General features: G+C 45.8%; 2 protein-coding genes across 3 annotated transcripts; both read right to left on the bottom strand.

Moving 5' to 3' along the window:
- Positions 1-2,450: 2,450 nt before the first annotated feature.
- LOC114709118 (mixed lineage kinase domain-like protein) lies at positions 2,451-26,103 on the bottom strand. 2 transcript variants are annotated; one of them, XM_028892780.2, is made up of 11 exons: positions 25,392-26,103; positions 21,392-21,824; positions 18,947-19,020; positions 16,461-16,644; positions 13,337-13,434; positions 11,532-11,667; positions 11,035-11,116; positions 5,588-5,739; positions 4,806-4,855; positions 4,376-4,516; positions 2,451-2,600 (listed from the first exon to the last, which is right to left on the bottom strand). In XM_028892780.2, exons 2-11 carry the CDS (start codon positions 21,820-21,822, stop codon positions 2,569-2,571), a joined length of 1,380 nt encoding a protein of 459 aa, XP_028748613.1. In that variant the 5' UTR covers positions 21,823-21,824; positions 25,392-26,103; the 3' UTR covers positions 2,451-2,568. The 2 variants fall into 2 exon arrangements, with proteins under 2 accessions (XP_028748613.1, XP_028748614.1); XM_028892781.2 differs by lacking the exon at positions 25,392-26,103 and adding an exon at positions 25,299-25,377.
- Positions 26,104-36,053: 9,950 nt separating this feature from the next.
- LOC114709106 (fatty acid 2-hydroxylase) lies at positions 36,054-93,766 on the bottom strand. The gene is given in 11 exon segments (XM_028892762.2): positions 36,054-36,106; positions 36,109-36,132; positions 37,484-37,633; positions 37,636-37,707; positions 37,710-37,734; positions 38,977-39,149; positions 47,249-47,326; positions 47,329-47,354; positions 48,096-48,238; positions 59,181-59,273; positions 93,421-93,766. Coding segments are annotated over 11 exon segments (1,107 nt in total). The 5' UTR covers positions 93,691-93,766.
- Positions 93,767-144,179: the final 50,413 nt, after the last annotated feature.

A 144,179-nucleotide genomic window follows, 5' to 3' on the forward strand; every position in this document is an offset into this window, starting at 1 on the left:
CAAGGACGATTCCATGTAAATGTATCTAATCTTTCTCCTCCTCTTCAAGGCTAAAGACATCAAGATGAAAGCAACTAAAACAACATCCAGTACCAACCTAGAACTCTGATTCTCATTTTTTGCCTGCCCAGCACTCCTCTGCTGCTCCTCTTCCTCCTTAAAAAGCCTGTCCTCACACTCCAGTCCCCTAAGAATACATATGTGGGTGAGAGCCTCTCATCTTCTTTGGTTTGCTAGATTTCCAAATAATCCTTTTTCCTTCCTTGCAACCATAACTTGTTCTCAGGTCTCTGGTCTTTTCTAGTGGCAAGTAAATAAACTGGTTCAATATATGGTCACCAAAATTTTTTTTTTGAGATATGGTTTCATGTAGCCCAGGATGACCTCAAACTCAGTAGGTAGCTGAAGATGAATGAACTTTTTTTTTCAAGATAAGGTTTCTCTGTGTAGCCTTGACTGTCATCTGTAGAAGGACAGAAGGACAGAACTCTCTCTGTAGACCAGGTAAACTAGGCACTGGCTTTGAACTCACAGAGATCCACCTGCCTCTACCTCCCAAGTGCACCACCACCACCCAGTGATGACTAAAGTTTTAATCTTACTGCCTCTACCTACTCCCCACTAAGTGGATTTTTGAGTATCAAACATAGAGCTTTGTACAAGTACTCTTCCAACTGAACAACATCACTGGTCCCTAGATCACAACAATTTGGAGATCTTTGGTAAAAGCATAAATGGCACTGGTTGGTCGGCGGAAGGGTCATGAGCCATGGCTACCAGAGTTAGAATGGGCTTTATTAGAAAGAAGAGGGGATAGGGTGGAGAAGCCAGGCCTGGCAGAGGGAACAGAGCGGGGGCAGAGAGGAAACACGGGAAGGGGAGGCACAGGGAGAGAGCGTGGGGGTGCACGTCCAGCTTTAAGGCTGGGACACAGTCGCCTGCTGATGACCTAAGGTGACAGACAAGACCCAGAGCTGCGCAGGTACAGAATCCTAACATTTGGGACCTGATGTAGAAACTCAGACATGGTCGGAGGTCAGGCCATGGGCATCATCCAAACCACAAGTTTTGTTCTTAGTTGAGCAAAGGGAAGAGCTGTGTAGAATTTACCATTACTACTACTATGTAACAAACACCCCAAAACTTAGTGACTTAAGACAGGAATATATTTATTTAGCTCATGTTTTTGTAAATTGGCAACGGGATGGGCTCAGTTGGGTAGTTCTTTGGTCTGAACTGGGCTTACTCATGCAACTGGGACAATTGCCAGGCCGGCTGGCTTAGTGTGAACTCTATGGGACCATTTGCCTCTACTCTGTAGTTCCTCAACTTCCAGCAAGCCTACTACCCCTGCTCATGGATGGGTACTGTTTCAAGAGAGGGAGTGAACATTTTAAAGCCTCTTGAAGCCTAGACTTGGAAGTGGTCCACTGTTACTTCTTCTACATTCTGTTGACATAATCAAGATATTAGCCAGCTCAGATTCAGATGCTGGGGAAATAGAGGTAATTTCTTAATAGGATCCATCAAATCATGAAATAGGTATGAACATAAAACCATTTGCTAACTTTTGTAAATAATCTGCACTTAATATTAGAAATATATTTTTGGAAATTTTGGGAGTTCTTTATGGCTGGAATTGTTTTTGTTTTGTTTTGTCTTGCTTGTTTTTTGAGGCAGGTCTCTCTCTGTGTAGTCCTAGTTGTCCTACTTGCTCTGTAGAGCAGGCTGGCCTCAAACAGAAATCCACCTGCCTCTGCTTCCCAAGTGCTGGGATTGAAGGCATGCACCACCACTTTGGGCTGGAATTGTTTTCTCTCTTTTTAATCTTTTTTTTGAATAATGTATTTATTTTTATGTGCATTGGTGTTTTGCCTAAATGTATATTTGTATGAGGTGTTAGATTCCCTGGAACAGGAGTTAAAGACAGTTGTGAGCTGCCATGTGGGTGCTGGCGATTTAACCTGGACCCTCTGGAAGAGCAGCCAGTGCTCTTAACTGCTGAGCTCTCTCTCCAGCCCCATGGAATTGTTTTCTATTTGTAATAAATAAGAATTTTGCCATGTGCGATGGCCCATGTCTTTAATCCCAGCATTTGGGAGGTGAACCTGGAAGATTTTTTTGAGTTCGAGCCCAGCCTGTTTTTTTTTTTTTTTTTTTTTTTTTTTGTTTTTGTTTTTGTTTTTGTTTTTTGTTTTTTGTTTTTTTTTTTTGTTTTGTTTTTTTGTTTTTTGTTTTCTGAGACAGGTTTTCTCTGTGTAGTTTTGGTGCCTGTCCTGGATCTTGCTCTGTAGTCCAGACTGGCCTTGAACTCACAGAGATCTGCCTGGCTCTGCCTCCTGAGTGCTGGATTAAAGGCGTGCACCACCACCACCTGGCTGAGCCCAGCCTGTTTTATATAGCAAGTTCCAAGATAGACAAGGCTACATGGTGATACCTGTTGAAAGAAAAAAGAATTTTTCACCCAGCAAAACTTGATACTAGCAGATATGAAGGACAAATGTCCAATTTGTGCCTCTTCCAGCTTCTTGTCCAGGGAATCTTCAGTTTAGGTTTGAATACATAACTTCAGTTAATTGCAGACAGTCTCTCTAAGATTCCTATGAATGAATGAACAGAGACAAGGGCGGGTTACTGACATCCAAGCTAGAAACATAAACATGTATTTACAGCAGACAATACACAACAACAGGAACTGTGTTTGCCTGGTCTGGCTGCTACCTAAACCATCTGCACACATGCCTCTAAAATGTCACCTAGGAAAACCCAAATCCCAGACGAGGCATGGTGGTGCATGCCTATAATCATGGCACACTTGTAACCCCAACTCTGACGGGGGGGGGGGGGTTTACAGACAAAAGGATGACTGGGGCTTGATGGCTTCCAGTCTAGCTGAGAAAATGAAGCCCCCAGGTTCAAGAACAGACCCTACCTCAAAAAGAAAAAGTAGATGACCTGGACCAGCAGGTCATTCTTCAGTGACAGGGTCCTGAGAGAGAGCACCAGGAGATCAGATGATAAAGAGAATAGAAGAGAGAGAGAAGATATGAAAGTTTGGGAATGGGAGGTCTTGCATAAAATATGTCTTATGCCAAGTAAGCTTATTAAGCAGTACAGCATCTTATATGTTATTTCCAGGGGAGACATGAGACAGAGTCAGCAGAAACTATCATACGACGAGATAAAGTCAACAAGAAGCTGATCAAACCGTCTTGCACAAGGGTCTATCTCAAGACCATTACAGGTCAAGCACACAGCAGCCTGGGACTGATAACTATGTGTACAGTGGGAAGAGTTGGGTTCTTAGAACTTGAAACCTCAGCTCTGCCAAGATCCAGGCCACAGGCCATTGCCCACTCTATCAAGCACGTTCCTGGTTTTAAAGAAGAAACTGTCTTCCTTCTCTATACATCAGGGCCTGAGGGAAAGCCATGGATCAGCTCAGCCCTCAACAGGTGAAGAAGGATAGAAGACAACTGATACCCTCTTCAGGACACCTCTCTCTCTCTCTCTCTCTCTCTCTCTCTCTCTCTCTCTCTCTCTCTCTCTCTCTCTCTCACACACACACACACACACACACACACACACACACACACACACACAAATAAGCCAGGCATGGTGGTGCACGCCTTTAATTCTAGCACTTGGGAGGCAGAGGCAGGTGGATCTCTGTGAGTTCCAGGCCAGCCTGGTCTACATAGTGAGTTGCAGGACAGCTAGAGCTGCACAGGGAACTCCTGTCTCAAAAAATAAATAAATTAAAAAAAAAATTAAAAAAAAACCTTAAAAAAAAATAGTCCTAGTCAAGGAAATAATCCCAAGGATGCTGAAAAAAGAAGGAATGAATGGAGGGAGGAAGGGAAGCAGAAAGGAATGAATAAAAAAAGGGAGGGAGGGAGGAAAGAAATACACTGGAGAAAGGTAACCCACTTCTGGTCTCTGCAGCCCTGCATTGGGGAACATCTGAACTGCACCATTCTTAGTTGTGGAGGGGTGCCATATACATTTGAGGGCTCCATGTTAAGCTTTTGTGTGTGTGGTGCTGGGGGCTGTGAACCCAGGGCCCCATGTGCTAGGCAAGCACAGTACCATCAAGCTACACCTCGAGCCCTGTCCTATGAATCTAATAGCATTCCAGCCTCTTTCCATTAGATACCAAGAACAACACACACCCTGCCTCCCCTTCCCCTGAATTGCAACAACCAAAAATGTTTTCAGATACTGCTAAATGTCCCCTGAAGGGCAGAATTACCCCTGGGTGTGAACTTATTAGAGCTTTTAAAAAAAAAAGGAAGGAAGGAAGAAAAAGAAAGAAACTTTCACAATTGTGAAATAAACATGTGGCTTGCATTCTTTATGCCAGTAAGAATCTTACCATCCACAGAGGGCCGTTGGGAGGGTTCATGGGCCCGACACTCATCAATGATCTCCTGCAATAGCTTGGGGCAATCTTCACCCAATGGCTCCTGCTTCTGACCCTCAGCTACCAGCTCGTAGATCTTCTTAGAATCACAGCCTGCCATGGGAAAGATAGGATGGGAAGCTTAAGATTTTTCACTCACAAACTTCTCTCTGGATATTGATAGCTAGGATTAGAATGAGGGACTTCAAACACAGAGAAAAGAATAAAATAATAAAGAAACAAAGAAACAAAAGAGCCTCTAATGACTCTACTAAGCAGTTTGAGTAATTCCTGCATTAGCGGAACGGGGGGGGGGGCTATGGCAGCACTAATGGGGGTTTTCTGGTCTCTCAGAAGGGGACCCAACCACAACCCCAGCAGAGCCAGCCTTCATGGTCCTTACCTTCAAACGGGATCTTTCCAGTGACAATTTCCCAGAGCACGATTCCAAAGCTAAAAGAAAACCAAGGGCTTGTCAGGTGGCTGACTGAGTGGCCAAAGACTTTGGGATGTCATGCTCTGTTGAATTTGATCTCCAGAAACCACGTAGAGGTGGAAGGAGAGAAATAACGCAAAAAGTTGTTCTCTGGACTTCATACATGTGCCATGGCATGTGCAAGATACCCTTCCATACATCACACGCATGCATGCATGCATGCACGCACGCACTAAAAAAATAAAAAGGAAAGAGTGTGCTGAACAGACAGCAGAGTCATTTGCTGACCTGGGTTCTGCTCCTAGCACCCAATGGCAATTCACAGCTATCTGTAATCCCAGTTCCAGCGGATCAGATGCCCTTTTCCAGCCTCTGTGGGCACTGCATATGCACATGGTACATATACGTACAGGCACAACACTCATACACATAAAATAAAAATAAATCTTTAAAACATTTAAATATAAACCCAAGAAGCTAAGCACATAACACATTTCTTTTCCCATGGCCCTTTAGCCATTTCAGAAAACTCTGAATTTTCTGGTTACTACCTGATCCCAGGCAACACCCACCACACTCAGTGCTAGATCAAAGCTAGAACCTACACATACTAGGTAAGTACTTCACCACTGACCTGCACTCCTATCCCTGTTCAATAGAATTAAGATGGTCCTCAGAGAAGGAGTTCACCCGGGACTGTCCTGACCTCTCTGCCTTGAGTTAGAATCTGTACAAGAACATGCACATACCTATATATTTCAGCTTCTCTGTTGTATACACAATACACATTTTTCAGTCTCTGAGGTGAGACATACGCTGTTGAACTGACTTTCTCTGCTTTAGTGGTTTTTGTCCCCCGACTGATAGAAGCCTGTGTTTCACTTAATTCAAAGCCTGCAAGCTAGACAGAAAGACGAGTTAGAGGTAGATGTTGAAAGAGCAAGCTCCGGGGTGGAGGGGTTGCAGGGGTTGGAGGGGTTGGAGGGGGTGGAGGGGGTGGAGGGGGTGGAGGGGGGGAAGGGGGAGAAGGGGGAGTTGGGGTGGCCTTTTCCCTTGGGGATTTATTTTCAAAGTTGCCTTCAGACTATGCTTGACATTGTAGGTTCACTTTGTCATTTTGTGCCAATCAAGAGAAACACTCTTTTCAATAGAACGGGGATGGTGGTAGGGAAGATGATCTAAAACAATGGCTGTAAGGCCCCTGTAGGGTAAGTTTACTGACTAAACTTACTTATTACTCCCGTTAGTTATACTGTATTAGATGTAGGACTCTCATGGTGAAAGACTCAAGTCCAATCAGTAAGGGTGGGGACGGGGCAAAGAGCTACAACTCGGTTTGATTTTCCCCAGGAGCAGACGCAAAGTGACATGAGGAAACTCCTTTGTTCTGTCTGTCCTTGCATGGTGTTCCTTGGGTTTTACATGAAAAGTGTGAATTAGTCTTGTCAACCCTGAACAGTCTAAAGATGCCGTGGTATGACTGAAGGGAGCACATGCTCTTGCTCCCTGTGGAGCTGACATTAGCATCATCAATGTGCAGAAGAAGAGTAGACTGACAAAGTCAGCTAGGTACCCACCTCTAAGGGCGAGCTCAAGAAAAGGTTGAGACATACTGATGGCACAAGGTGTGGTTCCACACACCTTTAACTCTAGCACTCAGGAGGCGGAGGCAGGCGAACCTCTGTGAATTTGAGACTAGCCTGGTCTCCGTAGCAAGTTCCAGGACAGCCAGAGCTACATAGTGAGACCCTGTCTCAAAAACAAAACAACAGAAGACACTTAGGTGGGGAAGGCATCTGAAAGGCAGAAAGGCTCTGTCTACGTGAGGCTGGAAGAAAGAACAGCGTCTGTGCACCTGTCTGCTGGGAGCTTGTTGGTGCTGCTGAAATGGGTGTGGTGGTGAGAAAGAAAATGGCCCCCAAAGGGCCATTAGGAGGTGTGGCCTTGTTGGATTTAGAGACATCTTGTTGGAGGAGGTGTGTCACTGTGGGGGTGGGCTTTGAGGTCTCATATATGCTAAGCCACACCCAGTGTCTCAGTTCATTTCCTGTCGCCTACAAGATGTAGAACTCTCAGCTACCTCTCCAGTACCATATCTACCTGCACACTGCGAAGTCCCACCATGATAATGGACTGAACTTCTGAACTGTAAACCACCTTATTAAATGTTTTCCTTTAGAAGCATTGCTGTGGTCATGGTGTCTCTTCACAGCAATAGAAACCCCAACTAAGACAGAAGTTGGTACCAGGGACTGGGGTATTTCTGTGAAAGTCCAGATCATGTTTTTTGTTTGGAGGAGTCTGGACTTTGGGAGTTTGGGTTAGCAAAGCAGTGGAATGCTTTAAGCACTGCTTAATGGGCCATACTAGTAGGAGCATGGAAGACAGTGGTGCTGAGGATGATTTAAACTGCGGGGGTCTGGGTCAAGAGGTTTCAGAGGAGAAGAATATTAATATGTGGCCTAGAGATTGTTCTTGTGATAGTTTGATGAAGAATGTGGCTGCTTTTTGCCCTTGTCTGAAGAGTCTGCCTGAAGCCAAAGAGAAGAGATTTGGATTAATTCTGTTGGCAGAGGAAATCTCAAAACAGCCTAGTATTGACTCTGTTGTATGGTTATTACTGGTCACTCTTATACAGATTTATAATGAAAAGAAGAAAGCTGAGCAGGATAAATTACAAAATGTAAAATTTGAGAAGAAAAGGAACACCAGGCAGTGGAATGAAGCTAAGTCTTATGTTTAAGGAGATAAAGAGATTAAGAAATGGAATAAAGGGAGTGGTGTTATAGAATATTATTCTAAGGTGTGTTACTTTTGTTTATGTTGCATTTGTTTAACTCTGTGAAGCTGTGTTATTGTGCCTGTCTAAAACACCTCATGGTCTAATAAAGAGCTGAACAGCCAATAGCGAGGCAGGAGAAAGGATAGGTGGGGCTGGCAGACAGAGAGAATAAATAGGAGAAATCCGGGAGAAAAGAAGAGAGATCAAGGAGTGAGAGAAGGAGGAGGACTCAAGGGGCCAGCCACCCAACCACCCTGCCAGCCTCGGAGTAAGAGTGAAAGTAAGATATACAGAAGTAAGAAAAGGAAAAAAGCCCAGAGGCAAAAGGTAGATAATTTAAGAAAAGCTGGCAAGAAACAAGCCAAGCTAAGGCTGGGCATTTATAATTAAGAATAAGCCTCCGTGTGTGATTTATTTGGGAGCAGGGTGGTGGGAGAGATCCCACCCAGCTAAGTTTCCAACTTGTGAAAAGGAATTAAAGAAAATCTTAGAGCTGATTCTGTTGGTGCACACCTTCAATCTCAGCACTCCAGAAGCTGAGGCTGGTGGACCTCTGAGTCTGAGGCTGGCCTGGTCTACAGAGCAAGTTCCAAAACAGCCAAGCTTAGGCAGTGAAGGAAACCATGGAAATCAGATGTAATTGAATGAGCAGTCCATGTTCTAGCCCCAGAAAGCAGCAGAACTTGGCAGCTTCAGCCATGTGGTTCTGGAGTTGAGGATAGAAGGAAGGGGCTATGAAATTTGCCTCTGTGACTAAGGAAAGCTGCTGAGGCCAGGCATGTGTCAGGGGTATCCCTGAATGGAGGCCTGGAGAGAAATACATGAAGTTATGAAGTTGAAGCCTGTATTACCTTGGAGATTCCATTATGTTGGAGATGCCAGAGCATCAACATGGAATACTAACAGGGAACAGAACCAACCAAAGAGAAAGAAGTGTGTTTCAGTCAACAAAGTTGAAAGAAGTTGGAGATCTGAATACTACTTTGACATCAGACATGGAGATGAAGAGTTTGGAGTTTGCCCAGCTGGTTTTTGGTCTTGCATTGGTTCAGTATTTCCCTACTATGCTTCCTTCCCTATGTTTTGGAATGGTAATACATATCCTCTGCCATTATATGTTGGAAATATGTGATCTGTTTTTTGATTTTGACTTTACATGGGATTACAGTTAAGAGATTGCATGAATCTCAGGAGAGACTTTGAACTTTGGTCTTTTAAACATTGTTGAGACTGTGGTAGACAATGAAATTGTCTTTTGAAATTGGACCTAATGTATTTTTTGCATTATGATATGGCTATAAGCCTTTGGGGGTCAGGTAGTGGAATATGGTGGTTTGAAAGAAAATGGTCCCCATAGGGAATGGCACTATTAGGAGGTGTGACCTTGTTGGAGTAGGTGTGGTCTTATTGGAGGAGGCGTGCTCTGAGGTCTCATATATGCTCAAGGCACACCCAGTGTCTCAGTTAATTTCCTGTTGCCTGTAAGATGCAGCCCTCTCAGCTACTCTCCAGCACCATGTCTGCCTGCACACGGCCATGTCTCACTAGGATGATAATGGACTGCATCTCTGAATTGTAAACCACCTAATTAAATGTTTTCCTTTAGCAGCGTTGCTGTGGTCATGATGTCTCTTCACAGCAATAGAAACCCTAACTAAAACAAGAGGCAAACTCAGAAAACTCGGCAAAGTGGTACTGATCCTGGCTGGATGCTAATCTGGAAATAAAGAATGTTGATGATGGCACCTCAGCCCACCCCCACCCTGCTCCCCCCCCCACAGCCATGTTCTGGTGGCTGGAATTGACAGCTGTCTCTGACAAAGTGACAGCTGCTGTGGGACGGTCTGTATGTCAAATTGCTCTGATTGGTCAATAAATAAAACACTGATTCGCCAGTGGCCAGGCAGGAAGTAGGTGGGACAAGGAGAGAGGAGAATTGTGGGAAGCAGAAGGCTGAGGCGGAGAGACACTGCAGCCGCCGCCATGACCAGCAGCATGTGAAGACGCCGGTAAGCCACCAGCCACGTGGCAAGGTATAGATTTATAGAAATGGATTAATTTAAGATAAAAGAACAGTTAGCAAGAAGCCTGCCACGGCCATACAGTTTGTAAGCAATATAAGTCTCTGTGTTTACTTGGTTGGGTCTGAGCGGCTGTGGGACAAAGATTTGTCCTGACTGTGGGCAAGGCAGGAAAACTCTAGCTACAGACAGTAGTCATGGGCAAGAGGAAAACCGCCAAGAGGTCAGAGTAAGTCTTTTGTGAAGTTTATGATTACAATCACCTCATGCCCACAGGGTACTCTGTAGATATCCCTTGAACAAAAGGGTCGGCAACAGGGATGTTTTCTGGACCCAGCTCTGAAACTCAAGGGCAGTGGGAGTCTGAAGTCAAGTTTGAGGAATGATATAAGATGGGCATGATCATGGGTACTTTCAGAAGCTTCAGTTTTAGTTGTATTTCTGTTTCCATCTTTAAAGACTAAAAAAAAAAGTGAGAACTATCTGTGGATGACAAATAAAATACCCTTTTACAATTTTAGGGTTTTGGACAATGAGTTAACAACCCCCTTTCTTCCTCTGAGCAAATGAAACAAGCTATGGCAGTTATGGTAGATTTTCAGCTAACGTTTGGCTCCGTTCCCCTAAAAAACTGATACAGGTTGACTATGACATGCTTCTTAGTAACCTAATTATAAAAATGATTGGTGATATACAAAGTGCTTTGGGGTAGGGGTTGGAGGATCATAAATACCTAATAGGCATGCTGTACTTTGTAGCCACCATTATAGATGGGAACTAGCTCATCCCTTGCAGGGCCAGTGGAAGGTAAGTCTGTAGAGCTATAAGAGACATTGACTCTTACAAGTCATGAGACTTCTAAATCTGGAAGGCCCCATACCCACCTAGCGGGAGCCTCTTTCTTTAGCAACTGGTAGGAGCAAAGCCAGTATCTCCTGGATGAATGTGAGGACTCCCACTGGAGAGAAGGGGCTCTGATGCTGCTATCGAGGTGTGCTCCTTGTGAGATTCTTACAAGTGACCTCGAATGACAAGTGTGGCCCCAGGACAGTCCTCTGAATCTGAATGCCTAGTTGAACTTAAGACGTCCCCCTGGTCGGTATTGCAGTGATGCAGAAGAGGTGTCTAAGTGTCTAAGAGAAATGACTCCTAGCTCATCCCTGCTCTGAGGGGTGGTAGGAAGATCAGCACATTGGAGTGGGAGGCTTAGCAAGGGGCTAAGTCTGTTCTGTGCTGGGCACCCAGAAAGCTGTACACACGGGAGAAGAGGTGCACTCAGTTCTAAAATCTAGGAGAGAGAGAAGAAGGCACAGCCTTTCTGCAAAACTCTCTTCTAGCAGCAAACCGTTGCTAGTTCCGACCAACCCAAGGAGCCCTTGGAGGATGCGCTCACCTTGACATCGTAGCCTCCAGTGACCAGGAAGCTGGAGCTGTTGATGTTTCTGTGCAGTTGGGGTGTTTCTGAGTGGTGCAGCCTGATGGCAACCAAAGGTAGGGTATGTTAATAATCTTGACATAAACAGTGTTTAATGGGATAAATGAGGCTGACTAGTACCCCGCCTTCCATGTGGGCAGCTGTCTGTGGACAACCTAGAAAAATGCACCTGCCCAGAATCAGAGTCTGCAGTGAAACTGTGGAAAGAAGGGAAACTATCCAGGGCTTCCGGCCCGTTCTTCCACCACCTCTGAGATCATTAGCAGTGTGGGCAGACTCTTCAAGTTTTTTTTTCTTCAAGACAGGATTTCTCTGTGTAGCCCTGGCTGTCTGGAATTCACAGAGATCCGCCTGTCTGCCTCTGCCTTCCGGATGCTGGGATTAAAGGTGTGTGCCACCACTGCCTGGCTAGATGCCTCTGGTTCTTTGTGGTACCCGTTTAACCCTTCTGCTACCTGTACAAGCCTTTGGCTGCTCCCAGGACTAGGAGGATGCGCACACTCATTGTGAGGTCCTTTTCTTTATCCAGCAGTTCCCTCAGGGTTCCAAGCTCACAGTACTCCATGACAATGGAGAATTCAGGGGGCTTCACTATGGAAAAGAAGCAGACACCGTGAAGATCAGGACTCCCACAGCCACAAATCCCTTCTCAGCTTCTCCCTATAGTGATACATTCTGCTCTGAAGTGAGCCCCATTTCTCCCCCAGTGTAAGACCAACCTGATTTTAAAGTACAAAGTCTCACCTGAAGGGACTTTAGTAACACTTATTCTCTTAGGTGGTGGCTGAGGTGACTTATGCACCTTGGATGTGTTATTTCTTTCGTTTCTAGCCTCTGACCCGGGACCTTGACTTCTAGCCTGAACTCTCCTGACCAGTCCCTTTTGCATACACTCTGATTAGGTTGGACTTAGGCTGTAGAGTAATTTCCAGAAGGGAGATGTTTTGTCCTCTTTCTAGGCAACAACAGCAAAAATGATCAGGAGGAAGTCCATACTGTGAGAGAAAATGTAGCCACATTAACACTTGGTTTTTGCTAAAGGATAAGAAACAATTAAAATCGCATTAGAAGAAAAATAAGGGGCTGGATGTGGTATATCACTGTATTGATCACTCAGGAGCAGCAGCAGGCAGATCTCTGTGAGTTCAAGGCCAGCCTGGTCTACTGAGCAAGTCCCAGGCCAGCCAGTGCTACTTAATTAGAACTCGTCTACAAACAGTAAATAAACAAAAAAAAAAAGAAGAAAGAAAAGAAAACATAGCCTTGACTCAGGCTAGCATCTCAACAAGCAACCCCTGGATTCTCAATGGATGGGGAGTGGGAGGCACAGCTCCATTAGTTCAAAGAAGATGGGAACTTATATCTTGAAACACAGACAATAATGAACATTGGTAATAACTTCACTGTTCCCATCAAGGGGTCTTGATGGGGTTTATTTTCTCTGTCAGAGAATTAAAGGACAGGAAAAGTCTTGAGTGAGACAGGCACGTTGGGGAAAATCTCAAACACAGTAGACAGAATCAGCCAGTGAGGAAAGGCTTTTGTTAGGAGTGAGGAATTGCGCGCGCGTGCCTTGTCTGCCTGCCTATCCGAGAGTCTGTCTAACTCTTAGTCCCTCACTACTACCCCATGAGCTGCTCTTAAGAATGTAACACAGCCGGGCCATGGTGGTGCACGCCTTTAATCCCAGCACTCGGGAGGCAGAGCCAAGTAAATCTCTGTGGGTCCAAGGCCAGCCTGGACTACAGAGTGAGTTCCAGGAAAAGGCAAAAAGCTACACAGAGAAACCCTGTCTCGAAAAAAACCAAAAAAAAAAAAAAAAAAAGGATGTAACACAATGCTATGCTACTACAAGGCTCCTCGGGGCCTGCCCACCTTTCTAACCCAACTCCTAAAGATGTAAGGTTTTTTTTTTTCTTCTCTTTTATTTTTCTTCAGGATGCTGGCTGGAGCTTAAGTACACTTCTCTGGTATTGGAGCCTTTTTACTGTCTCTGAAGTTCTCCTCCCCACCATATGGCTGTTTGTCCACCATGTGGCTGTTTGTCCACCATGTGGCTGACCTCCAAGCCTAACTTGAATGGCACAACTCTCTTTCTAACCTCTGAAGTGCTCATCTGTGAATCTACAATTAACTTCTCTTCAAAGCTCAAAAACAAAACAAAACAAACAACAACAACAACAACAAAAAACCCACATCAAAAGACAGACAGCATCTTCTAGGCAGTCCAAAGCCTGACCAATCCCAGAAGCCTCCTTACCTGCTTCATCAATGCAAATCCCAAATATACGCAAGATGTTGGGGGAATCAAATTTCTTCATGGTTCTGATCTCATTATTGAAAGTGTGCCTCACTATTCTAGGAGAGTGAAAGGAGAAATTAGCATTTGGACTCTGGAGGTCCCTCAAAGCATGTACACAGTACAGCAGGGCTCATTCGCACCCTGTGTGAGGCTCCACAAGAAAAGGGCATTTGCCCAAGATCTGTCAGGCAGGCAGAGCAGGACCAAAGCATATGGAAATTGACTGTATTGCAATGTGCTAGCAATGGAAAGTCTGAAAACAAAATTAAGAGAATCTTTTACAATAGTGTAAAAATAGCAAACATCTTAGGAAGAAACTTAATAAAGCCAGTCATGATGGTACATACATCAATGCCAGTACTCTAAAGGCAGAGGCAGGAGGATCTTTGTGAGTTCCAGGCCAGCCAGGGCTACAAGACAAGCAAACAAACAAATAACAATAACAATAATAGACCCCTCACCACCCCACCCCTCACCGAAGGCCCAATCAGTATGTTCACTGATCCAAAGACAGATAAATTGACCCATGGGACAGATCAGCAAATATAGAAACTAGACAGATGTTTATACAATAAGTGTGGTGCTGCCAACAGTGGGGAGAAGATAGGTTATTTAATAGGTAATACAGAGAAAACTGACTTACTCTGTGGATGAAACCAAAACCAGACCCTGCATAATATCACATATAAAGACTGATTCCAGGAGGATTAAAGCCTAAACTTAAAAAAATAAAACTGGAGCTGGAGAGATGGCTCAGAGGTTAAGAGCACTGGCTGCTCTTCCAGAGGACCCAGGTTCACTTCCCAGCATTCACAGGATGGCTCACCACCATCCACAACTCTAGCTCCAGGGGACTCAATACCTTCTTCTGGCCTTTGCAGACAAACACCAGGCATGCAAGTAGCACACAGACACACATGTAGGAGAATTGTCCATACACATAAAATAACAATAAAAATTTAATAAGAAAAAACCCCACAGAAATTGCAAATGTAACAGAAGAGAGGGCAGAAGATATGAATGAGTGATTTACAGAAAAGGGAAGCCAAACAGCTGTTGTGAGTGGTCCAGCACGGTGTGCACCGACCTCTGTGGGAAGATGCAGGAAGACACAAATCCCATGTTCTCTGTCATATGCAGATCCTAACTTCTAATATGTATGGACATAAGGGGTTGTGAGGAAGGGTATAGACCATGAAACTAGAGAGGTGATCACAAGAAGGGAACAGGGGTGTTGAGAGAAGAGGGGAGGGGCCAGAGGTCACATGACATGACAATGGAAAGGGAGGCTGGGGGGGGTGCGGGGAGGAGGGCTCAAGAGAGGGAGCAGAGATAGGGAAAACCAAATGGTATTTGAAAATGCCGTGATGGGTGGATGGAGAGATGCTCAGTGAAGAGTTCATACACTCCTGCCGAGGACCTGAGTTTGGTTCCCAGCACCCTCGTCGGGTGCCCCACAATTGCCTGTCACTGCAGCTCCAGGGGATATGATGCCTCTGGCTTTCATGGGCACCTTCACACAGATGTACTTACTCACACACATACATAGTAAAAATAAAATGTCACAATGGAACCAAATTCTTTTTTTTTTTTGAGACAGGGTTTCTCTGTGTAGACTCGGCTGTTGTAGACCTGACCTGGCTGGCCTTGAACCCACAGAGACTCACCTGCCTCTGCTTCCCAAGTGCTGGGATTAAAAGCCTAGGGCAACCATGCCCGGCCCAAATTCTTTGTAAGCAAATAAAAATTTTAAAACTGCAATGGTTAAGCACATATTAATAAATGATCAAGTTTATTAGTAAATGAAGAAATGCTTTCAGATCTGATCTCACTTTACAAAGATAAAAGAAACTTAGAAACACCAGGGGTCAGTCAGTGTATGAAATACAGGCATCTCAGGTACTGCAGGTGGAAGTGTAGGTATATTCTCAGAGCTTCCTGGCAGTACTTGGCCAATTTATATATGTGGAGCCTATGAGCCAACAGTTCCTATCCGGGAGTTATAGTCCAAAGAAATTCTTGTACAAGTGTTGTGGGTGTAGCTCAGTGGCAGTGTTTGCCTCCATGTGTAAAGTTCAGGGTTTGATTTCTGGTACCTCAAAATTGCCATACAGATTCATTAAGGGCTATGTATGGTGGCATTATTTTCAGTTGGAAGCAGATGGTTTACATCATGGGAAATAGGTGAAATGTGGACTGAGATACCAAATGATCCACTGGATTTACTTCCAATAAAAGGACTTCATGTTCCATGATGCTGAATCAAGAAAGTGAGGTTAAGAAGCCAATAGACATGCCACTTTGTCACCTGTGAAACATTAAAACTGTATAACACAGTAACAACAGAGTACATTTTACAGGAAAACACAAGAATAAAACACTAGAATTATTGTGTGTGGAATTCCCAGCACCACACCAGAAAGAGAATTATATGTGGAGGGGATGAAGAACTGACAAACAGGATTGCAAGGTTATAAATTCTGTTATTGTTTTGAGACAAGATCTCTATGTAGCCCTGGCTAGCCTGGAACTCACTATATAGACCAGGCTGGCCTTGAACTTAGGGATTGCCTGCCTTTGTCTCATAAGTGCTGTGATTAAAGGCATGGCACCACTATGTCCAGAAAAGAGTATAAACTCTGAATGATACATAAAGCTGTGAGTAAAAGGGAGAAAGTTCTAGAGTTGAGGTAGAGAGTTGAATTCAATGTTAGCCTGTTTCTTTTTCTTGTGTATGCATGAGTGTTTTGCCTACATGTATGTCTGTGTACCATATGTGTGCCTAGCACCTGAGGGCTAAAGAGGATGTCAGATTCCCTGGAACTGCAGCACAGATGTTTGTGAGCTGTGATGTTGGTGCTGAGAACTGAGCCTGGGTCCCCTGTAAAGAGCAACAAGCCCTATATTGAGCCCATTTTCCAGTCCAGTAGCCTCCTTTTCTTAATAATACAGATTAAGTCATTTAACCCTTTAGAACCTGATTCCCCCATTTCATAATGGAGAAAATATACCTCTCCTTCTCGGGAAGTCACAGAGAATAAGTGTTGAACCATCTGAGAGTCATACACTACAGCTTACCCACCCAATACTTCCGGCTTGGGGGTTGTTGAATACTTTGATGGTGACTGGAGATCTGTGGTACTCTCCTCTATAAAGTGTGCTCAGGTTATTTTTCTTCAGTAAGATCCATGGAGTTCTGACAAGATGTTCTTTCTTAATCTCCTTGATTTGCTCCTGTGGGATCTCCTGTGTGGGTTTTAGTGAGCCTGAGACAGAAGGAGATAACAAGTCAGTGTGCTAAGACGGTATTGTTAGGGAAGTGGCCTCTTTGTTTTTTGGTTTTCCGAGATAGGGTTTCTCTGTGTAGCTTTGCACCTTTCCTGGAACTCACTCTGTAGCCCAGGCTGGCCTCGAACTCACAGAGATCCGCCTGCCTCTGCCTCCCGAGTGCTGGGATTAAAGGCGTGCGCCACCATCGCCTGGCTCTTCGTACTTTGATTGCCACACAGCTTGGCCCTAGGAACCTGGCATCATGTCTAGTCACTTCAGATCAAATAGAGACACAATTCAAGTTCAGCAATTATAATGCTGTCTGTTGTGCGGCTGTTTCCTCCTGGATCGATACATTTTCTTCCTCAAAAGTTTATAAACTTACAAGACTGAGGAAGCTCAAGAAACTTACAGGACTCACAGAGGTGTTTCCAGGGTAAACTGTTGCTGGGTGAGAGGAGCCTCTTATGTAGGAGACCAGTTATCCAGCTTTCCTAAGTTCTTGCTCATGCTACTGTGGGAGGCTTTTAGGTCATTCAAGTGCCCAGATCACCTATATTCCCATAAGTAACTTCTCACCCATGCTCCTGCAGGTCTCTGTGAGAGACTCTGTCCCAAAACACAAAATAGATGGCTCCGGAGGAATAGTACTTGAGTTTGACCTTTGGATTCCACGTGCATGTGCACACACATACCTTCATATACGGGAACATAACACTCTCACAAGAAATGTCATACAACACATTTGCACTGTCCCTCTGTCATTTCCTCTCCTTTATCCCTAAGGCATGCACTTCTGGCAGCTAGTGTCAGCTCCCTTTGAGCACAATCTTATAGTTTTATTGAATGAGTGAGTGAATACATGAGCACCTTAAATTTTATTTAAATGGCTAGTGTGTGCGTTTGTATGTGCACACAGTGTGTGTACGTGTGCAGGTATTCATGCCTGTGCATGAGCGTGTGGAGGTCAGAGGTGGAAATCAAGTGTCTTTCTCTATTGCTCGTTGCCTTGTTTTTTAATATTTATTTTTATTTTATGTGCATGAGTGTGCACCTGCATGTCTGTATATGCACCCATGCAGGACCCTAAAAAGCAAGAAGTCATTGAATCCCCTGGAGCTGGAGTTCCAGGTGACTGTGAGCCACCATATGGGTGCTGGCACTGAATCTGGGTCCTCTGCAAGAGTAGGAGCATTTTTAACTGCTGAGCCATCTCTCCAGCTCCCATCCACCTTATTTTTGGCAGAAGATCGCTCACTGAATTTGTAGTCTGCTGACTGACTCGAAGGCTGGCCAGTGAGCCCTGCAGGTCTTCTTGTCGTCACCTTCCAGTGTTGAGAGCCCAGGTATGTGCCAGCCTGCCTGTTTTTTAAGTAGATGCTGGGGGTCCAAATGCAGGTCCCCATGTTGGTGCAGCAAGCCCTTTGCCCACGGAACCATCTCCAAAGCCCTTTATTTGAATTTCTTATGGACATTCAGTAAGGGAATTGAAGCTTTGATGCTCTACAGTTTGGATGTTTAATGTCCCCAAAGGCCAATGCGTTAAAACTTTGGTCCCCAGGATGGTGCTACTGGGAGGTGGTGGAACCTTTTAAGCTGGGGACAAATGGTGCTTCCTAAGGTATTTGGAGGCATGCTTCTAAAGGGGATTGGGGACCCCACTCCCTTCCTCCTGCTCTCTCTGTTGCTTCATCGCGTGTCTACCTGATAAGCTGGCTTGCCACAGACACAACAGTAATGGGGCTAATAACCAATCGTGGACGGAATATCTTCAAAACTGTGAGCCTGAGTAAACCATCTCTCTTCCTAAGCCACTACCTTGGGTGTGTTATGGTAACAGAAACTTGCTGGATGTAGATGCTATTCGTGGAGGAAATGATTTATTATTATAATTATTTTTTTGCATCCTTTTTTATTTTGTGTTTTGAGACAGGGTTTCTCTGTGTAGCCCTGGCTGTCCTGGAACTAGCTCTTTAGACCAGACTCACCTTGAAGTCAGAGATGCCTCTGCCTCCAGAGTGCTGGGATTAAAGGCGTGTGCCACCATGCCTGGCCTATTTTAGTATTCTGACAGGCACTGGCTATGGTTTCTTGCTGATCAAGAAGCCACTTTTAAATGCTACTCCATGGAGAGAGCCTGGATTAACTGCGGCCACATCCCCAAACCTGTGAGCTGCTTCCAACGCTACCCAGCAGAGAAAACGGAGCTGGGCAGGAGTAGAGTAGGCTGGAGTCCCTAGCAAACAGATGACTTCTGATTTGGGAGCATTCACTGAAACAGGGCATGTGACAACTTACGTTGTTTCATAGTTTCCTTGATTTCTTCCATGTCAATTCTCATCTGCATCAAGATAGCTCGAATACTTTCGTTTCTGCAGGAAAAAGGGGCAACACATGCTTAAAAATACAGGTGCTAAACCTTAAGTGAAAGAGATATGGTTTTAATCTGGAATGTCCCCACAGCTCATATTTTGAGCATTTGGTCCCTAGTGAGTGGCACTGTTTTGAAGACTGTGGAGCCCTGAGAAGGTTGAGCCTGGGTTGGCAGCAGTAGGTCACTGGGGTGAGTCTTTGAAGATTATACCCACCTTTGGCCTGGCCTGCTTTTTCTACTTCTGCCAGGATGTAAGGAGCCTCGGCTACGTACTCACACTGCCATAGAACTGGCCCATGCCTTTCCTGCTGTGATGGCTAGAAAATACTTTGAATTTATGAACCCAAATAAGTCTTTCCTCTCTTAAGCTGCTTCTGTCAGGAACTTCTTCAGTGAAGTGTTTTTTTTTTTTTTTTTAATTCTGTTCAAGGTCCCAACCTGGCTGCTTTGGAATTGGGAAATTTGTATTGACAGGGAAGTGCTGGACTAAGGGAAGTATCCCAAGGAGGAATCATCTTGGGGGGTCTTGTATACTTTGCTTGAACGAGAAGTAAACTTATTTCTATAAAACACTAAACTGTTAGTGCTTGAAGATTTATTGTTAGTTTTATTAGTTTTACTTATATGTATGTGTGCATGTGTCTGTCCGACTGTATGCTGCTCATGTATATGTCTGAGTAGGTCAGAGGGGGTTTTTGATCCCCTAGAACTAGTATTACAGGCAGCTGTGAACCACCTAATATGGGTCTAGGATCAAAACTTGGGTTCTCTGGAAGAGCAGGAAGTGCTCGTAATGGCTAAGCCATCTCTCTTGTCCCAGCCAGAGCCTTTTTATTTACATCATAACCTAATTTATATTGTGTGTAAGTTCTCACCACCTCAGTTTGACTAGGACTGGGGAATCCTAAGGATTTGAGATCTTCAGTCTCTAGTGGAAAAAAAACTCCAAGAAAACCATGTTTGTTTGTTTTTTTTCTTTTTAAATCCATGGTTGATAAAATATATAGCCTCTGTAGAGGGCAATCTAGCAATCTATCAAAATTGAAAACATTCATTGTCTTTAACCCAGAGATTAGCCAGGTAATTTCACTGCTAGGACTATCTCCTAAAGTTATTCTGAAACACACACAAAGATGCTCATTATGAAATTATAACAGTGAACAATTGGATACAATTTACATGTTCAACATATATGGTCCATATATACCAAGGAATACTAGAGATATCTATGGAAATTTATTTGGAAGAATACTCAAGATTATCTACTGAGAAGAAGAATCAGAATACGTACATGTAAATCTCCAGAGGGTCAGGAAAAAGATGGTACAAAGTGAGAGTGTGTCTGAGATGTAGAAGAGGTCCCCTGATGTCAAGGATGACAGGGAGATTAACTCCTTATGCTGGGCCTCCCCGCTCACCCTTCCTCCCTACCCCCAGAGAGGATCTCACTATGCAGCTCTGGCTGTCCTGAAACTCATTCTACAGACCATGACAGTCTTGAACTCACAGAGATTTCCCCTGCCTCTGCCTTCCAAGTGCTGAGATTAAAGGTGTATATTTCTATACCCAGCTATGCTGGACCTTTTAAAAATCTTTTGAATATGGTACTATGTGAGAGTATCACCCATACAGAAATGTAAAGGGCAGAGCAGGAAGTCAATCCTATCTTCCAGGTTAATGACTTCCACATGGTTCCTGTCACCCTGGACCAGCATTTTCTGATGATTAGAAAAGTTGGAAGCCAATCCTGTCCTCTAGCTGAGTCAACCTCTCTATAGTACCATAACGCCCACCCTCCCCAATCTCTGATTCTCTTTCTCTTTGATGGCGGGTATTTGAATTACAGATGTCTTGGTTTCTCTTATTACCAAAAAGAACTCATTTGCTTAAAAATCTCCTCACTTGTCCCCCTTTGATATCTCCTGCCAATTTGACTGGGCATGGATCACCACCATCCCCTCATCAAAGCAGTAGGAAAGTTACTCCTCCGAGCTCAAGCATCTAAAAGAGGTGTCCATGTGTTCTTCTGGTCTAGTTTGCTCTCACTTTAAGCGAGAGTCCCATAGAAGCTAAGGCTGTAAGATATGAATTGGAATTCCAGATATTACATCAAAGAGTGAATGGAGAAGCAAAGGAGACTCACAAGCAGGTAACATGTCCCCTCTTCCACAAAGGCTTCCCCAGATTTCACCAGTCTCTATCATACAGTATGATTTCTAAGTCACAAGTATACACCACTGTTCAAACTCCTCCATCATTCCTCTCCTTTGGCAAACCAAAGTGAGGCTAAGATGCTCCCTGATTCCATCTGGTCCTCCACTTCATCCCCCAAACCCAGCTTATTGTTTCTCAGCCTCTGGAATACTCACCCATCCTCCTCTGCATCCTGTTGATCTTCCTGCAGCCAGGATGCTCTTTGGCTGGCATTTGAAACAGAGTTCCATTGGTCAACCTGAAGCAGCAGCAGGAGCTCCTCCCAGACATCTCTCAGACTCTCATTCACTTCCTGGAAGAGTATCTTGTCACTGCCCGCAGTCACAAACTTCCTAATGCTGGCCTTATTGCTGAACTTTTCTATCTGCTTCCTGGCCTCCTTCAGGACAGCCTCAAAACGGCCCAGGGCAGCAGTTATATCATCTGGCAGGTTGTTCGTTCCTTGGTCCTGGAGCCTCTGGAGAGGCTGGAGCAGGCCATGCACACGTTTCCCTAGACGCTGGCACTGTTTCCGGCAGTACTTCATCTCTTCACACTTTGTATAGATGAGCTGGCCTAAGGAGATGATCTGTCCCAATTTATCCATCCCTGGAAGAGACCCATAGATAGGTTGAAATCTCACAATCACCCATGTAGTTATTACTCACCTAATTGAGGGTCGAGGGTATCTGTGATCTCGGTGCCAGAAAGGGGATACTGGTCAGCTAATATTATATCTTCAGCCTCTTGCAACTCCATGAGGCCATGTGATGAGCACCTAACTATGGGTTGTGAGTGGTTGGGACCTATGCTACTTTAGGATGAGACAGCTTTGCAAGAATAGGGTCTCAGGGATCCTGACCCTAAAGAACAGATCCTGGGTTCCTGAATAATTGCTTGGAGGAAAGTTGCTGCTGTTGCCAGGATTTCTGCTATGAACTGTGATTGAAGATGCAGTTTCAGCGGTATGAAAGCTGTTATATTTTGGGGTGTTTTTGTCATATTATTTAGCCTATCCTAACACAGATATCCTTTTGAGGTACTAGAAATACCTTCAGGAGCCAAGCAGGTACCTCAAACCAGTGGAATGAGCTAACTTAGAATTAGTCTTTATTGCTGCAAAGAAATATACTTCCAGGTAGATGTAGTGGTGCTGAAATCCTAGCACCCAGGAGGCTGAGGCAGAAGGATCACGAGTTCAAGGCCAGTCCCAGCTACCTAATGAGATCCTGTCTCCAAAAAAATCCAAAGCTGAGATTACAGTTCAGTGGTAGAGTGTTTGGGCAGCATTGGCTAAGGCTCTGAGTGAGTGAGCCTGAGCACAGCTTGAAGAGAAGCTCCTGGGGCCAGGGAGATGGCTCAGTGTTTAAGAGCACATGCTGCTCTTTCTTGCAGAGGTAATTCAGTGTCCTCTTCTGAGCTCTGCAGGCACCAGGCATGCACATGGCACACACATACATACATACAGGCAAAACATTCACACAAAAAATAATATACATAAATCTAAATCTAAAAAATAAACCTGAAAAGCTTCCTTTTAGTTTCTGTGACGTGGCCTTTCTGTCTTTGATGTCTCCATTTTTGTTGTGTTTTGTTTTGAGACATGCTCTAGCTATGTATCTTGGAATGATCTTGACCTCTCCATCGGTGTGCTTCATTATCCTGGTGCCTCTCTGTTTTTGACAGAGGAAAGAGTCCAATAATTCACATCTTTTCTTCAAATCTTCAAAAAAAGGCACAAACTGTCCTTGGCTCATGGCCAGGGAAACCCCTCCAGCTGCATCTGAACACATGCAGAGGTTAATCAGCAAGTTTTCATCTGCTGTTCCGCAAAGATAAAGGATCTCTCAGTTTCTCATGCAGTATCAGTGCTGGCCAGAAGAGGGCATCATTGATACATCTTTGATATAGATGGTTGTGAGCTGCCATTGAGTGCTGGGAATTGAACCCTGGTCCTCTGGAAGAGCAGGCAGTACTTGAAGCTGCTGAGCCATCTCTCTACCCACTCAACCACTCTCAACCCACTTCTTGTTGAAGACAGTTTGAATCATGGTCTACTCGAAGCAAAGGCAACTAGAGTCCAGAATGAATGAGAGTTGCCACAGCAGTAAATCTCTTCGCTTACAACATGCTGAGGGCTTTAGAAACACAGTTCCATCCTCATCTTCATTTGATAGATGAAGATGCTGTTCAAATGAGTTCAAAGCCATGGAAACAGATCCAGAAACACCTTTGTTTGTTTGTTTTTGAGACAGAGTTTTCCTCTGTAGTCCTGGAACTCGATATATAGATCAGGCTGGACTCCAACTCACAGAGATTCTCATGCCTCTGTCTCCTAAGTGCTGCAATTAAAGGTCTGGCTTAAAAAGCACTTTAAATGTTGCTTTAAAGACTTATTGATTTTTGGCAGAGGGGCTAGAGAGTTGGCTCAGTGGTTGAGAGCACTGGCTGCTATTCCAGAGGACCCTGGTTCAATTCCCAGCACCCACATGGCAGCTCACAACTGTCTGTAACTCCAGTTCCAGGGGATCTGATACTCTCACACAAACAAACATGCAAATAAAACACCAGTGCACATAAAATATAGACAAAATTAAATAAATTGTTAAATTTTTTAAAGTTTATTTATTTTTATTTTACATATATGAGTGTTTTGCCTGCATGTATGTCTATGTACCACATGCATGCAGTGCTTTTGGGTATCAGATCCTCTGGAAGTGGAGTTACAGAAGGTTGTTGGCTGCCATGTGCATGCTGGGAATCAAACCTGGGTCCTCTGGAAGAGCAGTCAGTGTTCTTAACTGCTGAGCCATGTCTCTAATCCCCCAAAATACCTAAAACCATAGCAGTCTTCTCAATGGCCCAGTGAAACAGATAGGTTATCGTGGCAAAATTTAAAACAACAGAAAAGAGTTATCTTGGGGACTCGATGAGATAGCTCAAGAGTTAAGAACACTTGCTGCTCTCGCAGAGGACGTGAGTGGGTTCCTGGCACCCATGTTGGTCAGCTCAAAACCACTTGCAACTCAGGCTCCAGGGCCCTCCACAGGCACACACACACACACACACACACACACACACACTCACACACACACACTCATGAAAGAAAGGGAAAAAAATCCATGTAGAGATCAAATAACAACATGGAGAAAATAATTCCTGGAACCCCATCTGCCTTTAAAACATGAGTCAAAAAGTGAAACTAAATTGTCAGACTGAAACTAAGTCCGTGGCAATCAGCAGGTTTTTTTTTTTTCTTCCTTGTCCGCAGGATTCCACTGAACTGGGCCGGCGGCACAGGCATTAACATCAGGCTACTCTTTAACAGCTGAGCTGGTGCTCCAGCCTGCTAGGTACTCTTAAAGAAAATCAATAGTTTTCGGGGCCCAGCCATTCATTCCCCTCTTTCCTGGATGAATGGGAGCAAAGGTGAAAAATCTGGAAGTAGTCGTAATAATAATTTACTCTCAGTCTCCCCCATTAAAAAACATCAGACTACCTGGGCTTGGTGGCGCGCAGCTTTAAATTCAGTACTTGGGAGGCACAGACAGATGTCTCTATGAATTCTCAATGAAGGCCAGCCTGGACCACACAGTGAGTCCCTGGCCAGCCATAGCTACACGGTGAGACCTTGTCTCAATATATTAATAGTCTAAAAAAAAATAGATACCCTTTTACAAACATTACATCATATTTCTTCATCCTTGCATGAAATAGCCCTAGAAAAGGAAGTGGGCATTCATATTAAGAACTAGGATCCAGCTGGGCAGTGGTAGTGCACGCTTTTAATCTAAGCACTCGAGAGGCAGCAGGCACATTTCAGCGAGTTCAAGGCCAGCCTGGTCTACAAAGCAAGTTCCAGGATAGCGAGGACTATACAGAGAAACCCTGTCTCGAAAAACAAAAAGTGAAACAAACAAACAAAACACAAAACAAACAAACAAAAAACAACCCCAAAACGAAAACAAAAAACCTGAATTATCTGTCCTGGAAATAGATTGTCCTACTGACTACCCACCTATTCTAAGACTTTGGCACCTCTGGGCGGGGTCCCCACTTTTTGCCCCTCTTCAAACCCCATACCTCGATCTCAGTCCTGCTTTGTCAGAAGGTCGGCAGAGATCTCAGCAGACGGACAGCCCCTCCAATAGAACCAGAGAATCGAAACCAACTCACCCCTGAGTTCCGGGAAGTCCAGTCTGTGATTCCTTGATTCTCCCGCTTCCTGCAATCCTGTGGGCTCACCCTCGTGGTCGCGGGGAGGTGGGAGGGAGGGATCGTCCCCTCTATCCTAGTGCAATTCCAGTAGGGTCAGTCTCCCGCTGCTTCTTCCCAGCGGTCTTCTGCCCAGCTGAGAACGCACGCACGCCAGGCCGGAGCTGGCAGGTCCCGGGTCTCCTTCCCTCTGGTGCAGCCCCAGTGCCGCTGAGGGATTCCACACACGCCGCTGTTCCCGCTCAAAGTCAAAGCTGGGCAGACTCAACCGCGCTGCAGCGGAGTTCTCCCAACCAACCTGTTGGACAGCTGTTTCTGTCCAGCGTCCCCCTCCGGAAACCGGTGCCGGGTTGACACTCCTCCCCTAGGTTCCTGCGTGGTGACTTCTGCTGGAGATCTGCCAGCTTCCCACACCAGTTTTCTGGGCAGCTACCGAAGCTCTACCCGTCTCTGGTCCTTTTGCCAAATCCATTAAAGAGCAACTCTCTGAGTACTCCCAGCCCCTCTGCTTGGGACCTCGAATTTAGGGATTGAAAAAATAAGGTTACAGAGAGCCCTGATAACCATTGTATGGGATGACCTGGGAGTCTAGCAGACTAAAAAAACAAAAAAGTGAGGTTGATGAGCGGACTCAGTGAGCCTGAGGACCCGAGCGAGTCAAGGTGGAAGGAGAGAACCTCTGACCTCCGCATGTGCCCAGGCCCTGGCACGCAGACGCGCACAGAAAACAAATACGGTAAATAAATAAAAACGGGAAGAAACCCTAGAAACTTTGTTTCAAAGTCCAAAGTCTCTTCTGAGATGCATGGCAATCTCTTAACTGTAATCTCCCTGTACAAAGCAAAATCACAGGGAAGGGAGCATAGCAAGGAAACACTAGACCAAAGCAAGACCGAAAACCAGATGATCAAACTCCGAAAACCAGATGATCAAACTCCGAAAACCAGATGATCAAACTCCACAGTCAGCATCTCCATGCTGATGTCAAAACGCTCTTCAGATCTCCAACTCCGTTCAGTTTTGTGGACTGCAACACACTTCTCTCTCTTGGGCTGTTTCCACTCCCTGTTAGCAGCTCTCCTCGGCAGGTGTCCCACAGTTCTGGCATCTCTAATATCTTGGTTTTTCCAAGGCAATCCAGGCTTCAACTTCACAGCTTCACAAAATGGCTTCTATACTAGGCCTCTGATACATGCCTGATCTCAGTGGCTTTTTTTTTTTTAAGGTGAAGAGGCAAATTCAATAACCCATTTTTTTTCTTTCCTTAACTCTAAAGCCAGAACCACTTGGCTGGAGTTGCCCAGTTCTGCTTACTGGGGCTGGAACATGGCCCCTTGTTCAATTACATCTTCACCAGCTTTCTGTCCTTCACTGCCTAAGCTTGGCCATCCTGAAATTTGCTTAGTAGACCAGGCTGGCCTCAAACTCAGAGATCTGCCAACCTCTGCCTCCAGAGTGCTGGGATTAAAGGTGTGTACCCCACTATATCCGGCTCTAAGCTTTTCTTTAGTTTCTTTCCACAAGTTGGAAATTTAGCTGGCTGGGATCTTATCCTGAGGTCACTACTCCCTTTATTCCATTTCTTAATCTGTTTATCTCCTTGAACACAGGACTTAGCTCCATTTTCACTTCCTGTGCTCTTTTTCTCCTCAAAATTTACTTTTGCAATTTACCCTGCTCAGCTTGCTCCTTTTCATTATAAATCTTCATTAGAGTTACCACTAACATCCACATGACAGAGTCTATACTAGACTGTTTTTGATATCTTCTGCCAACAGAATTAATCCAAAACTTTTCACTTTAGCCTCAGGTAGACTCTTCAGACAAGGGCAAAAAGCAGCCACATTCTTCACCAAAATATCACAAGAACCATCTCTAGGCAACAGACTAAAATTCTTCTCCTCTGGAACCTCTTGAGTGAGCTCCTGACAGTTCAAATCACCCTCAGCACCACAGTCTTCCATGCTTCTACTAGTCTGGCCCATTAAGCAGTGCTTAAAGTGTTCCACTGCTTTCCTAACCCAAAGTACCAAAGTCCAAATTCCTCTAAAGAAACACATGGTCGGTAATACCCCAACCCCTGGTACCGACTTCTGTCTTAGGTAGGGGTTTTTATTGCCGTGAAGAGACCATGACCACAGCAACTCTTATAAGAAAAACATTTAATTGGGGGGCTCGCTTACAGCTTCAGAGGTTCAGTCCATTATCATCATGATGAGGAGCATGGTGGTGTGCAGGCAGATGTGATGCTGGAGTAGCTGAGACTTCTACATCTTGCAGGCAACAGGAAGTTGACTGACAGTCACACCAAAGGAACCTTGAGCAAAAGAGGCCTCAAAGCCCACCCCCACAGTGACACACTTCCTCCAACAAGGCCACACTCCTAACAGTGCCACTCCCTTTGGGGGGGCCTTTTTATTTCAAACCACCACATATGAGAAGACATTTTACTTTGGGCCTCCACAGCTGGAGGCTGTCTGGAGGCTTAGTTCACTAATTTTTAATTTATTTGCCCCTTTATCACTTGTTTGTTTTTTTTTTTTTGTTTTGTTTTGTTTTTTTTGTTTTGTTTTTCGAGACAGGGTTTCTCTGTGTAGCTTTGCGCCTTTCCTGGGACTCACTTGGTAGCCCAGGCTGGCCTCGAACTCACAGAGATCCGCCTGGCTCTGCCTCCCAAGTGCTGGGATTAAAGGCGTGCGCCACCACCGCCCGGCTGCCCCTTTATCACTTGTTTTCTCCCCACACACATTCCCTATAGGGTCTCACGTAACCTAGGCTGGCCTGGAATTCAGTGTGTAGCCGAGGATACCTTTGAACTTGTGATCCTTCAGCCTTTCCCTCCCGATGTTGGGATTACAGAAGTGAATCACCACACTCGTCTTACATGTCGCTGTGGATTGAACCCTTCACGCGCTCCCACAGGTCATAGATGGGGCAGGTGTTGAGGTCAGCCAACTCATAACTCTGGTTCTATTCTTGCTTGTTTTAATTTTGGCTATTTTAACAGGTGTGTGGCTATGTCAAAGTGATTTTAATTGGCATTTCCTTGGTGCCTAATGATGTTAAATATCTTTCAAGGGCTCTTTGCCTAGGACTGCCTCTTTGGTGAATGTCTGTGTCTTCTTGTCCATTTTCAAAGATGATTATTATTACTTTTTACTGGTGAGTCTTGAGAGTTTGTGTATTACAAAATTTTTGTTTAGTATTTGGTATCCAATGGCCATGGAATAACAACTAAGAATAAACTTGGCCTAAACCTCAAACCTTCTACAAAAATTAACCCCAAAGGATCATGGATTTAAATGTAAAGCAGAACTAACAAAACTTCTAGAAAGTGGTGAGAAAGAAGCAGAATTAAATAAAAGAAATGAAATCAAGGAAACCAGGAAAATTCTGGAAATGAGTCTAATGGGATCAGTGCGTGTGTGTGTGTGTGTGCGCGCGCGCACACACACACACACACGCACTCAGTTAGGCAAGTGTGTGTGTAAGCCAGAGGGTGACATCAGGTGTCTTATTTTGTTTTAATTTTTAAATTATTGTGTTTGAGCATGTATGGGTGTTTTGCTTGCATATATGTGTGTATGCCATGTGCATGACGTGACCCTGGAAGCTAGAGAGGGTGTCAGATCCCCTGGGACTGGAGTTACAGATGGTTGTGAAGCCATGTAGGTGCTGGAATTGAACCTGGGGTCCTCTAGAAGAGCAGTCATGTGCCTAAACCACTGAGCATCACTACAGCCTTCTACTATCTTATTTAATTATTATATATATATATATATATATATATATATATATAATATTATATATATATCACATAACTGTTTTTGCTGCATGTATGTATGTGCACCACGTGAATGCCTGCAAAGGTCGGGACAGGGCATCAGGTCCCCTGAACTGGAGGTACAGACAGTTGTGAGCCACCATATGGGAAGCCTGGTCTTCTGGAAGAGCATCAAGTGGTCTTAACTGCCGAGGCATCATCTCTTATTTTTGATACAGGACTTCTCGCTGAACCTGGAGCTCACTATTTCAGTTAGACTGGCTGGCCAGTGACCCCCTAGAATCTGCCTGCTTCAATTCCCCAGAGCTGGAGTTACTGATGTTTGCTTTTTATGCACGTGCTGGGATCAAACTTCAGGGGTTAGTGGTAAAGTGTTTTCAGTGGAAGCATGAGGACACTGGAAACTACAAATCTTCATGGAAAGAAATTGCAAAGCCGTGGGAGCGAACACCTGGCTTCACTCCCCATCCATCGACTTGTTTCCTCTCCTGTATCTGGAGAACAGTGCAAAATAAGCGAAGGAGCACACTGCTGCTGTCACAGATGAGCCTCCACGGTGCTGAGTGGGATGGAACACAGTGCTCAGATTGGAAGAGCAAAGAGAAGTCAGCACATCTCAAATCTCGCTGTTTCATGTCTTTGAGTGTCTACTTCTTCTGTATACTGTCTCTTTCAGCCCTTCTGTGCTGGCTAGTATTATATCAGCTTGACACAAGCTAGTGTTATCTGAAAGGAGGGAACCCAGTTGAGAAAAACGCTTTCATAAGATCCAGCTATAAGGCATTTTTTTTTAAATTAGTGATTGATGGGGGAGGGCCCAGCCCATGGTGGGTGGTGTTATCCATGGGCTGGTGGTCCTGGGTTCTATAAGAAAGCAGGATGAGCATGCCAAGTAGGGCAAGCCAGCAAGCAGCACCCCTTCATGGCCTCTGTATCAGCTCCTGCCTCCTGAGTTCCTGTCCTTTGATGACGAACAGCAATATGGAAGTATAAGCCAAATAAACCCTTTCCTCCCTAACTTGGTTTGATCATGGTGTTTCATCATAGCAATAGAAACTCCAACTAAGACGCCTTCCTTATGATAGTTCTTCTTGCTGTATTATGTAAAATTCTAATTTCATTAATTTTTTTTTTAATTTTAAAGATTTCATTTTGTTTGCTTATAACATAGCCAGATGGGACTATTCAACCTTGGACTTTCAGGCTCCAAAACGGTGAGTAAAATAAACCTCTTTTTAAAATTTATTTATTGATCTATTTATTTATTTATATTTATTTTGGTTTTCCAAGACAATGTTTTTCTTTGTAGCCTTGGATGTCCTGGAACTTATTTTGTAGACCAGGCTGGCCTGGAACTCAGAGATCTGCCTGCCTCTGCCTCCCAAGTGCTGGGATTAAAGGTGTGTGCCATCACCAACTGGCAAACCTTTTTTTTTTTTTTTTTAAATAAAGTAGCTACTCTCAGGCATTTTTGTTATAGCTACATAAAATGGACTAAGACAGTTGATTGACAGGGGGTAACCATAAGTAAAGCTAGATGATGCCCCTGAAGACGATCCTCAACCAGTGGGGGGAGGGGGAGACTAATGAGTAAACATTGTGGTGTCTTGTCTTCAGTTGGCTAAGCCTGGCAGGTATTCTCACGTTTCTCAAAGTTAACTCGCACAGGCCTGTGAAGAAAACTCCAGCCACTGTGGCTGTTTGGAAATCCATATAATGGTGTTCAATTTTCCTCCTTAAACAAGAAATAAGACAGGAAAGTCAGGCAAGAGAACAAGATGGGAAAGTGCTAGAATTTTAAAGTGAACCACAAATGTGTGGTTTCCAAACAGGAACTCTTGAGGGGTCTCATACTGAGGCAGGGCTGCACACTGTCACCAGGGGGCAGCAGAGGCTAGGGACCAGAAGAAGAGGAAGAAGCAATGGTCTAGGCAGAGATCTGGTGGAGACAAGGCTGACTCACACTGGGCTTTGCTACAAGATGGTTATTGTTCTAGGCACAAGAAGGAAGTATACAAAGCTGAAGGGCAGAGATCAGAGTCAAGGGCTAAATTAAGAATTCGGTGGCCGGGCGGTGGTGACGCACACCTTTAATCCCAGCACTTGGGAGGCAGAGGCAGGCGGATCTCTGTGAGTTCGAGCCAGCCTGGGCTACCAAGTGAGTTCCAGAAAGGCGCAAAGCTACACAGAGAAACCCTGTCTCGAAAAACCAAAAAAAAAAAAAAAAAAGAATTCGGTAGAACAGAATTAAGAGGGCAGTTCTTCCAGCCATCCAGGAAACGCCCAAAGACAGCAGGTCTGGGGAGTGCAAAACACCAGGACAGACAGAACAAGGGAACTCTGGGTCATCCCTGGCAAGGCATTAGGTGTTTGACAGAGAACCAGAAAAGGGGAATTTATAGATCATTAAGAGTCAACCTGTGGGATTAGGGATTTAGCTCAGTGGTTTAGAGCGCTTGTCTAGCAAGCGCAAAACCCTGGTTTGGTCCTCAGCTCCAAAAAAAGAGTCAACCTGTGGATTTTTTTTTTTTTTACGCTGATAAGAATTTAAATGTTCTTTTGAGCAAGCTTTCTTGCATTTCTGCTGGGTTGGACAAACTGTGCAAACGCTATTGCCCTTGGCTACCCACCATAACGACGTGGAAAGATCTGTTGCTGGAGACGCCACACAGTTTGGCTGCAGAATGTAGAGAGATCAGTCTCAACCAATGGTAAACATTTCCTGCAGGCGGTTGCCATAGTGACTGAAGGTGCAATGAAGGTCGCTGAGGAGAAAAGACATCCATGGTCTTACGCAGGGCTGGGTACCACATGCTGCAATACCAGCCTGCCAGGAAGCTCTGCTGATTGTGCAGCAGCAGCATGACCATTATGGAGCAGCTCACTGATTTCTGATTGGACTCAGAGGCCTGTTTCACTGGAGGAATTTCATGCCTGCTGCTGTCATCCTGGTCAAAGCTGGGGAGGTCATAGGCCCTAGGTAGAATCTGCTATTGTTATTTTGCTAAGTGTTTATGCTACCAAATTGCTTCCTAAATGTTCATGTTTGTATTTGTAGACCTGGGCTGTTCTCAGCCTTCGTCAGAGAAGCTTCTTTTTGTCATGGACAGCAGTCATTGGAGGGATGTTCCAAACTGGACACAGTGCTGAGACTAAGAGACCGAGAGCAGATAGGCAGTGGTGGCACAGGCCTGTAGTCCCAGCACTCAAGAGGCAGAGGCAGGCAGATCTCTGAGTTTGAGGCCAGCCTGGTCTACAGAACAAGTTCAGGAAAGCCAGGGCCACACAGAAAAACGCTGTCTCGTTCCCCAAAATGTTGTCTTTGGACATAACGTGTCTATTGAAATCATGATCACACAGCGGCTGTGGTTACCTGCACACGATCAATCCAGCCAAAGTCCCAGCATAGATGAGGTAGATGATCACAGGTTCCAGTTATATTGAAGAACTATTGACAGTGAATAGTTTCTGAGAGAGGGTTTTTGTTTTTGTTTGTTTTTGAGGATGTGGCCAGCTGGTAGGTTTTCCATGACCCCATGGATGGCCCTATACCACACAACATACATGGGCAGCACTAACTGGAATTAACTGGTTGTTTTACTTTGCCTTCTAGAGTGATAACATAGGCTGATCCACAACAGCCAGGGGAGAAAAAGGGTTCTTGGGATTACACATTCCAATCACGGCCATCATGAAGGGAAGCCAGCAGGAACTCAAAGGAGGAATCTGGAGGTGGGGGCTGAAAGAGAAGCTAGGAGGGACTTACTGGCTTGCTCAGCTTGCTTTCTTGTACAACCAGGACGGCCTTCCCAGGGGTAGCACTGCCACATCAATTATTAATGGGTTAGCACGGCCACATCAGTCATTAATCAAGAAAATGCCCACCGGCATGCCTACAGGCCAATCCGATGGAGCCATTTCCTTAGTTGATGCTCTCCCTTCCCAGATGACCCTGGCTTGTGTCAAGCCCATGTGTAGCAGAGGTTTCTCCAGTCCCATTCCGCCCCACGGTCCCACAGCCATTTATAAAATAATCATTTAAAGGCTTAATATAATTACCAATTGTATGGCCAATGGCTTAAGTTTCTTGCTAGGTAGTTCTTATAATCATTTCTATTAATCTATAAATTGCCACACGGCCATGGCATTGCCAGTCTGCTGGCATCTTGCTGCTCCTTCAGTGGTGGATCTTTCCTTCCTCTCCTTTCTTCTCTCTGTATCTCTGCTGGGATTTCCACTTCCTCTAAGCTGCCTTGCCATAGGCTAATGCAGCTTTTTTTTTTTTTTTATCAACCAATCAGAGCAACACATATTCACAGCATACAGAAAGACATCCCATAACACCCATGGGTTATTAAAAATGTCATGAAGATCAGAGGGAGCATATTGGGGGGATATGGGAGGGGGAAATGGAGGCTAGATAAGGTCATACTTAGTTGTATACATGTATGAAATTTTAAAAAATAAAGAAAAAAATTCAAAATCCTTTCCCTAGGGTATATCAAGGTGGATTGTGAGATTGATCCCTTCAGGATGCAGGCAATAAGCAGAGAGGCTGTCTGCAGAGAATTTAAAATCAGTAATAAGACCCAATACAAGGGCAGGTAAAGGACTTGTCATCAAGCCCAATGACCTGAGCTTGATCCTTGGGACCTGTGACAGGCTTCAGACCTTAGCACAACTGACTCCATGGTGGAAGTACCATTCAGGCCGTAAAATCCAGCACGTGGACAGCACCACTTACCAAAATGAAAACAAGGACCTAATCCATCAAAGTCAACCCACAGGTCTGGGAAAGTCTCTAAATGCATTAACCTTGCTTTTTGGCTTCTGCAGTTCTGCTTCTAGCTAACTGTTCTTGCTAACTGAGCTGTGTCAACCCGGGATGTGGTTTTGTGTTTCAAAGCTCATCTGAGAAAGGCTTGGGGCTGCACTAGGACCCTGAACACCCAGTGTAGTTGCTGGTCAGCTAACTAAGACTCTCTGTTGACTTCAACCTGGGTCTGAGTAGTCTTCTCTGGTGGGTGCTTCAGAACAGGGTCATACGGTAGAAAGAGAAAACTGACTCCTGCAAATTGTCCTCTGACCTCCCCATGTTCACCATGGTATGCAAGTACACATACATACAAAATTAACAAATAAATATAATAAAGAAAAAATAAAAGCCAAGGCTTTTTGTTTGTTTGTTGTTGTTGGGTTTTTTGTTTTTTTTTTGTTTTTTTTGTTTGTTTGTTTGTTTTTTGTTCTTTTAGATAGGCTTTCTCTGTGTAGCCCTGGCTGTCCTGGAACTCGCTCTGTAGCCCAGGCTGGCCTCCAACTCAGAGGTTTGCCTGCTGCTGCCTCTGTCCCTGCTGGGGTTGAAGGTATGTGCTACAACACCTGGCCTGCCAGTCAGTTTTTTAGTTCCCACTCCCCAGCAACTTTATACAAGCTGCTCAGTGAAATACCATCTTCCTTCTAGACCATTCCTCTTTCCCCGTCATGACGGGGGGTCGGTCACCATCAACAAACACTGGCGGATCTTTGTTGGTTTCTTCTCAGTGTTTTATTTTTCAAAATATACAATTTATTTACATCTTTATTTCACAACCACAGTTTTGTATATTTATCTCAAAATCTCTAGATAGCTTCACCGTAAACAGCGTAAATCACAGGACCAGTCACACTGCCTCTCTTTAGTCTTTGCACCCACTGGGTTTTTGACAAGTTTCAAGTAGTAATGGCTTGTGGGTAGGAAAGAACAAAAAGGAAGGCAAGATGATTTTTTATATTTATATATGTATATATATGTATATAAGCTCAACACATAGGATTAGAAAGGGCCATCTGACCAGCTACTTCATTTGAGGTCAGATCAAGAATATTTATGTGATTTATAAATAAGACTTCAGGAGCAGTGAGGGCTCTGGTTACGAGGAAGAACGGTCTCAGGGTGGGGAGGCAATAAGGCACCACATGAAAGCCCATGCTGGCTTCAGGAGTCACTGCTGGGAGGGTCCTGAGTTGGGGCAGGCAGCCACCTGCGTAGGTGGAGGCCAAGAACGGCAAGGGCTACGGTGGGGCTCTCACCAGTGCAGAAACCTCTCCAGCCTCCTTGGGGAGCAGTTTGTGGTTTGGGGGCAGAGGGAGATGGAGAAAGCAGCTGTGGATTCCCAAAGACAAGGGCCAGAGCTCCTGTCAGCCTGGCACCAGATGCCGGCCACCCTCAGGCTTTCTGCCCCGGAAGATAAATGCCGACTTTGCTTCCACTGAGGCAGCTGGTGGTACAGCTGGTATCTGGGGTTGGCAGGGCCCAGGGTGGCTGTCCTGGGGTCTGGCATGGCCTGTGGGAGGCGTTGTGCTGCTCTTCTTGGATAGCCCTTCATTCACTTCTGAACCATCAAACTCTCAGAAGGAGCAGGAGGGTAAGATGTGGCCACAGGCCTGCACACCATGCTTCTGCTGTGGGCACAGCGGCCCTTCTGCTGCACGGGGAAGCTCCCAGGGAGCCCAGGGTTCTAAGGCACAGGTGGGGTCAGTTTCCTTCATGCCCTTGGGGTCATTGTCTGGACCCGGAATCAGTACTGAGGGCTGAAGCTTAGGCAGAGGTGCCAATGAGGAGGTCATAATTCTCTGAGAAGGAGCGGTCCCCAAGGGCCACTTGGCTATCAAGAGGATGCTATCCTCACACAGTAAGCCAGAAGGGAAGCCCTGCCTTAAGGTCTCCACCAAGCCCCAGGGCTAGACAGAGCCCATCCTGCCTGGCCAAGCTGATCCAGCAGGGTTTGGATGGAGGCGGGGGTAGGGCAGGGTGCAGGGGCCAGGACTAGACGAGGGCAGAACAGAGGGTCTCGGGGCTGTCACTGCATCTTCGGGTGAGATTCCTCTGGTATGAGGGTGTGGAAAAAGTAATCCACAATTTAGTGCTGATGCCAAACCCTGCAGAGGGAGACACAGGGCAGAAGATAAGACATTAGAGCAGAAATTAGCGCACAAAGGAATTGACTTGGGTAGGTAGAGCCAGAGGAAATTTCAACATCTGTCCTGCCGTCCCTTCCAAGGGCCAAACACCTGTGTCTCTATTGTTCTCCAAGATAGAGTTGATGTAACCCCAGATTCCTTCTGCAGCCTGAGTTCCTGGATGGGCCTGGCCCTGCCTGTCTTCCCCAACACTGCCCTCCTCAGCTTCTCCCTCTTCCTTGCTGGGTCAAGTTCATTCCTGCCTCAGGGTGCTGCTCCTGGAAGGCCTACTTCCCAGACACTGCCTTCTTTTCATTTGGGTCTCAGCTCCAGTGACATCTGCAGTGACCTTGAATTACCTGATCTAGGGCTTTACTTGCCAGCAAGGGAGTCACAGTGAGCACTTGACTAATGAGTGCTGGGAGTGGCTAGAGCTTCAGAGGAACTGATTTCTGATTTCCCTCAATTCAAATTAAGTTTTGATGTGCACATATATATTTGACTCAGTTACTAGATAACTCAGAAGTATGTTTGGAGCAACTGATATCTGTGAATCTGTCTTTTAACTATAGATTTTATTGAAAAACATAGATATAGATCAAGTATTCCTGATGAAAATTTAGCATATGAATTGAGATGTGCTCTCAGTACAAAATAGACAGTATAAGGGAATGTAAGAGAGCTCATTAATGCCTTTTATGTTAATTACAAGTTAAGATGGTAATACTTTGACAATATATCATGAAATTTTCTTTTTTCCTTTTTTTTTTTTTTTTTTTTTTTTTTGATTTTTTTCGAGACAGGGTTTCTCTTTGTAGCTTTGGAGCCTGTCCTGGATCTCGCTCTGTAGACCAGGCTGGCCTCGAACTCACAGAGATCCGCCTGCCTCTGCCTTCCGAGTGCTGGGATCAAAGGCGTGAGCCACCACCGCCCGGCCATCTTAAAATTACTTTTTTTTTGTTTTTGTTTTGTTTTTTAGAGACAGGGTTTCTCTGTGGTGTTTTGGTGCCTGTCCTGGATCTTACCCTGTAGACCAGGCTGGCCTTGAACTCACAGAGATCTGCCTGTCTCAGGCTCTAGAGTGCTGAGTTTAAAGGGGTACACTACCACAGCTAGCCCAATGCTCTCTTGCTTTTTTAAAGACACTTATCGCCGTCTGGGACAATCTGTGCCATGTATTAATTCCCACGTCTGCCCCTCTGCATAGCCATCTACACAAATGAGCCCTCGGCGTATGACCTTCCCTCAATGGAGGCCAGCTCCTAGTTGGAGGCTGAATCTACCAGATAAGTCAACACTCAAAAATAAAGGCTGGGAATCCCAGCCTTACCTGATTTCTGGTATTCAAAGTGATGCTTGACATGGTGGGCCTTCATGTTGTACAGGTAGGAGCCCTTGTGTGGTGAGCCAAAGTGCAGATAGTAATGGGTCATGTCATAGAGGACGTAGCCCAGGAGACCCCCTGCAAAGATGATGCCTGCACAGCCTCCGGCAGGATGAGCCTCAGGAACACATAGAAGAAGGCAATCACTAGAGAGGCTGGCACTGGGGGAAGACCAGGCGGGAGCCATCAAAGGGTGCCTGTGGACAGAGAGGCATGGTTATCAGAGGCAGCCCAAGGCTGGTGGCCTATTTGTGGTTGTGGTATGTATGAGATGCTACTCACGGAGTGGAGCAGCCAGATGTTCCACTGAGGGGAGAGTGACCTGTCCTGGAAAGGCTTGGTATCTTTGTAGCTTTGGGACAGGCAGGTCAACATGCCTGAAAAGACCCAGAGAACGTATCCTTCTTCTTATTTACTAGCCAGGATGGGACTTGGCAAACTGCCCAAGGACACACCATGCTCCTGAGATCACTTGGGTTCTGGAACTTATTAGCTGCCAGACGGGAGTCCTGACCTCATCTACCAAGCCCTTTGCTAGAGGGACTTTCTGGAGTCATGTGGGAGAGCCACACATCAGTAACCTGGGTCAATACAGTCTGTGGTGAGAGGAGCCTAGGAGCCGACTATGATGTTCCCATCTTTGTTGAAGATGGTTTACAGTGAGCCAGAGAATCAGAGCCCAAGCCGTTGGCTCTTGACCCTCAAAGGAAGAGGGAGGGTTACTCTGTTCCTTAGTCTCCCAAGCTTCAGTCTCCACTGTGGGATAGGAGCACAGAAGCACCACCTTCAGAAGACAACCTTTACAAGGGCGAGGGTTTTTGTCTGCTTTGTTCACTGAAATCTAGTACGATACCTGTAGTATTCAAAGAACATGACTGGGTCAATGAATGAGTTGTAAGCATCAAAGATGATGATGAATTTGGGTGGTGTATAGACGTCAGTGTTAATAATCATGGTGTGTGCGTAACACGAGAGTATGTACGTATGGTACTCATATGGAACCTCCCTGGCTCAGATGAGAATGTCCAGCCCAGTTACCCCTCTGAGTAACCACAAACATCTTCCGTGTCCATCACTCCAAGCCCAGAACTGGATTCTCAGGAAGACTCTTGGGAGCTGGCGATAGCTGCAGGGCTTTCTGGAGCGGGCTGCGTGTGCTGGGCCTGGAGCTGGCTGCGTGTGCTAGGACTGGAGCCGGCTACATGTGCTGCGCCCGGAGCTGGCTGCGTGTGCTAGGCCTGGTGCCGGCTGCGTGTGCTGCGCCGGGAGCTGGCTGCGTGTGCTGGGCCCGGAGCTGGCTGCGTGTGCTAGGCCTGGAGCCGGCTATGTGTGCTGTGCCTGGAGCCGGCTGCGTGTGCTGGGCCCGGAGCGGGCTGCGTGTGCTAGGCCCGGAGCGGGCTGCATGTGCTGGGTCTGGAGCGGGACCCAATACTGCTCACCTTGTGGTGCTGGCCGTGCATGACAAAGTGCAGCATGATGAGGTAATGGCTGTCGCTGGGGGGCTTCATGTGGAACAGGAAACGGTGGATGACATACTCCACGAGGGTCCAGAAGAGCATGCCCAACACAAAGAGGCCTGGGAACATGGACTTGGGTACCGCCACTGAGTAATCTGCGGCGGAGCCAGAGAGATGCACAGGGTTGATGAATGCCATGCACACACCCCGGCTAACTTGGCTGTCGCCACCTCTGCCTAGTAGCTATGGCGGGCACCACTGAAGAGCCCTATGGTAACGGGAGAGGAGGCTGTGAGAATCTACAGTGGGCTTGGGAAAGGTTCTTTACTAGAGCAAAGGGGCGACTGATCAGAGAGCCAAGGTTTTCCAATGGGGGCTGCAGGAGGTACAGCTCTGGCTGAGTGCCGATTCTCTACCTAGAAGAGGGTAACTCAGTGGCATGGGGGAAGGAAGGAGACCATCTCGAAAGAGCTGTCAGAGCCAGCAGTCACTGATAGGAGGAATGAACAGGTGCGGACTGTGAGCATGGGAGGGGATGGACAGGAAGGACAGGAAAACCTAAATACAGAGAGGTCAATAGATTTGAAATCATAGGATCTGAGGAAACTAGCAGCCTGGATGGAGGTGGGAGGCTGTGCAGGTGTAGTCATGTGTGTGTGGATGGAGGTGAAGGCTGTGCAGGTGTAGTCATGTGTGTGTGGATGCAGGTGAAGGCTGTGCAGGTTTCATGTGTGTGTATGGATAGAAGGCTTGCAGGGTGTCATGTGTGTGTGGAGGTAGAAGGCTGTGCAGGTGTAGTCATGTGTGTGTGGAGGTGGAAGGCTGTGCAGGTGTAGTCATGTGTGTGTGGAGGTGGAGGTGGGAGAGGCTTGTGCAGGGTGAGTGTGCAGTGTTAGATCATGTGTCTGTGTGTGGAGGTGGAAGGCTGTGCAGGTGTAGTCATGTGTGTTGTGAGGTGGAGGCTGTGCAGGTGTAGTCATGTGTGTGTGTGGAGGTGGAAGGCTGTGCAGGTGTAGTCATGTGTGTGTGTGGAGGATGGAAGGCTGTGCAGGTGTAGTCATGTGTGTGTGTGGGAGGTGGTAAGGCTGTGCAGGTGTAGTCATGTGTGTGTGTGGAGGTGGAAGGCTGTGCAGGTGTGTCATGTGTGGTGTGGAGGTGGAAGGCTGTACAGGTGTAGTCAGTGTGTGTGTGGAGGTGGAGGACTGTCGAGGTGTGTATGTCTGTGTGTGTGAGGTGGAGACTGTGCAGGTGTAGTCAGTGTGATGGACTGTGTGCAGGTGTAGTGTCATGTGTGTGTGGAGGTGGAGGCTGTGCAGGTGTAGTCATGTGTGTGTGGAGGTGGAAGGGCTGTGCAGGTGTAGTCATGTGTGTTGTGAATGGAGGTGGAAGGCTGTGCAGGTGTAGTCATGTGTGTGTGTGTGGAGGTGGAAGGCTGTAGCAGGTGTAGTCAATCTGTGTGTTGTTGGAGGTGGAGAGGCTGTAGCAAGTGTGTGCAGTTCATGTGTGTGTGTGGTGGAGGTGGAAGACTGTGCAGGTGTAAGTCATGTGTGTGTGGAGGTGGGGGGGGGGGTTTGTGTGTGGAGGTGGGAGGCTGTGCAGGTGTATCATGTGTGTGTGGAGGTGGAAGGCTGTGCAGGGTGTAGTCATGTGTGTGTGGATGGAGGTGGAAGGCTGTGCAGGTGTAGTCATGTGTGTGTAGATGGAGGTGGAAGGCTGTGCAGGTGTAGTCATGTGTGTGTGGAGGTGGAAGGCTGTGAGGTGTAGTATGTGTGTTGGAGTGGAGGCTGTGAGGTGTAGTCATGTGTGTGTGATGAGTGTGAAGGCTGTGCAGGTGTAGTCATGTGTGTGTGGAGGTGGAAGGCTGTGCAGGTGTAGTCATGTGTGTGCATGGAGGTGGAAGACTGTGCAGGTGTAGTCATGTGGTGTGTGGAGGTGGAAGTCTGTGCAGGTGTAGTATGTGTGTGGGAGGTGGAAGGTGCAGGGAGAGTGTGTGCAGGTGTAGTCATGGTGTGTGGTGGAGGTGGAAGGCTGTGCAGGTGTAGTATGTGGTGGTGTGTGGGATGGAGGTGGAAGGCTGTGCAGGTGTAGTCATGTGTGTGTGGAGGTGGAGAGGCTGTGGCAGTGTGTAGTCATGTGTGTGGATGGAGGTGGAAGCTGTGCAGGTGTAGTCATGTGTGTGTGGAGGTGGAAGTCTGTGCAAGGTGTAGTGTCATGGTGTGTGGCATGGAGGTGGAAGGCTGTGCAGGTGTAGTCATGTGTGTGTGGAGGTGGAAGGCTGTCAGTGTGTCATGTGTGTGTGGAGGTGGAAGGCTGTGCAGGTGTAGTCATGTGTGTGTGGATGGAGTGGAAGGCTGTGCAGGTGTAGTCCATGTGTGTGTGGAGGTGGAAGGCTGTGCAGGTGTAGTCATGTGTGTGTGGATGGAGGTGGAAGGCTGTGCAGGTGTAGTCATGTGTGTGTTGATGGAGGTGGAAGCTGTGCAGGTGTAGTCATGTGTGTGTGGAGGGTGAAGGCATGGCAGGTGTAGTCATTGTGTGTTGGAGGTGGAAGGCTGGTGCAGGTGTAGTCATGTGTGGATGGAGGTGGAAGGCTGTGCAGGTGTAGTCATGTGTGTGTGGAGGTGGAAGGCTGTGCAGGTGTAGTCATGTGTGTGTTAAGGTGGAAGGCTGTGCAGTGGTAGTCATGGTGTGTGTTGTGGTAGATGGAGGTGGGCAAGGTCTGTGCAAGTATTCTTCAAGGTTGTCTTTTGAGATCCAGCCCTTTGATGACACCTTGCAGTTTTTCCTGCTCTCATTTTTCTCTCTAGGTGACTTCTATTCTAATCCAATCTGCTCCTGTCTGGTTTCCTCCATGTCTTTCTGTGTTTTTCTTGGCTTTACCTTTTGTAATGTTTAATTTTCATTGTCAGCACTGAGGATGTTATCACACTCCGTGTGTTTCTGTGAGTCTGTTTCCAGAAACATTTAACCTGAACAGGGAAGAGCTAACCTGAATTATGGGTCACAGCATCCCTGGCCTGTGGTCCTGGACTTGAATAAAAAGGTAGGCGTAAGGCTGAGCAGAATCCCCGACTGCTGGTCTGATGTGACCAGCTGATTTGTGTTCTGCCCACAGACTTCTCACAGCCTTGATGGACCGGTCCCAGACTGGGTGCCCAGCCATGCCCTTCCTTTGAGTTGAATTTGCCAGGCAGTTGGTCACAGTAAAATAAAAATTATCATCCCTCCTCACAAGTTACTGCTGTAGCTATACTCTCTCTTAAAAAACCAACAACACAGCCTTATTAAAGATAGAATGCTTTAGCTGAGCACAGTGGTGCACACCTGTAATCCAGTATTTGGGTTAGGCTGAGCAGAAGGGCCATTAGTTCAAAACCCTAGTTTGGGCTAACAGTGAGAGCCTCTTCTTCTCATATATATATATATCTTGTACCATACACTTCACCACATGAGAATACAGCTCAGTGGTTTTTAGCAAATTCGGAGTTGTGTGCCCATTGTCATTCAGGAGATGGGACTGGATGTCCCTCTCAGGCTCAACTGTGGAAGCTGCGCCTCTGGCCCTCCAAATGCTCTACTTGATAACTAATTTTAATCACAGGCTGGCAACCCCCAGATCTGCACGTCCACCCCACCTTCGGCTGGCCACTTGCCACCGTGTGTCTCCACAGGGTGTACACAGGACCCCAGAGCTAATCCTTCCCAAATGAAGCTAACTACCTTCCTTTTTTTTCTTTGGGCCCCACCTCTCCAGGCTGCTCACTGGGCCTTCTCCTCTGGGAATACTCACACGTTACCAAAGCCTTTGGGTATCTGCTTTCCCCACATCCAGTAGTCACCAAGATCTGTCACCTCCACCCACTTCAGATCTCTTTGGCAAATAAAAGGAGCCAGAGGCAAGGGCCACAGAGTGCGAGTGCCTGATTCCGTTTATGTGAAAGTTCAGAACAAAGTACATGCTTGGTCATAGAAAGCAGAGTGGGGGTCACTGTGAGGAGGAGGAGGATGGAGAATGGGGAGAAACTGCTCATCTGGTCTGAGTTTACTTCGGAGGTGTCGGAAGGACTTGGAACTAGATAGAGATGGTGCCAGAAACTAAAAGCCACTGTGTTATTCGAGTTAAAATGGCTCTGTAGTTATGATCTGTACCCCTTTGCCTTGCATTTTGTCTGCTTATCTATTATTGAGATAGCCTCCCCACGGCATACAGCTAAAGCAATGGCATGCGGGGGAAGAGGAATATATCCTTGTTTTTCTCTACAGCCTATTGTACCGCCATTCCCAATCTGTAACTTAAATCCACTTGTCTATCCATCTGTCCATCCATCTCAGTTCACTACTTTTCTTCTAGATATTTTCTCTCTCTCTCTCTCTCTCTCTCTCTTCTCTCTCTCTCTCTTCTCTCTGTGTGTGTGTGTGTGTGTGTGTGTGTGTGTGTGCAGGTGCTCAAGAAGACTGGAGGTATCTGACCTTCTGGAGCTGGAATTACAGAAAAGTCATCAGCCCCTGACATGGGTGCGGAACTGAACTCAAGTCCTCTGCAAGAGCAGAACATGCTCTTTAACTGCTGTGGCCATCTCTCCAACCCGGTTCTCTGTTCCGAATCCCTCTACCTTACTACCTATCAGGCCCCGGGCAGTCTCAGGCCTCCACTCCTGCTTCTATACCTCGTTAAACCATTCAGGGATACTTCATGGCCAGTAAACAAAGTCTAGTCCCCCCAAACACAACGTCCCATGTCCTCGAGTCTTGATCTTCTAGATATGTCACCTACAGGGGCCAAATCAAACCACCAGTGGCTCCTTCTGTGTGCATGCCATTTTCTCCGCACATACAAATTTGCTAATGTTCTGCCCTGGAGTCCCTCTGCCTTTCTTGTTCCTGGGGATCTAGTCCACATGGCCTGACATTTGTCTTCACCCAATCTGGCTGGCTTGTGCATCTTGCTCTGCCCCCTGGTACCACCCTGAAGCACTAGGAACTGTAATGTCGTTGATTCTTTGCCCCAGCTTAGAGATAAGGTTTTTCTTTTCTTTCTTCTCTCTTTCTTTCTTTCTTTTTTTTTTCTTTTTGTTGTTTTTTTCGAGATAGGGTTTCTCTGTGTAGCTTTGCGCCTTCCTGGAACTCACTCTGTAGCCCAGGCTGGCGAGATAAGGCTTTTCTATGAGTAAGGTCTTCTTTATGTGTCCAGCTTAACACGACAGCTCACACTTATCAGGAGAGAAACGGTAGATAAAACTCCTGGAGGTTTGTGCCTGGATGAAATTGGATCTGTGCCACCCTAGGAGCAGACCAGGCTCAGAGGGAAGCAGCTTTGAGAGGTACCTCCGAAGGGCCCAGGTGATCTGTACACTGTAGGCAGGCCCAGGACCAATGGCCACGGGGGCTGCCGTGGAAGGGAGAAAGCCTGGGCAAGTGGGAAGCAGGAGTGACCACTAGATTTTGGGCCAGAGTCAGGCCATACCCCATTCTGACAAACGGCTCCAGGTGAATTTCTAGGTGCCTGGGAATTACCCCTCACCTGGGAGCGAACATGAGATGCAGCTCCAGTTGGATCTCATGTGCTGCATTCCTCTCCGGAAGCCGCTGTCCCTCTGAGCTTGCACTACCCCCCCTGGCACCCTAGCTCTTCCGCATTCATTCTAGGACATCATTTGTCCAGTAGCTGCAATGGGACCGCCGCTGAGTGTCCCTTCACCTCGCTTTAAGAGTTCTTATTTGCGCTGCCTGTGACCTGTGCCTTGCATGGTGATCTGCAGGAGGAGGAATGCATGAGGCAATGTGTCTCTCATGCCCCTGTTGCTGGCATTGCGGCCCCAGCTTCCCAGCCTGCCACACTGGACCTTTATCACACAGGCACGTTTTGGCCGTCTGCAGGGCCCGTGGTGCTGTGGAGCCCTCAAATCACTGCCCTTGCCGTGGAGAACAGCCTTTCCTATAGGTCAAGCCTCCACCGCCTCCTCACCCCAGCATCGCCTAGTCTGCCCATCGGGGGGCCGGAGCTGGTACGGAGTGGCATCTCTGGAGGAATCCAGCAGAGGGACCTGGGCCAAAGCTTTAGCGTCCCCTTCCCCCTCTGGCTACCAGCCCCGGCGGCCCTGCCTCTGTTGGTGATTGTTAGGGGAGTGCTGGGCAGACAGTGGGTGATTCAGTGAGCAGGCCTCTGAGCAACAAGCCCTGTGCTGTGCCTGAGCTATTCAGCGTGGGCCGAAAAGGGTAACTGTGGCTAGTGGGGTGTGCAGGGGTAACCCTCTGGGCTCTGGGCTGGGTTGCAGGGGCACTTCCCACAGCGTGCCCATCCCCCACCCCATCTTGGGTGAGGCCGATAAACTGAGGGCCCCAATGTTGTGGGAGGCCCTTGACTAGCTGTCCTCAGGGGATGTACGAAGAAGAGAAGCCTCTGTGTGTGGAGGAAGAAGCCTCTCTGCCTGGTGCATGTCAGGAACAAATTGTGATCAGATGAGGGAAGCAATATCCCCAGACAATACCCTAAGGTGCCAGGTAGATTACTTGAGAAGTTATGCAAGAGAAGAGGCATGTGCCTGGAGACTGAGGTAAGCTGAGTCTGTGAGCCAAGATGGCAGAGTGGCCACTCTGAAAAACTCAGTTCTACTTGTTCTTTGGATAATAGCCCATGCCAAACTCTGTCTGTCTCCTGTCGCCTCACTGGAAGCTGGGGTTGGGGGCAGTTGGTTTCCACATCCTAGGCCATATGGCCCTGAATGACTCATTTACCTTTTCCAGGCTCTATGTTGTGTGTTCATTTGTGTGTGTGAATGCACATATGTCTGCAGGTATGTGTGCATACACGTACAGACCAGAGGACAATCTCGGGTGTTGTTCCTCCTCAAGAGCCAGCCACTTTGTTTTTCGAGACAGGGTCTCTCTCTGGAACTTGAGGCTGGCCAATTAGGCTAGAATGGCTGGCCAGTGAAGGCTGGGGACCTATCGGTCTCTATCTCCTGAGCTGGGGGATTACAAGTGCTCACCACCAAGCCTGGATGTCTATATAGATGCTGGCATCAAACTCAGGTTCTCATGCTTGTGAAGCAATTGCTTTACCAACTGAGTTATCTCCCAGTCCCTCATCTCAGAAAAAGACCTGGAAGATAACATTGCATGCACTTAACCATGTACTATGTGATGTTTTTACACATGTATACCTTCTGGAATAACTATGCTTCCTCAACTCTGAGAGGGGACAGCAAATGCCTTTCCCATGGGGCTGCTGAGAGGAGTCTCAGGAAAGTACACCATTTGGCACATGCTCAGTAGAGGGGATCAGGTGTCACTGCCAGGTCAGCTTCTGTTGTGTGGCCCTTAGCTTTGAAGATGGTCTATGGTGCTTGCCTATCTTTTTCCCAAGTTCTCTTCCAATCTGTGATGTGAACATGGACTCATCTACATGTGGCTGTGCCACCTGATAATACCGATTCCGTCTATCTATCTATCTATCTATCTATCTATCTATCTATCTATCTATCTTCATTCTATCTATCTATCTATCTATCTATCTATCTTCATTCTATCTATCTATCTATCTATCTATCTATCTATCTATCTTCATTCTATCTATCTATCTATCTATCTATCTATCTATCTATCTATCTATCTATCCATCCATCCATCCATCCATCTATTATACTAGAGACTCATTATATAGCCCTGGTTAGCCTTGGTTAGCCTTGGACATGCTATGGTAGATGAGGCTGGCCTTCAGCTTACAGTAACTAATTCCTTTGCCTTTGTTCTTGAAGTGCTAGCATTACACGTGTATCCACCATCCCTGGCCTTCACGTAGTCTCTCAATGAGGAGTTCTAGGCTGTACATTCTCTGTTATTTGAACGGAGACAGGGCCTCACTGTACAGCCCTGGCTGCCCTGGGCCTGCTAATGTATGTAAGGATAGCCTCCACTTGTAATGATCTTCCTGTCTCCATCTCCCAAGATGACAGTACTCCAGGAGGGGAAGTGCCACACCTAGAACATTCTCTGGGCTTAATCTCAGAAGTTCTCTTCCTCTGTCTTTTTATTGCTAAGAACGTGAGGATATGACTGTTTAGCGTCTGTTCATGTGTTGCTCACTTGTGTATCCACGGGGTTGGGGAGGACAACTTTTTCTACGCTAAGCCTCATTTTGACCTGTGTGTGGTGTGGTTTCTCTATGCCCATAGAAGCGTAAGACGACGGGGAACTCGGTTTCCTGCCCTCAAGACCACAGGGGCAATTCGGGAAGAAGCCGGTCTGTCGGCGTTACCTGTTGTGAACGATGCGAAGAGCCGGGTGTTGTCCTGGCTCAGGGTTCGGTAGTAGGACCAGCTGAGGTACAGCACCAGGGCACCCAGATGATGGGGACACTATACCTGCAGGACGGCCATCAGGGTGAGAGAGAGAGAGATGCATGGGAGGCGGGGAGGGGACAACAGGGCCCAGCTCCTCTGAGGCACACATTTTAACTACAGAGCAAACGGGGTGGATGTCAAAGCACGCGCAGAAAGTATGTGGAGAGCAGTGGTCAAAAGGCACAATGTCGTGAGGATCAGGGGAAAAGAAAAGAGAGCTGTGAGTCCATCTGCCACCCCTGCCCCCCCCCCCAGTTTTTTGAGACAGGGTTTCTTTGCATAACTTTGTCTATCCTGGAAGACCAGGCTGGCCTCAAACTCACAGAGTTCCATCTGCCTCTGCCTCCCCAGTTCTTAGATTAAAGGCCTGCACCACCATCGCCTGGCCTGACCCTGTCTCTTGAGATGAATCACTGGCAGAAAAGATTATGGGGTACATGATCACTGACTCTGGACAGCTATATAGACACTGTCCTCTTGTGGCAGGGGGAACTAATTGCAGGGAAAATTGTTAGTGTGCATTAAAGGCTTCTAACCCTACATAGAGTCTGGAAAAAAATCAGGCACAGGCACATGGTAGGATGTTACCCAGATAGTAGATAAACCACATGCAGGAATTGATTATGGCTACAGCCTGTCCCCTCTCCCAAGAATTTACAATATATCCTTTATTTTAAGGAGGAACTCAACTACTCCCTCCCTTCTACATTTTACTGGTGTTACCAGCAGAGAGGCCCACCTCAGACCCTGCCGAGTACTCACCAGACGGTCTTGGAGAAAGCCTCAATGAGGTCAGAGTGGAAGAGGCGAATGGGCCTGGCCACCGGCTGGTGAACCCACTCATCATACTTCTCTCCCAAGTGGCCCACCTGCCACAGGAGAGGCTTCTGCCAGTCCACCAGGTCCTGCAAGAGACGGATCGGCCCTTGATATTCACACTTCTGGTACCCATTTCCACATCTCTCGGTTATGGTGTCCTATGCTCTAGCACCATCTCAGCTCACGTGGTATGTGTGGAGCTACATACACAGTGGCTTTGGGGAGGGAAATCCAGATCTGACTACATTGCCCCTTCCGGCCCGGATGTGGAATCCAGATCAGGCCAGGGCCTAAGCTTGCTTGAGAACCAAGAGTCATCAGATACCGGTTCCTCCACTGGAGTTGCTAAGTTGGTGGAGTCCAGACTTGCCAGCAGAGCCAACTAGTGACCCAGAGAGCATAGAGTGTGGCCAAACCAAGAGCTAGGTAGGTTGAAACCTGGTAACGATGTCTGAGAGCCCATGCTGGACTCTACATACACAAGAACCAATAGATTCTGAATCACCAGGGGGTGCATCATAAATAGAGGCCCCTTTTCCTCCACTGCAGACATTCTTCTTGGTGTTGGCCTGGATAATTCATTCATCTATTCATTCAAATAATCATTCACTCAATCATTTGCTTAACGTTAGATTTTTGTGTATTTTGATTTTTGCGAGTGTGCATATAGGTGTGCCAGGTGCTGGAAAGAATCAACAGGTGTGTACAAGACCACTTTTGTTTCACACAGCTTAGTGCTTAGAGACTCTAGAGTCAGTCCTGGGTTCAAATCCTGGTTCTACCACTCACTGCTTGATTTGGGGGAAATTATTTGAACTTTCTGAACCCCAGTCCCCTCAGCTATAAAGCAGGTAATAACGACACCAGTGGAAGGCATTCAGTAGGAGGAAGCACCCTAAGCAAGACAGTTCAGTGCTGACTCAAGGGTGCCATGATTCAGAGGCAAGAGGATCGCCACAAATGATCAGATCTAGAGTAAGCAAGACTTTGAACATGGTCTGGGGTTTGCTCATCAACATGGAAGATTTGGCTAGGTGGGGGAGAGTAACAACAGGGAGTATGGGTACAGACGCAGGGGTGGAAACAACTGTGGTCCATATTAGAGAGCAGTTCCTTGACACTGCTCTGTGGATTGCAGGAAAAAATCTGCTGAGGGCTTAATAGGACACTCTATTCAGGTCCAGGAATGGCGCTTCATCTACCAGGCCGGCTGTTCCCCAGACACATGTTATATAAACCTCAGCAGCACTCACCGACTTACCCCCAAGGAAGAGATTGGGGATCCTATTTACTTTCCAAATTTAGGGATTTATTTATTTTATTTTTATGTGTATCAGTGTTTGTCTGCATGTGTGTGCGTGTGAGTGTGCGTGTGTGTGTGTGTGTGCATGTTGCCTGCTGACCATGGAGGTCAGAAAAATGCACTGAATCCTCTGAAACTGGAGTTACCAGTGGCTATGAACTGCCCATTGTAAGTGCGGAGAACCAAACCTGGGTCCTGAGCCATCTCTCCCACACCCGGAGACTGTATATATATAAATTTGTAAGTATTTACTGATTTATCTCCCCTCCTAATTCCTCTTTTTTTTTCATTTCTCTTTATTAAGAAATTTTCTACTCACTCCACATACCACTCACAGATCCCCCCTCTTCCCTCCTCCTTCCTCCCACCCTCCAACTCTCCCTCCCAAGCCACTCCACATCCCCACATCCCCCAAATCAAGGTCTCTCATGGGGAGTCAGCAGAGCCCGGCACGCTGAGCCGAGGCAGGTCCAAGCCCCTTCCCACTGCACTAAGGCTGCGCAAGGTTTCACACCACAGGCACTGGGCTCCCAAAAGCCCGCCCATGCACCAGGGACAGACCCTGATCCCCCTGCCTGGGTGCCCCCCAAACAGTTCGAGCCAAACAACCATCTTCCATATCCAGAGGGCCTAGTCTAGTCCATGGGGCCTCCACAGCCACTAGTCTACAGTTCATGGCTTCCACTAATGTGGCCTGCAGAGACTCTGTTTATATTTGTCACACACACACACACACACACACACACACACACACACACTCATTTAAATCATATCTGACTGTGTTCTGATTCACAGACTACAAGAGTGCCATACATAAATTACATATAGGTTAACACGGACATATAGAAAAAAATGTGCCCCAAGTTTTACTCATAGAAATACAAAGCCAAAGAGTTTAGAGTTTAGAGAGTTTAGAGTTTAGTGGTAGGCGATGAGAAGTACTGGAATATTTCTGGTGACTTAGTGTATTGAATAAGATTGATCTGGATTCCAAACAGCAATGAACAATGAACTTAAAGTCAGGGCCCATTCTGAAATCCTGTCCTTGCTGCTTACCAGCTGTGAGATCCCGAGCAAGCGTCTGTACCTCTCAGCGCCGCTCGGTTTCTTGTAAGTGAAGCTGGCAGCCCAATACCCCAAAACAGAGTGAGGGTCCCCAATACAAGAGGTCAGTCTTCAACAAAGGCAGGCGGCCACCGCAGGAGGAAGATGCCCGTGACAGAGGAGCAGAGGAACAATGAGCAAGCCTGGGAGAGAGAGGCGCCGTGATTCTGGAGGCTGCTCATCCTTCACAGGCCTCCTTGTCAAAGCTGGCTCAGCCCCGGCCGCTCTCCCAGGAACTGGCCTTCTGGTGTCCCAGCCTCTCTGGACCCTCTCTACTATTGCTATCACAGCCTTGGGAAAGGGGTGTAGGTGTTCTGAAGTGGGCAGGTAAGGCCACCAGTCACTCTTCTTGAGTTTGTGCCCAGGGAAAGAGGTCCAAGCCTCACTCGGTTGCTGGTCCCTTCCTGACTCCGGTCTCCTTAACCTCATGCCTTGGTCCAGTGATGTAGACAGTCTCAAGGCTTCCATGTCTCGATCCCGAGTCTCCAAGTATGCATGCATACTTTATATCAGGAAAAAGAATGGGAGGAACCTTCTAGTACACCATGTTTATACCTTATCATGCAGTGGCCTGTAGAGTCTCACCCTAGAAGGGGCTGGGCAAGGCCACACGAGAGCTTGAAGCTTTGCCCCAACATCAACACTCACGGAGCATGTGCTAAATATACCAACTCTACATGGCCTACACCATTCACTCATTTCTCAACATTCCTAACTAAACAGGCGCTATAATTATTGTCATTTACAGATGGGATACCGAGTCTGGTAATCTGTCAAGGTTGCCCTGTTATATTTTCTTGTTGAACTGTCGGTTCACTATGGGGAATGCCTTGCTCTGAGATCCTTCGGTTCTAACTCTTATGTGGCAAGAACTCTGCCCACGGAATCATCTCCCCATCCCCAGTTTGTTTATGTTTATTCTTTCCTGCTGTTTTCTATCTCCTCTGTCCTTTCTTATTTGCTGTAATTTTGTATTTTATTTTTAAGTAATTTTCAACATTTTATTTACTTCTGTGTATATGTGTGTGGCCACACGCAAGCCAAAATACGGTGCCACACAGAGGATTTGTGGAGGTCAGAGGACAACTTGTGAGACTCCGTTCTCAACTTCTACCATGTGGAATCCCAGGGATTGAACTTAGATGTTGGCGGGAGCCGTTACCTGATGAACCATCTTAATCCTTCCTGAACTAAGTATTTTAAGACATTTTACATTAACGCCTCCACTGGTTTCTAGTGATGTCTCTGAGTTTTTCTTTCTAGTTGTTTCCTTCTAAGGGTGATACCTACATCTTTTATTTTATCGCCATCTGTCTTAGATAAGACCCCTGGATCTTCTATGTTCTGTGTTTGCATGTTACAAATGACACCCATATGTCTAAGTTTCATTTGTACATTTAATCTGGCCTTTGATATTTTAAGAAAACAACCATTTAAGGTCAGTGAGGTGGCTCGGTGGATTAAGGCACTGATGACCTGAGCCCAGCCTCTGGGACCGACACAGTAGAAGGAGGTAACTGACTTCCCCACGCTGTTTTCTGACTGCCACACAAATGCCGTGGCACGCATAGGCCCCCCAATAAAAAGAAAACCACTTGTAGTTATCACTCAGATGTGTGGCCCGGTGTGCCTCCTCTCTCTACCTATCAAAGGTTTGGGTAAATTTTTATGTTGATCTGTTTTGCTCTTATTTTGCAAAGCAAGAAGATAGTAACATAGTATTATAACTTTAATTCAGTGGAGACACAGGAAGAAATGAGTCAGTGAGCCACAAGACAGAGCAGATACAGAAGGAAGGCTGGATTGCTGAAGAGGTGTTTATAGAACACAGCTCACCGGGCATCAGTGGCGCACGCCTTTAATCTCAGCACTTGGGAGGCAGAGGCAGGCGGATCTCTGTGAGTTCGAGGCCAGCCTGGTCTACAAAGGGAGTTCCAGGACAGCCAGGATTGATACACAGAGAAACCCTGTCTCGAACCAAAAAAAAAAAAAAAAAAAAAAGAACACAGCTCTCTAACAACGTGGTCTGCCCTTTGATGTCCTGTTGTCCATCTAACCTGTACACAGGATTTCAGCTACTGTCTAGGTAGACCAGCAGGCCCTGATGCCCGCTATATATGGCACTATGTAGTGCCAAGGCTGCCTGTGATCTGCCCATTTTTTTTGTTGTTGTCGTTGTCTTTTTTTTTTAAGACTTTATTTATTTATTTATTTATTTATTTTAGCTCTGGCTGTCCTGGGACTCGCTATGTAGATCAGGCTGGCCTCAAAGACCCATCCGCCTGCCTCTGCCTCCCCAGTGCTGGGATTAAAGACATGTGCCACCACTGCCTGGAATCTGCCCATTTTTTTTTTAATCCCACACTCTATCTGAGATAGTTCCCTTGGAACCCAAGGAGAGTCACTTGACTCCAGAGGCTAAAAGCCTTGCATCTACCCCTGCAAAAATTCCTCTCATCAGCAAGGGCATACACCAATAATTTTAGCATAAGGTCTCTATCCTGCTATTTTGGGGAGGGGGAGCAGGGTAAAGTGAGATGTTCATACAGGTACAGAATTGCAGGCCCATTGACTTTCTCCCTATGTTTGGAGTAAATATATCGAGGCCCAGAAGGCTAGTTCGTGAGGTGGAGTTGGTTGGTTGATCCTAGAGTGGGAACCTCCTTCCATAAGTTTTTGTTTTGATGTTTTTATAAATTACACTTTATTTATGTGTGTGTGTGTGTGTGTGTGTGTGTGTGTGTGTGTGTGTGTGAGCATGCATGTGTACATGCCCTCATGAGAGTGTCACAGTGTGCTAGCAGAGGTCAGGCAGTCTCTCGGAGTTGGTTCTCTCCTCCACCAGGTGGGTCCTGGAGATGAACTCAGGTTGTCAGGCTTGGCAGCAAATGCCTTCACTGGCTGAGCCATCTCACAGGCTCCTGGTGGTGTATTCTGACACAGGGTCTTGTTATGCTATGCAGCCCTGGATGACCTGCATCTCAATATGTAGACTAGGCTGTCCTCAAACTTGAGATAATTCTCCTGTCTCTGCTTCTCAAGAGATGGAATTACAGGCATGTGCTACCATATCCGGCTCCTTCCCCAGTTTGTAGCACCCTCAAAACAATTTCCCAAGAGCTGGAACCTTCACCTGGTGCTAGGCCTGCTTTAGCTGCTACATGCATACTGACTTTTTTAAAATTAATTAATTAATTAATTAATTAATTAATTTATTATTTATTTTGGTTTTTCAAGACAGGGTTTCTCTGTGTAGCTTTGGAGTCTGTCCTGGAACTCACTCTGTAGCCCAGGTTGGCCTCGAACTTACAGAGATCTGCCTGCCTCTGCCTCCCAAGTGCTGGGATTAAATGCGTGCGCCGCCACCGCCACCCGGCTGCATACTGACTTTTTTTTCAGCTTTCTTCTAGTCCTGGTTACTGAAGGACAGTGTCTTCACTAGGTAGGAACAGGTTCTCGCTTGCTAGTCATTTCCGACATGGAAGCTGCAGAGAACTGATTTTGAGAAGGGATAATGCCGCCTGACTGCCCGGGTGGGATCTAGTGAGGTAGAAAGGAGCCCGTTCCTTCTTTACCAGGCAGACACTTCCTTGGGCCCCTGCCCTCCCGGGGAAGTGGCTTCCTTCCTCTGAGCTGGCCCCGGGTCCTGTCCTCCCACTCTGTGCTGACTAAAGCTCAGGGCACAGGGGAAGGCACCACCGTAAGGGACCAGGGCCACTGTGTGAGGTTGGTGGGGGAAAGGAGAGAGAATAGGACATAGATCCTGCCTCCAGCTCCCAGGCATCTGCGGACTTCCACGTCTACCCTCACTTTGAACCTGTGGGCCTGATGCTCAGAACAGGCCAAGGCTAGTGCTCAGTGCAGGGCTGTGTGGACGAAGGTGAGGATAGGCTCAGAAACTTCTCTGGAGTGGGCAGGTTGCTGGGCTCAGGGCCTTCCTGGGTGGTTCATAGACTCGAGCGACAGACTGGGCCAGGATGCAGATGCAAATCAGTGAGCGTCTAGGCCAAGCATCTTGTGTACCCCATGCCCTTCCCCCAACACAGCTCTGCCCCTGCCCAGCCAGGAAGGGGGAGGCTGCTCCTGGCTATGCCAGGAATGCAGCAGGAGGAAAGGGCGGCCTGCTGCCCAGAGAGTGGGCAGAGGACCCGCTGCCAGGGTGAGGAGGGGCTGCCTCTGCTCTCCTTCTTGATTCCTGGATCCTCTTCCTCTTGGGCAGCCCAGGAACCAGGTGGCACAGGACAACTCCTCCGGGGCTGCCTCAACCCAGCAGCGAGTGCTCAGCATCTGCCTTTCCCCAGGGGAGCCAGGGCAGGAGGAGGCAACTGCTGGATGCCAGTAGGCTCCTCCCACTGCCAAGAGCTCAAGCCATTGTTTAAAGATGTCGCCTGGAACCCCAGAGCATCTGCTCCAGGACAGCTTTCTGAGGCAGGGAGGCAGAGGATGGGCTACCAAGCAGCAAGCCAGTGGGGAGAGCAGTGAGGGACAAAATACTCCCTGGAAGTCCTGGCTACCTCTTCTATGCCCTAGAGACCAGCCATCCTGGGCTCTGGTTCCATACTCATTATCTTTCATAAGCCTTAATCATCAGACTGGGGACTGTGATAACCTCGTATTACAGGCGAGAAGCCTTAATCATCAGACTGGGGACTGTGATAACCTCGTATTATAGGCGAGAACACTGAAGATTGACTTCTCAGCCACAAATGCTAGAGTTGGGCCTGATCCTGAGCATGGAGCTCAGAGCCCGAATTCTTAGCACCTGGAGACCCAGACCAGTGGTCAGCGCAGCCAGGGGCCTGCGGCCATGAATTCTTCCCCGGCACATTGCTGGGGGGATTCTGCAACAGCGCCCAGTGGCAGTTGGAGCATCAGCTGGCTGGTTTGGGTCCTATGGGGATTGGTGCAGACCTCTCCTGCTCGGAGGAAGTCGGACAAATGTGGGACAAACTCCAGACCACTGAGGTAGCTCTGGGTCACCTGACTTCTCTTCTGCACTCTGCATCTCTCCACTCAGGGGACATGAAGTCCGGGAAGGGGGCAGAGCCAAGCTAGAACTCACAGCCTGGAGTTTTATCATTCCCTGGGTGTGGGTTTGCCATGGAACCTTTGTTTTGGCCCAAGTCCTGGCTCGTTTATGTTAGAACCTCCAAAGAGTAAAGCTCATCGGGCCCAAATCAACACTTTGCCAGCTCTGCAGACCCTGGATCTCCAGTGTTAAGGGTTATGTGTGTGGTACTGAGGTCAGGGCAGGGACTCGGGGAACTGACCACTACATTTTCCGGTGCATATAGATGTCTCCACGTGCTTGTATGTGTCTCTGCATGCACATGTGTGTGAGTACAAATGCACCTATGTACATACATGTGTGGAAACCAGAAGTAGACTTAGGTGTCTTCACTGTTTTATTATTTTGAGACAGTTTCTCACTGAATTTGGAGCTCACTGATTGGCTAGACGGACTGGCCAACAAACCCCAGGGATCATCCTGTCTACCTCTCTTCAGTGCTGAGATTACAGATATATACATGTAGGTTCTGGGAGTCGAACCCAGGTCTTCCTGCTTATATGGCAAGCACTTTAATGACTTAGCTATCTCCCCGGCTGCACCAACGCATTTTGATTGGTGACACACCTGGCTGGATGGTTTTCTACCTGTCTCCTGATGGACAGGGGTAAACTACACTGGACAGCCTCTCCAAAGTGAAGGAGGCTCATTGTGCTGGAGTCTGGTTTCACTTGAGGCAGGAGAAGGAAGAAGAGGTAGCCACTTTGGAGATACCCCCAGAACCTGTTTGGTTTTGTCCTTCCCTTCTGTCTTCTCCTCTCCGAGTCGCAGGGCTCAGGGGGTACAGAGAAAAGGCCTCATTACGTATGGTCAGCCAGGCAACTAGCCTGTGGCTAACTTGCTATCTGGGTTGATTTCCTGTGGCTAATCTGTGGTTAACATGCCAGCAAGGCTGCTTATCTGCTGGCCAAGTAACATTGGCAGAAGACTATATGCTTTGGCTCCTAGCATTTGTTTTCTTCTGTTTGTATTTTTGTTTTGGTTTCTCTGTGTAGCCCTGGCTGTCCTGGATCTCACTCTGTAGACCAGGCTGGCCTTGAACTCAGAGATCACCTGCTTCTGCCTTCTGAGTGCTGGGACTGAAGGTGTGCGTCACAACACCTAGCTGGCTCCTGACACTGTTAACAGGATCAAGTTAGATTACAGATGGTTCATGAAAAATGCTTTGCTCAAGCATGAACCCAACAGCAAACTTGTAATTTAGTCAGGCATGATGGCACACACCTTTAATCCCAGCACCCAGGGAGGCAGAAGCAGAGGCAGGTGGAGCTCTGTGAATTTGAGGTTAGCCTGGGCTACATAGAAAGCTGCAGGCCAGCCAGGGCTACATAGAGTGTGTCTCAGAAAGAAAGAAAACAACAACAGAAAACAACCCGAAGCTGTGTTAGGTTGATGCTCATTTGTTGTCTAGGGGTGTCTGGGGGTGGGAGGAGCGTCAGGTCAGCAAACCCTTAACCCATCTGCTCTAACTACTTCCTGGGAGGCTGGCATCCCCTCCCCCCCCAATGGAAGGCTAACAAGGGAGGGCTCTGAAAAGAACGCAGTGAGTGGCCTAAAGAGGAAGCAGGTTGAAGGGAGGTGTGCCCAAAAGTCAAGAGTGATGGGCAGCAACGGTCACCAGGCCAGTTGGGTTCTAGAAAACAAAGATTTGGGCATGGGAAAGAGTTGCAATCTGTTTTGTTTTTTTTTCCTCCCAAGGAAGCCTGAGTCCTACGCAGCTGAGAGATTCAAGGGGTGATCTAGATCATTCCAGTAAAATTCCATACAGATCCCAAAAGTCAGATGGACCTCACCTCTGACAGGGTGGGGCACCAGAGTTTCTTGGTTTTTGCTCATTCCTGCTGTCTTTCCAGATTCCTCTACCCCCAGCCCAGCATGATCAGCCTAGTCTCTCCTCACTCTTTCCAGCCTGACCCACTTGGTTCCCTGGCTTCTGGGGCCAGGGTAGCTGGGCCCTGGCAGCCCGTGGCTCCCTTCCTTGACAGCACCCACAGAGTTCACCTTGAATACGAAGCTAAGGAGTCCTACCCTTGCAAACCCACTCCTGGCCTGCGGACCCTCTGCGGGGGAGATAAAGCCACCGCCTTGTTGGTGTCTTTCCACAGCTTCTCAAGACAGACCTGCCTCCAGCTGGGTCAGAAGCAGCTGGTAGCTCTCCTAGCCCCTTCCTTCCCAAAGAGCTGGGGGGTGATCAGGTGGTGAGGAGGGAGCAGGAGGCAGAGAGGGAGAAAAGGAGGAGAAGAGGGCAGGAGAGAGCACTATTTATCCTCCCTGGAGGGCTGGCACTGTGCTGGCTTTCCTCGGGGTGAATGGGGTGCGGTGGGGTGGGGACGCACCAAGGGGACCCAGGTGGGTGGGTGCTCCCTGCCAGAGTAGTATGGACTTCCTCTTGTAGGTCACTCTTAGTCCTTCTCTCTCAGCCCAGAGACACAGGAAGAAGGAAGAAGAAGAAGAAGAAGAAGAAGAAGAAGAAGAAGAAGAAGAAGAAAAGAAGAAGAAGAAGAAAGAGAGAGAGAGAGAGAGAGAGAGAGAGAGAGAGAGAGAGAGAGAGAGAGAGAAGAGAGAGAGTAAGACAATGAAAAAGAGGTGGCAGGTAAGTCAGGCCCAGCTGTCTGATGTGCCGGGAGCTAGGCTGGGATTGGGGGAGGGGAGGGCACCCTTCTTCCCCTCTGTATAGGTTTCCTTCTCCCTCATTGTGTCTGTAATGGTGGAACAGCCCCAGGGGACTAGATCTTCCTCTTGCCTCATATAGCATTGGCTGAGGGTCAGCCTTGAACCATAGCTCAGGGAAACTATGGGGAACCTCTCCAGAGCAGGAGGTAAAGGTGTGTGTGTGCATGTGTGTGTGTGTGTGTGTGTGTGTGTGTGTGTGTGTGTGTGTGTCCTGTCCCCAACTTGTCATAAAGCACAGCAGTTTGTTCCTGAGATATTGTGTAGGCTGCCACATTGAGGTAGCCCCAGCGAGCTCTTTATAGTATGTTCTTCCCAAGAGTCAGGCCCTAAGCCAATCTCACTGGCGCTGGCTAAAAGGACTTGTGCCTGTGGTACCTTCCACCGGCTACTCACAGCCCTGAGTGAGGACATACTGGCTTATTCCTGGTCTTGCCCCAAACCCTCGTCCTCATCAAAGCCCCTCATCCCTATCTGCCACACCACCTCTGCCACAAGGGACTTGTGGGTTCTTTATCCACAAGGGACTTTCCGGAGTGATCGTCGGTGCCAGAGGCAGATTTTCCACGTACACTGGCCGGGGTGGGTCTGTCAGCCCGGCCACTGTCCCCTTCTAACTTCAGGATTCCTGATGGGAGACCTGTCTTATTCCAGGTTAGTTAGGGTGGGGTTCTTGCAGAGATCTCATGTACCATTGACCCCAGCTGCCCACCAGCAAGCCCTCCCCATCCCCTAATGCCTGCAGCTAGATTTGCTGCCCCAGGTCACACGTGGGCACTGAGGGTACCAGTGGCTCTTCATCTTCCCTGGGCATACATCGTGGCTTCACATACCTCTCCACCCCCTGTAACCCCAATCATCCCCAGTGTCCTGCGCCAGCTACCTTGTCCCAGTCCACCACTTTGAACTGTGGCTCAGTAGCAGGGTCTATCTTCTGAGTCTCCGCAGAGGCTACAGCACCATTCTCCACGGGGTCCTGGAGAGAGAAGACACAAAAGCACTTAGAGGATGAAGGGAGAGAACGGAGCCCCAACCACCCCAAGCCAGAGAGCTAAGGACCGGGAAAACCCCATGGGTGGGACTGGGGTGGGTGGAAATCAAGGACAGTATGTACTTTTGCAATCAGAGACACTGGTGTGGGTGTCATTATTCTTTGTCCTTCTCCCTTACAAAACAAAAACGAAAGATGCAGGAAGATCTGGGAAAGTAAGCAAACCGTAAGGATGTGAGAGCGGCTAGGGGTAGCTGCCAGGCCCAGCAAATGTCAGGCAAGTCACAGAGGGGCACTGGATGGGGGCCCCCTGTGCCCACCTGATGATGGCGGCCCTCCTTTCCTCTCTCTCTCTGCCTGGTTACTCAGTAGACTGTGTGGGTCACAGGCTGCCAGTCCATGTGATCGCAGCAAAGAAAGGCCGCTGGGAGCCAGGGAGACTGGTCCTCCAGCAATCCCAGTCAGTCAGTCAGTGGTCACGTGCAGGACAGAGCGAGCTGAGGTGTGCCCAAGTGGGCTCAACGTTAATTTAAACAAGTAAAGAGGTAAAGCCAGAAGGAAATGGAATAATGTGCTGGGAAAGTCACACAGCCTCAGCTAGCTTTGACGTCATGCGGGGTTGAGACCAGAGAAAGCAGATTTACCCGGAAGTAAAGCTCAGGCTTCCCTGTAGGAAGGGCAGGGACAGACCTTGCCAGTGGGAGCTTCCCAAGTCCTGTGCCCCCAAACAACGACAATCCTAACGGTCCTGGGAAGCCAGATGTTAGCAAGAGGTTTGGGAGGTTTGAGCAGCCATCTGGGGTTTCTTTTGACTTTTCCTCAGGCAGAGTATGTAGCCCAGATTATCCTTTATCTCGCGATGCAGCCCAGACTGATCTCAAACCCCCCATTCTCTATGTCAGACTCTTTAGGACTGGGATTACAGATATACGCCAGCATGCCCAGCAGCTTTGGGCTCTGCTACTATGCTTACATTTTTCTTTCCAAATAAGCCTAAGAGAACTTTATGGTGATGGTGACCATGTTGGCATTTTCTAGGGAAAAACCCAGATGCAATCCAGAAGTGGGCTTTTGTAATCCTACCTTTGTGCATCTTTGGGTTATCAGACTGATACCTGCTTCTTAAAATATATATCTATGTATATATGTAATTTTAATTGAGACAGAGTCTTGCTTTGTAGCCCAGGCTGATCTCAAACTAACCTTCCTCCTATCTCAGTCTCTCATAGGCTGGGATTACAGATATGTACCACTACACACAGCTTCCATACCTGAATTTTTAAAAGGTTGTTTTATTTTTATTATGTGTATGGGTGTGGGTATGTGCACGTGAGTGCAGTGCCTGCAGAGGCCTGGTGAGGGCATCAGATCCCCTGGAGCTGGAGTCACAGGTGGTTATGAGCTGTCTAATGTGGGTTCTGGGAACCAAATCTAGGGCCTCTGCAAGAGCAATGTGCACTCTTAACCATTGATCTCTCCCAGCCCCTTATGATTTTTTTTTTTTGAGATAGGGTTTCTCTGTGTACCCTGACTGTCCTGGAACTCCCTCTGTTACCAGGCTGGCCTTGAACTCAGAGATCTGCCTGCCTCTGCTTCCCAAGTGCTGGGATCAAAAGTGCACATTACCACCATCTGGCTGAATTTATTTGATTTTATTTTAATTTAAGGAAAAAAAAAGCATCTTATGCTCTCTTGAGGACCAGGAAAAGGAATTTTATAACACAATATAAGCAGAAACTCTTTAAATATCCCTCATAGGCTGTTTTCTTCCTTCTCTGTCAGCAATCCAATCATCTTTCCTGTTCCCTTCAAGTTGTTTGTTTTCTTTCCTTCAGGGTCTCATTCTAGCTCTGGCTGGCCTGGAACTACTTGGTAGCCCAGGCTGATCTAAAACAGGTGGTGTTCCTCCTTCACTGGTTTCGAAAGCACTAGGATTCCAGGTGTGAGCTACCGTGCACGGTCTTAGAGCTCTGTTGTAATATCAAAATATTCCTGAGGGCTTTAGTCCCTGTACTATCAACCTCGTCTTTCCCAGACGGTTATTTTTTCTGGTTACTCCACGTGATGGCTATTCTTGGTTGTCAACTTGACTACATCTGGAATAAACTAAAACGCAAATGAATGGGCACACCTGTGAGGGATTTTTTTCTTAATTAAATCATTTGGAGTGGTAAGACCCACTTCTAATCTGGATTTTTGAGGTGGGAAGATCCACCTTTAATCTGGGCCATACCTTTGGCTGGCAGCCTGTATAAGGTCATGGAGGAACGAAGCTCCCTCTCTCTCTCTGCCTGTTTGCTCTCCCTCTTGCTAGCCAGTCCATTCCTTCACTGGCATTAGAGCCTACTTCTCTGGGATTCCAGCGTATCCTGAAGACCAGCTGAGACACCCAGGCTCTTGGGCTAAACAACTACTGTGTTCTTGAACTTCCCATTCATAAACAGCTGTTGTTGAATTAGCCAGACCACACACAGCCTGTAAATCATTCTAATAAATCATACATATATACATATATATGTATATATATCCCATATACATATGTCTATCTATCTATCTGTCTGTCTGTCTGTCTATCTATCTACCTATCTATCTATGAGAGAGGGAGATTCATTCTGTAAGTTTTGTTCCCCTGGAGAATCCTGACTAATACATCCCAAGTCCTTTCTCAGAGTGTTCTACTCCTTCCTTTTCTATACTGCAGGCCTACCTCCTGTAATTCCATGTTTGTAACTTAACGAAAGGATGATCTTCGCTGGGAAGGGGTTTCCACAATACTATCATTTAATGTTTTCGTCTGTGCTACACTCTTCAGACACTCAGAGCATCGTACACGGAACTGACTGGGGCACCCACCTGACACCCCCGCAGACAGGAGGAAAGCACAAAGTATTCCACTGTCTGACTCATGTTTCCAGGCTTTGGCACACGGTCTCTTATGCTTGGCTGGCTGCCTCCAGGTCCTGGCAATCACCCTTGGCTCCTCCCCTCTGGGGCTGCATAATTCCTTCTCTCACCTGACAGGCCATAAACGTCTGAACAGAGCCAATGTTCCCACCTCATGCCATCTGCTTTCCCCCCAGTCCCTCCTGGATACAACAGGGTCTCTAAGCGTGCCTTCGGGTCCATGTTTCTCTTCCAAGGAACATGTGGTAGGCCACATGCAGGACCAAACAGAGCTTGTAACCCCTTTCTCACACACCTTATTTCTGATCATGGGAACTGAGCAAACATCAAATCTTTTGGCCACCACCGTATCAACTCATTCCTTCAGTTTATTGAACCCTGAAGCTTTTCTTAGCAACTGCTGTTGGCATGGGTTAGGGGTATGTATGGTAAGGAGATTATAAAGGTTAATCTTCATTGTCAGCCTGTCTGGATTTAGTGTTTCCGCGGGAACACATCTCCGGGGGTGTCTATGAGACTGTTTTCAGGAAAGTTTAACCATCAGGATGTCTGACTTTCTGGCACTGCCACATGATCTTGTCATCTGAAAACATGTTGGGCTAAATATCTCGGGACATATGTGACCAGAGACTACAGGTTGGACACACCTGGGCTGAGCGAAAGAGGGGAAACTCACTCCTATGAGCCAGGATGCCAGACTGGATAAAAAGGAGAGAGTGGAGCGGTCATTGTCTCTCTCTGCTTCCTGATGGCAGACACAAGGTGGCCAGCTGCCTCCAACTGCCCCGATGCCTCCCCTGGTGTGAGGAACTGTACCTCGTTAAACTTTCAGCTGGAATAACCTCTTCCTCTTCTGAGTTGCTTTTCAGTCAGGTATTTTACGACAGCAAAGAGGAAGGTAACTAATATAGAGGTGATGTGAACCTGTAGTGCTGCTCACTGGAGCGACACAAGAGTCCTGTGGCTGCGGTGCCATGACAAGAGAGGACTCGGGAGTCAGTGGAAATCAGAAATCCGAGGAAGAAGACAATGGGTGAGTGTGCAGGGCCGGGAACTCTGGGTTCCTCCCCTTCGGGAGCCAGAGGTCTGTAAGGATCGCAGTGGCCCCCCTACTTCCTTCCAGTTCCTCCCTCACACAAGGGGCTCATCCACATCATAGCTCTCCTGAGGTGAGTGCAAGCTTTGTCCACCACAAACCATCTTCAGACCATCTTTTCAAGTGACTTCCCTTCCTGTAATGCTTTCCATTATAATTCCAATCTCCTTTTCTGTTATGACCTTGGATTAACTCCATTCTCTCTCAAGTCAAAAGGATGACTTTGCATTTCCTATAACATGCCTTACATTTTCCTTCTCAACTGTCCCCCTGTCTAGGAGACAACAGTTAATACTTCATGAGTGCAATAATACTGCATGAAGTAGGTGCAATGTTATTCCCATAGCCTTCTGCCTAGTGAGGAGCATAACCAGTAATGGACTCCAGCATATTCTCTTTCCCATCATGCTCTTCTTTCTTCTCTTGCCATCTGAGCCAGAGATGATGTCTCCACTTCCTCTGTTGGCATAATTTCTTGCCTCTGGTTGTCTTCAAATATTTGAGTAATTATAATTTGTTCAGTGGCTTCTACTGGGGACTTTTGGATTGCTGCTTCCTGTTTCTCTAGGTGGACTCTTCAGAAACTGAACGTTATCTCCACATGGCCTCAGTGGGGTCATACTTTACAAAATAGCCCAAGCCTCTTGAGACTTCCTGCCACATGATGGGACCGGGTCCTGGGGGTGGGTCGGGGCTTTGTTCTTGGAGATGTTAAACAAATAGAGTGTCCCAACACTGTTGTACAGTGAGGGATACAGCCCTTTGAGAAAGGGGTGCCCCACACTGACACTGACCACATCATGCTGGAGTGCTCCTCTAGGCTGGCGAGGGCAAGCATTGTCCACATACAAGGGTGGTTACAAGGATGAAAACTCATATGGACGTAGATTGTCTGAACATAGCTAAGACTCATATGAAATACCAGTATTTTTCTTCCACAAATAAAAGTACTTTTAAAGATGACCATCAGCAACCCTTCACAAACAAGAGGAGATTCAATACCAAATATACAGGCAATGCAGGTTTATAGCACAGAAGGCAGTTCTTCTAAAGAAGGGCAGTTGACAACTTTATATCAGCACTGGAAACAAACGGTTCCATTTTAAAAATATTTATCAGTGCATGAAAATGACAAAGTCAAGTCTCACTTCAGGAACACTCATTTTTCCTACTTGTTCCCTCCATTCAAGGGGTTGCTGTGGGACCCTCGACAGAAGCTCTAAGAGGAAGCAGACCAAGTGTTCCCTTTAGACCCATTCTGAGGCTCTACTTGGAAAATTATCGCGAGTCCGGTTGCGCAGAGAGATGATGGCTACAGATGGAAACAAAACTGTTAAGGCTTTTTTGTTCAGCTCAGAAAGTTCTGTTTTAAATGAGAGAAGTTGAGGGACAGCTGCTCTGGGGACCTGCTCTAAGAGCCAGGAGACGGGAGTATGTTGTCACGTAGAAGTGTGACTCACAGCTCGCCGCATCCCAGGGTAGAGTAGCTGGTGGTTCTTTCCGGAGAGTCTTCTGAGTCACGGACCAAGCCCAGAGTGAGGGCTGGCGGTGGGGGCACACTGGCCAGGAAGGCAGAGAAAAAGAAGGACAAAGGGGCAGGGATGGATGTCACATTGTCCCGTTTTCCTCTTCCGCTGCCCCAGCCTAATCAGACCTCAGGGAGGCCTAGGGGACCTCAGGCAGTACTGTCACCATGAGGGAGGGTCATGCTTTCAATGGTCCTGGAGTGACCACATGAACAAAGTACTTCCTGGGTGGCCTTAAGGGACAACACCCTTCTCTGGCAGAGGCCCAAGTCAGTATCACAAGACTTAGCAGGCATCCAACAAGGGAAGAGACTCCAAGGAGAGCCAGGGCCAGCCAGCCACACATCGGTATCACCTGCAGCAGGAACATTCTGGATTGGACATGTTCTCCCAGCATGTCTTTCATTAGTAATCTTATCAAGACTAGCTATGAGATCCCAGAAGGTGGAGCAAACCTTCTCTACACGTGGACAAAAGCCGCCCTGGATGAGGTTCTCCAGGTCCCATTCCCGAGGGCTTCAGGAACCGAGACCTGCCCAGTAGCGGCTGTCACAACAGCACACACGTAGCTCTTGTTCTCCAGGCCAGTGTTTATTCTGTAGTCAGGTTGGGCTCACCCTTGCATTCCACAAGCAAACACCACTCATAAATCAGAAGTGTGCAAAGGTCACCCCCGGGGAAATAGGCTACAACCCTAACTTTAAAAGTCTTTAAACATTTTTTTGTTTTTGGAAACTTCCACAATGCATTTGAAAGACTCCTGGAAGGATGCCAAAGGGAACCAATAAAGAATCCCAAAGCAAAGAAAATTGTTCTGGTTGCTGCCTTTAGGTTGGACAAGTTTCAGTACGTGGGGAGGAAGGTGAGTAATTCTGTAGTCAGACTTACACTGGCCTCCACAAGAATGATTAACACATGTCCTAAAGAGTGTGACAACAGTGTCCTTCCCTCCTGTGCCATGTGACAGCTTTCTTCTTTAGGGAAGAGGACCCTGAGACAGGATCTTGCTATGAAGTCTAGGCTGGACTTGAACTTATCATCTTTCTGCCTCAGCCTCCTGGCTGCTGGGATCACAGGCATCGCTGGCATGTGACCACTTTCTCATAGGATCCACTTGAGGGACACAAGACAGTCCTGTGTGTCTGGGGAGATGCACAGGTGCTCAGGACGGACAGCATCTCCAGCCTTTTCTATCTATTTGCCTGATGATTGTCTCTCCAGCCCTGCCGGCCTTGCCCGTTCTGAGGCACTGGCCCCAGGAGGGCATCCAAACGTTTGCTGAATGAGAAGAGTCAGTCATGTCTCAGCAGATCAATGGCCTGTTTAGGTGCAAAGATATGAGGAGGGTTTATATGTGGGCAGGGTGGCAGGGGAGGCCTGCTCCAGCGCCTTCCACAGGCTGCTTTTCCTTGGAAAGAGAAAGACAGCTACAAGGAGTCACCAGTGCAACCTGCCAAGGAGCTGGCAGAGGCTGGCACTGGACCTTCCCCGCCAAGTCACTGGCTCTGCTGGGCAGTGTACTGTGGAGAGTGAGGTAGGCATTTTGACTTCCTTAAATCCTTCCGGCCACAGTCTGAGGCCACGTGGAAGAGAAGTCGGCAGACAGCAGCACCTGCCACCGCTTCTCCCGGCTCAGTGCCAGTCACTGGCTGGTCTGAGGCGTCACTTGCTTTTGTGGCCACAGCCCTGCTTACATCTCTTGGTTTTCCTCCCCAGGCAGCTCCCTCACATCAAGTTCAGCCCCATTAGACCCAGATACAAACATGGCAGGTGTTCACTGGCAGCCCCCGAAGGTCCCAGGTCCCCCGACTCCCTGTTTCCACTTTCAGAGGCTAAGGAGGCGACAGCGTCCAGTAGCGCAGGGTGTGGCCCCTGGCTCAGACTCCTTTTGTTCATGGACGATGTCTATGCTGGAATAGTCTTTACTTCCCCAAACTGAGACACGCTTGCATGGAGTCTCCCTCAAACCAGGGCCACCGAGAGACAACTCAGTGTATGAGCTACTTTTCTCCTTGCTTTGCTAAGATACCAGACAAAAGGATGGGGTTGCTTTGGCTCCTGGTGTGACAGTGCGGTACCTCGTGGAGGGGAAGGCTTGGCGGCAGAAGCCTGAGGCCGCTGGTTACGTTGGAGACACAGTCAGGAAGCAGAGAGAGATGAACGCCGGTGCTCGGCTCACTTTCTCCTTTTCATTCAGTGACACCAACATTCAGGGCAGGTCTCCTCTGCTTAGTTAAATCTTTCTGGAGGTATCTTCCCCGGAAGTGTGTTTCCGTGGTGATTCTAAACCCCTTCAAGTTGCTAAGGAAGATTAAGCATCGCTCTCAGACAAAGGCATGAGACACCTTTTGCTCCAAGCATTGGCACAGAGAAGGCAGGCAGATGGTAAAGGCAGTACTACTCCATGATTGATGTCACATGATCTTGAGCTCAGGGAGAGTGATGGGAATGAGCACACTATTGAGAAACAGAGGGCCATATCCTGTGGTGAGGGGCAGCTCTGACCTGGGTCCAGGTCGTGGGAGATGGGGGCCTGTGTCATCACACTATGATTTCTAAGAAGATCCAGAACACTAGATTTTTTTATATGAAATTTCCAGAAGATTTTTCTCTCCCCCACTTCGTAGGTATGCTTGGAAAATGCTCTACTGAGTTCTAGCCCCAGCCCTGGACTTGCATTTTTAACAAATTCCGTGGTTCAAACTGACATACATGAATATAAACACGGCCCTTGGTGTGACTGTTGGAAAACTCCTGGTGAGCTGTTAAATGTGGGCGCCCTGTTCATCGAGAAGGAGGGCCAGGGAGAGCCAAGAACAAGGATTGTGTTTCTTCTCCCCAAATTCCCAGAATGAGGAATCTAGATGGGGAGGCTGGGCTGCACCTACGGGCACCTATGGGGAACAAGCTTGTGGGGAAGCCTGTGTCTAGCCCCTGGGGGCGCTGGGTGATAGGCTGACACTTTTAGAACCAGGGTCTTAGGGTACACGAAGGGAGACCCTGGACTTGCTCCTCCCTTCAATACAGGATGACAAGGATCAACTTCAAGAGAAGCCAGGGCTTGACATGGTGGGAGATGCTCCTCTTCACCTGTGTTCTTTCCTTTTTCTCTGGGAAGGAGCCACAGGCCACACGCCAAGTATGTCACCTTCAGGGTCTAACTTCCCAGGAGAATATACCCTTCCCCATTCATAATCTTCCCAACCCTCAGTACTTCAGAATTTGATCTTATTTATAAATATAGAATTAAGATGGAAATAAGGGGGGGGGGATTAGAGTGTGTTCTGATGTAACTGATATTCTTATATAATGGGAAAATGTCCACACAAAGGGGTACTACAGGAAGACTGCTATGTGAAGATGAAGGCAGACCAGGAAAATGTGTCAAAAAGCCAAGGAAAACCATCCCGACAGAGATCTGCCAGAGGCTGTGGTGATGCCTAGAATGCGTCCTCTCACAGCCCCCACATGTTGTAGACAGCTTTAATTGTTAACTCAACACAGCCCAGAGCCAGTTGAAAGAAGACCCTGGGTTGAGGAATTGCCTAAATCACAATGGCGTGTGGGCATGTCTCTGTGGGATTGTCTTGTTAATTCCTGTAGGAGGGCCCAGCCCACAGTGCTGGTATCACTCCCTAGGTAGGTAGTCCTGGGCTGTTTAAAAAAAGCTAACTAAACAGGAGCAAGGAAGCCAGCAAGCAGCATTTATTTCTCCATGGATTCCTGTTTGAGTTCCCACCTCGACTCCCTTCAGTGATGGACTGTGACCTGTAAGATGAAATAAACCCTTTCCTCCTCTAAGTTGCTTTGGGTCAGAATGTTTAATCACAGTAACAGGGATGAAACTAGAATCCTATGACACCTTGGCCTTGGTCTTCTGGCCTCCAGAACTCTGAGATTATACATTCCCATTGTCTAAAACACCTACTCTATAATTGGTCGTGGAATCCAGCGGAAAGTCATTAGAGTTTTAGCAGTGTCTCTTGGGATCCAGACAAGGCCACAGAGGAAGAAGGAATTCAATAGGAGATAAAAACCACACTGAAGAAGACATCAAAGGTGATATGGAGTCAGGGTCTACATCTCACCCTATGTCAAGATGTTGGAAACCAGAGTCTCCTGGTCAACACAGCCCTCCTCCCCAGCCCATACTGGTTACCCATGCATAGCTCTTAGAAGGGACATTGGACTATTTCCCTTCCTGGCTCAGAAGTAGCCTGTTCTGCCTTCTTTAAGGCCTGAGAAGTCACTCCCCAGTTGTCTCCACTTAGAAGTACTGTGCATCAGCGGCAGGCTGTGCGTGGGGACGGTGGGGGTTGATCACAAACTGCTGCTCTCTCTAACACAAACCTTGTTCTTTGTACCTCCCATCTCCTCCCCTAGCAGAGCTCCTAGGACAGCTGTGTTATCTCCACAGAGAGCTACCATCTCAGGAGCGTCAACACACGTGTCCCTGACGGACTGGCAGGAGGCTCTACAGACGGGGAAACTGAGGATCAGGAGGACCAGGCAAGCCACGCAAGGTCTCTCAGATGATTAGTCTCCAGGAAGATTCTGCTCTGGGCGGGCCTCACTGGGATGTCTCCAGACCCCTGGCCAGGGTCCCTGTCTCAGCCCCCAGCACTCTCCCAGTCCCCAGGCCCTGTCTTCCCTGGAGAGGGTGTGCTCGGAGGGTGCATGGGGAGAGAACAGTGCAGAACAACGGAACGCCTGCGTGCTACAGCACAAACAAACAAGTCCAGCACACAGGCCATCTGAAAGGAGGCAGTGTATGACAGGCGGGGGCTGCGGAGGGGTGGGGGAGAGCCGCATAAAGGAATGTTGTTTGAGAAAGCTGGGGCTGGGCACCAAGGGATGGACAGATGTCCTTTTATCTCTCAGCCTGGGTTGTGCTTGAAAACCCTTTCTGTGAAATGAGCCTGGTGCCCCTGGCCCTGCGTCCAGCTGCCTCCACCCGCTGCAGGCACAGAGGAGGTGGTGGGTGGTTCCACACACCTGGTAGCACATTGCCCAGGGCTGGGTGCAAGGGGCAGGCCCCAGAGAGAAAGATGATGGTGCCAGGGCCTTCCGGAGCCATGGAAAGAGCCTTCTTTGCTAGGAAGGCTTTGTGTTGACAAGCCCACCTCGGGGACTCCCCAGGAGCGGCCTCCTGAGAGCTAGCTGCTTAGAAAGCTGGATTTTTAGCATATCTACCCCCTTTAACTTTAACAGCATGAAAGCAGCAGGGCCTGCTAGCTCCTGCTTCTAAGAAGCTGCCCTCTGTCCAAACCAGAAGCCAGGCCCTTCAGGCTCACCTCTGGCCAATCTTTTGTGTACCTCGAGGGTCACATTTGACAACTGACAAGCCACTGAATCCCCGAAGGAGGGCCATGATGACCCTTTCCATAGTCACGGCAGGATTAGTTCCAGGTCACTATCCCAGTATTCATGGTAAGAAGAAAGGCAGAAAGAAATGGACCGGAAGTCCGTGCCGTGGTCTGACCACATTGCCTCTGCTCGAGAAGTGTGGAAAGGACAGGGTGCTAGCCCAGGCCTAGGCCCTTGCCTTCAGCTGACCATGAATGTGGCACTGCTTCGAGTCATGAAATGACACCCCTTTGCTGCCCTCGCCAGCAACCTTGTCCCAGAAGCAGAAGGCAGCTTATATAGGGAATCCAGGACACCAGAGAAGGGGCCAGTGGCTTTGATCATCCTAAATCACCACCCAAGACTCACCAGATGGGTGTGGCCACTGGCAGGCTGCCCATGTGCCATGGATGACAGCACAGACATGTGCATATGGACAGTACTAGTTGGACTTGGTGGTTTACTGGGGGCGGGGGGGGGAAGACAAGAGAACTACATGAGGTTGGGAGGGGAATGTGTTAGGGGAGGGAAGTTGGAGCAGAGAGTTGGGGTAGATATGCTAAAAATTCATTGTGTACATGTATGAAACTCTCCAAGAATAAATAAAAGTATTATATATGAAAAACGTTGCCAGACCCCCCCCTCTACTAGATCTTGACAGTTCCCATGAACTGTTTTTGAGTTAGGGCTAACTTTGTAGCTTGGGCTAGCCTTGAACTCATAGCCATCGTCCCACCCAAGCCTAAGTGCTTGGATTACAGGGGATGGACCACTGTGTCACATCATGCTGTTCACTTGATGCTCTTCCAAATCTCACCATGGGCTGTTTGCATCTGCATGGGTCCTCTCTAACCTGAGACTTCCAATTAGGGAAACACTTCTAAGAAAGTGGTCAAGCAGACAAGTGCATTTGCCCAGGGGGTGTCTTACTTAGGAGCTCAGAGGGATCTGTAGGGGCAAATCTCCCTCCTGGAGGTACTACCTTGGCTTGGTGAAATTGAACAAGGGGAGTTGCCTGAGGATTCTGGGTCCTTCTTAGCAAAATCCATCCTCTGCTGCAGGAGTAGGATGAAAAGGACCAGAGCCTGGGTTCAGATGAAGACACCAGAAGCTTCAGGGTGTCAGTGCCTTGAAATGGTCTTTTGCAGAACTGGTAAGGGATCACCCAGACTACAGACTCTCAAGCTTTTATCTCATGGATTTCCAGGGATCTTTATAGGATGTGCTACCACAAGGAAAATACCAGAAAGCCATCTAAAATCTATATTGCCTCATTGATCCAACATGCATATAAAACAAAGTTCAGATCCATTATGTGACATTCTGAGCTGTAGGGACTGTCTTCTCAATACTGCACTTGACTATTTTTAATTTATTGATAAGTTTTAGTTACTGCGTGTGCGCGCACACACATGTGCAGGTGTGCATGCCACAGCACATGTGTGGAGGCCAGAAGAAAACTTTTCAAAGTTGGTTCTCTCTAGCATGTGGGTCCCAGGGGTCAACTCAGGTCCTTAGACTTCGTAGCAATTGTCTTCACCTGCTGAGCCACCTCACCAACCTCTTTATTCTATTTTCTGAGATAGAGGCTCATGTAGCACAAGCTGGCCATGAACTTGCTATACAGCAGAGGGTGATCTTAAGCCCCTGATTCTCTTGCCCCGACCTCCTGGGTACTGGACTACAGATACAGACCACCATGCCCGATTTTTGTGCATTTATGCAGTGCTGGGGATCAAAACCAGGGTGTGTGGTAGGTAACTATCAACTGAGCTACATCCTCCAGACATTGGCTATATTTTTAGAACAAAAACCATTGATTTATAAATAACCTCAAATATGACCACCCCAGAGGCATATTCCCACACTTCTCTTTCATAGTCTATTTATTTAAGAAAATATTTATTCTGTCACTGTTTACACCTATGCAAATAACTTCATTGTAAGCACCAATATAGTCTCTGAACTGGTTTTTTGAAAACAACAATAATAAACAAACCTCCTAACCAACAGCAAATGACCTGCCTTACACCCGTTTTACCTCCCCCCCCCAGCCTAACTCTCTAGTTCCTTTATTTTACAGTGGAGGATATTTTTGCTTACAGGGATTGGTGTACCTGTCTTAAGTGCCATGTTTGGTTCTGAAACACAGGTTGTCCTGTGTCCTATAAGTCTATGTCTCTCTTCCTCACATTTAACCTGACAACTTCCAGATGTAGTCACTATACATGGCTGAAATTAGGCAAGGCTGCATAGGGGACCCTTTAACTGGAGATGGAAGACAGTTCCTGGTGAGCCTGTATTTGGAACTTTATATGGTTAAGTGCCACATTCTATACTTGGTGGTCACACAGGGTTTTAACTCAAAGGAATGAATCCCTTGAACAACCCAGAGGAGGAGGCCGTCCTCCTGAATGATCTGTCTGAAATGGCCATGGTGAACACTTACTGCAACATGTCAGGCAGAGAGGACAAAAAGGAGGTATTTGTGAATGGTGCACAGACACCACCCAAGAACACAATCTCCTCTGATTTGGGGACTGTCATCTCAGAGAGGCTTCGGTTCTAGACCAATACTGCCCAAGAGAACTTTCTTTACTGATGAAAATGTCCTATATCTGAGCTGTCTAGTATATTACAGGAAGCCAGGTATGGTGGCACATGCCATTAATCCCAGCACTTGGGAGGCAGAGGCAGGCGGATTTCTGTGAGTTAAGAGAGCCAGCCTGTTCTACATACTGAGTTCCCAACAAGCCAGTGAGATCATGTCTGAAGATCAAAACCAAACCAAACCAAAACCACCCTGAGAGGAGTTACCTTTTTCAATTATTCTAAGTAGTGTCTTAGAATTTTTATTGCTGTGACAAAACAACTTGGGGAGGAAAGGATTTATTTCAGTTTACAGTTCCACGTCACAATCTTCCACTGAGGGAAGTCAGGCCAGGCACTGGAGGAGGACAGGAACCTGGAGGCAGGAGCTGATACAGAGGCCATGCAGGAGTGCCGCTTACAGACTTGCCCCCCATGGCTTGCTCAGCCTGCTTTCCTATTATCCCAGGACCACAACTCCAGGGGTGGCACTGCCCACACTGAGTGGGCTCCCCCACATCAATCACTAATTAAGAAAATGCCCTACAGTCTTGTTTACAGGCAAATCGTTTGGATGCACTTTCTCCAATGAGATTCTCTCTTCCCAAATGACTCTGGCTTGTGTCAGGTTGACATAAACCAGCCAGCACGAGAGTGGCTACCATGCTGATAGCAAGCTCCAATCTCGTGTGTTCAATCACTATGTGAAAAGCTTCCTTGTCATCTTAAACCTAGTATGGCCCCAGTGAACATTAACCACCCTCCCCAAACCCAGTATTGTCTGCATAGATCAAGACGCCTAACCTGCTCAGGTCAAAAGCATTGGCACCTCCCAAACTCCTCCCTTTCTCAGTTTCAATATTTAAGTCACCAGTTAGTTCTAGTGGTTCTGTGACCAAGACTATCCCAGACTCTCTGCATTCTCATCGCTAGGCCAGTCCGGGGCCCCCCAACCCGGGTAACAGCGATGGCTGTACTGGGGAGCCATTCCAGCTTTGATCTGGAAGTTCCAATGCCCATTGAGGCTCCAGTAACTGTCATGCCTACAAGGCGTGGCCAAGAGAGGGCCCTGAAGACCGGAGATCGGATGCGCCGCCTTCTCTTGTTTCCTGGACCCTGGACGCTGGAGGTAGACCGAGCAGAGTTCTCCAGAGAACACCGCCGGACTGCGCTATGTCTTTCCCAGATCCTGTTACCTATCCCTTCATTTGTAAGTTACGCCACTAAATAAATCTCCCTTTTAACTACGTGGAGTGGCCTTAATAATTTCACCAATAGATGGCCTCTAACTCTCTAATTCCCTTCAACCTACCACAGGTAGATAGATCAAACTGCTTACTTAATGAAGTCCACTTCTTCAGCTTTCTGCTTAAAGCCTTCCAGTGGCTGCCCACTATTCTTAGAAATGAATTCTCAGTCTCTGATGGTGACCTACGAGTCCCACCAAGATGGACTCCCTGGTCACATCTCACTTCCCCTACCTCCACACGGGATAGTCCCTCTTTTGTTCATACCTCAGGCCCTTTGCCCTTCCTGTTCCTTCCATCTGAAATGATTTTTATACACTTCTATGGCAGCTGCTTTCCAGCATCAATTTACCAAATTTACCAAACATCAATTCTTTAGGGATGCTTTTTATGACTACCTTTATGTGCTGGGGCAGCCACTCTGACACCCCCGGTTGAAAAGATATTATGGATTCTATTATTCTGTCGTGTGTGCAGACTATTTTTATTTTGTTACAGCACTTAGCACCACCTGTAAGCTGTGTCTGTCTCTACCCACCGCCAGGTAAATCCCACAGGGACAGAACTCAGTGGTCTTTTTATCCTGAGCAACAAGCATCAGAGAAGACATCCAGAATGTTTGTGGTTGTAAAGAAAAAAATGAAAGAGAGGGGAAGGTGACCCTGAGAGTCCCTGGGGTCACCTGAAGCCTTGGCCAGCCCTGCCTTTGGAGACCATCCGTCACTGACTAGGGCAAGTATCTGAGGTCCAAGTACAGACAGGGTGAGATGAGTGGGTCAAGAGAAGACCCCGCCAAGCCTGGCCATGAGGAAGGGCAACTGTGCAACCAGAGTATCACTAATTCTCTAGCTCTTCGAGGAAGCAGGAGTTCTTGCCCGAGGAGGTTCAAGCACTCAGCAACTCTAGTTTTCAAACCATCTACCCGCTTCTACCTGGCAGAAATCTACCTGCTTCTTAGTAGAAGGGACTCAGAATCTTGGCTACAGTTTACCCCCACCTTCTGCTTCCCAGATCTCATTGCAGCCACACACAGTCCCACGAAGGGAGGCAGAGAGCGAGGAAACCACAGCTCTGCAAAGTGAAGTGACTTGTTCAGACTCACAACCATCAAGATGCAGAGCCAGGATGATGGCACTGTCTTTGAGCTTCATCCCAAGGCTCTGTCCCAGGGGGCAAACGTGGGGTACTGGGGTAATACTTGCTGAGCAACCTTCTATGCCAAGCTTCTTTTACTGGTTCTTTGATAAACTGGAGATACAACCCCAGTCAAGCTCAAGCCAGCTCCAACCTTCCCCTGTCCCTTGACCTCCCAGAACAGTGTGTTGCAAACATGATAATGCTTCTGAGTTTCATGAGGTACCTGCTACAAACACATGCCTCGGGTCTTGTCTCCAGAGAGTCTGCTTTTTAGATTTGAGAGCGAAATCAAGCAATAAAGCTAGTTCCAGGAAAGGCGCAAAGCTACACAGGGAAACCCTGTCTCGAAAAAACAAACAAACAAACAAACAAACAAACAAACAAAAAAACAAAATGCTCATATTCTCCCTCTCATCCTAAGGCATTCCTTAGTTGCATGTGCTTGTATGCTCAAGTGATATCTTTAACTGGGAGGAATCATGTTCCATTCCCCCAAATTCTTATCCACCTGGACCCTGTGAATAGGACTGTTTGGTGCTAGGTCTTTGATATACGCCAGTTAATATGAGGTCATACTAGGTCGGAATGGGCCTTCACTTCAGTACAGATGATATCTTCATCAGAACAGTGAAACTTGGAGTCACAAAGAACCCCAAGAAAGACCCTGTGAAGATGGAGCCAATCATCAGTAGGTTTGTAAGTCAAGACTGCCAACATGGTGACACCTCCAGAAGCTGGGAGAAGTGCAGAACAGATTTACCTTTAGGGCTTCCAGAAGGGACCAGTCCAGTTAATACCTTTACATCAGATGTCACAAGGGACTCCGAGAACATTTCTGTTGTTTTCAGGCACCTAGGGTGGTGCTTTCTGATGCAAACATCTGGGAAAGAAACTAACATGACGTCACTGGAAGTATGACCCTTTGCTGCATGTATCCATGCCTGTGCTAATTTATTTTCTTTTCCCACTCCTCCTTTAAGGGCACATCAGTGCCTGATTTCCACAAGAAATACTTACTCAAGTAAGTAAGTAAGTAAGTATTCTTTTTTAATAGGGAATAATACTATTTCTTCCAACATTTCCCTATGAAAAAAACTCAAACATGCAACACAGCAGAATCACACCACTAACACCTCATCTCTTCTGCTGGATTTCACCGTTCATATTTGAGTATCTCTTTGTATTAGAGTCTAACATAGCCTGCTTCTACCCCAAGATCAGGGATTACAAGTGACCACCATGACTCTGACTCATTTAATGGTGCCTGGGATTGAACCCAGGGCCTTGTGCATGCTAGACAAGCACTCTATTAACTGAACTCCATTCCCAATCCCCTATTTGCTCTTTAAAAACTTGTATAGTTGCTCTTATAAAATCTCAACAACATGGTGCTTAAACAAGACCTGAATAATTCCAGTACAGGTTGACGGTGCAAGTCAGATGGGAGAAACTGTACAGAGCCCACCCCGAGATGAAGGACTGCAAGCAATAATCAACCGCAGAGAGGGGGAGAATTCATCTTCCCCAGAGATGAGTCCCCTAACTGGTTATTCAATACCAAGTGGTCAGACATGAAAATATGAATACAAGCAACACTAAATTTGTTTTGTTTTGTTTTTCGAGACAGGGTTTCTCTGTGTAGTTTTGGTGCCTGTCCTGGATCTCGCGCTGGAGACCAGGCTGGCCCAGAACTCACAGAGATCTGCCTGCCTCTGCCTCCTGAGTGCTGGGGTTAAAGGCGTGCACCACCATCACCTGGCTTGCAACACTAAATTTACTCAATAGGCTATACTTATATTTATTCATGTGTGTGTTCGAGTGTGAATAGTATGTTTTTGTTTTTGTTTTTGTTTTTGTTTTTTTTAAAGAGGCCATGAATTTGAGAAGGAGTTGGCAGGGCATAGGAGAAGGAGGGAGGGAAAAAAATATTTTAAAAAATTTATTTAAAGCTTGTGCATACCAACATCTAATTCTTGCAATTACAAAGCTACTTACATCCTTAGATAATAATTAAAAAACTGTTAAATTCACTTGCCTTCTTTTTCTGATTGGGTATTATTTTTCTACTCTAAATGACACACTCATCTTGTGTGTGTGTGTGTGTGTGTGTGTGTGTGTGTGTGTGTGTGTGTACCCACATATATTATGACATTTGTGTGGAGGTCAGAAGATGACCGTGAACACTTTGAGGAAGGATTGCTCTTGTTTCTACCATACTGCATGGTCCAGACTAGCTGGACCATGAGTTTCCAGACATTTTCCTGTCTCCATCTCCCATCTCAATGTAGGAGTGCTGGGATTATAGACAGGCTCCACCACATCTGGTGTGGAATTCCCATTGTGAGGCTTGTGTGGCAGTGACTTCACCTGCTGCGGTGTCATACTGGCTCCTGATGTGCAGAGCTTAAGGGTGAAGGCAATGCCCTAATCAAGGTATAAAGTGTTTCCTTTACACCAGAAGTCCATTGTTTTTACGATTTCTTTTTTTATTTTTTTTTAAATTATGTGTGTATATGCACATGAGTGTAGGTGGCCATGGAGGCCAGAGATGTCAGATCCTCTGGTAACTGGAGTTACAAGGTATTGTGAGCTACCCAATGGGAGTGTTGGGTATGGAACTCAAGCCCTCTGCAAGAGCTGTGTGCACTCTTAAGATTGAGCTGCCTCTCCTGTCCCCAAGGAGTGTATTTGAAAAATAAGCTTCTCATGTGATGAAAATAACAGGAAGAGGTGAGGGAATAACTGTCCAGATCCCTTGACCAAAGGGACAAGAAGTCTGGGATGTTCACGGCTCTGCAGGAGAGACATCAGGCATCCTGCTCGCAAATACAACAGCTTCTTGGCTCTCTCAGCCTCTGCACGTCCACCCTGACCTGTCGACAGTGCCTCCAGCCCCGGGCTGCCAACACAGAGCCAGGCAGTGCGTGGGACCTGCTCTGATGCTGAGTTCAAGGGCAAAGCTGCTGCTACATTTCCTCAACTCTCCCCTTTTCTGCATTCCCCAGAATTTCATGGCCATTCCAAAAATACTTAGCCATCCTCCACTCTGACCTCTCCAAACTCCCACTTTGGACCCTCCAACCCCCAGCATGAACTTGAAGACTAGAGTCCATCATCTGCATAAGTTTTCATGAACTGGCTTCCTCCATGATTCTGCCCATTGACCACAGGGCCTAGGGCAAGCTGAGCTGCTTCCAGCCTCTAGAAGTTAGATTCACCTACGCTGTGTCCCCAAGGCTAGGGACACAGGATGGTGTGGCTCTCGGCGCTTGTCGGGCACTTGGCTCTTTAGTAAAGCAGTCTCTTGTTTGGAATAGAAAGAAAGATTAAAAAAGAATTATTTTTAAAGATGTGGTCTTACTATCTAGACTAGGCTAGTTATAAAAGCATGGTCTTCCTGTCTCAACCCTTCTAATGCCAGGATTATGGGCATGCATGTGCTAGTACACACTGATATTAATGTGTTTTGGTGTTGTTCATTTTTTGTAGTGTTGGGGATCAAACCCAGGGCCTTATGTAAGCAGTTGGCCACTGCCCTACATTTCCAGCTCTTTGGTACAAAATTGAGCTCCCAAGTAGTATTAAATATATATGTAAATTACTGGTGATAAATGTGAGCTTTTAAGAACCAGCAGGAAAACATTAAGATATAAATCTATTGGGATGATCAATTAAAAAGCTAGATTCTCACACACACACACAAAATTCTGGGACAGTAAAATTAAAAAAAAAACATACTAGAAAAACCAATAAGCACAGCTTACTAACAGGATGCTACTTTTAAAAAATGTCTAAAATTTTAAAGGAGTTCTTTCTAAGGAGGAACAAACTGATAAACTTATATTTTTTGGTTGTGAGCACAGCCTTTAATGGCTGAGCCATCTCTCCAGCCCCTGATATCTTTTCTTTAAAGAAAATGTCAAGAATTCTTATGGGGAAAAACCCACCAAATAAACCAAACAGAGATGAAAAGCAAAGGGAAAATAGTACTAGAGATGACAGAAGTTGGATTAAGATCCTTTATATCTAAGGAGTGATAATTCATTTTAAGAAAAAGAGCAGAATGGCAGGCGAGATGTCCCAAGCCTGGGGATCCGAGTTTAATCACCAGGACTCACATGGTGGAAGGAGAGAACTAAGCTCCACAAGTTGTCCTCTGTCTTACACACACACACACACACACACACACACACACACACACACACACCACACACACACACACACACACACACACACACACACACACACAACTGGTGGTCCAGGTCTACAATTCCAGTACTCAGGAAGCTGAGACAGGATGACCATGATTTTGATGTCAACCTGATCTACACAGTGAGAACTTGTTTCAAAAGGAAAACAGTAAGATAGATAGTTCCAGAAATATTAAAAAAGAAATGAAAAAATTTGGTAAACATTTTAGATGGGAATTTGGCAATATCCATCAAAATACAAAATGCACATCATTATGTTAATGCTACAAATTTATTTACAAGTATTTGAGCACTATTGTGCAGGCATGCATATGTTTTTGGGGGGGGACATCAAGAAGATCAGCTATTAAAGATGAAGTAAAGAGATAAACGTTCCTGTACTGCTATGTGGAAAGAGGTGCAAAACAAGTCACCAGGCAGAGAATGCAGCCGGATCCTGAGCCATGTGTGTTACATGAATCCTTTCTGTGGGAAACAGAGAAGACTCCACATGCAAAGTGGTCCAGCGGGGTCACATAAGGAGGGCTGAGGGGAAAGGGACAGTCACTTTTCTGCATATTCCTTTCAATGATTTGAGTTGTAAGTATATTAATATGTAATTATTATGATATTTTTAAAAGTAAATTTAAGCCAGGCAGTGGTGACACACACTTTTAATCCCAGCACTCAGGGAGGCAGAGGCAGGCAGATCTCTGAGTTCAAGGCCAGCCTGGTCTACAGAGAGAGTTCCAGGACAGCCAGGGCTACACAGAGAAACCCTGTCTCAAAAAACAAGCAAACACACAAATGTAGTTTTGAAGATATATAGAGTCTGTCTCAACGAAAAACCATAAAAGAAGAGGAAGAGGAGGAGGAGGGGGAGGAGGGGAGGAGAACAGGTTTGGGGGTTGATGAGATGGCTTAGTAGGTAGGCACACTTGACACTAAGCCTGAAACCCTGAGTTTAATCCCCTGGATCCACATAATGGAAGGAGAGTACTGACTCTCATGGTTGTTCTCCACACATATATGGTGGTTAATGTTCACACACACAACACACACACACACACACACACACACACACACACACACACACACGTCCATGCACAAATAAGTAAGTGTAGAGGCTGGAGAGATGGCTCTGTGGTTAAGAGCACTGGCTGCTCTTCCAGAAGACCCAGGTTCAATTCCAAGCACCCACATGGAGGGTCACAACTGTCTGTAACTCCAATCCTAGGGTATCTGATGTCCTCTTGCTCTCCATGGGCACCAGGCACATATATGGTGCACAGACATACAGGCATGTTGGAAGAGGCAAAATGTTCCCACTCCTCTTGTCCCTTCCTGCCAATGGCTTTGCTCTTAAATCTGCTTGAGCTCCAGTGTGTCATCAATACAGCCTTAAGTGATGTCCCCTAGAGCATACAGACAAGGGCAACTCAGACAGAAGAGGCTTGGAAATTCCCTCTGTCAGCTTGGCATTCCAGAGATAGAGTAAGATAGCACTCGCTGAGATACCCCCACTCTGGCCTGACCTGATCACAGGCAGAAGAGAGGGGTCTTGACCAGAGTACTCCACTCTACCCCATGGTCCTCAGATCCTGGAGAGGAGAAGCCATCACCCAAGCATTTCCTCTGAGGTCTGCCAGAAACAGGTGAAGACAGTATGTTTGGACCTCATGGTAAGTGTCTGGGCAGGAAATGGGTCCCTGCAAAGTCACCTGATCCTGAAAAGTCCTCCCGAGACACAAGACAAAGCAGAGAGGAGCCTTAACCTATCAGCCATCTCCTCAGCCTAGCAACCTCCTCCTACATTTAATAGAGGCCAGAACTGTCCAATCCCCTGGGTGTCTCTCCTCTATGGCAGCTTACCAGACACCAGGGACCTTCCAGAACATTGGATGCACTGGCAGAACATCAGGCCCCTTAGCCCAGTGGTTCCCAACCTCCCTAATGCGGTGGCTCTTTAATACAGTTCCTCACGCTGTGGTGACCCCCAATCATAAAATTGTTTCGTTGCTACTTCATAACTGTAATTTTGCTACTGTTATGAATCATGATGTAAGTACCTGAAATGCAGGGTATCTGATATGAGACCCCTGAAGGGGTCAATGACCCATAGGTTGAGAGCCACTGACTCAGCATTCTGGGGATATAAATCATTATTATTTCAGATCCCCCATAGTTTGGGGATGTTTCATGATCCCTAATGCCCATAAGAAAGCGCTACCACCAGAAGTGGGCATGGATGCCTACAATTCTAGCGCTTTGGGGGAATGGAAGCAGGAAGACCAAGAGTTTAAGACTAGATCCTCGGCTACATAGGTGAGTTTGAAATTAGCCTGGGCTACATGTAACTCCATCTCAGTGAGAAAAGAAGGAAAGGAAAAGGGGGAAAAAAGACCAAACTTTGCCAGCCCAGTTAAACAAAAAGTATCTAAACCACAGAATCCAGAGCAGCGCTGTAGCAACAGGGGTCCTCAGATCTCTGTGACTCCAGGTGCAACTTTTAAGCCAACACATGGGGGTGCTGCTGTCAGGAGACTGGGAGGTCCAACCACTGATTAGTCAGTAACAGAGCATACAGGGAATGGGGCATATGCCAGGGGAAGGATGCGTGCTCTGCACTGGAGGTCACTCTCACACACGGCACAGCTCATGAGGCAAAGGCAGTTTACAAGGGCCAGAAAGCAAACAGAACCAACCCAAGGATCCTCTTCCATCTTCAGAAGACTGAGAAGTCCAGGCAGGAGATTAAGAGGGACCCTAGATCACCCCAGCATACTCCAAACGAAGTCATTTGCTCCCCATCGGTTCAATGTCATGCACAGTTGTTCCCAGTGCGCTAATGGGAATAGCACCCAGGGATCTCTCTGAGCTAAACAATCTACTCTATCTACTTTAAGGATTCAAATAAAAATTAGAGCCTGTCGTGGTGGCACACACCTTTATTCCCAGCACTCAGGAGGCAGAGGCAGGCAGATCTCTGAGTTTGAGGCCAGCCTGGTCTACAGAGTGCGTTCCAGGACAGCCAGGGCTACACAGAGAAACTCTGTCTTGAAGAAAAAGAAAGAAAGAAAAAAGAAAGGGATGGAGGGAGCAGGGAGGGAAGGAGAAAGACAGACTGGGGAGATGACTCAGTTAACAGTACTTGCTGCTCTGGCTGAGGACCAGGGATCAGTTTCCAGGCCCCACGTGGTGACTCACAATCACCTGTAACTCCAGTTCTAAGAGATCTGAAGCCCCTGTCCTCTGAGGACTCCTGCATGCATGTGGTGGATACCAGCTTGTGCAGAAAGACAGACAGACACACACAATCTTAAAAATGAATTCAAGTAAAAATCATCTAGGATAAATACATTTAAAACTGCAAATTGCTAAACAAACTCAGACCACCGTACTGTTAGTTCTATAAGGGTTATTGACATCAGGTATCTTACCTAAGTCCCTAAAGACTCCAGTCACAAAGGGCAGCAAAACCATCCTAACATGCAGATAACCGCCAGCTGATGACATAGAAATTTAGCCTCTGTATTAGTTACTTTTCCTGTTGCTGTGATAAACTATCCAGACAAAGGCAGTTTAAGGATGGGAAGGCTTTGTTCTGGCTCACAGTTTGAGGGTACAGTCCATCACGGCAGGAAAGTGAAGTTCAAGTAGCTGGCCACAGTGCACCCACATTAGGATTAGAGACTGATAAATCCATTGTCAGCCAGCTTCCTTCTTTCTATGTATGCAGCCTTGGATCCAAGCCCAGAGAACAGCACCGCTCTCCTTTGTAAAGGATGGAACGTCTCATCTCAGGCAGTCAAATCAAGATAATTCACTACTGTAATATCTAGAAGCTAACCTAACCTAAACAATCAGTCACAGGTGTTCTTGGTGGCTTACCTCCGGACTGAGTTCAGCTCTCGTCAAGCTGACAATCAACACTATCACAGTCCCTGTTTGATCACTGACGGTCTCCTCCGGCTTTTCCCAGGCCATGGGCAAAGTGTCCCATCTCTAAAGATTGCTATCATCTGACTATATGTGATGTAGTAAAATGCAAACTGAGGTTGAAAAATCAGTGTCCAAACAGGAAGTTTCACGAGTGAGCGAAGATAAGAGAGAACTCACAACTCCATTGTAAACAAGGACCTGGCATAGCCAGGCTTGTTAATATTGAAAGAGAGTTAATTGAAAGCAGAGACCCCCTGAAAGAGACTAACCTGTTCATCAAGGGATTAGAAGAGGCCCCCAGTCCTCAGATATACTTGCTAAAGTGACACAAGGCTAATCCTGCTGGGAAATGCTCAGAATGGGGTTTAGAAATGGATAATGATCCATTGTTTACTAGTGCATTTCTGAAAAACTGCCTATGTTGATTCCAGTGTCTTTTTCCTTTTTTAAGAGATAGCCAGTTCCCATCCCCTCATCCTACTGTCTGTGAAATACTAGTCTTCGCTTAAGGCATTTTGATCTTTTATCCTTAAACTCAAAATCTCTTCTACTTGAACCAGGAACCAGCTGAGGTTTTGTTTTGTTTTGTTTTGTTTTGTTTTGTTTTGTTTTGATGATGCCCTGTATCACCAAGCTGGTTAAACTTGGCATTCCCAAGGGCTTGCCAGGGTCAAAAGAGAGCATCCAAGAAGCCAGGCTGACCTGGCATTTTCCCTGACCTGGGGCATTATTGATTATAAAAGCCACATTTGCCGGGCGGTGGTGACGCACGCCTTTAATCCCAGCACTCTGGAGGCAGAGCCAGGTGGATCTCTGTGAGTTTAAGGCCAGCCTGGACTACCAAGTGAGTTCCAGGAAAGGCACAAAGCTACACAGAGAAACCTTGTCTCGAAAAAACCAAAAAAAAAAAAAAAAAAAAAAAAAAAAAAAAAGCCACATTTATTTCAATGCAGGGAGTTTCAAGGTGCGGGCCTTGTAAAAATTTAATAATCAGGATATGGTAGCACATGCTTGCAATCCCAACCTGCGAGAGGCTGAGGCAGGAGGGTTGTGAGTTTGAGCTCACTTTGGGCTACGAGGCAAGACTATGTCTCAAAAAAGAGCAACAAAACAAACCCCGGAGCCATGTATGGTGATGCACACCTGTGACGTCAGCACCTGGGAGGCAGAAGCAGGAGGTAAGGAGTTCAAGGTGAGGCTCAGGTACATGAGACGCTGTCTCAAAAAAACTCCAAAACAAACAGCAACTACAACAACAAAAAAACCTCAGAAGTCTTTTTTTGGTGTTCATAAGGAAATGATGACCTAGTTCATAGACTTTCCTATTTCCTCCCTCCCTCCTTCCCTCCCTCCCTCCCTCCCCCCTCTCTCTCCCTCTCCTTCTCTCCCCCTTTCTTTTTCTTTCTTTCCTTTTTTGAGGGAGGGTTTCATGTAGTTCATGTTTGAAGCTAGCCTCAAATTCCCTGTGTGTGTGGATCCTCCTTCCTCTACCTCCCCAGTCCTGCAGTGCCAGAATTATAGGCATGTACCGTGCTGGGCATCAAACCTAGGCCCTTGCGCATGCTGGACAAGTACTCTACAAACTGAGCCACGTCCCAGGCCTCTATTTTCATTATTACATATGAATAGGGACCACCAGAGAACAATTAATGGGGTTGTATTATTTGAATTCATAAGCTAAAACCAGATTTCTAAAGAGATCTCCCTCAGCTTTGACTCATTTTCCAGTAGGAAGTTGGAGTATTACGCAACAGTAAGCAAGGCTGAGGAGTCCTACCAAGCAGATAAGGATATTGACAATGGAATCCTACCTCCTCTTCCCGTGCAAGAAGAAATTATGACTAATTCACTTAGGTAATGATCAACCAGATATCCAGCTCACTCTACATAACCGTATGTACTTGTAACAATGGAATCTCTGGCCTCTAGCTTTCCCATAACAGGGTGTTAAGGCCTTTTGTATACACCATAGTTCAAATATATCAAAGCAAATCCCCTAAAATTGGCTTATCAGATACTATTACTTAAATACCACGTCCTATATTATCAAAATAGGAAATAAAATATTTCTATAATTATGAACTAGGGAAATGCTTCTCAGTATAAAACACATCTGGACTTCATATTTTTCAGTCAGGAACTTTGCAGGTGTGTTGAGCATTAGGCTTGTTGTCCATGTCTGCTTTTTATTATTGACAGAGTAGTTGTAGAGAGGAACAGGTAGGGAGAGTAATAGGGTGGTCTGCCCACCTTACACGGGCGGCAGCTAGAGAAGACTGAGAGCCACTACCTGGGGGGTGGAGAGATGGCTCCAGTTAAGAACACTGGCTGCTCTTCCAGAGGACCTGGGATCAGTTCCTACCATCCACATGGCAGCTCACAACTGTCTTTAACTCTAGTCTCGGGAGATCCTGATACCTTCTTCTGACCTCTGTAGGCACCAGGCATGCATGTAGTGCGCATACATACATTCAGACAAAACACTCATACATATAAGACATAAATAAAACCGAGAGAGGGGAGAATAAACAGACACTCACATAGAAACACACACACACACACACACACACACACAGAGAGAGAGAGAGAGAGAGAGAGAGAGAGAGAGAGAGAGAGAGAGAGAGGAGAGAGCCCAGAGACTGCATGCTCTAGAAAAATTTGCATGAGAAGTCATCAGAAAAGATAACTGGCCCTAGAAATACAGGCGACCTATGTCATGCTTATGTGTATCATGCAGTTATTAAGAGCCACTGGGGAACCAGTTACACCCCAAGAGCAGGGTAGTATCCAATTGTTTCCCCTTGCCTTCAACTTGTTGCAGTCTTCCTGCCTCTGCCTCCAAAGTGCTGGGATTATAGGCACATCCCACTACATCCAGACTCAACTGATTGATTGATTGATTGATTGATTGATTGATGTTGATGTTTTTCCTTAGAGACAGGGTCAATCTATACAGCCAATGCTGGCCTGGAACTCTCCAACCCCGTGTTAGTCTCCCAGCACCAGGATTACAGATGTGTACCACATTGGCTCTATTGCTGTTTCCTATGGCCAGCTTCACTCTTATTCCTTGCAGGAAGTCTGAGGAGAAGTGAACAGCAGTGTCTGGGTGAGGACTATGCTCCAGTCACTCTGGCTGGAACAAATGGAGGGCAAAGACAGAAACAAGCGACTTACAACCCTCCCTCATTTCTACCAACTGCAACCCACTTAGCTAATAAAGGAATGGGAGATATTTTTCACACATTTTAGTTTTTGAATATTGCCTTTTAAATTATGCACAAGGCCCTGTTTCCAAGCATCCCATTCATTGGCTTGTTCAAATTATTTCTTAGTTCCTGTTGGCAAGAACCAGTGTGCCAATGTATCCTCATGAAACACAGATGAGGCAGACAAGGCCAAGACCCAGAGTTTGTAGTTTCATAGATAAGACAAAAGACAAGACAAGGTAGGTAGTGAAGATACCTTGAGAAGTATGTTGTAAAGGCTATGAGGTAGTGCTAGGTAAAATGCTACGAGGATTTGAGAGAAGGAAAAAGGATGCTGTAGAGAAAGAGATAAGAGAATCTTTGCAAGACAAAACCTTTGAGATTGTGCCATGGGGGTCCAGTGAGGACGGCCACTATATAACCCAGCTCTCATTTGAAAGTGTCCCAGGCAATGGGAGTCACTGAGGTGACTCCCCAGGAGAGTGCTGCAATAACAAGCATGATGTGACTCTGGCCAGAGCAGGGTCTAGCTGGGGAGACTGTCTAGAAAGGAAACTAAAGAGGCTCCCGAGGACCAGCTTGTCACCTGTCAAGTCTCCTGGGTTTCTTTTTACAATTAGTCACCTATGGATTCTCCAGATCAGGACGAGCTGCAGAGATTAGCTGTGCTTAGAGATGAAAAGCACTGAGTATCCCCAGGGGAGATACTGAGTGAAGGAAGCCACCCTGAAGAGAGAACATGATGCCTTTTAGGGGAAGGAAGCTCAGAGGCAGAAAAAAAGCATCTCGTAGTGACAGAGGTTAGGACAGGAGCTGCCTCTGGGAGGCGCTGCTGGCTGGGAGGAGACAAGAGCTCATTGCCGGTGTTGAAAGAGTTCTACATCTTCCTCTGAGTCATAGCAATAGAAGGGTTTACCTGGGTAAAAAGGCAATTGCAGGAAGCCCTGAGATCCCCTCCCTGATATAAAGCCCTGGAACATCTCTAGCACAGCCCAATTTGGAGGTCTGAGCTGAAACCTTGGAGAGCTGGGAACCTATTTCCACTTCCATTGTGGAGTGGAGAAGAAAAGACACTGAAATCCACTGGATCAAAGACCTGGGTTGTCCTAAGCCTTTTCCTTTTTTCTGGCAGAGGAAAGGCAAGAGAATGCAGCAACAGAGACTGAGAGGTGGTAACCAGGGATACAAGCGCCATGGTAGGAAAAAACGATGCTTTCTCTTCCCAAGGTCCATGTCCCAATACCTGAAGCCTGTGAGTATGTTACTTCACTTGTCAAATGGGTTTTGCAGATATAAGATAAAGATCTTGAGTTGGGGAGGTTATCCAGGATTATCTGGGTGTACCCAATATACCCCTGAAAGCATTTATAATTGACAGATTGAGGCAGAAGAGTCAGAGGAGGAGATGTGATGCTGGAAGCTGAGGCTTGAGTAATGAGGCATTGGCTCGGGGTCACTCAAGGCACACAGGCTGCCCCCGGAAGACTGAAGAGGTAAGACAGGTGGCTGTAGAAAAACCCTAGAAAGAATGCTGCCCTTCCTACTCATGTCCGACTGCTGACCTCCAGAACGGTAACAGGATACATCAGTGTTGCTTTAAATCTCTGCCTGTGGCATTTTGTTACAGTAGCAATAGAAAATGAACTCAGGCAGAAAAACCAAAAGGATCGGGTATCCAAGTGGAGGAAAGGAGTAGCAAAGCAAACAGCAGAGCCCAACCCCAAGACTGCTGCCAGCCCCGGGAGACGCAGGTGAGAACCAGCCGCCAGCTTCAGGGAAGGGAAGCTCACAAGACCCTGGCAAAGGCAGCTTCAGTATCAAGGTAGGTTTTAGGGAGAATGGAGTACCTGTTACTCGTCTAAATAAACAAAAACTACATGTGAAGCGATGGTGTGTGTCATATGGGGTAGGAGGGCACACCAACAGCAAGGCTCGAAAGGATGGCGGGGCCATCCAGGCATCAGTTTCGGGTATTTCCTGGCAATATTTCCAAAGGTGATCACTCTCCTGGGTTTCTGGGATTCCCAAGAGTCCTATTTCTGATCTTCTCCCCCAATTCTTGGTCTTGAAGCCAATCTGGAGTGATACCAGGGAACCCTCCGGATCTGTGCACGGAATCAGTGGCCAGGTCTCCAGATGCGCTACTAGCTGGCTGTGATTTCATCTTCCACGTCAGGCTTGCTGCTGTCACAGCGGGCCAGAGCAGTTGGAAAAGGACGGCGACCTTCCTCGGGCCCTGCAGGCCCTTGTGCGAAGCCCTTGACAATGGATGTCAGCTAGCTGACGTCTCGTTCCCACTCCACGATGCAAGGGGAGGTAGGTTCCCAGCTCTCCGAGGCTCAGACCTCCAAGTAGGGCTGTGCTGGAGGTGTTCCAAGGCTTCCCAGAAGGGAGGGGACCCCAAGGCTTCCTGCATTTAGATCCTCTTCCCATTTAATCACTCAAGCCCTGAAGCCCTGAGCAAATATTACAAAGCCTAGCAGAACTGTGGGTGGCAAAGCTGTGGGCTTCTTAGCCACTCAGAGACACATCCTACCTGGTTAGGACCTGGACCCCAAATCCTCCAGACACTGTGCTGTCTCAGTGCTACAATCTGGAGAGTTGAGGCTTCCTTTGCTTGGAGTATTCTCAGGCAGATGGCTCATAACTCACTGGTCCCTGAACAAGATCCATCCAAGTCCGTGATACAATGTGGGGCGGGGGGGGGGGGGGGGGGGGGGGGGGGGGGGAACCACAGGTCTCTTTCTGACAGTTACTATCCCCTTGGTGGCAGATTTGTGGTTGACAGAGGACCTGGGTTGGGCTGTGAGGAAATCTAGAACTTTTACCAGAAACACATATATGCATACACTTTCCCATACACAATTTTATCTCTTTCACTAGTCCCAGATGACCCACAGAATACCAAGTTTAAGAAGTCTTACTTCACTGTTTCCTATAGTGTGGTCCAAGTGGTACCCATGATGGCTTTAGGAGATAAAAGAGACAACTTTTCTCATTTTTAAGTTTGGGGCTGAGAAGTAGCTCAGTTGATGGACTATTTGCCTAGCATGCCCGGGGCCCTAGGTTGGTCCCCAGCATCACATAAACTGAGCATGGTAGCACATGCCTTTAATTCTGGCACTTGGGTAGTAGAGGCAGGAGGACCAGAAGTTCAAGGTCATCCTCAGCTACATAGTGAATTTGAGGCCAGTCTGGGCTACATCATACCTGTCTCCCCTCCCACAAAAATTTATATTTATTTTAAAGTACATATAAGGCTGAGTGTGGTGGAGCACACCTTTAATCCCAGAACCTAGGATGCAGAGGCAAGTGGATCTCTGTGAATTTGAGATTGGCCTGGTCTATCCAGTCAGTTCCAGGACAGCCAGGACTATGTAGAAAGACACAGTGTCAAAAACAAAACAAATATAAAACCAAAACCAACCGAACAAAAGGCCTGTGATTCTATTGGTCTTATTACTTAGGGTCAGTATATGCTAAAATTAAAAAAATGAGTCTATATAGAGATGAATATCAAATATTATAACTCAAATGGTGTGTCAGTTTGTAAAGAACTATGACAGTGACTCCTGGGTGACCAAAGTCTAGGGAACATAATATCTATGTGCTCGGAAGGAGGTTTAGACACAGAACCCCTTCTCTCTTTAAGTTATTTACTTATTTATCTTATTGTTTGTGCGTGCATGTGCAGAGTCCACAGGAGTAGGGCAGAGGACAACTGGTAGACATGAGTTCTCTCCTTTCACTGTATGAATTCGAGGAATCCAACTCAGGTTATCACTCTTGGTAGCAAGCACCCTTATCCACTGAGCCATCTCACCAGCCCTGCTTTCCTTTTTGAAGTGGTGGTCACAACTCAAAACCTGGGCTTCATGGCCACAGGTGGGAGAGCACAGGTGTCAGTGCGTAGGCTAGGGAGCTTGATCCAAGTGGCCTCTGGCAGCCAGGGACAGTGAGAGAGCCAGCTTCCCCCATCAGCCACGGCCCTTTCACTTGTTCAAGGTGAGCAGCTCATCTCCCCTACCCCACAGTACGTTAGCTCAAACAAGTCTGACTTGTTCTGTGTGTGTGCCTTTGTGTGAGTGTGAATGTGTGTGTGAGTGTGTACACAGGGGGGGGTGTGGCAAAGTGGGGAAGAGGGGAAATAAGTGGGGTGGCCCCATGGAAGAAGAGACAATAGAGTGCTCCCACTTAACGATCAGGCTGGAGAAGGGTCCCTAGGGGAGGGGGACAACAGTTAGTCCATAGCATTTTCTTTCTGCTCTTCACAGGACAGGAGAGAGCTCTTACCTCCAGAGGTATCCGCACCCCTGATCCAGCAGCAGAGGGGGGAAGTAGAGGAGGTAATGGGGGGGTTGTTAGAAGGACTTATCTAGTCATCTCTTTGAATGGACACACCACCCCTACCCGATTTCTTCGACTACCTTTCTCCCTCAGTTTAAAGAGAACTTTGCCCAGTAGAGTAAAGCATGCCTGTAATCCCATCACTTGTGAGGCCCAGGCAGAGGGATCGAGTTTGAGGCTGGCTTGACCTAAATAGCAAGATATCTCACAAAATGAAATGAAACAAAACACACAAACAAACAACAAACAAAAAACATGAGCTAAAATAAGGAGGACCTTGTACTAGTTTCTACATTTGACCTCTGCCAGCAGAGTGACAGGAAACTGGAATGTAAGGTGACTGTGGCTGCTGGTTAAATCTGGTCTGTGGGTTTGAAGGCAGACTGTGAGATTTTAGTTTTCTCTACATCCTCTACAACCTGAAAATCTGGATATTTGCAACATGACCACACTGGGACTCTGAGGGTCACAGGTAAAAGCAGGAAGCAAAGGTGAACTGGGTTTTGCCTCTGAGTTCTCCCTAGGGGTCAGGCAGGGAAAGACAAAGCAAAACCAAACCCTAATGCTGGGTGGTTGGCAAAGTAGGTAGGTGGGGCCATCCGGGCCAGCTGGTGGGGGTGACATTCAGAATGGTACTGAGTAGAGAAGCCACACCGTCCGGCTCCTGTCTGTAGAACACAGTTACAACACAGGGCAGGCCAGTGAGCTGTCGCAGGCCTGGCGGTCTCGTGTTCTGATCCCAACCTCTTGCCAATGTCTGTACTCAATTTTTCTTGTATTTTCAGCTAAGCTTTTTGTTCCTTCAGCAAGACTTGATACTAAATGCCAGCTTCCTATATATCATCCTGGGCTCCCATTGAGGAATGCCAAGTCTGGACACTTTATGAAATCTCCCAAATCCTTCTGTGATGAAATCTCTTTTCCCTTCCATTCACGGCTGCCTTTTCGCTGGTCTCCTTACATCAGCTGGGGTTTCCTGCATTGCTTCTCACCATTGGAGCCAGGATACTCTTCCAAAGATGCAAATCTTCTCATGCCGCTCCTTTCCATGGCTCCACAAGTCAAGCCCTGGACCACAGCCTTTGAGGATCATGTAATCAAGCCCCAGTGACTTTTGGCTCCCACCTCTTCCCTTTGCCTGATAAACTTTTGTCACCTTGGTCCCATTGCTGTCTCTTGACTGTGTCACACTGTTTTTGTTTTTTTTTTTTCCTCCATTCATGTTGTCCCTCTGTAATATCCTTCCCACCGCTTTGTCTGGCTAAGCTCCATCTTTCAATTAGCTATCTCAAGGTAGCTCTTACTGAACATGTTCTCTAGATCTTCACCCAGACTCAACATGTAAATATTAAAATATTAATGAGATGTATTTAAATAACCATCATGTGAGTAGTATGGACCCTCTTTTCCCCAATAACATGTTCACTCCATGAAAATGGGAACCACATTTGTTTTGTTATGTCGGTTGGTACCTAGCACAGTGTTGTCAACCCATTTAAAAACCGAGTGACTGAATAAAAGATAAAGATTAGATAAGATGGCAAACAGCGTCTCCTGGAACAGTGGATGGTGTGTCCTTTCATCCAAAGACCTAAACGTACTTGGAAGCAAGAGTAAGCAACAAGAAACAACTGTTGCTTCACATCTGATCACGATGGCCTCACTTGTCACCAGCCCCATGCCAGGCTTGGGAATAAGGCATCAGCTTAGCTCCAACCTGAGTCTATAAGACTTCTGTTGATAGGGACTGTGTTCCCAGCCCCTGGATCCTTGGGATGGAGACAACTTTGATTCTGGAGTAAGAAACGTTTGATTTTCGTACTTCCTAGTGGTTTGACCTCAGACATTTATAGAACCTCACGGAACAACTGTTTTCACATCCTAAAACGAGATGGGTTGAAGGCAAAAATCCAAGCAGCCTGCACCACACAGCAGTACACAGCAGCACACAGCCTGGGTTGGAAGTATCGAACTCTTTTCCTTAGCAAACTGCCTTATGCACTTAATTTCACTCTTTCACACCCACAACACTGCTTAGGATAGGAATAAACTCAGGGGCTGGTGGATATAATCTATAGGACGCTGTCCAGGTCCTTCACACCCACCCACCAGAGCCTTGGGAGCTAGCCGAGCAGAACTTTAGATCTGTGCCTAGAGAGCGGTGGGCTGGGGAACCGAGGACAGGTGAGCCTACGAACCTATTACTGAAACTAGAAAGGAGAGCAGAAAGGCCGATACAGAAGAAGGAAGAGAAAAGAGAAAAGGGGTGGTGGTGGCTGGGGCCAGAAACAGAAATCCAAGTTGTCCAGAAATCAAGTTGTCAGGGAGGGGCTGCCGAAGGGACAAGTTGGAAGGAGAATGCAGCCAGGTCAGGGGCTAGCGCTGGAAAGAGGAAGGCAGGTTCCTGGAGATAGGAAAGGGGCCAGTGACCTGTTACTTGGAAAGAAACCGGGGAAGCGGAGAGAGAGGGGAGGGCGGCAGCTGTCACCTTGCGTTCTCCTAGAGGGCAGGTGATCTAGGCTCTCCCTCCGGAATGGTGGTCTGGGGGAGGGGTGGGTGGGAAGCAGGGAGCGGGGTGTGCCCCGGGCCCGGCTGGTACCTGAGGGTCCCCTCGCAGTTCGCCCACGTAGTACTGCTCCAGCCAGCGGCGGGCGTTGTCCGAGTGTCTGTGAGGTGGCCCATCCAGGTCGGCACTGATGTCCTGGCCAGCCCGCGCCCGCAGCAGCTGCTCGCCCCCCGGATGGTGCCGCACGAAGTCGGTGAGGTCGTAGAGGCTGGCCCCGCGGCGGACCCAGCAGGCGCCGGCCGCCAGGCGCCGCTGGACCTCGGCGGGGGAGAAGGAGGCGGCGGGGGGCGGAGCGGGGGCCATGGCGGGAGAGCGGAGCTCGGAGCTCGGAGCCCGGCAGTCTGCTCCGCGGCCGCCCAGCGCGCCTCTAACATCTCGGGAGCCGGGGCCGCCGCAACGGGCCGGCCGCCACCGCACCTGCTCATTTGCATGCCGCGCTCTCATTGGCCGCTCGGGGGGACGCGGCTGGCGCTCGGAGCCGCCTCCCCATTGGCCGGCAGGGACCCGAGCCCCGTGCGCTGGGCGCTGAGCGAGCGCGGGGCGCAGGTGGCCCTGGGCAGGTAGAGGGCGTGCCCGCCAGGTGTGTCCGCCCGGCTGCGGGTGGATGCCAGCGGATCGCAGGGGGACACGGTCAGGACGACATCCTCCGTGACCTCCTAACTTCTCCTGCAGCTTCAAGGGAGAGACTTAACTGCATTGAATTCTGCAGTTTCAAGAGGCGTCAAAGCCAAAAGGCAACAGGGCAAGAGGTCTTAGTCTAGTGCCGGGGGTGGGGGTGGGGTTGAGGGGGGCGACGACGAAAAAATTTAAAGTCGCCCCAAACTCAGCCACAGTATATAATAATGTAACATTTCAAAGAATTATATCGTTGTACCATGTGAATGAGCATCTACATGCTGAATATGTATTGTTGAAGTGTTATAAGTTTATAGTACGCACGTTTTACTACAATTTAAAATAAAAATTAAAAAACACTTTACTGGGTGGTCTGGGTGAGTAGACAGATGGCTGTAAAAAGGATTTATTTTATGTGTGACTGTGTGCACTTACATGCCTCATGTGCAGTGCCTGTGGAGGCCACAAGAGGGTGTCGATCCTCTGGAACTGGAGTTACAGGCTGTTGTGAGCAGCCACGTGTGTGCTGACAACGGAACCCTGGTCTTCTGCAAGAGCAGACAGTGCTCTTCACCACTGAGCCAGCTATCAGGTCTTATTGGACTAAAAGTCATAATTAGTAGAACAGGATTGGGAAGGCGCATAGCTAGATTGTGTTTTTATTTACATGTTTTCTATTTTGTTCACTATGGACATTTTGCATTAGTTCTGAATTGTCAAAGACTATTATTTATCTTGGGAATTACTATTTATTAACTCATGACTTTATTATGTATCTACCCATCTATCAGAATATCTCTGTCATGTCTCCATCTTGTAATAAAGACGTTGTGGATTCAACGCCCTCCCCAGCCTCCTTATTTTCCTCTTGTTTGAGAAGGGCAGAGACTTTGAAGACTTCCTGAGGTAGAAGTGGATTGCTGGCTTGCCTGGTAATTGATGTGTTTGTGCCTACTTCATCCGTTTTGTGAGTTTATTCTGACTGATAGTTTTATTCTTGATTTCTGGATAAGATACCATCTGGTGAATGGAAAATAAAACTTGTAATAGTTCAAGAAGAAAAAAAAATATTTATCTGAGGCTAGAAGATAGTGGTTAAGACCCTTCCCTGCTCTTCCCGGACCAGAGTTCTGTTCCTAGCACCAATGCCAGGCCGCTCAACTGCCTATAGCTAACTCCAGCTCCAGTGGATCCTATGCCCTTTCTGGCTTCCATGGGAACACACACATTTTGGTTGTTGTCGTTGTTTGTTTTGTTTTGTTTTTTGAGACAGGATCTCACTGCATAGCTTTAGCTGGTATGGAGCTTGCTTTGTAGACCAGGCTAGCCTCTGCCTCCTGCGTACTAAGATCAAAGGTGTGCACCATCACGTCCAGCAATACATAATTTAAAAATTCTTTAAAACATTTATCTTGAGATTTGAAGTTACCCTGAATTTTTTGGTAGGCTCTTAAGTTTTGGTATCTTACTCCATCTTACATCACAACCCCTAGGAGAAAATCCTGAAGGAAGAACAGGGAATCATGCCTCCTTCACAGAAGGAAAACTAGGGGCCTTGGAGGCAAAGCCTGAGGACTAGGTATGTCATCAGAGTCTTGTTAATAACAAAGAGGAAGGACCACACACAGCTTTACCTTCTCAGCTAGGGACTATGATTTGTAATCAGACTCCAGGTTCTGAGGTTGCCTCATCCAACTGGCTTTTGTCTTTCTTTCGGAAAACATTTTTCCAGGTTGCCTCTGCTTGTTGCCCAGGCAGGGCTAGCATTAGCATTGTGTAGTAAGCCTGTCTCAGAAGCCTCAGGGCCACCACAGCAATAGAAGCATTTAAGGTTAGGCTAGCTGGTCTCACCCTCCAGGGGTAGGTAAAAGTTCTGCTGTGACTATAGGTCTGCTAGGGAACAGCTAGCTGTCAGGCCTGGGCAATGAGACCTAAATGGTCACCCTCACCCCATTCTCACACCTACTGTGTTTCAAACACTTGGCATGGCAAAAGCCGCCAAGCATAGGCTCCTCAGATGTGTCTGCTGATGGCATCTGTGGGAAAGGCTGTTACTGTTTTTCACTACTACCTTAAACACCCATTGTCAGAAGTTGAACAAACAAGTTAGCCATCTATTCAGAATTGTAACACTCACATTTTTGCCCTAGCGATTCCACATCTAGATATGTGATCTTGCAGATATACTGTATCAAGATGTATAAATAATAGCAGTAATTACAACATTGTTTATAGAGTAGAAACAGCCCAAATATACATCATAAGGGAGGAACCATAGCAAAATACCATGTAGACATTAGAAAGAATCAGGCAGACTCATGTCTAATGGATGAAATAATCTCCATGACAGTGTAGTGGGAAACAAGAACAGTGTGGATGGCATGATAACAGCTAGTTTACTATATTTATTTATTTTTGAGACAGGGTCTCATCATGTAATTCTGGCTGGCCAGGAACTCATTTTGAAGAGCAGGCTGGCCTCAAACCCACAGACATCCAGCTGCCTCTGCCTCCCAAGTGCTGGGATCAAAGGTGTGCGCCACCACACCCAGCCTTGTTATTTTTAATTATGTAGTATCTAAAAATATTTTGTATGCAAACAAAAGGATATGTGTAAATTCTAAAACAAGCAGTATATTAACTAAGACAGAAACTTGAGTTGACTTTTGTACTCCAAACCATATCTATTCTGCCTCCTGGTTACTAAATAGTAGCCACTGACTGTGAGTTCTGTTTTGTTTCTGTGTTTTTCCTGTCCTGGGCTTGAACTCAAGTACATGCTAAGTAAGCATTCTACAAATAAGTTACACTCCCAGTTTATATTCACCTTTTATTTTCACCTTTTAGATTTGTCTTACTTATGTATGTGTGTGTGTGTGTATTTGTGTGTATGCACACACTCGTGTGCAGGCATTCATGTGAGTATATGCATATGCATGAGGGGCCACAAAGGCCAGAAAAGGACATTGGATCCCTGGGAATGAGTTACAGATGATTGTGAGCCACCTAGTGGGGTGCTGGGAATCAGATTCAGGTCCTCTGGAAGAGCAACAAGCACTCTTTAACTGCCAGTCATCTCTCCAAGCCTATATTTTATTTTTAATTAAAATAATCTTTGCCTCTCATCTCATCCTAGAATCGCTGGGATTACAATCAGGTGTGTGTTACCTTGTCTAGCTTTGCACACATTCTAGAGATTCAAACTTGTATGGCAAGCTTTCTGCCTTCCACGCCATCTCCCCAGCCGCTTTATCTTTTATTTTAGCAATCTGTATGTGCCTGCAGAATATATTGCTTGAATTAAGTCGGTTTTGTGTTCTGTGAAAAGCACATAATGTTTATTTGTCGCTGTGTAGCTTTGCATATTTCAGTGTTTTAAGGTTCATCCGTGTTGCTGAGCATCACCACAGTGTCTAATCATCATGTCTTATTCCACTGCATGAACTTATCCATTTTCCTTGACCTCTGCATAGGAAGCACACCCCCTTTTTCTCTTTCTCTCTCTCATTACAGGGTCTCACTGTGTAGTCCTGACTGATCTGGAACGTGCTTTGTTGACTAGGCTAACCTGGAACTCACAGAATCTGATGGCCTCTGCTTCCTGAGTACTGAGATTATTGGTGTGTGCCAGCATATCCAGTTCTTTCTTTTTCTTCTATTATAGGCATTCTTGTACATATGGGTAAGAATTTCTATAGCTTATATACCTAGAGATATAAATTACTGTGTCCTAGGATGTACAAGTGTTAAATTTATAATATAATGCAAATTAGCTTCTAAGTAACTATACTGTTTTACATTCCTGTGAGAATTATATGAAAATCCCCACCTCCTTGATAGCAGAATACCTACATAAACCATGCGGTATTTTTACATATATGAAATTTATATATTCCCCTTCATATAATTACACACTCAACATTCATTTTATACTTTGGGTTATAATACAATTCTACTTTATTTTTTGCCCAAACTTCTGGCCGCTAGGGAGCTCTTGTGTGTTGTTGATGTATTTCTGCAGATCTAGAATTAGCCAATTCCTCATAGCTCTCTGGCTCCTTTTATTGGATGATGGTATTAGCAAATAAGATGTGGGCCAGGAATGGTGGTGGATCCACAGGAATACAACACTCGGGCTGTAGAAGTAGGAGGGACACACGTTTAAGACTAACATGTTTCACACTCCCCCAAAAGTTAATAAATGTAAAGTATGAATAATTTTCTCCAATAAATTTGCTAATTAGATGAAATGAGCTCATTGTTTTCAAATATACAAATTGTTAATACCCTTTGAAGAAGAAATAGATGAACTGATAGCCTCATGCTTATTAATAAGACTCAACTCATACTTTTAAACTTTCAAAGGAAATTCTAGGCCCGGGGGCTTCACTGGCAAATCCTTCCTATGCAGCATTGGCTTTACTGGTGGTGTTAGCAAATGCTTAAAAACAGCAAGCTGGGCTGCAGAGATGGTTCAACAGCTAAGAGCACCAACTGTTGCTCTTGCAGAGGACTCGTTTTCAGTTCCCAGCACCCACATGGTGACTCATGGTTATCTGCAACCCCAGTTCCAGGAGATCTGATGTTCTCATCCCTGAGGGCGCCTCTGATCCCTGAGGGCGCCAAGTTTGAATGTGGTGCACATACATACATGCAGGCAAAACACTCACACACATAAATAAAAATAAATACATCTTTAAAAAGAAAAAAAAAGAAAAAAAAAAAAAAAAAAAAAAAAAAAAAAAAAAAAAAAAAAAAAAAAAAGAAAGAAAGGATTCGACACAATTCCCCCAGAAATTGAGTAAGAGATAACACTTCCCACCTCATACTTAGAGACTGTGGTGGTTTGAATGAGAAATGTCTGCCATGGGTTCATGTATCTGAGCACATCATCCCCAGCTGGCAGCACCGTTTGGGAGGTCTAGGAGCATGGGCTTACTGGAGAAAGTATGTCCCTGGGGGTGGACTTTGAGAGTGTGTAAGCCCTCCCCATTCCAGGTCATTTTCTCGACTTCCTGTTTCTATCTGGAGATGTGATCTCAGCTTCTGCTGCTTGCCGCCACGCCACCCTGCTGTGATGAGCTCTCCCCCCTCTGGAACTGTAGGACAAAATAAACTCTTTCTTCCATAAGTTGTTTTTGTTTTTGTTTTGGGAGTATTTGTTTTGTTTTGTTGTTGTTTTGTTTGTTTGTTTTGAAACAGGGTTTCTCAGCTCTGGCTGTCCTGGAACTCTGTAGACCAGGCTGGCCTCAAACTCACAGAGATCCCTCTGCCCCTGTCTCCCAAGTGCTGGGATCAAAGGCGTGCGCCGCTGCCGCCGCCACCACCGCCACCACCACCACCACCTGGCCTGTAAATTGCTTTTGGCCATGGCAATCTATCACAGCAACAGAAAAGTAACTAATGTAGAGGTCAACATTATTCTAAGCCCCAAACCAGATTAAAACATGACATAAATAAATAAGCTACAGACAGCACCACTCACCAACATCGCTGGAGAATTTCTAGCGTGTGCATGAATGAATGCATGTGGGTACACAGGTGCCGCTGCACACATTGTTGAGGTCAGAGGGCAACCTCAACTGTCAGTCCTTGCCCTCTACGTGATTTGAGGCAGGTCTCTTCACGGCTGCACAGACCAGGCTAGTTGACCCACAAGCTTCTAGAGTGTCTCCTATCCTTACCCTCCATGTTGCTGTGCGTGTGCTGGGATTACCGATGAATGTTACCACGTCTGGCTTTACAGGGGTTCTGAAGATCTGAACTCAGGCAGAGCTTTTTACACTCAGTCATCTCTCCAACCTCACACAAATTCTTTTTTTTATTAAGAAAGTTTTTATTCATTTTATATAATAATCACAGATCCCCTTCTTCCCTCCTCCCGCCCCTCCAGCCTCCCCCCTAAACTACCCCTATTCCCTCCTACAGGAAGGTAAGGCCTCCCATGGGGAGTCAGCAGAGCCTGGTACATTCAGCTGAGGCAGGTCCAAGCCCCTCCCCCTGCTTCAAGGCTGTGCAAGGTGTCCCACCATAGGTAGTGGGCTCCAAAAAGCCCGCTCATGCACCAGGGATCCTGATCCCACTGCCAGGGGCCCCTTAAGCAGATCAAGCTACACAACTGTCTCGCTTATGCAGAGGGCCTAGTCCAGTCCGACGGAGGATCCACAGGTGTTGGTCTAAATTTCATGAGTTCTCACTAGTTTGGTTTGGTTGTCTCTGTAGGTTTCCCCATCATAATCTTGATGCCCCTTGCTCATAGAATCTCTCTTCTCTCTCTTTGACTGAATTCCTGGAACTCGGCCTGGTGTTTGGCTCCCATGCAAATTCTTAACAAAACTTTAGCAATACAACAACACAAAACAATACGAATAAATAGGGTCTATTTCAGGTAGTGGAGTTTAGTGGGATTTTTGGTTTGTTTTTTAAGATTTATTTATTATGGATACAGTGTTCTGCCTGCATGTGTCCCTGCAGGCCAGAAGAGGGCACCAGATCTCATTACAGATGGTTGTGAGCCACCATGTGGTTGCTGGGAATGAAGTTTAGTTTAACATTAGGAGCTTAATAACATTCACCACATAAACAAACTAAAAAATTCAAAGCTGTGTGATCATCAAATGAATGCAGAAAAGGCATTTGGCATAATCTAGTCAAACATTTCTGACATCCATTCATCTCCTTTCGTCCCATTGAGAACAGAAAGCTTATCTTCAACTTGATAATTTACAAATCCCTCAACAAATGTCAAACTCAATGGTGAAAAGACAGTATTTTCCCATTCACATCAGGAAGAGTGTGAAGATCCCATATCTGTTTATTTGTCATGATACTAAAGATTTTTCCTTTTGAGACAGTCTCACTATATAGCCCTGGCTGTCCTGGAACTCACTAGATAGAGCCGACTGTCTTCAAATTCACAAAATCCATCTGCCTTTGCCTCCTGAGTGCTAGGATTAAAGATATAAATCACCACACCTGGCTTTTGTTTTGTTTTTTTTGGGGACAGGATCTCAAGTGTTCCAGGCTGGCCTCCAACTCTCTATGTGCCCAAGGAGGACCTTGAACTCTTGATGTTCCTGATTTCACTCCCACATGCTGGGATTACAGGTGCAGGGATGTTATGCCTGACCCTGTGGTAAACTCTTAACCAGTGCAAAGATCAATAAAAAGAAAAGGCATTTATTCAGGCTCATAGGAAAAGGATTGAATTGTCTTCATTGGGAGATGATGCCATGGTCTACGTAGAAAATCCAGGAAAAATTCACACACACACACACACACACACACACACACACACACACACACACACTAGAACAAATGAAGTTAGCAAGCATATAGACTCAAGGTCAATTTACAGAAATCAATTATACTAGAAAGAAGTGGTCAGAAGTTGAAATGAGAAAGGAAACACTTGATATAGTATTAAACTTGGGAAATAGAGGGACTGGGTGATGGCTTAGTGGGTAAAGTGCTTGGTATACAAACACCAGGACCAGGTGAGGTTCCGCATACACACGTAAATTTATGACAGAAGGCTTGGTGGCTGCCTGTAATCCCAGTTCTCAGGAGGCAGAGATAGAAGCCCCAACGCAAGCCGAATAGCTAGCCTAGCAGAATGGTGATGAGAGACCCTGCCTCAATGTACAATGTACAAGGCGGAGAGTGACCAAAGACCTCAGCTATCAACCTCTGGCTTCCATACACATGTGCATCCATATGCATCCGCATATGTGACTATCCATAGGCACATCAACACTCACCATTCACCATGAGAAAAAGAGTGCATGTATTCCTATGAAATAGAATTATATCTGACAAAAGTCACTCAGTGATTATATACTAATAGCTATAAAACATTGCTGAGAAAATTTTCTAAGTATTGACATATACTCTGTTTAAGGTCATCCTTGACTACATAATGAGTTGGGGGCTAGCCTGGGCTACATGAGACCCTGTTTTAAAAAATAACATGCTGGAATACTTAATAGTATTAAGATGTCTGTTTTTCCTAATTTGATCTATAGATTTAATGTGCAATTATGTTCTGAGAGTTCTATAACTCTCATCATACACATGCACACATGCACACACCAACCTCAGTCCACTCTCAGCTCCTGTGAATCCTTACTCAATTCTTCCTCTCTCTTCTCCTTTGGAAACACTGTGGGCAAATATTGAATGGAGCAATGAGTCTTGGCACAAACCCTAGGCCATGAACTTGCCGAGGGAGTATATTGGCCACAAGTAAGATTGTAAGCTATCTGCCTACGGCCTGGCTTCTACCTGCTTGTGCACTCATGTCTTGCTACCTTCAGCTTAAGTCTACAGAAAATCTGCCCACGTGCAAAGAACTCACCCTGTGGCCTCCCAGCTGCAGCCCAAGAATGGATCTCTGCAGATTTACTGAGGGAAAGCCAATCTTCCAAAATGTCCATCAATGGCAGAGACTATCAAGGAATGATTACACATGCCTGTAATCCTTGTACTTGGGAGGCGGAGATAGGATTATTGCAAGTACAAGGCCAGCCTGGTCTACTTAATGAGTTCCAGATCAGCCAGGGCTACGGAGTGAGACTCTGTCTTAAAAAGACAAAAATACAAATTAAAGAAAAAAAAAAAAAAACAAAAACCTTCGAATAACCCAGAACCCCTAATCAGGACTTTCATATTTCCCTTCCCTCAGGCTGTTGAAGGCTGAGGTGTCCAGAGCCTCGGCTCCCTCAGTGTTCCCCAAGGGGGAAATGATCTGACTGTTGTGGCACTGCATGCCATGCAGCAAGAAAGCTATCCCGTTTCTCACCTTCACCCCCAGTCTTATTGGCTATGCCAAGGAGAAAGCCTTTGTTTGACAATGCTCTCTCACCCTTTGCTGAAGATCAGAGCTCTTGCCATTCAGCCAAAGCCTGGTGAGACTTCATTAGCAATCACATAGCATTGTCTTCATTGTTGCATTTACCATCACAGCTACCTTAGACAGGTGACAATGGCTGCTGGGTTTTACTTTTTTTTTTCTTATTTATTTAAATTTTTTTCCCATTTTACATACCAACCACATTTCCTCCTCCCATCCATCCTCCCACTCCCCCACTGTGTTCCCCCCCCCCCCTCCCCCCCCCCCCCCCCCCCCCCCCGCCAACCCATCCACCATCCCCTCCTCCGAAAGGGTAAAAGGGTAAGGCCTCCCATGGGGAGTCAGCAAAGCCTGGTACATTCAGTTGAGGCAGGTCCAAGCCCCTTCCCCCTGCATCAAAGCTTACCAAGGCATCCCACCATAGGTAATGGGCTCCAGAAAGCCAGTTCATGTACTAAGGATAGATCCTGATCCCACTACAGGGACCCCTCAAACAGACCAAGCTACACAACTGTCTCCCATCTGCAGAGGGCCTAATCTGGTCCCATGGAGGCTCCACAGCTGTTAGTCTAGAGTTCATGAGTTCCCACTAGTTTGGTTTGGTTGTCTCTGTAGATTTCCCCATCATGATCTTGACCCCCCTTGCTCATATAATCCCTTTTCCCTCTCTTTAACTGGACTCCCAGAGCTCTGCCTGGTGCTTGGCTGTGGATCTCTGCATCTGCTTTCATCAGTTACCAGATGAAGTTTCTATGATGACAGAGTATTCACCAATCTGATAACTGAGGCAGGCCAGTTCAGGCACCCTCTCCACTATTGCTAGTAGTAGCTGGCATCATCCTTGTGGATTCCTGGGAATTTCCCTAGCACCCAGTTTTTCCCTAACCCCATAATGGCTCCCTCTATCAAGATATCTCTTTCATTGCTTTCCCCCTTGGTCCCTCCCCCACCTCAACTATCCTGTTCCCTCATGTTCTCATTCTCCACCCTCTCTCCTGTACCATTCCCCTGCCCCCAGTTTACCCAGGAAATTTCATCTATTTCCCCTTCCCAGTGTGATCTATGCTTCCCTCTTAGCGTCCTCCTTGTTTCCTAGCTTCTCTGGAGCTGAGGGTTGTAGTCTGGTAATCTTTTACCTTACATCTAGTATTTACTTGTGAGTGAGTACATGCCATGTTTGTCCTTCTGAGTCTGGGTTACCTCACTCAGGATATTTTCTAGTTCCATCCATTCACCTGCAAATTTCATGATGTATTTGTTTTTTACAGCTGAGTAGTACTCCATTGTGTATATGTACCACATTTTCTTTATTCTTCTTCAGTTGAGGGGACATCTAGGTTGTTTCCAGGTTTTACAAATAATGCTGCTATGAACATAGTTGAGCAAGTGTCCTTGTGGTATGATTGAGCATCGCTTGAGTATATGCCTGAGAGTGGTATCATTGAGTCCTGAGGTAGATTGATTCCCAATTTTCTGAGATGCCATCATACTGATTTCCAAAGTGGCTGTAGGAGTTTGCACTCCCGCCAGCAGTGGAGGAGTGTTCCCCTTACTCCACATCCTCTCCAACATGAGCTGTCCTCAGTGTTTTTGATCTTAGCCATTCTGACAGCTTGTAAGATTGTATCTCAGAGTTGTTTTGATTTCCATTTCCCTGATGACTAAGGATGTTGAGCAATTCCTTAAATGTATTTTAGCCATTTGAGATTCTTCTGTTGAGAATTCTCTGTTTAGATCTGTAGCCTGTTTTTTAATTGGGTTATTTGGTATTTTGATGTCTAGTTTCTTGAGTTCTTTATATATTTTGGAGATCAGTCCTCTGTCAGATGTGGGGTTGGTGAAGGTCTTTTCCCATTCTGTAGGTTGTTGTTTTGTCTTATTTACCATGTCTTTCACCTTAGAGAACCTTTCAATTTCAAGAGGTCTTATGTACTAATTGTTGCTCTTAGTGTCTGTGCTACTGGTGTTATTTAGGAAGTGGTCTCCTGTGCAAAGGCATTCAATTCTACTTCCCACTTTCTCTTCTGTCAGGTTCAGTGTAGCTGGATTTATGTTGAGGCCTTTTATACACTTGGACTTGAGTTTTGTGCATGGAGATAGATATGGATCTATTTGCAATCTTTTACATGTTGACATCCAGTTACACCAGCACCATTTGTTGAAGATACTTTATTTTTTCCATTGTACAGTTTTGCTTCTTTGTAAAAAAAAAAAAAATCAGGTATTCAAAGGTCTTCAATTTGATTTTATTGGTCCACGTGTCAGTTTTTATGCCAATACCATGTTGTTTTTATTACTATATATCTATAGTAGAGCTTGAGGTCAGGGATGGTGATGCCTCCAGAGGTTGTTTTATTGTACAGGATTCTTTTAGCTGCCCTGTTTTTTTTTTTTTTGTTTTTTTTTGTTTTTTTTTTTTTTTTTTTTTTTTTGTTCCATATGAAGTTGAGTATTGTTCTTTCGAGATCTGTGAAGAATTGTATTGGGATTTTGATGGAGATGGCATTGAATTTGTAGATTGCTTTTAGTAAGATTGCCATTTTTATTATGTTGATCTTACCTATCCATGAGCATGGGAGATCTTTTAAAGTTCTTGTCATACTGATCTTTCACTTGTTTGGTTAGAGTTACCACAAGGTATTTTATATTATTTGTGGCTATTGTAAAGGGTGACATTTCTCTGATTTCTTTCTTGACCCTTTTATTATTTGTATATAGGAGGGCTACTGATTTTTTTTTAGTTACTCTTGTATCCCACCACATTACTGAAGGTGCTTATCAGCTATAAGAGTTCCCTGGTAGAATTTTTGGGGTCACTTACATATACTACCATATCATCTGCAAATAGTAAAAGTTTGACTTCTTTCTTTCCAATTTCTATCCCCTTGATCTCCTTTTGTTGTCTTATTGCTCTAGCTAGCACTTCACGTACTTTATTGAATAGGTATGGAGAGAGTGGACAGCCTTGTCTTGTTCCTGATTTTAGTGGGATCACTTGGGTTTCTCTCCATTTACTTTGATGTTAGCTGGCAGCTTGCTGTAAACTGCCTTTATTAAGTTTAGGTATGTTCCTTGTATTCCTGATCTCTTCAAGACCATTATCATGAAGGGGTGTTGGATTTTGTCAAAGGCTTTTTCACATCTAACGAGATGATCATGTGGGTTATTTTCTTTGTTTGTTTATATGGTGGATTACATTGACAGATTTTTGTATGCTGAACCATCCCTGCATCTCTGGGTTGAAGCCTACTTGATCATGGTGGATGATTTCTTTGATGTGTTCTTGGATTCAGTTTGCCAGCATTTTATGGAGTATTTTTGCATCAATGATCATGAGGGAGATTGGTCTGTAATGCTCTTTCTTTGTTGTATCTTTGTGTGGTTTGGGTATCAGGGTAACTGTAGCCTCATAAGAGGAGTTTGGCAATGTTCCTTCTGTTTCTATTGTGTGAAACAATTTGGGGAGTATTGTTATTAGCTCTTCTTTGAAATTCTGGTAGAATTCTGCACTGAAACCATCTGGCACTGGGCTTTTTTTGGTTGGGAGACTTTTAATGACTGCTTCTATTTCCTTAGGGGTTATAGGTCTATTTAAATTGTTCATCTGGTCTTGATTTAATTTGGGTATGTGGTACCTATCCAGAAAAATTGTCTATTTCTTTTAGATTTTCCAATTTTGTGGAGTATAGGTGTTTTAAGTATGACCTGATGATTCTCTGGATTTTCTCAGTGTCTGTTGTTATGTCTCCTTTTTGTTTCTGATTTTGTTAATTTGGATATTCTCTCTCTGCTTGGAGTCCTGCCAGGAAGAGCAGCTAGGAAACCAGCCCAGTCTGGGATTCTGGCTTCAGACAGTGAAGTGAGTTCAGGCAGACACCGGTTCTACAAACCATACTTCAGCATGGGCTTTCCTCGGGCCTCACCATACAGTGTGGACTCACTCCAGGTGGTGGAGCCAAGCTCCAGGAGGTAGTGTTCCAATGCCCGAGCACAGCGTGGGTCCTCACAAGGAGACTCCTTCCTTCTGGAACCAGTCGGGCACCCTCCCAGCCCTCTATGGAGGGCCCACAAAACAGGGAGGAGAGACACCACTAAGTCAAACTCAGTCCCCTCCCATCCAAACCCCAGAGACACCAGTGCCACAAGGAAATTGAGTAACTGCCATTGTGGATTCTGTTTTGTGTGTACATGGTGCATATGTGTGCACGTGCGTGTAGAAACCAGAGGTCAACACCAGGTGTCTTCCTCAGTCACTCTCCATGCTATTATTATCCTGGTTGTTATTATTTCTGTCTGTGTGTACATGTAATTGTGAACATGTGCATATGTACATGTGATAAACAGAGGTTGATTTGGGGGTATCTTCCTCTACTGCTTATACTGGACTTCCTTTTGGGCCACCAACCAGCTCCCAAATCATGATACAGAGACATCTTATTAGTTACAAATGCTCGGCCTTGTGCGTCTCCCAATAGCTCTTATAACTTAACCTGTTTCTCTTCACCTATGTTTTGCCTCGTGGCTTTTTTCCTCCCTTTCCTTCTGTTTATTTTACTTTCGCTGATTTTTGTGTCTGGCTGGCTGGCTTCTGGCCTGGGTATGTCCCTCACTTTCTCCATCATTCTCTCCTCCTTCTTCTCCTTTCTCTCTCCCTGCCAGCCCTGCCTATCCCTCTCCTGCCTAGCTATTGGCTGTTCAGCTTCTTATTAGACCAATCAGGTGCCATAGGCAGGCAAGGTGGAACAAATATAACACATCTTTGAATCATAAACCTAATTAATCTTATCAATAAAAACCAGAAGTCAGATATTGGGGTAAAAACCTGAAAGATCTGAGAAGCAGGAGAGCAGCCACAGTCACTTCCTACCTCTTCTCAGTCCAAAAAGGGCCGAGATGCTGTCTCCATCCCACCTTATCCCTTCCTGTTTCCTCTCTGTACAGAACTCCAGACCTCTATGGTTAACTAGTGGCTACCTCCTCCCTCTGACTCCAAGAAAGCTTTTTTTTTTTGGTCAGAACACAAATAAAATATCACACAACACTTCCCCCTTTTTGTCTAAATAAAAAGCAAAGGTTTTAACTAACATATCAAAGCTATATACAATAAGTACAATAACTATATACAAATACATACAAGCAATAATTACATAACAACATCTAGTCCATTAGCATTTGACAAATTCAGAGAAAATACTCCATTATCTATCCTGTCTTGGTGAGTCCAGAGTGTTGTACCTAATACACTTTTTTTTTTTTTTTTTTTTTTTTGGTTTTTCGAGACAGGGTTTCTCTGTGTAATTTTGGTGCCTGTCCTGGAACTCGCTCTGTAGACCAGGCTGGCCTCGAACTCACAGAGATCCGCCTGGCTCTGCCTCCCGAGTGCTGGGATTAAAGGTGTGCGCCACCGCCCGGCTTCTAATACACTTTCCACCCTAACGTGCATTATCAATCCAAATGTCTTTTTATGTCTCTCCACCTTATACACTTTACACCTTTTTTGTGAGTTTCTTTTCTGAATTTGTTAACAAGGAAAACTATAACTATAACTATCTAGTCTTCAACCCTATCAGAGAGCTGAGAAGGATATAATATTATCTGAGTAAACAGGAAGCACAGAGCAAACAACTTCTAAAACTAAGAAACAACAGAAACACCTGGCTGTCTGGACAGTCCCCCAAGGTTCCCCTGTAGTGTTGGGGTATCCATCTTTGGCCTACAGGTCTAGAATATCTGACAGACTTTTCTGTGAAGCAGGATTTTTGAAGGACTGCCCTGCCTTGGCAAAGTTTGGCAGTCATTTTCTTCTGTATCCTGCTTGTCCAAATTGGGCAGCAACTGTCAGCAGCCAAGGCAAGGGCAGTTTCTTGCCCAGTGGCTAACTTTTGTCACAAAGAAAGTAGACTCCATATGGAATTTCTTCATTGCCCATCATCTTCTTTGAAGTAGACTGGTGCTGCCAGGAGCAGACAGGTCTCATTGTCATTAAAAAAAAAAAAAAAAAAAAAAGAACTTTATGTTATTAAAATATCTCAAATGCCATATTCTGTAGATCTCTGAAGTGTTTGAAGACCACTTGCCTATCTAAAATATACCTATTTGACCTTGAAAACATACCTAACATGACTACCAGTTTGATTGTAATAGGTGATTAACTATTAATTGCATTTCTTTATTATCCTAAATAGTTTGTAATAATAACTTTCAAGGACTAGAAATTCACATTACATTGTTAAATGAGCTGTATAGGTACAATACCTTAAACAAAAGTAGAAACATAAATACAATATGTTCTAACAAAAATAACCTTAAATTTGTATCAATATACAAAAATATCTTAAACAAGAGTAAAAACATATATCCAGTATTATAAAAATAACCTCAAATTTATATCCATATAAAAATACATACCAAAGTAAGATATTTAAGACTAGTAGTTGCTTTTTTGGTTTAAAAGTAGATTCAATAATCTTTTTATTTTATATTTATATTCCCATTTTTTTTCTTTTCAGAGTAGATTCAATAATTTACCCTTTTTATCCTGTCATTTCTTTCCAGAACAAGGTCCCTGAATCTAATCTCCTTTGTTCAACTTGTTTCCTGACCATTACCAATAACAACTTGTAACCAACCCCCCTAAATAATGATAAATATCCATAACCCACTGAATGACTAAAAACCACCCACCCCACCTCTTGGGAATGTGGGTGTTATTTTCTTAAAATTACTCACTGCTGTCTGGGGGTAATGGCATATTTAGAGGAAAAAAATCCTGAAAAAAAAAATTGGGATAGTTGCCAAGTCCTGGGAGAGCTAACTATATCATTTGTTGTCCAGTCTCTGTGTAACAGGAAAGTGCAGGGCTTATGTCAAGTCCTAGCTGGAGTAGTCTGTGAGGCTGGATCATCTCAGCTAGCCACCTCAAGATTGTCCTGAGCAGTTTGTAGTCCAAAGCCAATCTTTGGGTGGTGTGAGCAGTTTGTAGTCCAAAGCCAATCTTTGGGTGGTGTGAGCAGTTTGTAGTCCAAAGCCAATCTTTGGGTGGTGTTTGTCAGCTTAGTGGTGTTATCACAATGCAGGTGGAATCATCGTTGTGGGGCCCCATCCTCCTCTTGGAGACTTTAAAGGTCACTGTTAGGCATGGTCATGGTTCATTGCAGAAAACTTAAACATTTTAAGGGTCATATGCAGCATATCTCAAAGAGGTTAAAGGACCATAATTTGTCACGTACATCCAGAGTACAAAACTTAATTCCTAGCTACGTGATAGAGACTTAAATCTGAAATCATGTACAGAAAGCTAGATAAAACCTTTTTCTAGGTTTTCTACTCTATATGATCATTAATATTATAACAAAGTTTAAAATGTGTGTGTGTGTATATCTATATATCTATATCTATATATATAGGTATATATATATATATATATATATATATAGAGAGAGAGAGAGAGAGAGAGAGAGAGAGTCAGTCTTTAAATTTTGAGATAATATTTATACCTTAAGAAAAGTTGGTTTTTTTTTTTTTTTTTTTTTTTTTTTTTTTTTGGTTTTTCGAGACAGGGTTTCTCTGTGTAGCTTTGCGCCTTTCCTGGAGCTCACTTGGTAGCCCAGGCTGGCCTCGAACTCACAGAGATCCGTCTGGCTCTGCCTCCCAAGTGCTGGGATTAAAGGCGTGTGCCACCAACGCCCGGCTAAGAAAAGTTTTAAAGAGTCAAAGTAAAACCAAAGGTTTATGAGATTAATGGCAATAGTTCCTAAATTTTGGTTTGTTTTTTTTTTTTGTTTGTTTGTTTTTTTGAGACAGGGTTTCTCTGTAGTTTTGCGCCTTTCCTGGGACTCACTTGGTAGTCCAGGCTGGCCTCAAACTCACAGAGATCCACCTGGCTCTGCCTCCTGAGTGCTGGGATTAAAGGCGTGTGCCACCACCACCCGGCCTAAATTTTGGTTTTTCTTCTGTTCCATATCAGGTAACTCTTCTGACATGAGACAGAGATTTTGGATTTTCTTTTTAACAAGCATGCTTGGGTTTAGAGAAGGAGAGCGCCACACTCCAACTCCAAAGCCAGCTTTAATTTTTAATTGAACCTGGACTACAAAAGACCATTTACATCATGTGTCTGTAGAGAACAGCAGAAACAGATATTTGGGGAGATTTATGAAATTTAAAGGCCTAACTACCCTTTTGTATTGTGAATTAGCATTTCAAAGGCCAAAGATTCAATTATCATTTGTCTTGCTTCTGAATTTGATATCATTCTATTTGCAGCTGAAGTCAATCTTTGTTTAAAAAAAAAAAAAGGAAAGAAAAAGAAAACAGTGAAAGTTTCCTTTGATCAGATATAACTTGCCAAAAGGGAAACTCCCAAAAGTTAGGGTTGGGGCAGGGTTTGTTTTTGTCTTTCCAGGAGAATGAAGGCATCCAACTAAGAAATCTGAAGACTACTGGGCAAAGGAAAGATCTGAAGAAAAAAGATGAATCATCCAGAGAAATTGTCCCAAGAAAAAGCAGATTGGCCTATTTGTATATCACATTTCCAACAAGATAAAAATTTCATAAATCTTTCCACCAGGTCCTTTATTGTAATTGAGGACCAGGTTCCAATACTGCTGTAACCAAGTCTTTCTAGTCTTGTGGGACAATTCTGTTATTAGTTGATTATGAATTTAACATCTGTTTCATAAAAGGTGAATGCATACCATATGAGACTATCACTTCCTTAAATCTCTTCAAATCTAACATTTTCACAGGAATCCAGTCAACTCTTACATAGCCTTGGGGATACCTCTCATTTCATAGTTGTTCCCATAAGCTGACTGGATAAATTAAGGTTGGTTGTTTGATAACCCTGGGCTGTTTCTCTCTAATTTTATAATATCATGGTGAGGTTGGTTCTCCTTTCTCCTTTAAATTCCTCTGTCTTTGAATATCTCTATTATCTGTTTTAATAAGTTTTTCTAAGGCTTATAACTTATCAATCAAGATTTCATTGTTTCTTTAGTAATTAGTCATAAAGCTTGCAGTAGTAATAACCTTGGCCTGTATCTTGGCACTCATATCAATAAACTTTTTAAAGCATAAAATAAGGATTATCAAACTGATAATGTATGTAATTGACATTATGTAAATCCCATCTAAGTTAATTATACCCTCATTTAATTGTTCCATTTTTAAGCCATCCATTGTGTAATTATACAGAGATGTAACTCCCTCCATTATAATAGTGTTTTCCATTTTTTTAACATGTGAAAAACCTCTCTCTCTCTCTCTCTCTCTCTCTCTCTCTTCTCTCTCTCTCTCTCTAATTCCTCAGTTTAAGAATTCTCATTTATCTCATCTCACCAAATCTTCTAACGATGACAGTAAAGTGTGAGGCTGGCGCTGCTGCTGAATAACACATGTGAGTGGAGAACACAGGTGGTGAACAGCCTGGCTGAGAACAGCTGCCACTGACTGTGTGTCAGAAGCCTGAGAAGGGGGTCTGGGGAAGCCCACAACCCACTAGGAAAAGCCAGCTGTCTGAAAAACACACACAGGGGATAGTGTGGAAGAAGTAACGTGTGTCGGGGGCTGACTGAAGGCACAGCTGGCCAGTGGTGAGGGGCTAACTCTGGTGCTATTTAGAACCCAGATGCCTGTTGAGTTTGGGGCTTGTAGAGATTGTTGTAGAGAGGCTGCAGCAGGAAAATCTCAGACTTGCTCAGAGGCCTTATGGAGGAAAGGGAAAGCCAGCTGGCAGTGCAGTGACTCTGTCAGATGCAGTTTCTGAGTACAGCTCTGGCAGGTGCTGGTGGCTGCAAAGCAAGAGTCAAGTGCCTATTTCATGAATTTGTGCCCCAAAAGTTGAATGCCAGGTGAAGAATAAACCTAGTTAATCTTATCAATAAAAACTAGGAGTCAGATATCAGGGTGAAAACCTGAAAGATCAGAGAAGCAGGGGAACAGCCACAGTCACTTCCTACCTCTTCTGTTCCTCAGTCCAAAAAGGGCTGAGATCCTGTCTCCACCCAGCCTTATCAATTCCTGTTTCCTTTCTGTACAGACCTCCAGACCTCTATAGTTAACCAGTGACTAGTTCTGCCCTCTGACTCCAAGACGCTTTATTTGTCAGAACACAAACAAAATATCACACAACATATCTTTATATAATTAAACAAATGCAGCATAACCAAATGTAACACATCAACACATCTTTACATCATTAACAAAGGCAGCAGAAACAAATGTAACAGACCTTTACAGAGTTAAAGTAATATTTCACAGCATAAACAAATGTAATACATATTTACATAGTTAAATGTTCCACAGTATTTCTCCATTTTTGTCCAAATGAAAAGAAAGGTTTTAACTTTAACATAATAAAACTATACACAAAAAGAATACTTATCAAGTAAGACTTACATTTACAATATCTAATCCCTTTGGACTTGGCAAATTCAGAGAAATCACTCTATTATCTATTATATGCTGATGAGTCCAAAGCTCTGTACCTAATTTTCCTTCTATCATAACTAAGGAAAACTATAACTATAACTATAACTATCTAGTCTTCAACTTCATCAAAGCACTCAGAAGGATATAATGCTACCTGAGTAAACAGGAAGTCCAGTGCAAGCAACTTCCAAAATTGCAGAAATGACAGAGAACATCTGTCTGGCTGTCTGGATAGTCATCCAAAATTCCTCTGCAACATTAGGGCATCCATCTTTGGCCCACAGGCCTAGAATATCTGGCTGTCTTCTCTATGAAGCAGGAATTTTGAAGGACTGTCCTGTCTTGTTTTGGCAAAGTTCAGCAGTCACATTTCTTTGTGTCCTGCATGTCCAGTTTGGATGGTATACTGTCAGCAGTTGAGGCAAGGACAGTTATTTGCCCAAATGGCTAGCTTTACCATAATGAAAGCAAACTCCATATGGAGATTCTTTGATGCCTAATATCTTCTCTGAAGTAAATTGGTGCTGCCAGTAGCAGACATGTCTCACCGTCATGAAAAGCCTTAGGTTATTAAACATCTTAAATGCCATATTCTGTAAGTCTTTGAAGTGTTTGAAGAGCACCTATCTAAAATATATTCGTTTAACCTTGAAAACATACCTAACATGAATACAAGTTGGATTATTTTAGATTACTAACTACAAACCTGTATTTCTAAATTGTACATTACATTTTTAAATGAGCTGCATAAGCACAATACCCCAAACAAGAGTAGAAACATACATACAGTATAACAAAAATAGCTAAATTTGTATCAATATACCAAAATCCATAACAATGTAAAATATTTGAAGTTAATGATTGTCTTTTTTTCCCCTATACTTCTATAGTCATGGTAAACATCCATAATCCACCGAATGACCAAAAATCACCTAAAACCCATCTCTTTGGTATGGGGGTATTGTGTTCTCTAGACTACTTCCTGTTGTCTGTGGGTGACGACATCTTTAGGGAAACTGAGAAAATTGAGATAATGGTCAAGTCCTGGGAAAATTAGCCATATCACTTGTTGTCCAGTGTCTGTGCAATGGTAAAGCACAAGGCTTATCGCTGGTCCTGGAGAGAATAGTCTGTAAGGCTGAACCATCTTAGCCTTGAAGCTGTTCTGAATGCATAACTTTCAAAAAACTGCAACAGAGGCATCTGAGAGGCTAGATTACCGGGCCACCCATTTTCTTTGGTCCCCTTGCTCTGAAAACACAGAAACTTTTAAAGGTAACACACATATCTGCATTAACACAAGTATGGACTGTGCATTGTACACAAGCCAGCTAAAGATGATTTCTTCTGTTTCATGTTTGAGCCAGTAAAATATATGTCACTTATCTTGTATTTTTTTTCTAGGTTTATTTCTTTATGCCTGTGGTCAAGATTTTTAGGAGAGCTCCCCTAATCAAAACTAATCTCTATTAACCTTGAAAGAATCCACAGTCTTTTGTTGCTGGAGGGCTTCTCTCCAGGTTCCCCAAGCCCCGCAGTCCCACAATCCACTTATAAAATAATCACTCTGACGCTTATATCACTTATAAACTGTATGGCCGTGGCAGGCTTCTTGCTAACTGCTCTTTTATCTAAATTAACCCATTTCTATAAATGTATAGCTTGCCACGTGGCTGGTGGCTTACCGGCGTCTCTACATGCTCTTCTCCTGGCGGTGGCTGCAGTCTCTCCCCTCCTTCTTCCTGTTTCCCCAATTCTCCTCTCTCTTTGTCCCGCCTATACTTCCTGCCTGGTCATTGGCCATCAGTGTTTTATTTATATAGAGTGATATCCACAGCACTTCCCCTTTCTTCTTTTTTTTAAAAAGGAAGGTTTTAACTTTAACATGGTAAAATTACATATAACAAAACAATTACCGAGCAAGAATTATAGTTACAATATTAAAGAAGATGTCCTATCTATCTTATATTTGTGAGTTTAAGGTTTTATAGCTAACTTATCTTTTATCATAACTGAGGAAATTACGACTATCTAGTCTTCAACCACATCAAAGACCTGAGAAGGAACATAATGGTACCTGAGAAATGGTAGATGGATGCAAGCAACTTTCGGGAATCTTGCAAGAGTAGACCAAGACAGCTGGCAGCCTGGACAGTCACCTAATGTTTCTCAGCATTGTTGGTGCATTCAAATTGGCTACAGGCCTAGAGTATCTGACAGACCATTTTTAGAAGCAGGAATTTTAAGAGACCATCTTACCCTGTCTTGGCAGAGTACAGTGGTCGCTTTCCTTGTGTCCCGCTTGTCCAGAAAGGACAGCATTGCATTTGTACTGTCAGCCATCAAGGCAAGGGCAGTTCTTTGCCCAGTAGGCCATTTTGTGCCAAAAAGACAAACTTCCAAATGGAAATGTCTTAGAAGCCCAACATTCTCTCGGGATCAAATTGGTGCAGCCAGGAGCAATTGTGTCTCACGTCAACAGAATATTTTAAGTTATTTAAATGCCATATTCTCTAGGTCTATGAAGTGTTTGAAGATTACCTATCTATCTGAAATATATGTATACCTAGAAGACTTAACTAACATGGCTACAGATATGATTATCATAGATGACTAATTATTAATCTATTTTTTAATTATCCATTACAATTTTAAATGAGTTATATAAACATAATACCTCAAACAAGAATAGAAATATATATATATATATATAGAGAGAGTATAACAAAATTAACTTTAAGTTTGTATCAATGAACTAAAATTTATACCAATGTAAAACATTTTAAACATAAACTAAAATCTATACCAATGTAAAACATTTTAAACAAGTTGTTCTTTAAAAGTAGGTTCATTAATCTACCCTTTTATCTTATCATCTCCATATCCTCCTATATATCATATCCCCTTTTCTTTTTTAGAAAGAGATCACATTTATAATCAACCTGTTTTAAATAAAAATATTGGTTTTTCTCTGTCCCACACCAGAGGGCTCTTCTGATTTGGGACACAAGAATCCCTTAACCATTTTTTTTTTAAAGCAATATGTCTGGGTTTAGAGGGGGAGTGAGCCAATTCCACCTCTAAAGCCAGCTTGGTATATTTGGGAATTTGGGCGTAGCATCTCTTACTACTTCCTGCTGGAGGGGGGCGCTGTATCTTATAGGGACGCAAAGAAAATTTTAGACCTATGGGGTAGTCCGTGAGGCTGTATTGTGTGAACCAGTTGCCTTGAAACCGCTCTGGATGTTGGATCATCTGGGCCATGGTGTCATCGGAGTCCTTTCAGGGGGTCTTGGCTGGTGAAACCTGATGTATCTTAATCTGGAACAAGTCCACAGCCTCTGGCTTTCTGTGGAAACAAAAGCAGAACCTCTTTTCCAAAGTAACATATCCTTATATCCAAATTTTGAAGTCAAGGTACCTTTAAAATATACATTTTGGCATAACTCAACAGCTTTTGTAATCAAATGTTTTTCTTTAGTTACGAATATCAAAGAGAACATAATCCAGATTCTCTGTGTGGTAGCCATCTTTATGTGGCTTATGTTTTATATTACCTTGAGCCTTGAGCCTATTGCTTTAAACTGTACCATTGTAAGCCTGAAACGGCGCTGTGGCTGCTGGCTCCGCCCACTTCAGCTTCCCAACATGGCAGTGGTACGTTTTCCGCCAGCTCTGGGAGTCATCAAGTCTCCGAAATAGTGGGTCTAAGCTTTTATCAAAGCAGCGTGTAGCCCAGAAACCTCTTTTTTTTTTTTTTTTAAATACTAGTAAAGACTAAATCTACCACACAGCTTAATGTGCCGCTGGCAGACGCCTCATTTCCGCCATACTGCCGGTCAAACCCACACACCAGGAACCCGCCAGTGTTCAAACCTGCGTTTTGCAGCGTCTAGCTGCCGTATGAGACAAGAAGCAGGAATCTGGTTTTGGCTCTGTTCAGAATTGTTATTAAATATTCTCAGGTTTAAGGTGGAAATTGGAGCCGTTGGGCGCCATTTGTTGCTGGAGGGCTTCTCTCCAGGTTCCCCAAGCCCCGCAGTCCCACAATCCACTTATAAAATAATCACTCTGACGCTTATATCACTTATAAACTGTATGGCCGTGGCAGGCTTCTTGCTAACTGCTCTTTTATCTTAAATTAACCCATTTCTATAAATCTATAGCTTGCCACGTGGCTGGTGGCTTACCGGCGTCTCTACATGCTCTTCTCCTGGCGGTGGCTGCAGTCTCTCCCCTCCTTCTTCCTGTTTCCCCAATTCTCCTCTCTCTTTGTCCCGCCTATACTTCCTGCCTGGTCATTGGCCATCAGTGTTTTATTTATATAGAGTGATATCCACAGCAGTCTTTCATTTTCTGTGGAGACAAAAGCATAACCTCTTCCCCAATGCAATAATTTTCTGACTTCCATTTTAAAGTTAAGGCACCCCTAAAGTATCTAGGCTGGTTTAATTCAGCAGTCCCTCTTACAATCCATGTCTATCAGCAGTTGTCATTCATTCATCAGCATTTAAAAAATTCAAAGTTGGCCGGGCGGTGGTGGCACATGCCTTTAATTCCAGCACTTGGGAGGAAGATTGATCAATCATTCCGTTTGCAGACACTATACATAGCATCTCATGACTTAGGCCAAAACCAATGGTTCACCATCCGTATCCATTTCCCCATTTTGAGTCTCAGGAACAAGTAGGAGGTGATTGGTAAGGGAGACCTTCCCCAAGCAGACAAAGGAAATATTCAGGACCCCACTAAGACTTTAAAGGGAGAAATAATGGACCATGCAGATTTCCTGGGAAGAGTGATTAGAAGGAAGAGCATGGAAGCATTCAGTGGCTCCTTGACATGTTTCCAGTAAGCAGTCAATCATAAAAGCAACATGGAGCCTTGAGAGGTGAGAATAATAATGAAGCAGAAGAGAGAGCTGGAAGCCAGAGCTAGAGAAGCAGTGCGCCTCCCACCAGGACTTTGGTTTTTCCTGCATGTGAAACAGGTTTTGAGCAAGGAACATTCTCATTTAGGTTTTAACCAAGGGGAATCACATGTTCTGGTTTTCAGAGGCCAATTACCTGCTGTCATTAGAGTAAATTCTCATTACAATTCCTTCTGTGTGTTCCAAGAGGGTAGCAACTTATAGTTGCTTAACAACATCACTAGGCTGCTGAGAAAAGATTGAGGCAGGCAAAAGTCAGGAGGCCGTGAGACAGGTGGTTGCAACAATTCAGACAAGACCTAATGGTGGCCTTGCCACATTTTTTTTGTTTGTTTGTTTGCTTGTTTGTTTTGGGGGGGTTAGTGCTGGGGACTGAACTCAGGGCCTTGCATGTGCCAGGTAAACACTGTGACACTAAGCTACAGTCTCAGGCTCAGAATTCAGTTTTTAGTATATTTGCGATGTCTACTAGACTTCTAAAAGAACCACTGGTCAGGTGAATGCTACCCCATGACAAGCTCTAGTTCCTCTGCCCTGTCCCCTCTGTCCTTTACTTCCTGGCTCATACAGGCTTGCTGAGGAGACATTAGATATAGAAGATAAATGAGGTTATAGTTAGGGAATGGTGAGGCCAGTCTGGACTGAGAATTTCGTCTCTGGTAGAAGTCTAGATCCAAGGAGCTGTATGCTCCTAGCATCTTCCTACCTCAGTCAGTTGCTCAGGGTTTAGCAATTTTATTTTATTGAGGTGGGGGATGTAGCACAAATTCTAATTTGTCTTAATAATAAAAACCTGGAGTCAGATATCAGGGTGAAAGCTGAAAGATCAGAGAAGCAGAGCAGCCAGCCACTAGAAAGACTTTGTACCTCTTGGCATCCTCAGACTGAAAGGGCTGAGCTCCTGTCTCACCCTGCCTTATCACTTCCTCTCTCTGTCCAGCCATATCACTTCCTGTTTCCTCCTCCCAAGAGCTGGGATTAAAGGCGTGTGCCTCCAAGTACTGGGATCAAAGGCATGAGATCCCAAGTGCTGGGATTAAAGGTGTGTGTCACCATTGCCTGGCCTCTAGTGGCTAGCTCCACACTGTGATCTCCAGGTAAACTTTATTTGTTAGAGCACAAACAAAATATCACCACAAGGGGTGAAGTCAAAACTTTAGAAGTTTGTGTTCCAGGTCAGCCAGGACTACACGAAGTTCGGTTCCCAGCACCTACATCAGATTGCTCACAACTGAATGTGACTCTAGCTTCAGGGGATTTGACACCCTCTTCTGGCCTCCACAGGTACTTGCATGCATGTGGTACATATACATACATGCAAGCATACACACACACACACACACACACACACACACACACACACACACAATTTTTTAAAATACTTACAAAGATAAGAGTGGAGAATACACAGGCGAGCTGTGTTCAGGGTAAAATTCTCAACTGTTGTCCACTGCTTTCTATCCAGGATCAGCTATGTAATTCAAACATGGTTATGAATTTCAAAATGGTTCAGGGGGGTGTTAATCAGGCACGGGGTTCTGTGTGGTCATGCAGGCATATATGATGTTGACTCTGTCTGTAACTGAAAGATGTCCCCTAATCGGTCATTTGGTGTGTCAGGAAGAACAAGGGGGTAAGGTAGGTTAACTGAAATCCTGACTTGCAATGTCTGTTTCTACCACCAGAAATATCTGATGACTATTCTGTTGAACTATAATTTTTAAAAGGCAAGCTAGAGCTGGAGATATAGTTCAGTTCATAGAGTGCATGCCTCGCAGGCCTAGCCCTGTGTTCCATCTCCAGCCTTACATATACTATGACGATGCATGCCTGCCATTGCTTAGGAGTATAATTGCTCTCCTGTTATGGGAATTCTGCCATTTGGTCTGACAACCAATGGAATGGAGCAGGTTGGCCTGACGTGAGCAAGGTCTTCTCTGAAGACACATGACCCTTTGAAAATCAGAGGAGGAGGGTTCCGCACCCCTTGTGGAAGGTGGAAGGCTTCCTGATGTCATGGCTCAGTGACCTTGTCTGGAATTTCTCCATCTCTCCCTGGTGGATGGAGAAACAGTACCACTGCTTCACTCTGTATTCATGAGTGTGTTGTGTTGATTTCATCCTTTAATAAATCTGTCCTGATCCAAAACTTCTGTGGCCTGTGCCCATACCTGGCACCCAACATGGGTGCCATACTGAGTGCAGAAGAATAGGAAGCTCAAGGTTGCCTTTGTCTACACACTAAGTTTGAGACCAGCCTGAGATGTTCAAGGCCATATATATATGAACACACACACACACACACACACACACACACACACACACACACACACGGGAGGACCCTACTGAGTGATCTAGAAACTTAGGTTATGGGGCTGGAGAGATGGCTCAGAGGTTAAGAGCACTGACTGCTCTTCCAGAGGTCCTGAGTTCAATTCCCAGCACCCACATGGTGGCTCACAACCATCTGTATTGAGATCTGGTGCCCTCTTCTGGTCATACATGATATATACAAAATAAATAAATATTTTTTTTTTTAAAAGAAACTTAGGTTAAGCAAACTTCTATAACAGAATGCCTGCAGAAACTGCTAGAAGGAAAAAGCTCTTGACTGGACTCCAGAATGAACCCAGGGATGCTGGTGGGTAGTCGGCCAGGCAGGAACAGTGCAGCAATGACTGAAGGGCCTGCAGCACTACACTGGATGGTATGGTGGCCAGAAGTCCCTTAATGCCTGTGAGGAGCAGGGGTTCACAATGACACAGGTGTGCATGAGGGAGGCCAAGGAAGGTTTCTGCCACAAGTCAGTGGGTGTTGGATGTAGGGTGCTGCCTCAGAAGGGTCTGGGGAGACCCTGCCACAAAATATCTGAGGCAGGCGAATTTCATGAAGAAAAGAAGTGCTGTGGGATGGTCTGTATGCCAAATCTGTTGCTCTGATTGGTCAATAAATAAAACACTGATTGGCCAGTGGCTAGGCAGGAAATATAGGCGGGACTAACAGAGAGGAGAAAAGAAAGAACAGGAAGGCGAGAGGGAGACACTGCCAGCCGCTGCCATGACAAACAACATGTGAAGACGCTGGTAAGCCACGAGCCACGTGGCAGGGTATAGATTGATGGAAATGGATTAATTTAAGCTATAATAACAGTTAGCAAGAAGCCTGCCACGGCCATACAGTTTGTAAGCAATATAAGTCTCTGTGTTTACTTGGTTGGGTCTGAGCGGCTGTGGGACTGGCGGGTGACAGAGATTTGTCCTGACTGTGGGCAAGGCAGGAAAACTCTAGTTACAAAGAAGATTGTTTCGCTCACAGTTCTGGAGATTCAAAGCCAAGAAGCCACAAGGACTCTGGTAAAGATTTCATGGCAGAGGGCTTCACAACCATGGGAGTACATATGAAAGGAAGGGGGGTTCTCACATGTGGAATCCAAACTTATGATACACACACACACACACACACACACACACACACACACACACACACACACACACGCACACACGGAGAGAGCTGACAGTAGGGGAACTAAAAGATAATGGGGTGCATGTAAACAAAGCCCACAATACACAAGCATGCAAATTTCAAAATAAATCCATTATCTTGTACAATAAACACATGCTAATTGAATGATAATAATGAGGGGGAGGAGAAAGGGAGAAGGGCTTGAGATGGACCAGTACGTAAAGGCATTTGCCACTAAGCACGATGTCTAGTTCTATTGCTATGAAGAAACACCATGACCACAGCAACTCTCATTTTGTTTGATTTCCTTTTTGAGACAGAGTTTTTCTATGTAGCCCTGGCTATCCTGGAACTCGCTCTGTAGACCAGGCTGGCCTCAGACTCACAGAGATCCATCTGCCTCTGCCTCCCAAGTGCTGGGATTAAAGGCATGTGCCGGCACATCTGGCTCACAACAACTCTTATAAAAGAAAGCATTTAATCTGGCTTGCTTACATTCAGAGGGTTTTTTTTTTTTTTTTTTTTTTTGTTTTGTTTTGTTTTTGTGCTCCAACATGAAGCCCAAATTTCCACATAGGGCCTGAAAAAGAAAGACAAACAAACAAAAAAGGCTATGGCTCCTTTAAGAGGCTCTGCTGTACAATGAGCCCTTCAGTCAGAGGTACACTAAGTAGAAACAACAAGCTAACTAAAAATCCCTGCCACGGTGCAGGTACCAGCTTCCTAGAGTGGGGGCGTGGGTGGTGGTGAATGCAGCTCCTGCTTGATGCAGCTCCCAGTTGAACACAGCTCTTGGCCAGGCTTGTGAGGCTATAAGCTTGGCTTTCATGGACCCAAGTGGGGCAGCGCCAGCCACCAGTGCAAAGCTGCTCAGTTCAGGTTTGACTCACACAGTCAGAAAAGGCTAGAGACACACAGTAAAGACAGATCCAGATGGGAAAAGGAACTCTAAACAGGTTACAGTGTGTTTAAAATGTGTGTAAGCTTAAGGGGAAAAAAAGGAAATAGGTATTGACAATCATAGGAAAAAATAATTTAAAAATAATAAAGTCTTTAAAGAGAGAGTAAAGTAATATAAAGGGAAAAAGCCACGTAAAGATGGGAAATACACAGGCAGTCTGGATCCTGTAAAGTGTTGTGTTGACTTTGAATATTTTGAATGCTGATGAGTGGATGATAGTTGCTGAAAGACACTGGATTGTAAAAGGAACTGCTGAGTTAAAAACAGCCTAGATACTTTAGGGATGCCTTAACTTTAAAATGTAATTCAGAAAATTATTGCATTGGGGAAGAGGTTATGTTTCCCATGGAAACAAAAGGCTGTGGATTCCTTCAAGATTAATAGAGATCAGGTTTGATTGGGGGAGACCTCCTGAAAATCTTAGCTACAGACATAAAGAAACAAACCAAGAAAAGCTACAAGATAGGTTATGTATATTCTGGTCTCTCTGGATGGGAAAAGTTCTGAGACTGGACAACAAATGTTACAACTAGCTTCCCCAGGACTTGACCATTATCTCTATTTTCTCATGGCCTCCCTAATGATGCTCCTGCCCTCAGAGAACAAGAAGCAGTCTAGAGAACACAGCACCCACATTCCCAAGAGGTTGGGTGGGTAGTTTTTGGTCATTAGGTGGATTATGGATGTTTGTCATCATCTGGGGAGGGGATATAGGAATATAGCATAAATTAACTATTCACCTCAAACACATTGGTATGGATTTTGGTATACTAATACAAATTTAAAGTTATTTTTGTTATACCGTATGTATGTTTCTACTCTTGTTTGTAGTATTGTGCTTATGCAGCTCATTTAAAAATGTAATGTATAATTTAGAAATACAGTTTAGTATTTAGTCATCTATAATAATCAAACTTGTATTCATGTTAGATATGTTTTCAAGGTTAAACAAATATATTTTACATAGATACATGCTCCCAAACACTTCAAAGACCCTACATAATATGACCTTTAAAATGTTTTGTTAACATAGAGCTTTTCATGATAGTGAGACAGGTCTGCTCCTGGCAGCACCAATCTACTTCATAAAAGGATGATAGGCATCAAAGAATCTCCATATGGAGTTTGCTTTCATTATGGTAAAGCTAGCCATTTGGGCAAATAACTGTCCTTGCCTCAACTGCTGACAGTATACCATCCAAACTGGACATGCAGGACACAAAGGAACACAACTGCTGAACTTTGCCAAAACAAGGTGGGACAGTCCTTCAAAATTTCTACTTCAAAAGTCTGCCTGATATTCTAGGCCTGGAGGCCAAAGATGGATGCCCCAGTGTTGCAGAGGAACTTTGGGTGACTGTCCAGGCAGCCAGACAGATGTCTCTGTCATTTCTACAATTTTGGAAGTTGTTTGCACTGAACTTCCTGTTAACTCAGGTAGTGTTATATTCTTCTGGGGTTTTTGGTGAAGTTGAAGACTAGATAGTTATAGTTATAGTTTTCCTTAGTTATGATAGAAAGTAAATTAGACTTTGGACTCACAAAGATAGGATAAATAATGGAGTATTTTCTCTGAATTTGCCTAGATATTATAAATGTAATTATTACTTGATAACTATTCTTATTGTATATAGTTTTATTATGTTAAAGTTAAAACCCTTCCTTTTTATTTAGACAAAAGGGGGAAATCTTGTGGAATATTTGTTTAGTAAGCCAAGATGTGTTATATTTGTTTATGCCACATTTGTTTAATGATATAAAGATGTGTAGCTTTGCCTGCCTAAGGCACCTGATTGGTCTAATAAAAAGCTGATCAGCCAATAGCTAGGCAGTTGAGGGATAGGCAGGACTGGCAGGCAGAGAGAATAAGTAGGAGAAGGAATCTATGATGATGAGAAGAGAAGAGAGGAAGAGAGAATGAGGGAGACTAGAGGGAGACACCTGGGGCCAGACAGCCCGACACAGAATAGGACATATAGAATGAAAGGTAAAAAGCCCCAAGGCAAAATGTAGATGAAGAGAAACAGGTTGATTTTATGTTATAAGGGCTAGTGGAACAATCATAAGATAAGGCTGAGCATTCGTAACTAATAAGTCTCTGTGTCATGATTTAGGAGCTGGTTGGTATCCCCAAAAAAGCCTGCTACAGGTTTAGTTGATTTTCATCATGGTGGGAAGCATGGTGGCATGCAGATAGACAAGGTACTGGAGAGGTTGATGAGAGTTCTACATCTGGATCTGCAGACAGCAGGAAGAAAGAGACATTGGGCCTGGTTTGAGCATTTAAAATGCCAAAGCCCACCACCAGTGGCACACTTCCTCCAACAAAGCCACACCTACTCCAACAAGGCCATATCCCCAACCTCTCCCAAGTAATGTCACTCCCTGATGACTAAGCATTCAAACATATGTGCCTATAAGGGTCATTCCTATTCAAATCACCACATATGACAACCTGAGTTTGATACCCTGGGCCCACACAATGGGAGGAAAGTGTCAACTCTAGCAAGTTGTTCTCTGACCTATACACATATGCTTTTCCCCACCCTCAACCACTTCTGCAAAATAATAAATAAATAAATAAATGTTGTGGAATATTATTTTAAGATGTGTTATATTCATTTATGCTATGGAATATTTGTTTAATGATGCAAAGATATGTTGCATTCTTTTATGTTGCATTTGTTTAACTCTGTGAAGCTGTGTGACTTTGCCTGCCTAAAACACCTGATTGTCTAATGAAGAGCTGAACAGCCAGTAGCTAGGCAGGAGACTGGCAGGAATAGCTCTCCTGCTCTTATGGCCTCAGGACCAGCTCTCCCACCAGAGGCTGGGGGTGAGGGTGGGGTGACAGGGGATCTCTCCCCTGCCCTTGCTACCACATGACAGATCATAGGGACAGCACTCCCATCTGGAGCACGGCAACTCTTATAAAGGAAAACATTTGATTGGGGCTGGTTAATAATTCAGAAGTTTAGTCCATTATCATCATGGCAGCAAACAGGCAGGCATGGTGCTGGAGAGGTAGCTGAGAGTTCTACATCTTTATCCGCAGGCAGAAGGAAGTGAACTGTGTCCCACACTGGGCATAGCTTGAACATATGAGACCTTAAAGCCTGTCCCCACAGTGACAGGGATAGGTGGGGCTGCCAGGCAGAGAGATTAAATGGAGGAATGAGAAATGGAGAGTAAGAGGAGGACAGCAGGGGCCAGCTACCGAGCAACACAGCCAGCCACAAAGTAAGAAGGAAAGAAAGAGAAATAGAATAAAGAAAGGTAAAAGCCCAGAGGCAAAAAGATAGACTGGATAATTTAATTTAGCCAAGCTGGCTAGATACAAGCCAAGCTAAGGCTGGGCATTTATAAGAATAAGTCTCCGTGTATTTGGGAGCTGGGTGGTGGGCCCCCAAAAGAGCAAAAAGTTAAAAAAAAAAAAAAAAACTACAAATAATTTTTTTTTTTTTTTTGGTTTTTCGAGACAGGGTTTCTCTGTGTAGCTTTGCGCCTTTCCTGGAACTCACTTGGTAGTCCAGGCTGGCCTCGAACTCTTGAACTCACAGAGATCTGCCTGGCTCTGCCTCCCGAGTGCTGGGATTAAAGGCCTGCGCCACCACCGCCCGGCTACAAATAAATATTTTTAAAACAGTAAAAGAAGAGTTTTTTTCCAGCTTCCTGTTTCACCTTACACAGGATTTTCCTTTCTCCTTTGTTTGTTTGTTTTGATTTGTTGTTTTTGAGACAAAGTCTTGCCATACAGGTCAGGAAGGCTTCCAACTCATGATCCTCTTTCTTCAGCTACCTACGTGCTCAGGTTACAGGTGTGAGCCGCCACCTTGGCTTGCCTTTCCTCCTTACGTTAACAACCTGGTCAAGTGTCCAAACTTACAAAAACATTGAAAAAAGAAGGAAAACCAGAGGCTAGGAAGAGGGCTCAGCTGGTAAAGACCTGCTGCCCAAGCATGAGGTCCTGAGTTTGCATTACCAAGACCATTATGATGGTTTGAATAGGAACGACTCCCATAGACTCATGTGTTTGAATGGTTGGCCTATAGGGAGTGGCACTATTAGGAGGTGTGGCCTTGGAAGAAGTGTGCTACTGTGGGGACAGGCTTTGAGGTCTCATATGTTCAAGCTATACCCAGTGTGGGACACAGTTCACTTCCTTCTGCCTGCGGATAAAGATATAGAACTCTCAGCTACCTCTCCAGCACCATGCCTGCCTGCTTGCTTTTGCAATGATAATGGACTAAACTTCTGAATTATTAACCAGCCCCAATCAAATGCTTTCCTTTATAAGAGTTGCCATGCTCCAGATGGGAGCACTGTCCCTATGATCTGTCATGTGGCAGCAAGGGCAGGGGAGAGATCCCCTGTCACCCCACCCTCACCCCCGGCCTCTGGTGGGAGAGCTGGTCCTGAGGTCTCTGAGCAGGAGAGCTGTCCCTGTCCCTCATCAGCTGCTGCACTCGGGAGAGTGGCCCCTACACCTCGCCTGGGCAACACAGTAGAGCTGGCCCTGAAGATGCAGATTTGGGAGAACTGCCCCTCAGGATGGAAAAGCAGGAGACCCGGCCCTTCCCCCTTGTTCATCACTGCAAGGGGTGAACTAGCCAGGGCAATGATGGAGAACTCACCCTGGTGGTGAAGACAGGGAGAGCTGGTGGGCTAGCCAACCCAGCAACTACTCAGGCCCAGTCCCAGGGTATGTGTTGGCCCACCCCAACATCCACCCCATCTGTGATCTGCTGGAGCACAGGTGTCGGGGGACGGGGGAGCATCCTGCAGACCCAGGGATACAGGATCTCCACAACACAGGGCAGCATCAGGACGTCCAGGAAGAGTCCCAGTGAGGGCTCAGTGTCAATAGTGTAGCAGAGACCAGAGCCTTGAACCAAACCAGTGATTCTCTGCGGTGTAAAGATATACGGATAAGGGGGTTTACTGCATGACTCACTGTGACACACTACAGCTTCCATGATGAGCTTTTCTCCTTCTTCCCTTTTTATCTTAAATTTTATTTTGTGGGGGAGGTTGCAGGGGCAGAGGGTGGATGTGAGGGGATGGAAGTTGGGTGGGACTGGGATGCATGATGTGAAAGACACAAAGAATAAATGAAAAAGCAAGTTAAAATAAAATAAATAAATGGGAGAAAAAAAAGAGTTGCCATGGTCATGGTGTCTCTTCACAGTGATAGAAACCTGACTCAGACAGTGTGTGAACTCTGGGTGCAGTGGGATACATCTGAAGCCACAGTGCTGGAGATAGCAGGGTGGTTAGAGCTCACTCCTTAGCCCATCTAGCTGAATTGATGAGTTCTAGGTTCGATAACACTGCCTCAGAAAGTAAGGTAGAGAGCACCCAAGGAAGGTACTCTGGTCTCCAGAGGAACGCACACACATAAGCGCATGCCCACTCAAACATTATACAGACACAGAAAATGAAAACCTACCTGACCAGACAACTCTGTTGTAGAACTGATGTAGAACATATGAGATAACTAGCTGCCCACAGCTGTTCTTGAGCTAATGAACAATAGAATGAACTCCTTTCTAACTGTATTTGAGATGTTAGAAAAGGAAAACTATATGCAGTGATTGGTTCCTCGGTTAGCTTCAGTCATCACATAACTAATCCGTGTATCAAAATGTTACATTGTGCCAGGGTGGTGACACACTCTTATAATCCTAGTACTTATAAGGCTGAAGCAGAAAGATTGCAGTGAGTTCCTGATCAGCCTGGGCTGCAGAAGGAGGCTTTGTCTCAAAAAAACAAAACCCGGGGCTGGAGAGATGGGTCAGTGGTTAGAGCACTTGCTGCTCTTACAGAGGACCAGGGTTTGATCCCCAGCGTGCGCACATTGGGTAGCTCACAACTGCTGGTAATTGTAGTTGCAGATGATCTCAGAAGCACAGCAAGCAAGGCCTACCTCTGGTCCAAGTATGAGCATTTACAAATGACTGATCCATTGTGTGTGAAAACTAGCAACTGAAGCCTCCTCCTCCAGGGTGATTGCAACCTGAAGCTGCTCCCTGACAGAGACCTCCCACGGAGACAAGCTAACCTCCCTCCTTGTGCTGCTCATGATAAAGGCCCTAAGTGTCAGGACCGTGTAGTAAGTAGGTGCCCTGCCTCAGACAGTGCACAACCCACCGAATCCCAGCTCTTTAGTATGTGTATCTGTTGTTTCTTCACGCCCACATCATCCCAGTCAGGTTGCCAGGATCAAGCAATGCAGGATGCAGCGCTGGTGGGGATGGAAAGTGGTTCGGAGACTTGAGAAAACAGCCGAAACCTCCTCAAAACGTCAGAGTTCTCACATGATCTGGCATTTACTCCCAGGTCTACACCCGAGAGAAGTGTCTTCGCCAAAACTTGGTTACGTATGTTCCTGGCAGCACTGTTTACACTAGCCACATCCTCCGTGCAGGCTCTTAACTTTCCTGGCAGCCCCATTTAAGGAGGTAAAAGCAAACACGGTCAAGTTAATTTTTTAGGTTATTTAACCAATATACCCCAAATCATCAAAGTGATGCATAATCAATATAGAAACTATTGTTGAGATACTATCTTGTTGTATTAGTCAGGGTTCTCTAGAATTAACAGAACTTATGGAATCAATCTCTATCTATCTATACAGAGAGAGAGAAAGAGAGTGTGGTGATATTGTGTTCCCCAAAATATTGTGCACCCTAATAAACTTATCTGGGGTCAGAGAACAGACAGCCACTAGATACAGAGGCCAGAAAATGGTGGCACACACGCCTTTAATCCTAGCATTCCAAAGGCAGTGGATCTCTGTGAGTTCAAAGCCACACTGGAAACAGCCAGGCATGGTGACTCACGTCTTTAATTTCAGGAAGTGATGGCAGAAGTAGAAAGGTACATAAGGCATGAGGACCAGGAACTATAGCCTGGTTAAGCTTTTAGGATTTTGAGCAGCAGTTCAGCTGAGATCCATTCAGATGAGGACTCAGAAGCTTCCAGTCTGAGGAAAACAGGATCAGCTGAGGAATTAGCAAGATGAGGAAGCTGTGGCTTGTTCTGCTTCTCTGATCTTCCAGCGTTCACCCCAATACCTGGCTTCAGGTTTGTTTTTATTAATAAGACCTTTTAAGAGTCATGCTACAAGAGAGAGAGAAAATATATACATAAAGAGAATCTATTAGACTGACTTACAGGCTGTGGTCCAGCTAGTCCAACAATGGCTGTCTATGAACTGAAGGTCCAAGAATCCAGTAGTTGTCAGTCCCACAGGCTGGATGTCTCAGCTGGTCTTCAGGATATGCTGGAATCCCAGAGAAGTAGACTCTAATGCCAGTGAAGGAATGGACTGGCTAACAAGAGGGAAAGCAAGCAGGCAGAGAGAATAACTGCCCTTCTTCCATGTCCTTATATAGGTTTCCTGCAGAAGGTGCTACCCAGATTAGGGGCAGGTCTTCCCACGGCTAAAGATCTGGATTAAATGTGTTTCATCCCACCTCAAAGATCCAGATTAGGAGTGGACCTTCCCACTTCAAATTAAGCAATAATCCTTCACAGATATGCTCGTTCATTTGAGTTTTAGTTAATTCCAGATATAAGTCAAGTGGATAATGCAGAATAACAATCACAAGTCCATCCCCTGTCGACTTGACACACAATCGTATTTCCTTATGCTGTGATTAATTTCCAAATGAAGACAACAGCCTGGTCATAATTATGCCTGAATATGATATAGCCATTCCATGTACAATTGAAAACACGTTGTAAATTTAGAATAGCCTTTAGAACTGCTTCTGTCAAGGAAAATAGTGAATCATAAACAGTCTTGTATCCCCGGAGGAACTGCAGAAATTAATGCCACCACCAAGGATTTGAAAGATACGGTGGTGGTCATTCCCATCACATCTCCCTTACCTCTCCTATCTGCCAGTGATGAAGACAGATGGATCATGGAGAATGACAGTTGAAACCCAATCAAGTAGTGACTCCAATTGCAGCTGCTGTACCAGATGTGGTGTCCTTATTTGAGCAGATTAACACATCTCTTTGTCTTGTATCATGTGTGTCCTACCTGACCATAATATACCCCCAAAATTTACTTCTGGGTCAGGCCTCTGTACTTTATGGGGGTTGGTTATCTAGCCATGTTCCTTTGGATACACTTATATGTCCCCCAGATGGTCTTTCAAATCTGTAAAGCACTCAAAAGTTAGCGTTACATCATCTATAGAGTGGAACTTTGTCATGGGGATGGGGCAGGATAACCAGGCAGGTCCTGATCACCATCCCATGGCAATTAACATTGGGGAATCCATTGTCATTGATTCCATGTGAATAAAAACTGGCCTTGGGATTCAGTGGCTACATGGATGCTAAAAAACACATTATCAAGGCCCACTGCTGTGTGGTGAGACCCCCGTCACCTGCACCAGCTGCTCAGTTAAAAGAGCAAGATTGGACACAGCTGCATGAGTGGGAGGCCTCACCGTACTCAACTCCCTGTAAAACCCACAGTCATTCTCCAGAAGCCATCTGGCTTCCTTATTGGCTACACAGGGCCATTGAGAGGGCTCTGGGCTGAGCAGACAATCTCCACATGTTCTGGCTTCTAGAAGGTTCCTGTTAATCATACCGACCCCCCGGCAACCCAAACAGTTTGATATCCACCACCATTCATGAAGTAGGAAACTTCATGGGCTCCTACCTGCCCCTCAGCCACTCTGTGGAGTTGCCTTTGCTGTTCCTAGCCTCAGTTAGGACTCCCAACAGTTGTCTGCAGGGTATATCCTAGAATAGCACCTGCTCCCAGAATGTTCTTCCATGTAGAAGAGATGTACATGTCATACTCCTGTGGAAAGGGGATAGTTATCCGCCTTCAGAATGAGTTTAGTCCACTTCACCTGTGTAGTTTTGTCCCCACACCTGTTGCTCTTGGGTGTTATCATGAATCATTACATACATTCTACGCCAACATCCACTAGGGCCCAGTATTCTGCACATTGTTGAGCGACCAGTAACTTCTCAGTTCCACACGGGGGCCTCTGGTCACCCTGTACAGCCCTTACCTGTAGGGAACCTTGGCTACCCGTTCAGGTGATTGGCTGGGAAGGCTCTCATCCTGAGAGCTCTTCCTCTGTAGCAGGAATGCAGTGGGAACATCACCTGTTCTTCCTGGTTGCCCCACCCACCCACCCCCCACCTGCTGTGGGATGTTCTGTATGTCCTGTGGGAGCCCTTCTTGGGTTCTTTGTGCGTTACCCAGCAGTCCGCATAGAGGATGATTAGGACCATGGGCCTGAGTGCAGGTGTCTGAGATGGTCTGCACTTAGCTGTGCTGGGGGATGGTCTGTATGTCAAGTTGCTCTGATTGGTCAATAAATAAAACTGATGGTCGTGGCTAGCAGGAAGAATAGCGGACTAACAGAGAGGAGAAATAAAAGAACAGGAAAGCAGAAGGCTGGGCGGAGAGACACTGCAGCCGCCGCCATGACCAGCAGCATGTGAAGATGCCGGTAAGCCACCAGTCACGTGGCAAGGCATAGATTTATGGAAATGGATTAATTTAAGCTATAAGGACAGTTAGCAAGAACCTGCCACGGCATACAGTTTGTAAGCAATATAAGTCTCTGTGTTTACTTGGTTGGTCTGAGTGCTGTGGACTGGCAGTGACAGAGATTTGTCCTGACTGTGGCAAGGCAGAAAAACTCTAGCAACACCCACCCCCGCTTACTCCAGGAGTGAACTGATGGTCTGGCCTCGAGGGCCCACCCAGCTCAGCAAATCAGTTTGGCTCCCCATCCATTTTGTCCCTGTGGACTCCAGGCAGGTGCCCGTCCAACCACATCTGTGTTCGGGAAACACGAAGATGCCCTCTGGCCTGGCTCACTCCCTTTCACTTGTTCCTACTTGCTTTAGTCTCCTTCCTGGTTCAGGATCCAAATCCTTTAGGTTACCAAAGTCTCACCTGCTCTATACAGGTCCCTCCCTGCCATGGGCTCAGCACCGCCACCAATGCTCTGTACCAATCTTGTCCTTGCTGAGTCCGTTTCTTTCTTAGGTCTCCCCAAACACAACGCTGCCTGGACCTGAGACCTGGGTGATCCAATACCACTTCCTGCATCCCTAATTCCCTTAGTAGGGCCTGCCCGATCTTTGAAATTCACGGGGATCTCAGCTGGAGTTGACTGCATGTCCCTAGTGGCTCCTATAAGCCAATCCATAAGGACTGATTCCTTCGATCAGTGAAGATTGCCTCAGACCTTGAAGTCTTTGTCTCAAGCATTGATGGATGGTTACCTTGCTCAGCTCCTTTGCTTCGGCAGCACCCAGGCTGGTCATGTCTGTGCCTGTGTCCCACAGCCTCACAAGCCTGGTGTTGACGGGTTCCTTGATTGCTTGTTTGAAGATCTTCCTTGGCTCCAACAGCTCTGGTGCTAAACATTCTCCAATTGCCATAGTCTCTGGCACCGGGCCATTGCTAAGACCTCCCTATCAACTTTCTGGACCACAGATTTTTTTCCCCCCTTTCTTTGTATTAAAGATTGAACCTAAGGGGTCATCTGTAACTTCTAGGTCACTCCTTCACTGGTACCTGACTCCTTCCACGGGTTGCAGGTTTTGGGGTCCCAAGAGGAGCTCTGTATTAGCAATCTAATCTTGACGCCCGTCCTCTCTTGGGCCCCTAGCCATAAAAACTGACCTGCCAAGATCTCCATATCTCCTCATTTATACAATTTGCCCACTAAGTCAGAGACCTATACCCAAGCGTCATATCACTCTCTCTCTCTCTCTGCAATTCCTCCCTTACACCAGCAACCTCCCTCCCAGCTTCCCCCTCGGCTTCAAACAGATCCTTTCTTACCCACAGCGGTGGCCAGGCTGCCACTGTAGCTGTTTGCTGATGCCTCTGTCCCTGACTTTATAGTCCCAGCAATGGTGATGTCTGCTTTAAACCTTCAGCTGTTCTCAAAGCGTCTCCACACTTCCAGGGTGGTTGGACTCCACCCAGCCAACAGGTGTGCCCCTCCATACCACCCAGAAGACTACCATCCCTGGAATTTGGCCCACAGACATCCCCCCACCCAAGTGACCTCGCCTTAGTCATGTCTCACTACCCCCTGCACAGATCTCGCCATCCTCCCCATAAGCTCTGCGGGGACGAATCCCCATGTCAAAATTTCCCCTGCAACCCCACACAACTTGGAGCCAATTGTTGATCTCATTCCCCATATCAGAGACAACATTGCTTTTCCCAAACTCCTCAACATTCTTGTTGAATTCTTCCAGTATGCCAAGCGTTGCTAAAATTCCTTCCCTGGGGGACATGTAAATGACATCTTCCCCCACTTCTCCAAGATCTCAACAGCAAAACAAGGCAAGGCGCAATGCCACCAAAGTTCACTCTGGGACACCAATGAGTTTATGGGGCTCCCTTGCAGAGCAGAGGTGAGGGGTTACATCCAGAAGTATGGGTGATCTTCCCAGAAAATCTTCACTGAACAGAGATGGTGACTTTCCCACAAACCCACAGATGGAAGCCTACTTGGCTATTCTTTCTCGGCCTGTATTACATGCTGTAGCCCCTCCCTGAGACCACACGCAGTTAAGGCAGAACTGGATACAGCAGTGGTATGGGGGCGCTGAGTGCCCAGGTGAGGGTACTGTGACCATTTCCACCCTTTCTTCTCTGAGAGATTGTCAGCGGTCAACCAGTACAGCTCGGATGACCTCTGCAGGGAAGCACAGCTGAACTCCAGAAGCTTGGGGTTGTTTGGCCCAGAGGATAGTCCTGTACAAAAGCAGCCACTAGTCTGAATCCTTTACCCACACACTGCTGTAATAGTCAGCCTGTATTGGGTATTTCATGCTTACATCACATCAGATGATGTGCTGTGGCTTTATTTGATTGCTACACTCACTGCTTATAACAGCCCTGTGAATGTGGCACTATTATTATGCTTACTGTCCCCATGAGGCAACCAATGATTAGAAATCTTAGGAAACTAGCCAAGAGCTACCTACACAACTGCTAAGCAAAGGGGCCAAGCCAAGGAGCCTTAGATGGAAGCTGTCCCTACAAACAGCCTCCCACATCCTCATCCACCTCCCATGCTGCAAAGCAAGTTCTTTTTTTTTTTTTTTTTTTTTGGTTTTTCGAGACAGGGTTTCTCTGCGTAGTTTTGCGCCTTTCCTGGAGCTCACTTGGTAGCCCAGGCTGGCCTCGAACTCACAGCAATCCGCCTGGCTCTGCCTCCCTAGTGCTGGGATTAAAGGCGTGCGCCACCACCGCCCGGCATGCAAGTTCTTTTTTGAAAGTTACGACATTTTCATTAATTCTCAGAGAAGGTCATACACACATACAATGTATTTTGGTCATATTTACCCCCACTCCGCTACCTAATTTCTCCTAGATTGCCCCAACCCCCTCACAACTTCATATCCTTTTTGGAAAAAAAAATCATAAGCCACTGAGTTGAAGTTGTGCTGCCCATATATGCATGGGTGTGGGGTCATCAGCTGGTCTACCTGCCTGCAGAAAACTGACTCTTCTTCCCCGGGCAGTCATCGTCAGCTGTCAGCAGCTCCTCAGCTAGGGGTGGGGGCTCATGGTCCCCTTCCAGCTCTAGGTTGGAATGTTGACTGTCTTGAGCCTACAGCTCCTGTGAGTTGATCCATCCTACTATATCCAGAAGACAGTGATTCACCTCTGTCCTCCTCAGCCTTGTGGTCTTTTTTTTTTTTAACATTTTAAAAATTATTTACTTTACCTCCTGACCACAGTTTCCCCTCCCTCTTCTCCTCCCCTTCCCTCCTCCCCTTCCCTCATTCCACCTCTCCTCTGCTCCCATCCATCCACTCCTCCTCCACTTCTGTTCAGAAAGGGGCAGGCCTTCCATAGATACCAACTGCCAGAGGCCATCCAGAATATACAGCAGATGACAACTGATATTCAACAAGTCGACCTATCAGATGAATAATTCTCTGATGGGGAGCCCCCACTTGGCAAAGACCATAGAGGTCACTGACTCTGACTCCGTTTGTTTCTGTCTGTAATTCTCTCAAGTGCTACCACAATTCCTCCCTAAAACGAACAGCTGTGGGATTCCTTCTACAGCCCATTGGCAGTGTGTTTTACACTTTTTGGGTGGATGGTCAAGAAGATGATTTCTGCTTAAGCTGTATAATTCTGATGAATAGAAATTAATACTTAGGATATTTTTCATTACTCATACTGACATAGGAAAATAACCGTATTCTCAGCTGTAGCTTTTTACACATTTAGCTAAGACCTCAAAACAAATCCAAAACAGACTAGCTGCCCCTTGCAGGGAATACACAAAGACAAATTCCCAAGTGTTTGTTGAACCAAGGTCAAGTACAAGGCAACTTTAGTAGACATAATTTTCTCAGCAATTGGCTTTCTGCACATACTCCTAGGCTCAAGATTCAACCAACTAACTGTTTATTACTTGGGTGCTGAATTTCAATGTCATTTTCTGTGATGTCTCTCAGCCTGTTTGCCTCCTGCCTGCTCACCAATGAGCTTGGATGATAGCCAAGCATTGCTACTCACCATGCCTGATCAGCACAACCTCGCTAGCCTGAGAGAAACTGTGTGACTTATCATGTTTTCATGAGACTGGGTTGGACTCTGAAAATGTAACATATAATTGTCCAGAGTTTGACAGTTAAGGTGTGTGTGTGTGTGTGTGTGTGTGTGTGTGTGTGTGTGTTGAAAGGGAGATGAGGCTGAGTATGTAAATGGAGAAATGGGAGAAGTGTGAAAGAAGTGTGAAGAGATGTAGCTGAGTGGGTAGAGAGATACAGAAGATGTAGCTGTATAGAACAGAGATGTGTGTATGTAAGCCAGAGATGTGTGTGTAGGGCAGAAATGTGTGTGTAGAGAGAGCGAGTGAGTGAGAGAGTGAATAAAGAGTGAATAAAGCAGTAGTATGTGAAGGAATGCAGCAGAGTAGAGAGAAGAAATGTATTAGAGATATACGGCTGTGCAAGAAAGAGAAGTAGCTGGGGAGAGAGATGTAACTGTGTGAAGAGATGTGACTGTGAAGAGATGTAACTGTGTGAAGAGATGTAACTGTGTATAGAAATATATGGCTGTGCAGGAGAGAGATGTATGTAAAGATTGTAGCTGTGTGGAGACAGATTTTCAGAGAGAGGATTTTTTTAAGATGTAGTAAAAGAGAAAGTTACCATCAGAAAAAGCATGTGTGCTTCCTTATTTTCCTCTTAGAAAAATCTAGCTCTCACTGCATTCATGATTTTTTTTTCTTTGCATTCCCTAGAGGCAGTCTTGGAGCAGGCTCTCCAAAAGGCCACAAGTAATCAACCAAGCATGGCATATCAAGTTGAGTTAGGACTAAGTACTTCCCTTGTATTAAGGCTGGGCAAAGCAGCCAGAATGAAGAATAGGCTCCCAAATCCAGCCAAAGCATTAGGGATAGGCCCTGCAAGTAGACAGAGCTACGTAACTGTTACATATACGCAGAGTGCCTAGGTCGGTCCCATGCAGGCTCCCTGGTTGTCAGTTCAGTCTCTGTGAGTCCTTATGAGCCCAGGTTCGTCGAGTCTGTGGGTTTTCTTGTGATATCCTTGATCCCCCTGGCTCATACAATCTTTCCTCCCTCTCTTCAGCAGAATCCCCCAAGCTTGGCCTAATGTTTGGCTGAGGTCTCTGCATCTGTTTCCATCAGTTACTGGATGAACAGCCACACAGGCTTAATAATATTTCCGGCCCGTCTTCCATGATGTTCTCTGTATCTTGAGGGGAGGGGTATGATTGTCCCATTTATGGCTCAGCATCCCACAAGCACTTAATCCCTACACTATGACCAGTTGTGAGATTCTGCATTAACTGCACAAAGCAACTTCTCTAATGAGGTCTAAGAGCTTCATCCGACTCTGGGCATTGTGATGGATGAGAATGTCCCCGGCCGGCTTGTGTATTAGAACAGTTAGTCCTAGTTGGTAGACTAGTTGGAGAGGTTTAGGAGGTGCAGTTTTAACAGAAGTGTGACACTGGGGGTGGACTTTGAGAGTTCATAGCCTGGTCCCACTTTTCCTTCACTTCCCCTGTTTTATGTTTATGGTGGAAGATGCAATCGCTCGGGTTCCTGCTCTGGCTACCTGCTGCCATGCCTCACCTGCCATAGTGGACTCTCCCTCTGAAACTGTAAGCCCGAGAAAACTTTTCTGTAAGTTGCTTTGGGTCATGATTCTGACCACATGACCCTTCCACTCTTCACTCAGAGCATCAGCAGCCACTTCTGTGAGCATGCACTTCTCCCAGAAAGTACAAAGTTTGCCTTCACCGTCCACATCAATGAGTTTCCGACTGCAGTGGCTGGAAAGGAGATATTCGGCTTCGTCTTGACTCAGCCAACCACCTAAGAGGTGCCACATATAAAAAGAGCTGCTTTGAATATTAAACAGCAGGGTTGAGGGCATCTCCATTCATCCATCTACCATTGTTCAGAAGGAAGGGAGCATAATTTTCTTCCTTATTGACTGTGACTTACAATTTCTGGTTATACAGGTTGTTAATTTTCAGGCAGAAATTAATCAGAACAAGAAATGACTGTCTGTGACTTCTATCCATGTTTTGCAGTGGCATTTAAATAGTTCTCCCAAAGGCTAAAATCTGCCACAGCACATTACCCTCACCTTTTAACCTTCTCCAGTAGCATGTAGGGATATAGGCAGCAAGTAACATTCAGAGGTGCGTTTAGGAAAACAAAGACCTCAGTTTCTACACAATCTGGAATGGGCATTCCGAAGACCAAGGATGTTTCCTCTTTGCCTCGGGGTGAAGGAATCAGGGAAGGATTGCTATAGTCCTTGTTTGCACATCCTTAAAAGGTCAAGTTTCATAGAAATTCCACTAACTTGGCTGCTCTGTAAGGTTGATTTTAAAATGGGATGGGAAAGAAATCATTTTCCAATCCTTTAGATTTGGGTAACAATTACCCATGACACTTATAAAAATACAGATTTTTATTCCAGTTTCTGAGATGCTGCCTCAAAACTACTGGAGTGAGTCCCAGACATCTATAGGTACTTTAAAAATTTTCTGTCCTCCATTAGTTAATGAAGAAAAAACTATTAAAAAAAATCAGCTGGGCATAGTGGTACATGCCTTTGGTCCCAGCACTTTGGATGAAAAAGGCAGGTGGATCTCTGTGAGTTGGAGGCTGGTCTCTTAAAAACAAACAGACAAAAACCCCAAACCCAGCAACAACAAACAAGAAACAAAAGAAAGAAAGAAACTAGAAAAAATCATTAGAATCAACTTTTTCCCCCAGAATTCTAGAAATTAACCAGTTGATGTGATCCCGAAAGCATTTATTCAGAAAAAGTCACCAAATCTTGATAACAAAAACTACCATCTTTACTGGTGTGGTGGTGGTGGTGGTGCACACCTTTAATCCCAGGACTCGGGAGGCAGAGGCAGGCAGATCTCTAAGTTCCAGGCCAGCCAGGACTGTTGCACAGAGAAACCCTGTCTTGAAAAACAAAATCATGGGGCCAGAGAGATGGCTCAGTGGTTGAGAGCACTGACTGCTCTTCCAGAGAACCTGGGTTCAATTCCTGGCACCCACATGGCAGCTCATAACTGTCTGTAACTCGAGGATCCAACACCTTCACACAGACATGCATGCAGGGAAAAACAAAACAAAACCAAACAAAAAACTACCATCATTATTTTTCCCTAAAGTTTGTTTTTATTTATTTATTTTGTTTTTTGGGGGGATTTTTTGTTTTGCTTGGTTTTTTTTTGTTTGTTTTTTTGTTTTTTTTCTTTTTTGGTTTTTTGAGACAGAGTTTCTCTGTGTAGTTTTGGTGCCTTTCCTGGAGCTCACTTGGTAGCCCAGGCTGGCCTCGAACTCACAGAGATCCGCCTGGCTCTGCCTCCCGAGTGCTGGGATTAAAGGCGTGCGCCTATGTATGCATGTCTGTGAGCATTTGTGAGCTTCCCTTATGGGAACACAATTCCAGACCTCAGCAGAATCAGTATGCACTCTTAAATCCTGAGCCATCTCTCCAGCTCTGGCATCGCGACATTTTTAAAGCTGAAAATGAAAAACTGGGGTACAGATCCATCATAAATTCTGACAAGCTCTGACGTGTTCTAGAAACTTGGATGACTACGTGCTCGTAGAGTGGTGTATATGCTGAAGGACAAGTCAGAAAGCCTCAGACTTCTCCCCTGGCTAACGCTGAGGCTCTTAATCAGCTAAAATTGGGGGTAACGCCAAGTTCTCAACTGCCTTGCTGATGGCTGAAGGCACAGAGCCCTTTGACAAAGAAGAGTAACTGGTTCTAGTCATTGAATCACTGGTTGGCCACTCCTCAAACCAGGCCAATACACTCCCAAAATACAGAAGTTAACACAACTACTCCATAAGGGTCACTAAGCCAACTGGGACCACAGCAGCAGCAGCAACAAAACCTGGTGGGAGGGTGGATAAGGCTCTTCTTTCTAAGTGCCATATTACTTAAAACGTCCAATTACAGGGCCGGAGGAGAAACTCAATGGTTGAATATTTACCTAACATTTATGAGGCCTGCCATTCAAAGAAAAGAAATCAAACATTTGCTTACAAATTATGAACTAGGGTCGGCGAGATGGCCCAGGGATAAAAGCACTTACAGCTGAGCCTGATGCCCGGTGTTAATCACCAGAACCTACACGGTAGAAGAGAGAGCTGGACTCCTGCAGGCTGTCCTCTGACCTTCACTCATATGCCAGGCACCTGTATGTGTGGTGTGTAAATGTATGTGGGCGTGCACACACACACACACACACACACACACACACCACACATACACACACACACACACACACATAAATCAATCAATCAATCAGTCAATCAATCAATCAATCAATCAATGTAATATGTACCCATGGAGAAGAATCAACAGAAGTTATCTTTGAGGAAGCTGGAATATTCGTCTTCAGGTAGACTTCCATGAAGCTGAGGTTGACTGCATCCTCACTCTGTAGCTGAGGGTGGCCTTGAACTCCTGATCCTCCTGCTTCCTCCTCCCGAGTGCTGGGATCATAAACTTGAACTACCACACTGAGCATAAGAGATAGAATTATTTTAAACAGAAATACGAACTCTGGGATTCAAAGGCACAGTAAATGATCAATGAAAATTCAAAATGTACTTGAAGGACTCAACAGATTTGACCAGACAGAGGAAAAATTTAAAGAGCTTAAAGATATATTAACTGAGATTTTCCAGCCTGAGGAAAAGAAAGAAAAATGAACGGATAAAAATAAACACAGCCTCAGAGATCTGCAGGACACCATCAAATAATCTGATGTACATATCATGCATGTTCCAGAAGAGAAGGGAGAAAGAAGGAACAGAAGTCATACTTGAAGAATAGCTGAAAACTCTTCAAATTTATTTTAGAAAGATTAATTTACACACCCAAGAAAGCCAAGAAGTGGTGGTACATGCCTTTAATTTCTTAATCCCAGCACTTGGGAGGTAGAGATAAGTGGATCTTTGTGAGTTTGAGGCTAACCTAGGCTTCGTAGAGAGTTCAAGGATAGCCAGGACTACCTAATTGAGAGACCCTGTCTCAAAAGACGAAAAAACAAAAGAAGACCAACTTGGCTGGGAAATTGGCTCTGTGGGTAAAAGCATTTGCTGTACAAGCTTGATGACCTGAGTTCAACCCAAAACCCAAGACCCAAGATTCTTCCTTCCTCCTTCCTTCCTTCCTTGATTCCTTCCCTTCCTTCCTTTCTTCCCTTCTCCTTTCCTTCCCTCCTTCCTCCCTCCCTCCCTTCCCTCCTTCCTTTCTTCTTTCAGCTGGATGTAGTAGCCCTCCTCTGTAATTCTAGAGTTCATAGTGTGAAATGGTAGGCAGAAGCAGGAGAATGAGCCACAAGCTCATGAGACAGTGAGAGTACACTGTGACAGAGCAGAAACAAGAAAAGACAGAGAGGCACTCCCTCAACAAACTAACTCCAGAAATTGTCCTTTGACCTCTGCATGTGTGCTATGGGGTACGTAGGATACATGCGCACTCTCTCTCTACCTCTCCCTCCGTTCTCTCTCTTTGTTTGCTTTAAAAGAAAGAAAAGAAAGAAACCCAACAAACTGCAAGTGGAGTTAATAGGAGGAAACCTACACCAAGACAGATAAGCTGTTGAAAGACCAAGAGGTGGTCTCAAAAGCAGCGGTAAAGAACAGCCCCTTTCAAAGCACTTCAGTAAGACAAACAGCTGATTTCCCACCAGAAACCAGGGGGTGGGGGGGTGGGGTGGTAGAAGACAGTGGAACAACAAATTCAAGGAGCTGAATGGAAAATATGGTCAACCAAGAACTCCATATCTGTCAAAAACGTTCCACTATCCACAGTAGTGAAGTCATGGAGCCAGCCTAGGCACCTGTCAGTGGATAAACAGATGAAGAGATTTTGATGTATGTACACAAAGGAATATTATTACTCAGCCATAAAGAACAAAGTCATGTCGTTTGCAGGAAAATGGATGGACTGAAGATCCTCAGGTTAATAAAAGGAGCCAGTCTTAGAAAGGCAATTGTCTCATGTTTCTCTCATATGTGAACTGGAGGCAGGGGTGGGGGTGGGGTCAGAGACAACACAAAAGTAGGATGACGATCACTAAAGAGGGAGGCTTGGGGAAAGGAAGGGAACAGAAGTAGTGGATATGATTAAAATGTGTTTATTTTTAATGTTTGATTTTATTACCTCTGTGTGTGTGTTTGTGTATGTGTGTGTGTGTGTGTGTGTGGTGTTTGTGTATGTGTGTGTGTGTGGTGTGTGTGTATGGTGTGTGTGTGTGTGGTATGTGTGTGTGTGGTGTGTGTGTGTATGGTGCATGTTTGTATATGTGGTGTGTGTGTGGTGTAAGTGTGGTGTGTGTGTGTGTGTGGTGTGTGTGTGTAGTATGGGTGGGTGTGTGGTATGGGTGTGTGTGTGTATGGTGTGTGTGGTGTGTGTGTGTGTGTATGGTGTGTGTGGTATGTGTGTGTGTGGTATGGGTGTGTGTGTGCGTTCATGTACACATATGTGTAGGACAAAAACAGAGGACAGACTTCAGAATGTCTCCTTTCACTACACAGACTCTAGGGATGGGACTTGGGTCATAGGCTTAGCACCAAGTGTCTTCATCTGCTGAGCACTCCAGCCTGCCTGTCAGAGTGCTTATAGGAAAGTGTTGCAATAAAATCCATTATTCAGTATAGTTATTATGTGCTAATAATAAACACTGGAAAAAGGAATTAGGCTAAGCGGGAGGCTGAGGAAGGGTTGTTAAGTTCAAGGCCAGCCTGGGCTATGTGGCAAGTACCATTTCAGCCTGGGATGTATAGCAGGTCACTGTTTCAGAATAAGGAAAAAAAGAAAGAAGAGAAGGAAAAGAGAGGAGGGGAGGGGAGGGAGAGGAGGGGAGGGAGAGGGAAGGGGAAGGGGAAGGGAAGGGAAGGGAAGGGAAGGGAAGGGAAGGGAAGGGAAGGGAAGGGAAGGGAAGGGAAGGGAAGGGAAGGGAAGGGAAGGGAAGGGAAGGGAAGAGGGTGAAGGGAGGGGAAGAAGAGAAGACAAGGGATTGGAGAGAGGGGAGGGAGGGGACCAAGAATACAGCTGAGTGGCGGAGAGTTTGCTTAGCCTTAGATTCGTTCCTAGGTCCAAAAAGAAAGAAGAGGAGGAGGAGGAGGAAAATGAGAGAAGAAAAGAAGGAAAATAAAAGGATAATTGAGATTCTCAGAGAAATGAAACCTGAGCGCTATAGCAAACTGATGGCGACACTTTACAGACAGCGCTTCAGCCTGGAATGAAAATACAGTAGATTGTACCTTGAAGCTTCATAAAGAGATAAAGAGCATTTCCAAAAGCAAGCGTACAGATTAGCATAAAAGACAGATCTAATGATTATTTCGTAACTCTCTTTTGTGTCTCCTATGATTTAAAAGACAACTGCATAATGATAAATCAGTGCTCATGTGCCAGGAACCTACGCAGATGCCATCTATGAATCACAGGAGAACAGAAGGTGCAAAGGGCCGAGTTATGTAGGAGAAAGTTCGGGCACAATCCTGAGATTGGGCTGCAGCGACCATCCCTATTCTTTGTCATTCTCGTGGCAAAATTTAAAACAATTAAAATATACAGTCAAAATGGCAAAAAGATTAAAAGGACACCTTAGAATATATCTCCCTAACAGAAATGAAGTCACCCGTGGAGGGAGATGTGTTTGAAACAGAGTGAGCTGATGGAGCCTTGGGGCAAACAATGGTGTAACCTGAGAAGATAAGGTGGGAGACTGGCCGGGCATGAACCGAAAGTTTACACAAAGCCTTGTGAGCTATTGTAGGGTGTTCAGATTAGCGTCCAAGGGCACAAAGTACCCTCTGCCCTCTCGCTCTCCCTCCCTCTATCTCTCCTTGATCTCTCTGGATATGTCTCTGAGAATGAGCAGCAGGCAGAGGCTCAAACATGGCTCTTGTTTCCCAGGGTCCCTTTGCCTGACCCAGGTAGGCATCACTTAGAACTGACATAGGACT

Source organism: Peromyscus leucopus, chromosome 5 (assembly GCF_004664715.2).
Source record: "Peromyscus leucopus breed LL Stock chromosome 5, UCI_PerLeu_2.1, whole genome shotgun sequence".
NCBI classification, from domain to species: Eukaryota; Metazoa; Chordata; class Mammalia; order Rodentia; family Cricetidae; genus Peromyscus; species Peromyscus leucopus.

Bases quoted from the DNA above. Each gene is read 5' to 3' on its own strand.
- LOC114709118 (XM_028892780.2), bottom strand. From the start codon at position 21,822: ATGGATAAATTGGGACAGATCATCTCCTTAGGCCAGCTCATCTATACA. The intron at 16,645-18,946 runs GTAAGTTGTCAC...CTTCTGTCTCAG, and splicing joins CAAGGAAACTATGAAACAAC to GCTCACTAAAACCCACACAG. The intron at 4,517-4,805 runs GTAAGGACCATG...TTCCCATGGCAG, and splicing joins TGGAAAGATCCCGTTTGAAG to GCTGTGATTCTAAGAAGATC.